Source organism: Siphateles boraxobius, unplaced genomic scaffold, assembly GCF_051911475.1.
Source record: "Siphateles boraxobius isolate OS27281-9 unplaced genomic scaffold, OSU_SipBor_1 21, whole genome shotgun sequence".
Taxonomy (NCBI): domain Eukaryota; kingdom Metazoa; phylum Chordata; class Actinopteri; order Cypriniformes; family Leuciscidae; genus Siphateles; species Siphateles boraxobius.
In genome coordinates this window covers 2,949,285-3,093,463 of record NW_027508822.1, presented here as the reverse complement: position 1 = coordinate 3,093,463, position 144,179 = coordinate 2,949,285, and the positions used below count along the sequence as shown (strand labels likewise).

General features: G+C 39.3%; 5 protein-coding genes and 2 long non-coding RNA genes across 11 annotated transcripts in view; 5 read left to right on the top strand and 2 right to left on the bottom strand.

Annotated features, from left to right (window-relative positions):
* LOC143746063 (uncharacterized) overlaps positions 1-7,748 on the top strand; it is a 9,986-nt gene extending 2,238 nt beyond the window's left edge. Inside the window, exons 2-5 of the mRNA XM_077237779.1 lie at positions 4,085-4,405; positions 4,500-4,853; positions 5,270-5,389; positions 7,651-7,748. Coding sequence (XP_077093894.1) covers positions 4,085-4,405; positions 4,500-4,853; positions 5,270-5,389; positions 7,651-7,748 — 893 coding nt within the window. The remainder of the gene's footprint in view (positions 1-4,084; positions 4,406-4,499; positions 4,854-5,269; positions 5,390-7,650) is intronic.
* Positions 7,749-8,121: 373 nt separating this feature from the next.
* LOC143746143 (uncharacterized) lies at positions 8,122-12,371 on the top strand. The gene is made up of 4 exons (XR_013206456.1): positions 8,122-8,478; positions 8,708-8,736; positions 12,048-12,116; positions 12,286-12,371. It is a non-coding gene; the product is annotated as an uncharacterized LOC143746143 (long non-coding RNA).
* A 33,190-nt stretch (positions 12,372-45,561) lies between these two features.
* Positions 45,562-116,180, top strand: LOC143746062 (uncharacterized). Its single transcript, XM_077237778.1, has 3 exons — positions 45,562-45,622; positions 111,513-111,766; positions 115,180-116,180. The coding sequence occupies exons 2-3, from the start codon at positions 111,733-111,735 to the stop codon at positions 116,178-116,180; spliced, it is 1,035 nt and encodes a 344-aa protein (XP_077093893.1). The 5' UTR covers positions 45,562-45,622; positions 111,513-111,732.
* On the top strand, positions 49,752-67,682 carry LOC143746075 (uncharacterized). The gene is made up of 6 exons (XM_077237796.1): positions 49,752-50,098; positions 55,530-56,697; positions 64,447-64,678; positions 66,308-66,403; positions 67,153-67,383; positions 67,460-67,682. Exons 1-6 carry the CDS (start codon positions 50,065-50,067, stop codon positions 67,484-67,486), a joined length of 1,788 nt encoding a protein of 595 aa, XP_077093911.1. The 5' UTR covers positions 49,752-50,064; the 3' UTR covers positions 67,487-67,682.
* Positions 75,614-107,116, bottom strand: LOC143746107 (uncharacterized). 3 transcript variants are annotated; one of them, XM_077237869.1, is made up of 2 exons: positions 107,057-107,116; positions 75,614-76,760 (listed from the first exon to the last, which is right to left on the bottom strand). In XM_077237869.1, the coding sequence occupies exon 2, from the start codon at positions 76,753-76,755 to the stop codon at positions 75,922-75,924; it is 834 nt and encodes a 277-aa protein (XP_077093984.1). In that variant the 5' UTR covers positions 76,756-76,760; positions 107,057-107,116; the 3' UTR covers positions 75,614-75,921. The 3 variants fall into 3 exon arrangements, with proteins under 3 accessions (XP_077093984.1, XP_077093983.1, XP_077093985.1); XM_077237868.1 differs by lacking the exon at positions 107,057-107,116 and adding an exon at positions 81,502-82,579; XM_077237870.1 differs by lacking the exon at positions 107,057-107,116 and adding an exon at positions 81,527-82,534 and having other exon boundaries at positions 75,918-76,625.
* Positions 96,419-105,994, top strand: LOC143746084 (uncharacterized). 3 transcript variants are annotated; one of them, XM_077237807.1, is made up of 7 exons: positions 96,419-96,616; positions 100,575-100,737; positions 100,831-100,927; positions 101,587-102,523; positions 102,884-103,039; positions 103,152-103,241; positions 104,708-105,994. In XM_077237807.1, the coding sequence occupies exons 4-7, from the start codon at positions 101,588-101,590 to the stop codon at positions 105,038-105,040; spliced, it is 1,515 nt and encodes a 504-aa protein (XP_077093922.1). In that variant the 5' UTR covers positions 96,419-96,616; positions 100,575-100,737; positions 100,831-100,927; position 101,587; the 3' UTR covers positions 105,041-105,994. The 3 variants fall into 3 exon arrangements, with proteins under 3 accessions (XP_077093922.1, XP_077093921.1, XP_077093920.1); XM_077237806.1 differs by lacking the exons at positions 96,419-96,616; positions 100,575-100,737; positions 100,831-100,927 and adding an exon at positions 101,023-101,119; XM_077237805.1 differs by lacking the exons at positions 96,419-96,616; positions 100,575-100,737; positions 100,831-100,927 and adding an exon at positions 101,216-101,312.
* Positions 116,181-129,223: 13,043 nt separating the features above from the next.
* Positions 129,224-129,940, bottom strand: LOC143746136 (uncharacterized). Its single transcript, XR_013206448.1, has 3 exons — positions 129,866-129,940; positions 129,491-129,712; positions 129,224-129,295 (listed from the first exon to the last, which is right to left on the bottom strand). It is a non-coding gene; the product is annotated as an uncharacterized LOC143746136 (long non-coding RNA).
* Positions 129,941-144,179: the final 14,239 nt, after the last annotated feature.

Sequence of the window (144,179 nt, the reverse complement as noted above, 5' to 3'; positions counted from 1 at the left end):
TTAAACTTAAACATTTTCTTCTCATGTTAACAATTGTCCGTGAGTGAAATGTCCTCCATCCGTTGTCTCTGATTGGCCTTACGCAAGGATTCCTGGGTAGTTAAAGTGTGTGGAGATTCAGAAGAAGCTTCAAGGGTACAGTTTAAGTCCACGAGCCCGAAAGTCCACATGAAGTGCGCCATTTGGGACAGGGCCTAAGTGAGCTATCCATAGTTTCCTCCGGACACAACGTGTTACAAGTACCCTGACTTTGAAAAAAATTTAAATAATTTAATATCATCATAGCTTGAACTTTTGATTTCAGCTTTGTCATAAACATTACTGGACGGCACAGGATTAGTTGATCCTCCTCTTCAACCGCAGAAAATACACTAATAACTGCCCTTAAAAGGTCTTATTAGTGGCGCACTATAGGTGCTCTCCGCATGTGGTTCCCCCGGTAGTGGACAGTGAACGACTGATCCCAGGAAAACGTTCCCTCACCATGTTCCCAGTTTTGGTCGTTCCTTTGTGAACTGTTCCACAAATATTCTGTGTGGGTTTTGAATAGTTATGTTGTATTTAGCTGTGCATATGTCACAGTTGGGTGAGTTTGAAGGAGAGAGAGAAACACAGAACAGATAAAGATCTTTTAAGGGCAGTTATCAGTGTATTTTCTACGGTTGAAGAGGAGGATCAACTAATCCTGTGCCGTCCAGTAATGTTTATGATAAAGTTGAATCTGATATTTGTAATGCCTAACCAGCAGAGGGAGCTCTCACCAGACACTGACTGTGATCCACGCCCTCTGCTTCCTCTACACTCATTTCCTGTTTGCCTGCCTTTTTAATCAAGGGTGTAATCCATCAGCCGGAAACTGAAGCCTCGCGGGAGCCGCCATTGTAGCAGAACTTCAACTTCTGTTAGCATTCCATTGACTCCCATTCATTTTGGCGTCACTTTGACAGCGAATAACTTTACATCTGAGGCGTCCAAAGACTTCATTTGTATATTATTTATTTCGAAAGAAACACGACAATGTATAAAAGGCTCTATTACTTTGTATCTTACGTTATGGCCCACTAGAAGCCGTTTTTGTTAAAAACAGGCTAACGATTGCATCATAATTATGCGATTTTCTGTCTCACAATAGAGACATTACCGTATAGACAGGAGGAGAAGCTCGCAGGCAATCTTTTACTGTCTATGAGGCAATCGGAGGGACATAGAGGCATAAAGTCAAGGGAGAAGCCCCATAGATAGAGAGTCCATAAAAGCAATGGGACAAAATATTTCAACAACGTTTTTGAGGAATTAGGTGATTCAGATTTGTCTTGCCACCGCTAGTAGAAGATTTACAACGTTCAGACTGTTGCCACGCTCAGTTTGAGCCTGCGCAGTCGCTCAGCCATCAGACAGGAAGTGCAATAATCAGGCTTCAGTCTTCTCCGTTGAAATCAATGGGGTTGCCGTGTCCATTTCTTTTACAGTCTATGTTTTTAATCAGAGACCATGCTTGCACTCATTGGGAAGTATTGCCAGTTAAAGCAGCACTATGTAGTTTTTCAACCTTCATAATATATTTCCAAGACCCTTGAGATGGTACATCGACTTACAATAGGTTGAATGACACGTCTGCCGTAGCCTGACAGTGTCTGTATCACTTTTACAGGCACTATGTAACTTCGGGTTTCGGGTAGTAACCCGAGCACAAAAAAAAACTACAAAATTCGACTGTTTTACGGCATACGTCACTTCCCCCACCACCCCAACTTCCTCAAATTCTGACGTGAGAGCCCAACTAGCGTTTGATACCCGTCTGTATGTTGTTGTCATGACCGAAACAACAACTAAAAGGAAGAAGGCAAAGGTTTTGTCAGAGGAGACTAAAAGAAGAAAAAGGGAGAGTGACAAATTAAAAGACCGGACGAGGATCACTATTGGAGGGAGAGCAAGACAGTTTGAAGACGGTGAGAGTGTGCGCGCGCGACCGGCTCTCTCTCTCTCTGTATGCTCGTTCTTTCAGTAACATGCACCCTGTCACAAGCGCAGCAGTCAGTCATCTATAAAGTGTTTAAAAATGTATAAATAAATCAGGGAGTCAGGGAGGCGACTAGCGCGTGAAATGTAAAAGGCTGAATAACATGGCCTGGCCATGTCACGGAATCTATCTGGTCCTCCATTTATCTTCATGAATCAAGTAATGCTAGTAGAGTAGCGAATTATCAATCTGTTAGCTACACTAACATGCTAGTTTACGATGGTTATAATAAATAATCTTTCAGGATAACTATCCTAATGTCTGCAGGCTGATAATCATGTTTGTTTATTTATTTTTCTGGTGAAAGTGTCTTGCCTCAGACTATAATGCAAATCGATTTTCAAATTTGCAGATTCATCTATAGTAGCTTGATATTATATTATTGACGATATATGGCTATTACCTACCACACAAACATTGAATTAAATTAGCATATCCGTTATGTAAAACAGTAGCCAATTATATTCATATGACATGCTGAAATATATGCCAATGTACCTGGGATGAAGACATTTCACACGCAATGCTGTCAGTCTGCCCAAGACGTGAGAACTCGTGAGAACTCAAGACGGTATCGGCTTGTCAACAAATGCACACGTGTATCCCCTGGTGTAACCATGACAAATTTTACGACAGTAGTAGAAGACAATACAGTTTCCCAACTGTAGGGGGACCCGAGAGCAAAAACCACAAAAACGACATACAGTAGTGTTGCTTTAATCCTGCCTTACCAAGCGTTTTGTCTTCTCTCTATTGCCCGCCCGTATATGATCTTGCCTGATTCTCTGTTTAACGATCCCTGGATTATCCCTTTGTTTCGGTTGCCTGTTCGGACTGATGTTTCTGCTTGGACCGCTTGCCTGCCTACTCACCGATGCCTTTTGGATCTCCCCACTGGATGTGAAACTGTCTGTCTTTGCTATCTGAAACTATCTACTGTGGTTTAGACCCGCTGCCTGCCTTCTCACATTTGTTTATGGTGACTATCTCTAATAAACTTCTGCAATTGATTCTCACTCTGCCTCTGCATCCTCATTACAATATTACATTATTTACATTTGTTTCAAAGTCAGGGTACTTCTTATTCCTTACAGGCAGTTTGATTAGGTTTATCCATAAATGTTAATGAATGCATTAACTATCAAACATGTATAACATGTAGTTAAGGCTGCCGTTATTCATGCGTGAATCATCATGACTCCAGTCGTAGTTCAGGATAACTCTTCATTGGTTCATGATCAGTTCAGGCGTTTAATCAGAGGTGTAAAGTCCAGCGGTCAGAAAGTAAAAGTCCTGCCATATGTTTATTCACACACTCATTAGTTCTCCTGAAAAACTGATAATTAGTAGAGCTGAACGATATTACAGAAAAATACGATAACTCATTATATAATAAGATATTCGATATGCGATACGATAATGCTTAAAGTGTGTAAAATAAACTTAAATGATCTTAAAAAAAATAATATATTTAAAATTATATAATACGTGTTTCTTTTTGTGACAATAAACTTTCTGAATGTGAACAGCAATGTTTTACTGTAGCATAAGAAAGTGTGTAGTTTTCACTGTATGAATTTTATATAATAATAATATATAATGTTTATTAATAAATATTATTTATATATAATCTTATCAAAACTACAAAAGTTATTCAGCCAAGAGCAGTGAGTGATTTTCTCTTTGTCTTTTGTGTATGACCTCAGTTATTGCAAGCTGTTGCGATATGCATATTGTGATAATATACATTTGCGATATTTGATCATTTTGATATATTGTGCAGCGCTACTAATTAACAAATCCAGGAGATTGGAGCAAAAATACTGAGGAGGACTTTTACTTTCTGAACCTGGACTTTACAACTCTGCTTTTAATTATCAGTAGTTAATGTAGAATTAAGTATTAATTCAGTTATTAGTACATGATTATTAATATACCCTTATTGTAAAGCGTTACCGGAAAAATAACGTATGATTTGAATCTTCTGCTTGTTATCCTGGTATGGTTTATGGTTTAATTTATTAATTAGTATCATAATGATCACTGAGATATACTGTGTTTCAGGTATCAGTGGAGTGGATGATGATCATGAGTTCATCAGTTCTGGTGTAAATGTGCGTCTGTCCTGTAATAAAGCTCTTTCTGACTGCAAATCAACTACATTGCTCTACAGCAGATTGATTCATTTAGCAGCAGTTGAACTGATTACTTTAGGGATAAAGAATAAAGACACAGAGAGACATGAGAGACTGAGTCTGGAGTCTGACTGCTCTCTGAACATCAAGAACGTCACAGAAGAAGATTATGGATTATACACCTGCAGACAATATGTGAATGGACAACAACAAGGAACTGATGCACGTGTTTCTCTGCATGTTCTTCATGGTAAGTTTATGATTATGTGGTCCATTTACTGTAAAATTCTTCCTTTAAACTCAGATGATGATTGAAGAGTCTGTGATTTGTGTCTTGTGTTCAGTTTCAGTGTCTCCATCATCATCATCATCATCATCATCATCTTCATCCTCACAGACTGAGATCAGTCCAGGCCGCTCTGTGACTCTCTCCTGTCAGTTGTATTCAGGTACTAGATTCTCCTGTGATGATCGGGTCAGTTCTGCGGGAGTTGAGCTGTTGTGGGTGAATCAGGCTGGTGTTGATCTGAAGACAGACTCCAGATATCAGATATTATCATCATCATCACATCAACATCACTGTATCATCACTCTGACTACAACACTCCTGAATGAAGATAACAACAGAGAGTGGAGATGTCAGCTTACTCACAGAAATCAAACCAAGACCTCAGTCACACACACTGTCAAGTATTCAGGTGAGAAAACACTCTTTTCTGACAGATTTGTGAAAACTTTCACAGACTGGATCTACTCTTTCTGATGACTTCATACGTTTGGCAATTGTAAAATATTAGTGGTCAAAAATCCTTATAATTCCCAATATATTTCTTACATGATAAATTGCATAAATCAGAAGAGTCTATTAAAGCCTAGTATGACCCATGTAGGAGTTCAGTTATAGGAATTATAAGGCTTAATAATGTCATTCATTCAGGAAAGCTGAAGGTTTATGGGAAGCAGCTCAACTGTGTTTCACTCTCATATAAACCAGGAATAAATGATACAGTAACATCTCTCTTCTCAACTACTGCCACTGTAAGCTGTGATGATTGAACACAAACTGCATGTCATGTTATGATCAATGTGTAAATATGATGTTAATGTCCTACAGGTGATGCGTCTGAACATTCATCTTCTGCAGCTCCAGTCGCTTCAACAACACTGACTCCAGTCAGAAGCTCAAACTCTGAGAAGAAATCAAGCCCAACTACAGCAGCAGCTCCTACACAAGGTTCATGATCACATGATCACTGTCACACATCATCACTCTCGCTTCAGTGCTTTACACTGGCTCTCACAGACTGGTTTATCATCACAAATATTATCTACATATAGTAGCTCTTTAGTCAGATTTGTCAGTGAGTTTTGATACATATAACCGGTCTTGTTCAGTCTGTATTCTGATGCAAAATAATCATAATATACAGCTAGTGTAACTCACGCCACTCCTATGATAAATGAATACAATCATAGAGAGGATTTATTAAACAACTCATCCCATGTTAGTATGTCAGAAACATGTGTTGTGTGTGGCACTACGCACATGTTGCAGTGCTACACCTTCCCGGGTTCAGTCGCAACCTCTTCTAGTGACTTCCTCCTGTGACCAATCATTTAATTGCACTATTTATGCTTTAATGAATTGTTAACACAATTACATGTGATACACCAAAAAAAAAAAAAAATGTGAACATTTTATTATATTAGGAACACATGTCCAACATTAACTCTGTCAGACCAAATTAGATATTCCAGGATCTTTATGCAACTCCATCTTTATGCAACTCCATTCCAATCATAAATATGATTTTTGCGCAGTTGAACCATTTAATCTGATGTGACTCACAGAATGACCATCCTCAAATCACACAAATGTGTTTATAAAAACATATTTTTTTCTGCGCCACTGTTTAAAGACCTCTGCAATAATCTGAATCATCAGGGATTGACATTAATGCGTGTCCACTTTTCCGGAACAAGTAAAAAAAGCACAAAAACAATCAGATTGGTGTGTGATCTGGAAAGTGACTGGTTTACCTGAGCAATGTTATATTGGTTACTCTGAGGGGCTGATCACTTATCCAAACCAGGTATTTTCACTAATTACATTGAAATTATTGTGCTGAATTTTTGTAATTGCAATTTTATTTTAATGTGTAGATTTTAATGTGTAAATACAGCTGGCAAAATTTAGGTTTCATTTATTTTAATTTCCAGGGTGTATATTGTGACAAAGGGAAACGATTTTGACAGGGTTTGATGATTTTCTACTTTAGAAAAGTTTGTCTAACATATTGGCACAATAATTTTAGTGACTTGCAGGTTTTGTCAAGTGCCATGTTGTAAATGTGATTTCACTTCACGCTGAATTTAATTGGTGCTTTTAAGAGAAACTGCCAATGTCATGTGACAGCCCACTTGTGCAAAAATTCTTCATTTTCAGAATATCAAGTGAGATATGTGTTTATGAATGTGTTCTGATCTTTTTTAAGAAGCGTACCCCTAGAAAGGGTGGATCCCACAAGTGATGTCCCAGTCATGGGGCCTCACAAAGTAACAAACACAAGTATGTGTGTGTGTGTGTGTGTTTGTTTTTATGGGCTTTGACATGAAATTGAGTTGGCTATTTTTTTCTAAATGGCCTTAAAGGAACAGTTCACCAAAAAAATGTAAATTCTGTCAGTAATTACTCTCCCTCATGTTGTTCAATCCCGTAAGACCTTCGTTCGTCTTCGGAAAACAAATTTAGATATTTTAGAATAAATCATTTCCTTCTCTGTGGGCCTCGAGTCAGTTCACGTAGTTTAACAGCGCAGCGCTTCTGTGTTTTGTACGTGACAGAGGCTGCGTTTACACTATTAACATGCGATCACCGTGATCTGATCAAGCAGATCGAATCATAAGCCAATCAGGACACGGTGTGTTTACACCTGTCCACATCAAGTGGCATCTGTATCTGGATAACAGATCGGATCTCGCATTCCCGCAACAACAAACAAAAGCATGGCTCCGGTGCAAAGTCGACCTGAACTGGTGGGCTTTCTTTTAAAAACAGTTTTCAGTCAGGATACATTTTACAAATCTTGCAAAATGAGGAGGACGAAGAGACTGTGAGATGCTGATCCGATATCATTCCCATCAGAAGTGCGTTTACACTCGTCTTCACAAGAATTTCGCCTCCTCCGAAACCTGTACGCACTGAATGACTGTGATATAAACTATGTAAATTCTGAGTGAGTGATAGTTTCCTGAACTGGAGAGTGTTTTTATGATGTGAGTGAAATAATGTTTCCATGTATTAATCTGTATGTATTTTATGAATTTCTGTAAGTATAACATCAACCTGTCCAGGGACAGCGGGTGGAAATTAGCATATTTTTGCTATAACCTGGCACAACATCTAACATATAACATCTCACACTATAGCAGTTCGTTAAATAAATGCCTTGACATTGTGTAATCATATTTCTATTTCCATCTTGTTTTTAATAGTTGTAACATCAACTACAGCAGTTGTAACATCAACTACAGCAACTACACCAGGTGTGTATGAACGAACTACAGCAGCCGCTCCTACACACACTTCATGATCACATGATCACTGTCACACATCATCACTCTCGCTTCAGTGGTTTGATCCCACCACAGTAAAATCAGCCTGAATTATAATTAATAATTCTGTAATTTCAGTATTGAAACCTCAAAGGATATTATGTTCATGCATTCAAATATGATATTTTTATATTTCCATCTTGTTTTTAAGTTTTAATGTCAACTACAGCAACACTTATTCCAGACATCACAGCAAACTCATGAAAAATAATATTTCTATTTCCATCTTGTTTTTATGCAACTACAGCAACAGCACTGACTACAGGTGTGTATGAACATCATCCTCATTTGACCGACTCATGGAGTTTTCTAGAATCAGTTTCTGAATCCTCTCTGGAGTTGTTCGAACAGCTGATCACAAATTTTATTTGTCATTAAATGTGTTTAGTTTGTAATCTACATCACTTTCTAATTCCATTCTCTTGTACATCACCTACAATCCCGTAATGTAAAAAGTACCTGTCATTAAATGTCAGACACATCATTCTCATCCAGACAATCCTAAACTATCATGTCACAATCATTTAGTTAACATATGAGGTACAGTCTGCTAGTGTACAGATATCAATATCAATTTCTATATAAATTTCTATAAAATCATCATCACAAGCATCGATTTACTTGCAGTGATTGTGACTGTTGTTGCCGCTTCATTCGCTCTTCTCCTTCTGGCTCTTATTCTCTGTGTGATTCGTAAAAAAAGAGCAGGTGAGTTTTTCATATTTTGTAACAACAGACAAAAACATCTGATAAAATAAATATGTAATTGAGACCAATTTATTTCTCTAAAAGTGAAGAGTAATCAATGAGTTAACAAAAATAATGTTTCTATTCTACAACACTAGAATTCTTCTAGACTCTTTTAAAAACGATTGTCATCTGCATTAGAGACTGTGTGTGTGTTTGATCATAAACTTTCCGTGACATTATGTTTCAGGGAACAGAAGAGGGACTGGTGACTCTGTGGTAAGTATTAATAACCATGAGTTATTAATGTCTATAAGGACTGACCCTGAAATATGACACTCTTATTAGTCAGATTAGAAAATGTCAGGGTTCTCAGCAGGAAGTTCTGTCAGTCTTGTCTTAGTTTAATGTGTGTTTGTTAGTGTTGTGTTTGAGCACATGACTCTGTCTTTATTTGTGTTGGCCATGTGTTCCTCTCGTCCCGCCTCCTAGTTTCCAATTACACACACTCTTGTTTAGTGTTTGATGAGTCCTCGTCAGTCTGAGTGTGTGTATGTGCGCGTGTGTGTGTGTGTGTGTGTGTGTGTGTGTGTGTGTGTGTGTGTGTGTGTGTGTGTGTGTGTGTGTGTGTGTGTTCACCTGTTCTTCGTCTGTGTGTGTGTGTGTGTTCACCTGTTCTTTGACTGAATATGCAATATTGCTGAATGCAATGTTAGTTTTACTCCCTGTCTCCTGAGATTCCTTCATCTGATTGATTTTTGAAGGCACAGATCTGTCCTTCAATGCCTTTGATATCCCACAATCCTGTGCTTTCCATTCTGTGACAGTTGAACTAGAAAAATGAAGATGGCGTCTGAAAGTTGCTGCTGTTTGTGTGTAATTGTACATTTTTGATGAACATTTTCCTCTTCTGATGTCATTTCTAGCGAGAAATTACTATTGTAGTAATTAAATATTCACTTAGTTTTCACCAAAGCTCGCTCTATTTTGCTGTAGATCATTAAACCGTAACGCTGCCTCAGAAGTCTGTGTGAAATCAGTGTCGTGAGGAACGTTTGTGTGCAAGCGCTGTCTACAAAGTCATTGCCTGATCGGACAGCGAGATAACAAGTCACTGCCTACGTTTTCGGATGCAGCCATTGTGTTTTCTTTCGCTCATGTTTTGCCAGTTCGTTGTAATTAAGGGGCTGTTTACACGACAACGTTTACAACCAAAAACGCAAAACTTTTTATGCGCTTTGGCCGTTCATTTTCACGACAACGCGTTTTGGGTGCCTGAAAACGCAAAGTTTTAAAAATGGGTTTCATAGTGCAAGTCTTTGAAAACACTTTCCATGTAAACAACAAAAACGTGAATCTGAGAAGACGATGACGTCATGCACATGCGTATTCAGTGGTTAAAGTGGGATTTGGTAGGTGGGGGAACCCTCAAATTTTTTTTGTGTAGGTGCAACAGGGAAAAATGACTCACCGTGGGACAACATACTGAGTATCTTGGTATAGCAATACTTTTTGGGACAAGAGTGTCACTGTGGCACCACATATCACAATACTTATTTACTTGATATTTTAATGGTTTTATTTTGGTCTTTCAACACTGATATAATGACGATACTAAGTTAAAATTGCTGAACACTGGGCCAAAAATTGAGCCCTGGCATTGTAGCCACATCAGCCCACATTAGCACAGCCCCACCCACAGACACAGACATGTGCATTTAAATGTGAGGTAGTTAGGGAGGTTCGTGGGCATGCTCCCCCGAGAAAATTTTGATTTCTCTGACCTACATATGTGCAATTTAAGACTTTTGAAGGCCAAAAAAATGGATAATAAATAATAAATAGCTTTAAAACCATGTCAGTGTGCATTAGATTATTTATCAATACCTGCTCTCTCATCTTAATCTTTCTTTTTCTCTCAGTCTCCTTATCGTGCCGTATTTCTTCCCCTCCTAAAGCCCAATTTATACTTCTGCGTCGAACTTACTCCATAGCTAAGCCGTAGGCTGTGCGTAGCGCGCATACCCTTCGGCGTACCCTGACGCGCACCTCTCCAAAAATGTAACGCGTCAATTCTACGCGGACGCAAGCGCTGTGATTGATCTGCTAGAACCCCTCCCTCGGGTTTCACATTCTCCCTCTGCATGTGTAATTGCGCGTCAACGCGACAACGATGCAGAAGTATAAATGAAAACCAACGCGTAGTGTATAGAGGCTAGCGTAGAGGCTCCGGCGTAGGTCTGACGCAGAAGTATAAATCAGCCTTTAAGCTGAACTTTGACTGATAGTCTTTTCTTTTTCGTCTGTGTCAGTGAAGAAAGTAAACATAGGCTCAACTGATGAGTTTTATGAATCATTTTCTTAGATAAGTTAATTTACTCATGGCTATCAGGTCAGTATTGCCAATAGGAGCCTTCTACAAGCTTTGGAATTTGAAAAGTAATTTTAAATAATACAAATTATAGGCTACGTTTAACGCAGTTGGTGGAATTGGCAGACGTTCCCTTAGGCGTGCGTTGTGGAAACGCGTCAAAGCATTCTCAGGTATGCAGCATTAATGCACGGACCGGTGATTTTGAACGAATATTTAATGTTGATAATGATTACATAAAATTAAAACTAATCCTGCTATTGATATCTTTCTAAGAATGCCGACCCTATAACAGTGACAAGGGAAAACAATGTCCGGCGAAATATCGAACATTAAACTAACTTTACCGCGCTCAACCACCGTGAGTGCATTTCACGCATTTATAATCACTCGCGTTCAGTTGGTCGGCCAGTCGGTTCATCTCGGGACCAGCGAGATTAGTTGATATTAATGAATCTATTTATTTAATAATTTATCTGAGGTGCCGGAACGCAGTTCCGGCCCACTTTAACCCCTGTGCGTATTTCATGCTCAGTCTATAGTGTTTTATCGCCATCTAGTGGCCTGGAAGCAGATTATAGCGTTTTAGTTGTATTCACAGATCCATGTGAATGGGGATCGTTTTGACAATCGTGTCGTCTGTACGCGGAAAACTCAAATTAATAACTACCTGTTATTAAGGCCCTGTTTACACGAGAACGATTCTGGGTGAAAACGTAAAAATATTTGATCGGATGTGCCTTTCGTTTACACGGCGACGGCGTTTTGGAGGCTTAAAAACGCAAAAAAGTGAAACCACCCTCCAGAGTGGAAATCTTAAAAACGATCCACCGTCGCGTTCCCATCTAAACAGTAAAAACGCAAATCTGCTCACTGTGGCTCTCGTCGCGTACGTGTTTACGTCACAGGCATGCGCCATTACAGGAAAATAACCCCAATATGTCGGATTATTTCCATATGTTGGACCTTCAAGTTGCCATAGCAGCTCTGATAAACGTACAAGAGTCTTTTCAGCAGTTGTACAAAATATTCTCAGATATTGGTGTTGTTGTGACGTAGTGCTTAACATTGCCACCTAGCCGCCTGGAGTGCATACTACATCGAATTTCACACACTTTTGCGTCATGATATGCACGCGGATTTGCAGCACCTGAGTAAAATATTATTGATGGATGGCATTTATTCGCTTGATTTTTTCCATATTTCCATTGATGTTTAGGAGCAGACAGATGATGTGACTTACACTGAAGTCGCTGCGTACAGTAAAAAACGAGGAAAAAAGAACAAGGTGAGCAAACACTTCCTTGATGTTGTCCATCTTCACTCAACATGATAGTTTGTTTTCTTCTTCTATGCAGTTATTCTTGATTTGTGTAATGATATACACTTCATCATGAATTGAGCTCAAACAACACGCTGTAATAATTGTGGGTTAAACAACTGTGATGTTCATTCAGGTTCGCTGTGATGATAAAGTGACGTATGCTTCCATCAGAGGAGCAAAAGCTGGATCTCAGGAGAACTGCAGTCAACTTTATGCCTCTGTGAACAAGAACAAATCAGTCAAATAATTATACAAACCCCACTTGAGCAGAGGAATATCAATCTTATATACCTGAATCCTGATGGTTTCATTCATTATTAATACTTTAAATGTCTTTTACATGTTAACAAATTGTAATTAATTGTTGTCTTTTGTTCTCTTTGTGTTCTGGCTTTGAGTTCTAGCGCTTTCAGAACTGTTTTAATAACCTTTGGTCTAGTTTTAATTTAGCAATGTGGAGCTAGTGTGACTACCGGTACATATTTTCAGTAGTATTTTCAGAGCGATGAACTCACTGTTGAGGTTTGGAAACATAAGTGTGAGAACTCAGTTAGTTTAACCACACATGTTATTAGAGAAACACGTGTGGTTAAATAAGAGAGAGAAAGAAGAGGAACTGACATCTTAACCCACACAGAACTGATCATCTCTGAACCAGTTTGAACTGAATACACCGTTTATAAGAATATTCATATAGCATATATAAGCTGTTGACCCCAAAAAAACAAGTGTTTAAGGAAACAAAAGTGGATACAGGCAATTGAATATTACTCTGAGAACTAACTTACGTCCACTGGAGAGGAACGTAATCGGCGACCGGTATAGCTTAGCTTACAGAAATATAATATATAAAACTGATATTTGACTAAGTGACAATGTTTACTGCACACGTAGTGTATGTTTAGTGCATACTGGGTGTCAGATCCCACAATTAACCCATTCTTCCTGCTGATGCTTCACGTCTTATTGCCCGTATCCACTGTGGCATCGTGAGAGGAAGGGTATCACCAAAGTCTGGGTTGATTCACAAATCAAGTCCAGGCGGAGATCAAGTCACTGGTTTCTTTTAATAATCCACTCAAAACTCTAACAATTTTTAACCGAAACACTTTTCCAGCTTCTCTTTATGCTCTCTAATAAAAAGCAGCTCAGTCTCTCTGTTCTCAGCTCATTAACAGCTTTTCTGCTTCACAAGCAACAGCTGTGTCCCTGGTAACTGTAGTTCGGGACCAGGCGACCATCTTGGTTTGTAGTCCCCATTGCTGCAACCACAGATGGCACATACCTTGCCTCTATGACATACCCTCTCACGATGCACACCACCTTTGTCTCCTGAAACGCTAATTTTTTTGGGTCGACAGTAGGGCTGAACGATTATGTAAAATAATCTAATTGCGATTTTTTTTAACCAAAATTGCAATTGCGATTTAATAAGTTCTTTAACTTCTGTATTAGTCGACAAAGACAAGCAATAAATCATTGTGCATAGGGATGGGAATCTTCAGCTCATGATCCGATCTACTTTTTTTCTTATTAATTAATCTTAATAACACTTAAAATATGTATTTAATTACATGTGTAAATATACATACTTAAAATAAATGTATATATATTAGGGCTGTCAGTTAAACGCGTTATTAACGGCGTTAACGCAAACCCATTTTAACGGCGTTAATTTTTTTATCGCGCGATTAACGGTCTTTTTGGCCTAGCAAACTTTGTAGTTTTTTTTTCACATGCTTTTGCAATAGGACGCGGCATGGACGTTTTGAAAGCGCAAGCGGATCTAGCTAGACCGGAAACAAAACAACAGGCACGCCGCACACACTTGTTTGGGCTTGCGAGCCGGATGCGCGAGCGCGAATCTCTGCTCGCGCGTGGAATATAATGTGCCGAGCACGAATCTCTCTGCTCGAGTCGCGCGCTCTCAGATACACGCTGCTCTTGTTAGAATTTTCTCTGGGCTCGCTCAGACAATATGTGCCTGCACTTAAAACGTGTTCAGTGCAATCGCGAATCTCTCCTCTTCCCCAGCTAACAATTTTAGGTTATAAGAACGTTTTCATAACGTTCCCATTAAGTTATAAAAACGTTATTTCTGAATGTTATAGGAACGTTCAAAACGTCCAGTTTTGAGTGGATGACGAGCGCGAGACACCGAAATGGATGCCAATAAGATTCTGAATGGAACGTTTACTTTTAAAAAGTTGCCAAATGGTTCCATTGACGAGACCAAAGTGATCTGTGTGTTTTGTCGTTGTGAACTGAGCTATCATCATCGCAGCACGATGAGTCTGAAATACCACTTGATGATGGCCAAACACACACACACACACACACACACACACAGCTGATGCGAATTCTCCGCCCCCTCGTCAATATCAGGACCTCGTCAGTATTTCTTTCACCCTTTTATTGATGGACAGTGTTACATTGTGTGAGAGATTATTTGCTCCAAGTAAGAATGTTTTAGTGTGAAATTGAACACAATATGCCAATGTTGTTTTCAATAAAAAACATTTGCACAAAGCAAGACGATCCACTTTTCCATGTTGATAAGAGCATTAAAATGAGAAAAAATAATGGGACAAAAAGAAATCAAGAGACATTTAGAATAGATAAAAATGTGCGATTAAATGCGATTAATCGCGAGTTAACTATGACATTAATGCGATTAATCGCGATTAAATACTTTAATCGTTTGACAGCACTAATATATATATATAAACACATTTAATTAAACCAATAACATGTTAAGAATTTTAAATAGGCTATAAACTAATATAGCTTCAAAAATATAAGAGCTAGTAAATAAAGAGGAACAAAGAAAATAAACATTACAAGCAATAAGAGTGGTTTCAGTATTTAAAAGTAGGCTGTCTGAACGTTTTCCATTCAAGAGCTGGAGTGATTACCGATCGTCAGCGAGAAACTGGGGAGGCCAAAGGCCAGCAAGGCGATAGTTGTGATTGTGTCCCCCTTGGTTGAACTCATGGAGGATCAGGTTAAGGAAGCAGCAAAACTCGGTCAGCCATGTTCACTCCGGTATTTCGCTCGATGATTTCGTTTCCGCATCATACATGTGTTTACAGTGGAAGATCGATGCGGCTGAGCTTGCGAATAACACACGTCATAACCAAACGTTATGTGATTGGCTTACGAGTAACCAATGATTTTATACTTCAGACAAGCGCCCCCCTGCGAGAAAGAAAACACTTTTCAATGATGCCATTCCAGACTCTGTCTATTAAGCAAAGCGAAGTTTGGTGTTACCAGGCTAGAGAGTAAATACCAGAGGTGTCAAAAGTATTCACATTCATTACTCCGGTAGAAGTACAGATACTAGAGTTTAAAAAATCTTCTGTAGAAGTTGAAGTATCAACTCAAGCTTTTTACTCAAGTAAAAGTGTAAAAGTACTGGTTTCAAAACTACTTAAAGTATAAAAGTAAAAGTAATGTAAGGGAAAAAATGCCATTAAGGACAAAAGCTTAGGCCGCGCCACAGGGGGAAAAATATCAAGGCCATAATGACTATAATGTTATATTAAAATGTTAATGTTGAAAATTTTGGACAGCATATATGCCCATTGATGGACCACGTACAAACCAATAGTGTGTCTGAATGGTATATGTTTATACTTCTCATCCAACCACAATCAAATTCACTCTATCCGGATGGCGCAATTTTAGGAGTTATTAGGAGTAACAAGGCTATTTCTAAAATGTAAGGAGTAGAAGTAAAAAGTCGTCTCAAAAATAATTACTCAAGTAAAGTATAAAGTATAGATACCCAAAGTTTCTACTTAAGTAAGGTAACGAAGTATTTGTACTTTGTATAATTATGCCTTTTTGTGTATAAAAAACTTCTGTATTGTAGTAAAGCACAATTGTAACCCTATATAAAGAAAGTGGTTTATAAAGAAAAACCCTGTAAATTGTTGTTGTAAAAGGATTTATTATGAAAATGGTTTGTAAAGAAAAACACCGCAATTGTTTTTGTAAAATGGTTTATTGAGATATTGGTTTATAAAGAAAAACACACCACACATAATGTTTTAAGCATTCATTAAAAAGCATAGTGAGGAACAAAACATGTATTATTGCGCCTCCTGCAGTTAAAGCTTGTAAACGATTTGGTTTTGATTTACTTTTATTTTTGTTTAATATATAAGTACATTGTATGTAAACGAGTTAACCTATAATTAATAAAAATATATATAATTGAAATTAAGAAGCTTGCCTCCACGTCTCTGTTTTACAAAATATTGAGCTGAACGCAGAAGTCTTCTGCACACTAAAAAAATGATGGGTTAAAAATAACCCAATTGCTGGGTCAAATTAAATACAATTCTGGGTTGATTTAACTTAATGTTTGTTATATAGTGTACCCAAATGCTGGGTCAAATTCACCCATATGTGTACGGTGGCCGAGAGAGCTCAACGTGCTGCAACTGAAGAAAACGCATGCAAATAGAAAAAAAAACAGCTGCAAATTAAGAAAAAATCTTTTACTTTAAACTAATTTAAACTTTCAACTACTTTAAACTTCAAACTTCTTCAAACTTATTGGTCCAAACTTTTGTCTCGACGAACTTTTTCTAGTTGTTATTATTATTATTTAACTTGAAAGTTAAACAATTAAAATTACTTAAAATTATTTTATTACCAAATTGTAGTGAAGGTTCAGTGTTGGTTGGAATGGAAGAAGACAGGGGTCGGCGTGGCTGGGACTCGTACACTTTTATTTGGTTGAAAAACCGAAGAAATGCGCTGTGCGCGCTCTAACATAAACCTCGTTCAGAGAACACTCTTTCCACTATATAAAAATATTACTCTTTCCACTTTTTAAAATATCACTCTTTCCACTATATCAGGCAACACTCTTTCCACTTTCAGCGTCCAGCTCACGTCTCGTGCACGAGTACCCAGTCCTCTCTTTCTGCTCTCTTGGACCAGCCGGCTTTTATGCGGTCTCCCCACGCCAATTACTGCAATCAGAGACAGGTGTTTGTCATTTTGCACTTGACCTACTTACTCACCGCTCGGCTCCGTCGTTTCTCTCGCACTACAGACTTTGCTGAACCACGCCCCCCTCGCCACATACCCCCACCGCCCGACTCAGGCCGGGGAGCCGTCCGGGCTGCAGCCTCCCCCCTCTCCCCCCTCCTCCTGGAGAAGAAGTCAGCCACAACCATCTGTGCACCCGGCCTGTGGATCACCTTGAACTTAAAAGGCTGTAAGGCCAGATACCAACGGGTGATCCGCGCGTTGGTATCCTCCATGCGGTGGAGCCACTGCAGGGGAGCGTGGTCCGAACAGAGGGTGAACTCTCGACCCACGAGGTAGTAGCGGAGGGTGAGAACGGCCCACTTGATGGCTAAAGCTTCCTTTTCAATGGTGCTGTACATAGTCTCTCTCTTCGAGAGCTTCCGACTAATGTACAGCACCGGCCGTTCTTCACCCTCTATCTCCTGGGACAAGACTGCGCCCAGCCCTCTGTCCGATGCGTCAGTCTGTAGGGAAAAAGGTAGAGAAAAGTAAGGAACCTGTAAGAGCGGTCCGCCACATAGAGTAGCCTTTATCTGAGTAAAGGCACAAATTGGTGTAATCCAAACGGCGTCGTGAAAGCAGTTTTTTCTTTAGATATCGGAGAAAAAGGGATCTGCCAATACCCTTTTGTCAAATCCATTGTCGAATAAAATCGAGCGGTACCGAGCCGATCAAGTAATTCGTCAACCCGTGGCATTGGATATGCATCGAATTTCGACACAGCATTCACCTTGCGATAATCCACACAGAACCGGACGGAGCCGTCGGTTTTAGGCACTAAAACTATCGGGCTTGCCCAGTCACTGTTGGATTCTTCTATTACCCCCATGTCCAGCATAGCTTCTAATTCATCCTGAACTATTTTCTTTTTATGTTCAGGTAAACGATACGGCCGGCTGCGTACTATTACGCCCGGTTCGGTCTCAACGTGGTGCTGAATGAGATTTGTCCGACCAGGTAGGGGCGAGAACACATCAGCAAACTCTGCTTGTAAATTACAAGTAAACAATAGTAAACAATTGGATGTGCCAAAACTTTCTTCAGTTAAACAAAGACAAAACTGAAGTCATTGCGTTTGGAAACAAAGATGAAGTTCTCAAGGTGAACGCATACCTTCAGTCTAGGGGTCAAACAACTAAAAATCAAGTCAGGAATCTGGGTGTGTCTCTAGAGTCAGACCTTAGTTTCAGTAGTCATGTCAAAGCAATAACTAAATTAGCATACTATCATCTGAAAAATATTGCAAGAGTTAGATGCTTTGTTTCCAGTCAAGACTTAGAAAAACTTGTGCATGCTTTCATCACCAGTAGGGTGGATTATTGTAATGGACTTCTTACTGGCCTTCCCAAAAAGACCATAAGACAGTTGCAGCTCATACAGAACGCTGCTGCTAGGATTCTGAGCAGAACCAGAAAATATGAACACATCACACCAGTCCTCAGGTCTTTACAATGGCTGCCAGTTACATTTAGGATTGATTTTAAAGTATTATTACTGGTATTTAAATCATTCAATGGCCTAGGACCTCAATACATTGCAGACATGCTCAGTGAATATAAACCCAACAGATCACTCAGAGCATTAGGATCATATCGGCTAGAAATACCAAGGGTTCACTCTAAGCATGGCGAGTCTGCTTTTAGCTACTATGCCAGCCGCAGCTGGAACCAGCTTCCAGAAGAGATCAGATGTGCTCCTACAGTAGTCACATTCAAATCCAGACTCAAAACACATCTGTTTAGCTGTGCATTTACTGAATGAGCACTGTGCCACTGTTCGTCCGACTGTTTGCACTGTATTTTATTTTATGTTTTAATTATTCTGATTTCATTTGATTATTTCTGTATTTTATCTTTTATTCTAAACTGTTTTAATTATTCTGATTTCTTTTGATTATTTTAATTTCTTCTATGTAAAGCACTTTGAATTACCATTGTGTATGAAATGTGCTATATAAATAAACTTGCCTTGCCTTGCCTTGCCTAAATTACGTATGTCAGTGATCTGGGACGGCGAGAGGTGGTCTCCACCAAATGCCAGAGTGAGAGATTGGGGTTTTGAACACGCTTCTGGACCGAGATCCTCCTCCCCACTTACCACCGTCGCCAGCATCACTGACTCCGCCTCATTCCATTTTTTAAGGAGGTTGAGTTGGTAAATTTGATGTGCCCCGTCCCTATCTGATCGGACAACCTCATAGTTGAGGTCCCCGACTCGCCGTGTGACCCCAAACGGCCCTTGCCACTTCGTGAGTAATTTAGAGCTTGATGTGGGGAGCAATACAAGTATTTTATCTCCCGGTGCAAATTTGTGTAGTCTAGCCCCCCTGTTGTACAGCCGACTTTGCTTGTCCTGAGCCTGTAAAAAATTCTCCATAGAGAGCCGCCCCAAAGTGTGGAGTTTTGTTCTCAGGTCAAGACATACTGAATTTCGTTTTTGCTATTCGAAGGTCCGTCCTCCCAAGCCTCACTAAGCACGGTCAGCACCCCGCGGGGCTGACGTCCATAAAGAAGCTCGTAGGGGGAAAACCCCGTGGAGGCTTGGGGGACCTCGCGTACAGCGAACAAGAGGGGTTCTAGCCACTTATCCCAATTTTTGGCGTCTTCCTGCACAAACTTACGATTCATGGATTTTAACGTGCGATTCGGTAAGGATACGGATATAAGGATATGAGGGCGGTCGGTCGGGTGGAGGGGCTGCCCGTCGATTGTACGGACCTGGTCAAACGCATTTTTAAGCGTCTCATCTCGGGACTGTTCCAGAGGAAAGTCATCATGCTCTGAAAGAATCCTTCTTTCAACCGCGTTCCGAACCTCTGGGACAGGTACCGAGGGCCCCGGCACAGCCTCTCCAACCTGAGCGACCGCTCCCCTCTCCTGCTTCCTTTTTGTCCCAGAAGCACCCGCACACAAATAATCCAATAGTGTTTTAATCCCCGGGCAATTGGTCCCCAAAATTAACGTGTGCCGGAGGTGTTGGCTAACGGCCACCTCCGCACTGTCCTTTTGGCCCCGAAATTGGATAATGACTGGCATTAAAGGGTAATCCATCACCTCTCCGTTCTTTTTACTTTATTATTGATATTTGTTATCATATCTTGATATTTGTTATTGTAAAGCATTTTGTAGAAAGCATGTTTCATGTCTAAATAAACGGAATAATGTTATCAGTCACATAATCCATGTTGTATATTTAAATGAGATTTGACAGCAAGACAGCCTCAGTCCCCATTCATGTTCCTTGTTGAGGTTGCTCTTTCCCATAACATATATTTTGTTCCATGGTAGAATAAGTTATGCATGTTTGGAAAAAGTAAATGATGCAAGTGAAGAAACAATTTTCATTTTTGGGTGAACAATCTATTTAATATAGAGAAACCCAGTGTATCAGTTTTATTAACAAATTGAAGCACTATTCATCTCTCTCCATTTCTCTCTCACCTCGACTTTCTTTTTTGCAGCTTAATCCACTGGAGTATTGTCAGGCACAAGCTGCTTGTCAGCTGAGTGTCTCTCTCTCTCTCTTACACACACACTCTCTCTCTCTCTCTCTCTCTCTCTCGGTCTCTCTCTTTTTCGTTTCAGCAACTCTCTTGGTCTCATCTTAACCCTCTGCCCATTCTCAACTCCTCTCGTCCTCTCGCTTTCTTTCCCTCCTCCCCTTCTTTCCTCCCTTTCCCTCCCTCTTTCTCTTTCTTTTTCTCTCACTCACTCACTCACTCTCTCACTCTCTCGCTGCGTGAGTGAGCAGAGGTTGTCTCAGAGAGAAAATGCCATCGTGTTCGCCGGACTGTTGCTGGTATCAGGCAGTGGAGGTAAGACTGAGAGTAACTACTTTTTCAGAAGAGAAGCGTCCTGCAGATGCCGGTCTACAAAAAAAAAAAAAATCTAATTTAGTCATGCAGATTATTTTTGTGCATAAATTGCACGCTACTCTGTGGGCTTCTTCCGCGATTTTAGATGGTTTCTCTATTTTTTTCCCTTTATCTGGGCAGTTGGCTTTGGCATTCATGTGAATTCAGCCTCTTAATGGAGTGTATCCTCTTGTGCGTGTGTGCGTGTTCAAGTCAGTCACACTTATGAGAGCCGGGCTCAACCTAAACACTAAGAGTCCATGCGGAATGAGCTAAGGGCCACATAAACATTGAGATATGCATGGTTTGCAAGAACAAAAACATAAACAACAAGCACAATAAACTTTTTTTCCCTCCAAGCATAATTTTTACTCTTAGGTAACCGATAAGTTTGTATTTGAACCTATTTGTCACTTTGGACGGTTCACCAGGACGAGCACAAGGCTAAGTTGTCAAAACACAAGCTATGTAATTATCCCATCTGGAGCATTGTGCAAAAGTGTGTTTGTAATTGTTCGACAAATTAGACTCATTAAGAACATCGCCTTGAGGTCATATTAAGCAATGTACACATCTGTAATGGACATTCTGTGTATGTGTGTTGAAATGTACACATCTGTAATGGACATTCTGTGTATGTGTGTTGAAATGTACGTATCTGTATTGGACATTCTGTGTGTTGAACAGATCATCAATGTTTTCAGCGAGGATGGTGTGGGAAAAATTGTGGGGGTCCCTGCCGACATGACGGCCAGAGATGTGTGTCAGTTCCTGGTCTACAAGACCCACTGTCTGGATGACAACTGCTGGTCGCTAGTGGAGCATCATTCCCTGCTTGGTGTGGGTAAAGCAAGCCATCATATGTGTATAGTCTTTTTCTGCATCTGTGTGACTTATTCGTGCTGCACACACCCAGTCTAGGAGGACACGCTGTTCTCTCCTGGGACACTGGGTTCCCTTTCAGTCGATAACGTCAGACGTAGTCGACGGTCGACTGAATTGGGATCACGCTAGGGAGCATATCATCTTCGATTACTATTGAACGAGCAAATGGAATTTGGCGTGCGTGATTTGCATCACACACTCCGCCCCCCGCGGCGCGGATATAAATTCGGAAGTGGATGCACGCACTAGTTACCTTTCGCTTCGGAGCCGTTCGTCTTTGATGTCTCTGAAGAGTGCTGTTGTATTCAACGAGCGAGTGTGTCGGTGTTCTTACGGGAAGACCTCTCCAGTGTTGGTGTTCTACAGCGTGGTGCAGCGGTGATCGCGAGCTTCTCAGCTCTCAACTGCTGTTTTAACAGCATCAAATTTCTATTGTTTGTTTGTGTGTTGACGGTTGGTTAGAGGGCGAGAAGTGAGTGCTTCACTGTTGGTTGAAAGACTATTCAGTGTTTGCCGCGGTCTTTCCCTGTGTGCTCCGACACTGGTGACGGTCCCATTTCCTGAAAGAGCAACACGGGTGTGAGTGCGTCTTTTTCAAGATGCCATTCCATCCGTGCGTTTCTGGGTGCGGTCTGGCACTATCCCCCTCTGACGGTCACGAAAGTTGTGTCGCATGTTTGGGCTTACAGCATGCCGAGGCAGCTTTCGTGGATGAGTCATGTTCTCACTGCGGGAACATGACCATCTCGGTGTTGAGATCTAGACTCGCCTTCGTCAAAAGCGTTGGTGCAGTCCCCACCTCTGGGCCCCGCCCTTGTTCTTCCTCTGGGTTACCTTCCCAGAGAAAGACTGGGGTGCCGTCCAAGCTGGGTGATCTGAGGATCACAGTGAGGGGTAATCCGCCCGGCCAGGCCCCGTGGGTCCCTCACTCCTCTTTCACACCGCAACCGGTGGAGCTCCCCATTGATCCCGCTGGTCCCTCTGTAATGGACAGGCCAGCCGTGTCATTTGGGGCCCCTCCAGGGGATACGATGTCAATCGCAGCATCGGAGGGGGAGCTGAACTCTGGAGATGACGACTCGGCTGCACTGCCTCCCTCCGGGAGACCAGTGTTGCCCGAGCCAGATCCATAAATGTCAGCTATGCTGAAAAAGGCCGCCGAGGCGGTAGGGCTCGTGTGGAACCCTCCACCGTGTCCCGAGCCGTCTCTGTTGGATGATTGGTATATCGGGGCGGGCCGTACTGGTTCTCAGTCCGCCGCCCCGGTTCCTTTCTTTCCTGAAGTGCATGAGGAGCTTACGAGGCCATGGATGGCACCTTTCTCTGCCAGAAACCGCCTGAGTAGCTCCTCCCCCCTCACTACCCTTGATGGGGGAGCGGTGAAGGGTTACGAGGCTATCCCTCCGGTGGAGCGGGCCGTTGCGATGCAGTTATGCCCAACGGCGGCCGCTTCCTGGAGAGGTGATCCTCGTCACCCCTCTAAAGCCTGTAAGTTCTCGTCCGCTCTTACGGGCAAGGCTTACAAAGCTTGTGGGCAAGCCGCTTCCTCCTTGCATGCCATGGCGTTGCTCCAGGTCCACCAGGCCCAGGCACTCATGAACATGCACGAGGGTAGTTCGGACCGTGAGCTCATGGGTGAGCTCCGCACTGCAACTGACCTCGCCCTCCGGGCGGCGAAGGTTGCAGCTCGCGTGGTCGGTTCGGCGATGTCCACACTTGTGGTCCAGGAGCGCCATCTCTGGCTCAACCTGGCCGATATGAGAGAAGCGGACAAGGTTCGGTTCCTGGACTCTCCCATTTCCCAGGTTGGGTTATTCGGCGACGCTGTGGAGAACTTTGCCCAACAGTTCTCCACAGCTCAGAAACAGACGGAGGCCATCCGGCACATCCTGCCTCGGAGGGACGCTGCTGCCTTCACCCGCCCGCCGAGGCCAGATCCTCCGCCTGTTCGTCGCCGAGGGCGTCCGCCTGCAGCCGCCTCAACTCCCACCGGACCATCGCAGCAGCCTTCACCCAGGTTCCGGCGTGGAGCCAGCCGCGGAAGGGGCGCCCAGCCTGCTCCAGGCGCTGCCAAGCCAGGTGGTAAGCATCAGCGCAAAAGAAAATGCTGAACCTGGACGGGCTCTCAGGGATGGAGGAGTTGCTCGTGGAGTGGTCGCCGATCCACTCCCTCTGGCTGGTTGGAGGGCCGGCTGGAGTTTTTTGTTATGTGTGTATCTGTTCCGCCGCTGGCCCCTATAAAAACGGGGTCAGCTGTACCCACATATTCAGAAAAAGAGCAAATTTTCGGTTCCTGAGTCCCAAGTGGACCAGTCTGGCGGGTGTGACCCTGTAATAGCCTTACATCCCCCAACTTCCCTTGGTCGCCAGCAGGCAGCTTGGGGCGTTCGAGGACCCGGTCATCCGCCTTCTCACGTCCCCCTGCCGCTAGTGGAGACAGGTAAGTGTTGCACTGCACACTAACACCACTATCTCTACTTGGCTGCCCCACCTTAGGCTCGGCTACCCCGCTCAAGTCAGTGATAATCATCACATTAGGTGTTGAGCAGACGTGCTCCTGAAATTTCAGTGATGTTCATCACACCGAGTGTGGAGCAGTGCTCCTGACTTGTGCGTGCTTATCTTATCCTGCTGGCGAAGGATTTGATATAGCCGCTCCTCCAGACGGTACGAAGGCCAGTTGCAAACTCGTTCTTCGTGCTACTAGGTGGTGAGTCTTGACCATCTTGGCCCAAGATTGGTCTGCAGCTCCGACCTGAAAGACATGTGCTTCAGATCTCTACCTTCCGCACCGCAGGCCATCATGTGTGTTGCGTCTAAGGGTGCAGTATCAGTACAGTGTCCTTCCCCTCAAGTGCTCCAGAGCCCGTTGGGTCTTCAGGTCAACTGGAAGAGAGTAATCTCGCCCACGGGCTGAGTATCTCTTTTTCAGTTTTGGAGAGGGACTCAGTCTAACACGTCTCTCCAATGAGAATGTGTTCAGCTGGTGTTGAAGTGAGAAAGGGTCCCACTGAAAGAGCTTTCAGAGGCTCCTGGGGTATATGGTAGTGGCAGCCTTTGGCTTCCTCCATATGTGACCGCTTCAGCGCTAGCTTCATGATCGAGTCCCGAGGTGACCGTGGCAGAGCAGCTCACCCTGTGTGTCTATAGTTCATCCAGGTCTGCTGCCAAACCCTCTTCAACAGAGGGGCCATGTACAAAGGGCGTGTTTTAACGGGGGCCCGGGCGACCCCCGACTACACGGGCATTCGTGCCTCGAGTTGTTAGACATTGCGACCGTTGCGAAGCTTCCCCTGCATGTCACAACTCACCAGTCACCTCCTCCTTGGAGTCAGACACTTCTGAGGGCGCTTTGTTCCACTCCTCCCGCTTTACTCAATCGTGCCGCAATCCAGCCTCACGACAGTTATAGCCAGGGCAAGTGGAGACTCCATCCCCTGGGTCCAGCTGGGTCATGACCATTCCGGGGCCGCTCAGTTGCCCCCCCCCCCCGGTTTCATCTTTCCGCCAGTGTTTGTGTAAACCGAGCGGACTACCCTTGGACAAACAATGGGTCTCAGCTGCCCCAGGGGCCCGCAGAAATGCGTTTAACCCCAGTGAGCCTTCTAAAAGTGACTGCGACTCATGGTCGCCTTGCGCCTGCTCAAGTCAGTGAAATCATCACACTTCATGTTGAGCAGAATTGCTCCTGAAACTCAGTGAAGTCCATCGCACTCAGGGGTTGAGCAGTAATGCTCCTGTAGCTCAGTGAGTTCATCACACTCAGGTGTTGAGCAGAAATGCTCCTGTAGCTCAGTGAATTCGTCACACGCAGTGCTGAGCAGAAATGCTCCTGGTGCTCAGTGAAGTTCTTCGCACTCAGGTGTTGAGCAGAAATGCTCCTGGAGCTCAGTGAGTTTATCACACTCAGGTGTTGAGCAGGAATGCTCCTGAAGCTCAGTGAACTTGTCACACACAAGTGCTGAGCAGAAATGCTCCTGGTGCTCAGTGAAGTTCTTCGCACTCAAGTGTTGAGCAGAAATGCTCCTGAAGCTCAGAGAGTTTATCACACTCAGGTGTTGAGCAGGAATGCTCCTGAAGCTCAGTGAACTTGTCACACTCAAGTGCTGAGCAGAAGATGCTCCTGAAGCCCGGTGATCTTCACATGTTGTGTTGAGCAACGCTCCTGTCTTTTTTGCGCCCGTCGCTTGCAGCTACGTGCTAAGTCAAGAGGAACAGGTCTTCATAGTTGCCCCTTATTGGCCCAACTAGACCTGGTTCCCATCGACAGCCTTCCTGACTTCCCCTGAAAACTCTTTCAGGGACGGGGCACGAGGGCACCCGCGTTCTTCCCCCGGAGATTCCGGGCGGTCTTACATCTGAACGCGGAGGTTCAGGTGGCTATCACAGGGCATGTGATAGTTACCATCACTTCTGCGAGCACCCCCTAGAAATGGGTAGCGTACTTACGCCTTTAGAAGTGGAACCTAGTCGTTGAGTGTCTTCTCTCCAGAGGAGATCCTGAAAGCTTTCGATCACTTCAGTGCTCTCTTTCCTGCAAAACGGGTTGGAGTAGGCTGTTTTCCTTCACCCTCAAAATGATGTTGCCTCGGTGTTTAAACGACGCTCATCGTGTTGCACAAGTGTGCAGAAGCACGTTCTGATCGTCAGGTTCCTGAGGAGCAAGGTCTTGTAAATCCTTGCGTACCTCTTTATCCTCTTGGGCCTTGTCCTGGTGCGACTGCACTGCAGAGACCGCCCCTGAGCCACTGCAGGCAGTGAGTTAAAAATTCTGTTATATCAGTTCTCCTGCTCGCGTGGTCTCTACTAGAGGGTAGGGACTTGCTCGCTTTCGGTCAACGTATTGTGCCTGGAGTCTGGGCCGGCTAACTCTCACAAGCTGAGATCCCGGCTCGGATTGTGCCCAAGGTTCCTACCTCTCCCGTAATAGGAGCAGGTGGTGAGCCTGCAAGCACTGCCCTGGAGGAGGCAGATCCAGCCCTACAAATATCTGTTGGAATTCAGCAGAGAGGGAAGGCTGTTTCCATGCAAAGTTGCACTTTATGCTTGCCTTCATTTCGGTAAAAATCCGAGATGCAACATGTCCACTTAGATGTTGAGCTTGTGATACGGCTCCCTGCGGCGAGCCCGTGTCTTCCCTCGGCAGAGTTTCTCTGCCGTGACTGTCTGGTGTGTCTCCCCGTCTTAGACTGGAGCCACCCCAGTGACATTCCATATGTTAGACTGCCCGGTTTTCCGCCCAGTTCGTATGTGTATTCTCCACGTTACTTCCCTCTGGGGTGGATGTGGCTTCCGCAGCGTCCCTTCCTTCCAATGTACGGGGAACGCTTTCCCAGTGGTCCTGTAGGAACAGCAGTGACTTCCCTGGCCTAAGCCCTGTCCTTCCCCGCCTTAAATTTGCGGGGGCATCAGGAGGCTTTGGTTTAGGCACTGGAAGGTGGCAGCGTTAGTGGCGTGTTCAAAGGGTGATCCCAATTCAGTCGACCGTCGACTACGTCTGACGTTATCGACTGAAAGGGAACGTACTGGTTGCGTATGCAACCCACCGTTCCCTGAAGGAGGGAACGGAGGACGTAGTCCCCTTGCCACTACCGCTGGACCACCGCTGACCCCGGGTTACTCTCGGCTCCTCAGCGAAAAGCAACTAGTGCGTGCATCCACTTCCGCATTTTGCATGCGCAACCGCTCGAAAGAGCGTCTAACCTGAAGGAAAGGAAAAGCGTTCATAATGCAGATGCTTTTGAGAAAATGTGAGTAGAGAAGGCGAGGTCATGAAGAACTAGTGCTTAATCTCGCTCAATCAGTTAGGCCACATGTGGCTGTGTGTTTCTCTGGCAGATTACAGATTAACCCTTGCCCAAATCATTCTAAACAGATTTAACTCTGCCTGACCTTTAGAGATGCTGTCATTGCTCTTGTAGGCTCTTTGAAAATCCTTTTATTGAGATTATTAAATAATTCAGACTGACACAATCAGCTCTTTATTTGAATGCGTCCACTTTAAAGCCATCAAGAAAAGCGTAACAATTTTGTGTAAACGTATCCTGAGTGTGTTGTACCTGTTACTAATTGCTCATTGTTCTAGTTGTGGATTTCATCATGCGTTGTTCCTGTTGTGTGTGTCAAATCAAGTCAAACATCCTGTCATGTTACAATAGGATCTGTCATCATAACGTCATAATGTGCAATTGCCAGGCACACGTTTTATACATATATTACCTGAACATTTGCAGCACCTGACTAAAATATTATTGATGGATGGCATTTAATAGCTTGATTTTTTCCATATTTCCATTGATGTTTAGGAGCAGACAGATGATGTGACTTACACTGAAGTCGCTGCGTACAGTAAAAAACGAGGAAAAAAGAACAAGGTGAGCAAACACTTCCTTGATGTTGTCCAGCTTCACTCAACATGATAGTTTGTTTTCTTCTTCTATGCAGTTATTCTTGATTTGTGTAATGATATACACTTCATCATGAATTGAGCTCAAACAACACGCTGTAATAATTGTGGGTTAAACAACTGTGATGTTCATTCAGGTTCGCTGTGATGATAAAGTGACGTATGCTTCCATCAGAGGAGCAAAAGCTGGATCTCAGGAGAACTGAAGTAACTTTATGCCTCTGTGAACAAGAACAAATCAGTCAAATAATTATACAGACCCCACATGAGCAGAGAAATATTAATCTAATATAACTGAATCCTAATGGTTTCATTCATTATTAATACGTTCAATCTCTTTTACATGTTAACAAATTGTAATTAATTGTTGTCTTTTGTCCTCTTTGTGTTCTGGCTTTGAGTTCTAGCGCTTTCAGAACTGTTTTAATAACCTTTGGTTTAGTTTTAATTTAGCAATATGGAGCTAGTGTGACTACCGGTACATATTTTCAGTAGTATTTTCAGAGCGATGAACTCACGGTTGAGGTTTGGAAACATGGGTGTGAGAACTCAGTTAGTTTAACCACACATGTTATTAGAGAAACACGAGTGGTTAAAGAAGAAAGAAAGAAGAGGAAATGACATCTTAACCCACACAGAACTGATCATCTCTGAACCCAGTTTGGACTGAACCTGGTAAAACAAAAACAACTTATTTAATGGATAAATACAATTATTTGTTCGGTACCTTTTATTGGATGTCGAATAAGACAAAACATTTTAAAATGTACTTATTATTCAGTCCCATAAGTACATAAAAACGAATTAATGTTGCAAGAGAAAATTAACTTCCATATATTGCAGATCCTTTATGTATTCCTTAACATGTTTTTAATGTCCCCCAATAAATGTTTATATATGGTCAGTGAATTAAACATGAATATACCGTATATATGAATATTCATATCATATATATAAGCTGTTGACCCCAAAAAAGTGTTTAAGGACACAAAAGTGGATATAGACAATTGAATATTACTCTGAGAACTAACTTAGTTCATACTAAGTGCATACTGAATGTCAGGATCCCACAATTAACCCATTCTTCCAGCCGATGCTTCACGTCTTATTGCCCGTATCCACTGTGGCATCGTGAGAGGAAGGGTTAACGCTTTAGAATACGGTTCCTTCGTTAATGAATAACTACACAAGAACCAATGAGTAACACAATATTAACAATCTAGTAACTATTATTAACTAACAAGAAACTCTGATTAACGAACTAGCAAGTAATAGCGCACAGATGAAAGTGGTAGTTCACTATTAACTAATCAATAACTACTATTTTTTTAATGCTTTACAAAGAACTACTGAAAAAGTGTATTAACAATCTAATAACTTCTATTAACTAAAAAGAAACTCTGATTAACGAATTAGGAAGTAATAGTGCACAGATGAAAGTGGTACTTCAATAACTACTATATTTTTTTATGCTTCCCAGAGAACTACTGAAAATTTTCATAATTCATACAAAACTAATCAATAAACAATGCAGGATAAATGACTAGCACTACATTAACATTTGAACTGCTACTGTAAACGAATACACAAGGTTGTTTACATCATCAATATGTAATAGCACAGCAGACTTATGATTTGGGAAAGCTGTTAATAATTGGCCTATGCTGTCTATTTATCAACTGAATCATTTTAAAGAAATGGATTTTTAAATGCAGTTGTCGGGACCTTACTTGTACTGTGGCCAATTTTCCGGCATTCCTCTGGACTGGCATTGAATCACTAGAGTCACGATGACGACTGGAACGTATTGAGTCATCAGCCATCCAAATACCATATACAGTGATTTTATTATTTAATATACCTCCCAAAAGAATATGGTTTTATGTATGTCTCCTAGCTCATGTGTGTGTGTGTGTGTGTGTGTGTGTGTGTGTGTGTGTGTGTGTGTGTGTGTGTGTGTGTGTGTGTGTGTGTGTGTGTGTGTGTGTGTGTGTGTGTGCATATCTTGTGAGTGGGAAGATTCTACACTTTATTGGCTTTTCATTAGTAACTACTGTAAGAATCATGGGAACTAACTAGTAATGACTCAAGTGTTACTACATACTTCTAAAGAAATTTTCTAAAAGTATACTAAACTTCACCAAAAATCTCAAACGCTTGAAATTACTTTTGTGTTTGGTTGCACAAATCATGACTAGATCATGTAGTAACACTTGAGTCATTACTAGTTAGTTCCCATGATCTTCACTTTAGGATACGGATCCAAATAATTAGTAATTCCCATAGAAGTATGAACTGTTTACCTAATTCGTTAATCAGAGTTTATTTTTAGTTAATAGTAGTTACTAGATTGTGAATAAAGTTTTTCAGTAGTTCTCTGGGAAGCATTAAAAAATAGTAGTTATTGATTAGTTAATAGTGAACTACCACTTTCATCTTTGCGCTATTACTTACTAGTTCGTTAATCAGAGTTTCTTGTTAGTTAATAATAGTTACTAGATTGTTAATATTGTGTTACTCATTGGTTCTTGTGTAGTTATTCATTAACGAAGGAACCGTATTCTAAAGTGTTACCGAGAAAGGGTATCACCAAAGTCTGGGTTGATTCACAAATCGAGTCCAGGCAGAGATCAAGGTTTCTTTTAATAATCAACTCAAAACTCCAACACTTTTTAACCGAAACACTTTTCCAGCTTCTCTTTATAACAAAAAGCAGCCAGTCTCTCTGTTCTCAGCTCATTAACAGCTTTTCTCCTTCCCTCGCAACAGCTGTGTCCCACATTTGTAGTGTTTAACCTTGTCCGAAGGTTCCATGAACGTCTATATCAGACGTGCAGAACACATAAAAAAAAAATGTCATAAAAACTTTCATTCTGGCTCCTCAGTGGACGTCTTTTCAACGTACGACTTTTGTGACAAAGACGTTGAAAAGACATATTTTGGACATCATTTTGCTCAGTGGGAGTAATGTAAGGAAAAAATATTAGGCCGTGCCACAGGAAAATAAAAAAATTCTAAAGGCCATAATGACTATAATGTTATGTTAAAATGTTAATGTTGAAAATGTTGGGATGCACTAGGCCTGTTTCAGCCGCATAAATGCCCATTGATGGACCGCGTACAAACCAATAGGGTGTCGGAATGGTATATGTTTATACTTCTCATCCCACCACAATCAAATTCACTCTCTCCAGATGGCGCGATTTATTTGGATAGTTTTTTTTCCGTTTTTTAACGATGACAAGCCAGAATGAAAACAAGCCGGAATGAAATATGCAGTAGGGCTGTGACTCTTTGGGTAGGCAGCGAATCGATTCGATTCACGATTCATAGGTTTTCGATTCGATTCAAGAACGATTTTTGCAAATTCAGAAAGATTTGATTCGATGCGATTCGATTAATTCGATTCGATTCTTCATTTTTTATATGCATTCATAGGATTATTTAAATGCTTCCCACAATGGGTCTTAGTGTGAATTACACAGCGGTCTTCGGGGGTCAGAGAGTGGGCAAAAAAAACAACAACGATATTTTGTCTATTGTTAATGTTAGTTAATGTTAGTTTTTAATGAATCTATTATTATAAAACATATTTCCAAAGCATATAAATTAGCATTTGTAGAAATGTAAGCCAAGATTTAAAAAGGCTTTAAAAGTATTGTTAGTTCATTTGATGCTAACTATTTTGTAGGATAGTGTTAATGGATACACAACCTTAAAGTGTTCCTGTTACATTAAACATCCTTCCATTGTGAGACTAAAAACACCATGAACTTTCCCAACTAAACCTTAACTAACTTTTCCTCATGGAATAGTAAGTATTCCTCATGTAATACTCTTTGTTCTCTTTATACTGAACATTTTCCTTATGATTCTGAAAGAAAACGCGCTGGGTGTCTTCTTGTGCTGTAACGATTACGAATGCAACTTTAATGCGCGTCTGATTGATGGATAAACCACGCGCTCTTATTTCAGTGTAATTAATATTGTATTTCAGCAGTTTCCTTCGTACATTCAGTTTAACGACATTAAGTTAAATTTCATTCATGATTCATCGGAAGCGTGTGCATTTTAGACACCTATTATGCGTTTGCTCTTTCCTTGTAATAAATGCGCTCCCTTGAATAAGTGGGGTTTTACTTCAACTGCTCAGGACGGGTATGACCCATTTCCGTAAAACTTCAGCATCTTATCTTAAAGAAAATAACGGCGACGTTTCCACGCAACGGACGCGTTGTTTCATTGCAGGGTCATTCTACGAAAATGGTGGCTTTCCTGTACCGGCCTTAACCACCAGGAAAAACACTTAAGTGTCAGATAATGACACCAAATATATGTTTTATTGTTAATAAAACATATGTAAGACAGTTATATTGCAAAAAAAAATTTTTAATATATTGTAGAACACGGTAAGTACCATGAAATTGGCTTGTCCCTCTGGTCAGGAGTCATGGTTTAGTGATATTTTGAGTTAAAAATATATATTTTTCTCCCCCTTTAAATGTCATAATACAAAGGAAAGTAGTATATTTATTTAGTGGACTACTTAAAAAACTAAAATATTAACTAAATATTAGAAATAATTTACAGGGAATAGTTGTCCCTCAATTTCATGTCACTGGTGTTACAATTTATAAAGACCACTACTTTGAAAAAATGCAACATCCTTGCCAACTTCTTCCTGGGTCAAAGGTTAATTTGGAGGCGGGGCTGTTTTGAAAAGGCAAGGCAAGGCAAGGCAAGTTTATTTATATAGCACATTTCATACACAATGGTACACTGTAAAAAAAAAAATCATAAAAAAACGGTCAATGACTGGCAGCTGCGGCTGCCAAACAAAAACCGTAAAAATAAAGTAAAATATCGTAATTTAAATGAAATGCAAAAAACTTTTACAGAAATTTTCCTTAAATTTTTTTCAGAAAAACACTGTTATTTTACAACTATTTCCTGAATTATTACGATCAAACACCTTCATTGTAAAAAAAATCCCATAAAAAAAACAGTCAAATGACTGTCACCAACGGCTGCCATACAAAAACCATAAAATTAATGTCAAATATCTTAATTTAAATAAGTGCAAAATATTTTTACAGAAATCTTCATTAATCTTTTTTAACAGAAACACACAGTTAAAACACAGTTATTTCACATTTATTTTCTGATTTATTTACTGAAAAACATGCAGTTAATTACATGCATGATTAGCTTTGACTATATACGTCACTACATCAGCAACTACACAGTTACTGTCAGTTAAATAAAAAAACATGCAGCATTTCATCAGTGTTTATTTGCTCATCCTGGACTGAAGCTCAGGCTCTACTCTTCAACACAATGGTGACACACGAAACACACCATACAGAAACACTTTAAACCCCAACAGAAAATTAAACACTACCAGATCTCTCAGGATCGCAGCATCTTCACTTATTACAATCCATACTTTATTTCTTTCATACTAACATTATTAATGACAATTAACAGAGGTTTAGAAGTTGAAGCTTTATTGAAAAGAATAAAGTTTGATGTCACCATGATGGAGATCAGTATTTGCTTTAGTTGGGCTCTTGAACTTTTAGTGTTGAACTTTAATGTTTCTCTGGCTGCATTAACTGTGTGTTTCTGATGCATATTTATTATCGTAAGAGTCTAAGAGAAACTCAGGTCAGATAAGTAGTGAGTATAGTCATCATGTAGAGTCCGGCCCCATTGATAACATCTGAAGTACAATATCTGATTATGTCATTAAATATTAGTTATTCATTTTGCATGACAAGGCTTCTATAAAACATTCTCCAGTGCTGTGATACTCAGATTTTATGAAGTCATTATACAGAAAATATTTGACAGGATCATATAGACTCACTCAGATGTCAAGAATCAGCGTATGAATCACAACAATGGTGACAATGAAAAAAAATGTTTGGTTGTCACCATTGTTGAGATTCATATGTTGATTCTTGATGTCTCTATACAACTAAAAAAACCACAAAGCTTTTTTTGTGTAGTATATATATATATATATATATATATATTTTTTTTATTTATTTATTTTTTTTAAATGCAGGTTGTTATAATACTGATAACACAATATTCAAGGGTCATGTGAAAAATTATGACATTAATTAAAAACTTTGTATAAAGCTAAATTCCACCTACATACTCTGTAATATAAGCTATCATATACAGAGATTTGACTGTCATATCAGTGAATCAGATCATCATATGATGACTATAACATCATCAATTAATGATCAAGATCATCTGATATTTTCTCCAGCATTTATGACAAACGTGTATCAAATACACAGTTAAAGCAGCCAGAGAAAAGCATAAGTTAAATCTCAAGGGTCATGACCCCAACTAAAGCAGAGACAGATCCCAATCATGGTGACATCAAACTTATTTTAAAGTTTTTTACACTTTATTTAAATTAGCATATTTTACTTTAATTTTATGGTTTTTGTTTGGCAGCCGTAGCTGCCAGTCATTTGACCCTTTTTTTACGATTTTTTTACAATGAAGGTATTTGATCATAATAATGCAGGAAATACCTGTAAAATAACAGTGTTTTTTCGGTTTATTTAAATTAGCATATTTTACTTTAATTTTATGGTTTTTATTTGGCAGCCGTAGCTGCCAGACTTTTGACCATTTATTTACGATTTTGTTTTACAATGAAGGTATATGATCGTGATTATTCAGGAAATACCTGTAAAATAACAGTGTTTTTCAGTTTATTTAATTTAGGATGTTTTACAGTTTTTTGTGGAGCTGACAGTCATTTGACCATTTTATCATTTAACTGTTTTGTTTCTGTTAAATTACAGATTATATTTGTAATTTTACATACATTTTTATGTAATTTAAGAAAACAGAAAATATACTGTATGAAAAATACAATCAATTTTCTGTATAAAAAATGTGAATTACTGTAATTTGTCATTAATGTCACAATACCTAAAATAACAGCTGAATTTTTATTTTACAGATATTATTTGTAATTTTACAGTGTTTTGAGTATAATTTAAAATTAAAGAAAATGATCGTCAAAAAATCACAGTTATTTTCTGTAAAATTAGGATTTTTTTTTACAGTGTAATTCAAAGTGCTTTACATAGAAGAAATTAAAATAATCAAAAGAAATCAGAATAATTAAAACAGTTTAGAATAAAAGATAAAATACAGAAATCAGAATAATTAAAACATAAAATAAAATACAGTGCAAACAGTCGGACGAACAGTGGCACAGTGCTCATTCAGTAAATGCACAGCTAAACAGATGTGTTTTGAGTCTGGATTTGAATGTGACTACTGTAGGAGCACATCTGATCTCTTCTGGAAGCTGGTTCCAGCTGCGGCTGGCATAGTAGCTAAAAGCAGACTCGCCATGCTTAGAGTGAACCCTTGGTATTTCTAGCCGATGTGATCCTAATGATCTGAGTGATCTGTTGGGTTTATATTCAGTGAGCATATCTGCAATGTATTGAGGTCCTAGGCCATTGAATGATTTATATACCAGTAATAATACTTTAAAATCAATCCTAAATGTAACTGGCAGCCAGTGTAAAGACCTGAGGACTGGTGTGATGTGTTCATATTTTCTGGTTCTGCTCAGAATCCTAGCAGCAGCGTTCTGTATGAGCTGCAACTGTCTTATGGTCTTTTTGGGAAGGCCAGTGAGAAGTCCATTACAATAATCCACCCTACTGGTGATGAAAGCATGCACAAGTTTTTCTAAGTCTTGACTGGAAACAAAGCATCTAATTCTTGCAATATTTTTCAGGTGATAATATGCTGATTTAGTTATTGCTTTGACATGACTACTGAAACTAAGGTCTGACTCTAGAGACACACCCAGATTCCTGACTTGATTTTTAGTTGTTTGACCCCTAGACTGAAGGTATGCGTTCACCTTGAGAACTTCATCTTTGTTTCCAAACTTTGGTGAGTTTGCACTCTCTCTTCATCTTTTAGCAATTTGATAAATAATTTGATAATTTCATGCGAGGACTTAAGATGTGTCACTGGTGTTCTACAGATTATAGTAAGGGAAAAGGAAATTTGATTAAAATAATTGTTCAAATTGCATGATTAAGTGATTTATTTACAATTTAAGAAGTGTGGTTTGAGCTACTGTGGCAGGCATCTTAGATATGTTATCTTGTCTGCAGATTTGTCACTGGTGTTATAGTCACTGGTGTTACTGTTGCTGCTGGTAACACCAGTGACATAATGATAACACCACTAACGTTTTTTTTCAACATAAGGTTTCATAAAAGCCTCAACAATAAATATTACTAATAAATTGATAACAATTTGTTTTGAATAATCGTATGTTATGTCATTGGTTTCACATTGCGTCACTGGTGTTACTGCATGGGATATTGGTGTTCTGGCCTCAGAGTAGCCCAGTTTCATAGAATATGGTTTTGTATCTACCTAACTGTTGCTGCAATCATTAGTAAGCATTTTAAGGATATGATCATTCAATTTTGATCACTCAACCTCAATTATTTCTAATGTTACAACAAAAAACACAATGGTAGAAATAGAAAAATGTCACACAATAGAACTTTACACATACCTGGTTAAAGCAAATTATTACTAATCAAGACAATGTCTTAATATTACATTAACTTTTTCTGTCTTTGATTATGTATGCAAATTAAATAGTCAAATTACATTCTGGAAAGCCTGAATTGTCATCTAAAATATAGGTAACACCAGTGACAAAAAGGCAGCTCAATAATTTTTTTTATGTAATGTAGTAAAAATATAAAAATACATTCAGCTGTCATTTAAGTTGATTTATAATGTTAAGAGGTTAACTATTATCTGACTATAAGTTTTGGTATAAAAAAAAAGAGTTACATTTTTTAAAAGTTGTCTGTTGAAAAAGCCACCATTTTCATAGAATAACCCAGCAGTGCCCGCGCAATGACATTGCAGCTTTATCAATGGCTTGAGCGGTTTGACTCAAGACTTGCTTTCTCGATAGAGAGCTGTCATCTGCTTATGTGAACATCAGTGGCTGTCCTGAGGAGAGCTCAAACATGGACTGCTCAAAAATCTGTAGTTGAGAGCTATATGGGATCGAGCGCGAGCGAAATCCAGTGAACGATGGTAAACAGTGCAGCGAGTATCATTAACTACGTTTACATGCAGCCAAATTTTGGGTTATGGTCGGGTTAAGGTCACTATTCGGGTTTCTGAAACATTAGGGATAACCCGTTTACATGCGTGAGCAGAGAGAGTTACTCCTGTATACATGGAATTGCAATATCCCGATGTAAACGCGACGCGCGGTTAGCGTCTGGACGTACGGACAACCTTAAGACGTAATATGCGTCATTTCCGATTCTTCTTCCTGTATCCAAAGACAACAACAACAGCAGCACGCGGATAATGAATAGTTCGGGGCAGATAGCGATCGCCTTTGTTTGCGCTTTGGTGCTGGTAACGTTACTGACCTCGCTCCAAAAGTATGCTGTGCTGCGTCTCGCCATGTTTACTTCCGGTATACTGCACGCGGGGTTTTGTATGCGCCGAGAAGTTTCTCTACTCAAAAGACCAAGATTCCTTGCGAATAGAACATGCGCAGAACACACATCACTATGGGGATATGCCGATGCGCGTTTACATGACCAAAAATTCGGGTTAGAAAAGGGGTACCCCAGGTATAATATCCCGGTTTTTAAAATCTGGGATATGAGCATATTCGGGTTTTTGCCTGTGTTTACATGGCCGTTCAAAACCGGGTTATTGCTAATATCCCGGTTTTGAACGGGTTATTGGCTGCATGTAAACGTAGTCTGTGAAGGAGAGCTGTGAGGACGCGAAATGAAGCCGCACAACGCCTCATTAATTCGCGCATGTAATCATTTATTTTAAAGCACTGAATCGCAAATTATTCGATTCTTAGCATTTTAAATTCGCGATTCGCGATTCAAAATACATGTTTCAAGATCGATGCATATGCATCGTCAGGATTTGTAATTGATGCATCAAGAAAACAAATGAATCGTTACACCCCTAGTTTTTTTTTTAACGATGACAAGCCAGAATGAAAACAAGCAGAAATGAAATGGGAGTAACGAGGCTATTTCTAAAATGTAAGGAGTAGAAGTAAAAAGTTGTCTGAAAAATAATTACTCAAGTAAAGTAGGCTATAGATACCCAAAGTTTCTACTTAAGTAAGGACCCAAAGTTTCTACTTAAGTAAGGTTACAAAAGTATTTGTGCTTTGTACACCTCTGGGAATATGCAATTATTCTATTATAATTATGCCTTTTTGTGTATAAAAAACTTCTGTATTGTAGTAAAGCACAATTGTAACCCTATATAAAGAAAGTGGTTTATAAAGAAAAACACTGTAAAATGTTGTTGTAAAAGGATTTATTATGAAAATGGTTTATAAAGAAAAACCCTGCAATTGGTTTTTGTAAAATGGTTTATTGAGAAAGTGGTTTATAAAGATAAACACACCACACGTAATGTTTTAAGCATTTATTAAAAAGCATAGTGAGGAACAAAACATGTATTATTGCGCCTCCTGCAGTTAAAGATTGTAAACGATTTGGTTTTGATTTACTTTTATTTTTGTTTAATATATTAGTACATTGTATGAAAACGAGTTAACCTATAATTAATAAAAATATATACAATTGAAATTAAGAAGCTTGTAAATGTTTATAATGTGTTGACCAAAACATAACATATTACACATACTGGAGACATGCATCGATGTAGTAGTTTTGTCGACTGTATATTCAGGTTTCAGCATTTCTCTGCTCAGCACACACAGGTCTATACTACGGTTCTCGAGTCAAGAACTGTTGCAGCGGTTCTCGAATCACCAGTACAGAACCGAGAACTGTTTCTTTCGGATGTTCTGTGGTGATATGCTTTAGTTATTTTGTTTATTCCTGTTTACCTGCATTGGCCTGTCAATTAGATGCAAATGTGCGCATTTTAACTACACTGTTAACAATTTATTGTAATTTTACAGGAAATTCCTGGCAACTAATTGCAGTAAATTTACAGCAAGTAATATACAGGATTTTTACTGTTTACTGTTACAATAAAGTAATGTATTTATACAGCAGTGCTACTGTGATTATAGTAGCATTATTACAGTAAAATGCTGTAATTTATTACAATTTACTGTTATTTACTAAGTTGCCAGGAATTCCCTGTAATTTACAATATTAAATTGTAATTCTGTACTGTGAATTCAATATACTGTTATCCTGTTATTTGTGAATATTACAATAAAATGCTGTAATTTTCCATATTAGCCAATTAAAAACACAACAATGGTAAAACTTTACCATTGTACAATTTTGGCACCATTATGGTGAACAGTGTTGCCTTTAGTTGGGCAATTTGACTCTAGACTCCTTATGTGAATATATGGTCTTTGTAACACTGATTACCAAAATACATCATTTGTTGCAAAGAAAGTCAGAAACAAATGTGGTCTGGTGATAGGCATGTAGTTTACAACATAAGAAAGTACAAAAAAACAACCGAAAGCGGTTATTTGTTATTAATAGATTGTTTTTCAACAACATACATTTTTATACAGATCAGACATGAAGGTGATATTTTTTCCAAAATTGGGAATGTAATCTTTGGACACACACACAGAGATCAAGAATCTACATATGAATCTCAACAATGGTGACATGCTTTATGACGCAATGCATTCTGGGAGGCTACATAGTTTAAAACTCCCAGCTAGGGCTGGGCGATATATCGCATCACATTGTTATGCGCATCTCGTCAGTAAAGCCGGTTCCTTGATTAGTAGTAAATCACCTTCACCTGCTTTCAGATGGAGCGGCATTTACTACACAGCACAAACTCCAGTGTTAAATTAACTCTCAAGAGTGTTAAAGTTAATGAGATAATTAAGTGAATAATTTAGTGATGTTTGAGCATTATTGAAGACACCTGATGTTAACAGAATCACTGAAGGAGAAAATTTCAAATTGTAAGCCACCATTATGGCGATAAGTGTTTGCTTTAGTTGGGCTCTTAACCTTTATACATTCACTTCAAATTTGTTTGTCTGCTGTTATTTATAACAGTCAAATGAACAAGGAAAAGTGTGATCTGATAGTGTTGGTTATGTAATGGCATAGTCATGCTGTGATCTGAAAATGAAATTTATTGAGATAGTTTGGTTTAACTTGTTGGCAACAACTTTTTGCTCTTACAGCATATATGAATATAGGTATGTTTCTTATAATCCAAAATATTTAGTAAACATTGTTTTAATCAAAACACCTCCAAACAAATTTATTTAGAAACACAGACATCAATAATCAGCCTGTGAATCTCAACAATGGTGACAATAATAATGCATGTTGCAGTGGCTGCCACCAATCACAACTCATTAAGGGCTCCCATCATGCATTGCGATATGAATAAATTATGATCTGAATATTCTATGTAATTTACTTTTCCTAATTGAATATTCTGCTCGTCACCATTGTTGAGATGCATAGACTGAATCTTGAAGTCTGTGTGTGCCTATAAGGAAGTTTTTTTTTTTTTGAAACAAATTTTAAAAAATCCTTTTTATCATAGCTAAAATTCTGGATATTTATTCAGAATCACAGTTATGCTGTAACCAACAATATAAATCAAAATCATAAAGTTCAAATGATGATTATCATAATATAACCAACACCATCAGATCACTTTTTTCTTTGTTCATCTGGCAGATATAACTCAAATACATCAGCCAAACAAAGTCTAAAGTTAATAATATAAGGGTTAAGAGCCCAACTAAAGCAAACAATGATCGCCATAACGGTGGCTTACAATTTTATATTTTCTACTTCAGTGATTCTGCTTGTTAACATCAGGTGTCTTCAATAATGCTCAATCATCACTCAATTAATCACTTAATTATCTCATTAACTTCAACACTCTTGACTGTGGACTCATATCCCAGGAGTGTTAATTTAACACTGGAGTTTTTGCTGTGTACAAAGAGCCGTAGTTAACTGACAAGCTAAGCCATATCGCATTAATTATCGCTGGCGATTCATCCGCGATATTGATGCGATATGGCTCAGCTTGTCAGTGAACTACGGCTCTTTGTACTAAATGCTGCTGCATCTGAAAGCAGGTGAAGGCGATTTACTACTAATCAAGGAACAGGCTTTACTGACGAGATGCGCATAACAATATCGTGCGATATATCGCCCAGCCCTAGACCCAATGCAGTGTTGACAGAACCGGGCCAATATGGTCAAACTTCCTGGTTCTGGTAAGAACTCTAGCTGCTGCATTTTGGACCAGCTGTAGTTTATGTATCAAACGTGCAGGGCAACCACCCAGTAGAGCATTACAATAATCTAGCCTTGATGTCATGAACACATGAACTAATTGTTCTGCATTTTTAATTGAGAGCATATGACGTATTTTAGATATATTTTTAAGATGAAAAAATGCCGTTTTACAGATACTAGAAACGTGACCTTCAAATGAAAGATTGGTATCAAAGAGCACACCCAGGTTCCTAACTGACGACGAAGACTTGACAGAGCAGCCATCAAATCTTAGACAGTAAATCCAGTTTTTTATATCAGCTATGCATTCCGTTAATTTTGTGGGACAGTACTATGATACGGTCTAAATCCTGATTGAAAAGATCGAGATCGGCCTGTAATTGACTAATTCTGCGTTTTTTTAACAAGCGGTTTAATCATAGCCAGCTTAAAAGTTTTTGGTATGTATCCTAATAACAAAGATGAATTAATTAAAAAGAGGATCTCTGGAAGCCTCCCTTTCAGTAGTTTTGTCGGTATAGGGTCTAATATGTTGTCGATTTAGATGATTTAACGAGTTTATAAAATTCATCAATGAAGCCCTGATATTATCAATTTTGTAAGTAAAAAAGTTCATAAAGAATTTTTCTGGACTGTCCTGAATTTTTCGGGACGTCTGGTCACCCTAACCTTATGGCTACTTATATGGTTAAAATTAATTTACTAAAATTGATGCTTTGGAAAATGGTCAGCGGCAATGTTAATGCATTTGTCATCAATAGGCTAAAACATAAAAACACCAGTATGATCCTTACGATCCTTTGGCTACAACTGAGTTCCCATGGGACTTCAGCGCGAGACTACAGCTAGCCGTCTAAAACACTATTTAGGTGAATTTAAACAATGGCTAAGTTGCTAAACGCATCTTGTTCACATGTAAGGGCCCTGCTCATGTGGGACAGACATTTTAATTGCATTTTGTGTCCGTTAAGAAGCACAAAGACACTCTTTATGTGTATGCCCCCATAACTGCCGTTTTAGCTGAGTGGGAGCTCTGGGCATTTGCGGGAACAGCTCCGTGTTGCAAGCACCAATACGGTTCGGTTTTTTTTCTATACAGTACTCACAAAGGTATAACGATCAAGATTAACATAAAAATTGCCCGGAGTTCTCCTTTAACCCAATGGTTCTCAAACTTTTTAAAGTGTTGTTCCCCATGAGGCTTTTAACATCCTCCTACGTACCCCCTCTCTGCAGTCACACCTTTTTCAGTAAGGGACAATATTTGCCCCCTTAAATCGTTATTTCCAGTGTATTTTTTACCTTTATAAAATAAATAGCTAATGCTTTAAATACAAAATGTTCAATAGAGAAATATGCAATGATTGTAAAAACAAAGTGATGCTTTCAAATATTTAATTAAATCCGCCAGTAGGTGTCTTTATGAGTGAGTCATATATTCATCAGTAGCGAAGCAAGTGGCTGTAAGTAATTATGAATGAATCCTTGACTCTCACGATTTTGTTCAAAGCCACAGATTCGTTCACAAACACGATGTTGTGGCTCTCGTTTTGATGCGAAAAAATACGTACAATACTGTATTTAAAATGAACTTAATAATAATACCTATCGTTTGTTGAACTGTTGTATAAAATCAATGTCACATTTGAAATCGAGTGGATATTCGTATGTGATCAACATTAAACACAAGACATGTTTTTGTATCATTAGCCATGTTTCCATCCTCTTGTCAACCGAATTATCTGAAGTTCGGTAAAAAAACTCATGCGAATAAAGCTGGTGAAAGTGTGTTTCCATCCAACGGCTTTAAAGCGAATAAAAACCTGTACGTAATGACGTCACATGCTGTTTTGCGATCAACTTGGTATATCGAATTGATTTGAGACATTTTAAGGTGTTTCCATTCATTTTCGCACTGAATCGAACAACATTCAAGCAAACTTTTGCGAACAAAGTTTTGCTAGACAAAACGGAGCCTAATAGTGCTTATGTGCCAGCTGATAGCGACATATGTAAGGGAAAATGTATATGCCAGGCGGTTGTTAGCCTGAAGGGGTTGTATTCGCTAACAACCGCCTCGCTATACATTATCCTGCTTATTACATGGCTACCTATCAAATAAATCAATAATTTGACACAAAATATTAACTTAAAAGGGAGTTTATTGATTTAAAACGAGTAGTGCTTCTGCTAAAGAAAATAGTCTGTTCCGTCTCTGAACTGCGTCCATGGCAACGGTGTGTTATACTTAGCAGCTCCGCAGTCTGTTAACAAGAAATAACACACCACATTCTACATTAGAATTCAACCAAGCCACGTAATAACAAGCAAACCTAACAAGAAGACAACGTAAGAAAACAACGACGCTATAAACACATTGCTATGATGATGCAGATGCACGTAAATGCCCGACGACAACGGAGGCAGCCTGTGGTGTGGGAACGACAGCGCTCCATCAGTTCTGGGAGATCGTGGTTCAGAGACACTTCACGGAAACCCTTTGGTTGAAGCATTTTTTTGCTTTGTCCACTTACATCTGTCTTTGTTGACATCCGCCATGTGTGCGCAAACAGAGCGGGAATACTGGCCGGAAATGAACTCGTCTTCTTCTATGTTTTGTGGCGTGTTGCAACCATAAAAGGGCCTAAAACTTAATCGCAATTCATTATTTATTCGGCAAATAACGTTTCCATCAGCTTTTATCGCATTTGCCGTATATCGATCAAGATAAAATCCGATGAGACCGAACGTATTTCATTTGAGTCGATATTCATGAAATTTAATCGTATTTTACTGTTTCCATAAGGCATTTTTCATTCGATATCACTTAATTCGGATAAAAATGTGTGGATGGAAACATGGCTCATAAAAGGGCCTAAAACTTAATCGCAATTCATTATTTATTCGGCAAATAACGTTTCCATCAACTTTTATCGCATTTGCCGTATATCGATCAAGATAAAATCCGATGAGACCGAACGTATTTCATTTGAGTCGATATTCATGAAATTTAATCGTATTTTACTGTTTCCATAAGGCATTTTTCATTCGATATCACTTAATTCGGATAAAAATGTGTGGATGGAAACATGACGAGAGTTTGAATCTTAAATCGATCTATATGCACAGAGATATGTGTCTATATTTTTTCTTTGTGCTCCCCAGTTTTACAAAGGTACATTGAATCAGAAATTTGCAATGTGGAAAATTTAATAAAAATCAAGCTGTTAGTCAAGGACACAGTATTGTAAATCCACACAAAATCACGTAAAGCAAAAAGTTTCTGCTGCACTGCTCTCTTCTTGAGGTTGAAATTATTGGAGAGTTGTCTATAATGATAATAATTATATTTTAACATATCCATTGGAAGGCTGTATTATGATCAGAATATCATTAAATGCTAATAATGCTAATAATAATACTTTATAAGGTTGTATGTTGTTGAAAACATTACGTTGTTTCAACGTACAGCTCTTGTAAAAATTTCAACGTTGATTTAGAAGTGTTTTTGTTAACCTTTTTCAACCATTTAGCATTAAACGTTATATCATTGTTGTTTCAACAACAACTGACATTATTTCAACGATATTTCAACGTTGATGGTCGGTCATCTACCGGCTGGGTAGACTGCACATTTTATTTGATCAATCTATTTGTCTGCACCAGCTAAGGGAATGGACTGTTTGCTATAACTACTTATAGCCATTTTACAATTGAGGGACGGAAACAATATAGTTCTAATTTCTGCAGTAGCCTAATTCGGGTTTCAGTTTCACATTTAGTAAATGGAGATCAGTTTAATAATAATAATAATAATAATAATAATAATAATAATAAATCAAAGGCTATAATAAATAGGCGAATCTGCTGGGGGTGTCCCGTACGCGCGTGCGTTGGCTGCCGATGACGTCACCGCTCGCTCGCGCCGTCGATTCCGTCATTGAGTTTCAGCGTCGAGTCTTCTGAGGTGAGGAGAGCATGGCATTTCTCATAATTACATCACAAACACTTTATACAGTTTGATTAAGCGACAGGCTCATTTCTGTATCGTTTTTATCGGACACAGCGATACTTGTGCGTCTTTTCTGGCGTCTTCCTCCTGAAATACACATTTAGTGCAGCAGCAGCGAGCATGAGGAGAATATGTTGAGTTCATTCAGATCTGAGCGATTGTGTGTTCGTTTGTGTGTTTGTCTCGATGTTTGGAGTGAGAACTGTTACTGAATGTCAAGTCAAGAGTTAAAGTTTGAGATCTGTGAGGGGAATTAATGGGAAACGATCTCAAGTTTTGCTCAACCATTTTTAGTTTTACCTTTAGGCTATATTTTTTTGTTGACATATCTTTTGCAGATTATATTGTTAAAATTTAAATATATAAAATAAATAATTATAAAGACTTGTTATTGTCCCTGTAATCAACGTGGGGAAAAGTTCAAATCTATACATAAATAAGTAAGGGATAATCCACGGCTAGCCATGCATTAAAGGATTTTAATGCACAATGTAGAGGCGAAGAACCACCCGACGCGAAGCGTCTACGTCGTGCATTAAAATCCTTTAATGCATGGCTAGCCGTGGATTATCCCGCTTATACCACGGTTATTTGCCAAGTTAAAAATAAGTTAAAGCTAACTGATGTTTACAGAGTAATTTTTTTACAGGCGTGTAAAAATGACTGTTATTTTCTTAAGTTACGGCTCATTAGTTCTAGCACTCCGTCCGCTTTAAATAAAGTAGAGCCATCGGATTGCTTTTAATTGAATGAATTATCACATTTATTTAAATTCATTATTAAAAGAGAGAGACAAAGAACTGAAAGAGTCCCCTAGCTAGCCAAGGTAGTTGAGCCCCATCGGCTCCCTGGTGAACCACATTTCGGTGCTCTCGAGTTTGCACAGAGGGATGCGTCTCGGATGCAAATAGAACGCTCCGGCATTTTCTGGACACTTTGACAGATATTTTTTAAAGCTGTCCACGGGACAAAGGTCGCCGGGGCTCGCAAACATAAATCCTCGTAAATTTTCCCTATCCGATGCGGTGGGATCCTTGTGGTTTTTTTGTCTCTGGGTACGCCAGGGTCAGGTAGGCCTACTCTTTCCCATTCTCGTCTTGCCGGAGAACGAAAGACTCTTTTGATAGGTTACGGTTTCCTTCTCTTCCCCTCCGTGCAAAACACAGCTGTATGTCAAACCAAACTTTTCTTACAAGTCCTGTGGGTGTCAAAGGGAGAGTGCAGGTGCATTTCTAATTTTCTCCAAGTCAGACTCAGTAATACGCGGATGATGGATGCCGGTGTCTTTTCCATTTTTCCTGTAGCGCTTTAAAACTGATTTAAAGATGGCATTGCTTGACTTGAAGTCTTTTTCACTTATAATGTTGTATTTTGTAATGTGACGGTTTATACCTGCTCTGAGACGCATCCCAGATAGCACAAGTCTATTTGATGTGATATTTACATCTGGAAGACGTATTTTTTAGAGTGTTTGCTCATCTGCAATACGTCTATAGGACGCTTTCTGTCAGATGTCAAATAGACGTTTAGAAGATGTCTTTAAGATGTAATGATTTAGAATGCATGTTAAACTGACATCTTCTAAACGTCTATTTGACATCTGACAGAAAGCGTCCTATAGACGTATTGCAGATGAGCAAACACTCTTAAAAATACGTCTGAAAATACGTTTGATATCAAACTTGCAAGTTGCAACACTGTGTTCGCGTCCAGCGGTAGACTGAACAGAGGCATAAAACTCCCGCAATGTCTCATTTAAAAGAGAAGCAGAGTAGGTCTCGAAATCACAATTTTTCTGTCTTTGGCGCAAAAAGTCACTGAAAGTGTTAACTGCCCATTTAGTTGTCTTTTTCGTATTGACCTCATCTTTGTCGTCTTCGATCTTATCTAGCTCTGTCGCTGTTAATTCTTTGTGCCGCTTTTTGTCATTCAACGTCTTCTCCAAGTCTTCTATTTCGTCTTGTGCCTGGGCCCATTTCTCAAAATTGCCATATTCACCATACAAATTAAACGATATGCAAAAATCATCCATTTAGCCTACCTAAATAAACGTTTTCATATGTGTCTCTCACTCTGTTTGCAAGTGTAAATGTGTTACTATGGTTACCAATGATTATAGTAGCGGATTAATTTCGAACTGTAATCAAACTGACTGGAACTACCTATGCATTAAACGGTTTTACTGCACATCTTCCAGCCAATCAGAATCGAGTATTTAAACAGCCCGTGGTATAATAATAATTAATAAATAATAATAAGAGATAGCCTAAATATTAATGAAGTTTGAAAGTGGACATGTTAAAATAATGCTGCTGCCGTTCTTTATTTTTAAGTTGTATGGCCATTGTCAGTTTCTGTATACATCCCAGATAGCACACGTCTCCAAGATGTCTGTTAAAGAGCTCTTTGACTGACATCTTGAACTGACTTTTTAAACATGTTAATTGAATAAACATCTTTAAAAAGTCACTTTTACATACATTATAAGTCATAAAGATCTTAAAGACATATTCTTAATGTATATTTATCATCTGACAGGAAACGTCTCGTAAGCCCCTTTCACACAGAGATTCCGGAAAAAACACAGATAATGTGCTGACAATGGATTTGTCCTGGGATAGTTTGATTTTGGTTCATTCACACTGCCAGTGATTTTTTTGGAATCTGTGAGTGCGTTCACACACATCCCGTAAAGATCCTGTAAAGACACTTGAGGTCAGGATGTTATAACTCCTGTCAGATGTCAGTTCTACTGATCATTTCTACACGAAGACGAGTCCATACTCCCCAGTAGCGCCACTGGGTTTGCCGAGTGGCTCGTTCCCCATAGCCTATGCTGTAGGCCCGTGCGTCATCACTACGACACAACCCTTACGGCATTCGTCCTGGCTTTTGTTCACACAGGGCGCGTTCTGGCAATGTTACTTGGTCCCCATCAATCCCGGGACGTGTTTGCATATAGAACATGTCTGTATTTGTTGTATTTTATCCATGTCACGTGAGAAATTATTGTCTTTCACTAGAGCAGTTTTATATGCTTTTATCATGTGTCCTGACTCGGATAATGTGTTTTTAACAGCAAACACTCAGAATAAAGTGAGATGATCCTGAATGTCTTGTTGAATGAGTGTTGATAGTCTGAGGATCATCAATATTAACAGATGTGCTGAAAACACTCTTTATTTCATGACAATAGTTCCTGTTTTCACCTCATTTATTATGCTGATGTCTTCAGATCTCCTGTAAATTGACACTTAAAGCTCATTTCGTTGGTGTCAGCAGACTGAGGGGATTTGTTGACTCCAAATATGGAAGTTTGTTTTTACTTTTTTATGGCTATAATTTATATTTGGAAGACAATGTTTATATTTGTCATGTCTAGATATCTGCCTATATTTTAATGAAGAAGCAGGACAATGTTCTGGTTAACAATAATAGAAGTTGTGAATTAGCATCAGTTTATGATAGACATAAATAGGGTTGCAACGGATCGGCCCTACGGTTTGGCGCGCATGTGTTTTCCAGATTAATTACTAAGTTTAACCATCATAGAGTGAAAGTTTATCATTTGCATGTGTTTTGTCTGGCCAATTTACACATTGAAGCGATTTTAAACGCAAAATAATAGGCAAAATACAGCTCTAACAAAGATTAGGCTAATCTATATTTAATTTCTACCGTAAACACAATAGTGTTGCTTTAAATTTAGGCTAAATTATTACATTGCTGTACCTGAATACTACTGTTAGTCTTTGTGACTTTGTTATAGTATTCACCTATGCTTGAAATGTGTATTCTTCTTATTTTAATATATTGAATGTTCACTAATGTTTGAACTTTATCCGTTAGGCCAGTTGCTTTCGCTGTGGTATTGATCAAAGTACTTTAAGCTTTAAGTATTAATGAAAAGCAAAATGACATCCCCCCCCGCCCACCCCACCAACATTAGAAAATGTTTTTGCTGATCCGAACCAGGACTCAAAAACTTTAAATGATCCGCTTTGTGAGTTTTGTGATCCGTTACACCTCTAGGCATAAATGCATAAAATAAATTCTCTACCTGATATATTTTTGATTTTGGCAGATCAGCTCCTCCCACAGCAATTCATCATCAGTGAAGCTCCTCCCACATCATTCACGTCATCATTGAAGCTCCTCCAGCTGCAATTCATCATCAGTGAAGCTCCTCCCACATCAATCACGTCACCATTGAAGCTCCTCCCACTGCAATTAATCACCAGTGAAGCTCCTCCCACTGCAATTCACCCATAAATGCTGCAAATTCACATCAGCTACAATAGAAGACGAGCATGAAAGCATCAGGAAGAGCTGAAATCTGCAAAGACTGAGTTTATTAAAGAGGACAGTGAGAACACGAGTGATCCAGAACCTGCAGAATGAAACACACTGAAGATCCTGAAGAACAAAGAGGTTGGTGTTTATTCTTCATTCATTCATGATCCTGGAGAACATTCATGTTAGAAACATTCAAGCACTTCATCACATTTAAATGGCTGTAGCAGGAAAAATCTTAACAGCTGTGAAATAAAATGGCTAAAGTGCACCTATTATGCAAAATTCACTTTTACATGGTTTTGCACATAAATGTATTAGCATAGACACTGCCCTGAGTGAGCTGTACACAGTCCGCATGTTTATCTCCTGGCTGGAGAAGCGTGTCTCGTAAGCGGCTCAGGTGTTTTGTTGTAAGAGTGAAGATAACAGTCTTCATGCACTCCTGACATCAGAGCCACTGAAGATGCAGTGGATTAGCTTTAATTTTGAAGGGAATATACTGATTTTTTTTTTTACTGAATCATTTTACACCAGGCTGCTTTGCGAACGAGGGACAATACAATACACCGGTTTTGGTAAAAAGTTGTTATTCAGGGATGGATCTGTACCAACTGTTCGTGATCCAGCTATTAGAGTGACACTGCGGTAATGAAAGAGAGAGCACGCACATTATTACAGTTCATCAGAGTTGTTTTACGGATATAGAGTTTACCAGTTTATTAACCCCTGAAGCCCTGAGTGACACACACAATACTAAAGACTCATAACTCCAAAACTAGCAAGAGAGTCAAAAGGTAGAGATCGTTTGATAGAACACTTTTTAAATTTTACATTAGCAAATATACATTACATTTGGACATTCTCATGCTGAGATAACTGTGATAAAAGACAAAATATATATAAATATATATATTTTTTTGATTTTGCATTTCTTATTTGACATGAGATAACTCAGGAAGGAAATACGGTAGGTGGACATTTTTTGGTGAAGTCCCTCTACATGTGAGCTGCATCTGGATAAAAGTGTGTGGTGATTGCATAACGTAATCAAAAGTTACAGCATTTGGATCCAAGATAGCCTTTTTGTTCAGTCCTCACAAATTTGGAAGGCATTTATAAAATTGTTCTTTTCTGAGTGACACACACACAACTAAAGAGTAAAGACCAAGACAGCCTTTTGTTCAGTCCTTGATGCCCCTTAATGGGCTTCTTTTTTTTTTTTTATGAGCCCAAAATTAACGATCTATTTAGTAGGTCACAAGAAATTCTTTGTGGAGGAACAATTTTAATGTTAAAATGTTAAGGAGTTGTTATACGTTTTCTTAAAATATCCAAGGAAAACACTACTAACTTGTACTAAGGCTACTTTTTTACTTTGCTTACATTTGACTTGCGCTGTGTGACTGTCACTATTGCCCCATAATACTGTTGCTGCCACATTATGACAATAGATTACACTTCGAATTTTGTATTCTTTCATCAATGACAGTAGCTCATTGGAAAAGGATGGAAAATGCCCTTCATTTTGTTTGCACTAATAAATGCTGCTGCCTGCCAGCTGCAATCTCCAATAAAACATTGTTTTATATATTTTCTTCTATATCGTCATAAATATCATTATCAGAAATATTCTTGAAATATCATGATATAATTTTGAGGCTATATCACCCACCCTAATCTTTAGTTCTGAGTGATGGATTATGTTAAACGTCACATCAGTGCACCATCTGTATACTTCATTGGATGTGCTCCTGTGCAGGTTCATGAGTTAGAAGTCCATGAGGAATATCTTTAGATCTGAGTGATGGATTATGGTGAATTTGGGCTCTTTTAAATTGTAAGCATCTGCTGTAAATAATGATGTGCCATTGTCCACAATTGTGGAATGTTTCAAATTCAGCATCTGTATATGATATACATGGGACTTGAAGGGCTTAATGTACAAAAACTCGCTCAGGTTTAGTAAAAAACACGAAAAAAAGATAGGAATACATTTTTTTAGGTCTAACACTAGTGATATACCTATATATAACTATATGATATAGTGATGAAATTAAGTACATATAGGTTATTAATCCTGATTCATTACAGTTAAAGCTATCTTTTATTGTTTTGGTGACAGCATAATGACAGACACATATGGCTGCTGTCACTTTAAGAGCTAGTGCACAGATCCATTACTGTTTTCATTACACTCTGTCACACTGTCACATGTGTTTATGCTTATTTAAGACAAAACCGACTGTGTTTACGTGGATACTTACCAAGACCTGAATTTTGACATCATTTTGTGTTTTTGACCGCTAAAGCGATATAAAACGCGAAAAATAACTTGTTACTGGCGAGCAGTTTTTGAGGCAGCTCTACCGTATTAATGCACGCAGAGAAAACCATCTCTCAGACTGTGATCAAATACAATTTTAACATGCTATAAATAATGATCAGTGAGGTATTTTGAGCTGAAACTTCACATAACTCTGGGGACATCAGAGACTTAAAGGCAGGGTAGGCAATGTGTTTCTAAAACACTTTTTGCCAAATTTGTTTAAACTGTCTTTATATACCAATACATATCTAAAATACAAGTACTCTGAAAAGGAGTTTACAAAAATAGAGTGTCTGTAGTCCTCTCAGGGTCTGCAATAAACACAGCTCATTATTCCCTTCGGACCGAGTGCTCTGATTGACTGGGCGACTGTCACTCTCCCTCGTTGCTATGGCTACCAGCCCTGCTGCTACAGGAGATGCCCACATGCGCGCACTCGGTTGACTCGCTCATTTCGGAAGAGGAGAGGTGCGTACCGACCGCAAGCCACAAAGTCTCACAATTATGGCAGAGAAAGAGCAGTCAAAAAGGTTTTTTTATTACCTGTGATTCTGACATGATGTCACTCCATCGTACTGCGCTCCTCTCTGCTCCGCACTGGTAAACTCGTCCTCCAGCTGACCGGCTGGCATTGCGCGTTCAAGTGTTTTGTGGCGTAGCTTTGGAAGGAGCCCAGAAGGAAGGGGGTGGGAGTTTCTCTGTTTGGATACTTTCAAAATCCAGCAGTTTTCTGCTAGTTTCTCAGACTTACCTACTCTGCCTTTAAGGGCGTTTTCACACCTGAAAGTCCGCACCAAGGTCCGACTCCGAACCAAAGTTCACGTTTCGATACATTTTATACTTTCAGAAAGTTTTGGTTTGGTTTCACACTGCAATTATGCGAGCGGACTAAAGAACTTAACATGACATACTTGCGTCCTGTCATCATCATCTATGTGAATCTTGACATTGATTGGTTTGTAAATGGACGTGCGTCTGACGTCAGCGTGTTGTCAATTCGGCGGGTAATTTTGACAACATGAATGAACAGACGCATATCGTTGCAACTATATTTGGAAAGTGTCTGCATTTTTTTGCGTTTTTTCCAGTTGACTTCTTATGTCATCAGACCATACTTCAATAAAAACCTCGTCTCCTCCTCTCCCCATGTGCTACCACGGCTCATTTTTCCTGCCACCTTCTGTTTTTTCGGCTATGCGGGAACCACCGGAACTTCCTGTAAAAGGTCTGAAAGTCCGAACCATACAGAAATGCTTTCACACTAGAAACGAACCAAACCTTTGTTCAGTTTGATCCGAACCGAGACTACCTCTTTTCGTCGGACCAAATTTCATATGTTTGGTCCGGACCGTGGTCCGGGGTAGGTTTCACACATGTAATTTTGATTTGGACCAAACTGAAAAGTCCGAAAGTCCGGACCAAACAAGGTAGGTGTGAAAGGGCCCTAACTTACGTATTGTAAAAAGGGGCATGATAGGTCCCGTTTAAACTAGGGGGTGTGACGGTTACTATATAACTGTGAGACCGACGGTTATAGTTGAACACCGTCATTAGAACTCTATAACCGCCAAAACCGTGATATTAAATTATTTTTTACAAACATTTTTTATCATAGAGAATGTTTAAATACTAATATCAGCTTACAAGGGAAATGGAGGCGGAGTTAGTGGTGCTTTGGAGGCTGCTGCTGCAGGAGATGATTCGGGAGAGGTCTGTGCCCCTTTACCGATCAGAGCGCGAGTAAAGCCTTGTTTACTGTATGTTCACACCGCCGCCGACTTGAGCGTCAAAGAAGCTCTGGCCGCTCTGTCAAGGACGCTTGTCAAAAAGCACGGGGAAGCTCGTTGACGCTTTGGACGCTCTGACGTAGCAGGGAGAAGAGAAGTGTCACAACATGAAATGTAATAAACAGAAAAAAACAAGCAATACATTGAAGAAACCTTTTATAATGACAGCATTTTTATAACTGTTTTGGTCACTTTTGGTCGGGGAAAAAAATAATAATTAGCTATTATTATTATTATTATTTGCATTAGGCTATTATTTGCATTAGTGCAATTGGTCAAATCTTTGTCACCGTGAGCAAATGAATTGCATTCCCATGCCTCGTTCTTTTGTAACTGGTCCCTGTAAGCAAACAACGTCATATCATATATGTTAGGAAACCCAGCAACAGCGATTATCAGCTTCTCCTCCATTTTCTCGGAACTAATGTTTTGGTAGGAACGAAAGTTCACATCGTATGTTTCTCCGGAATCAGCCAGAGTGAAGGACGTCTTTATTCTGATTGGTTTCTGGCGTTTTGCCGCTGCTTGCCGCTGAACCGCGTCATAGCTAATTACCATAAAGTTGAGCTTCTTTCAACTTTCTGATTGACGCTGAAAACGCTGAAAACGCCCAAAACGCGACGCCGAGGGATTTGACGCTCCTTGCAGCTGAGAGAAGCCAGCTTCCATTGAAAATGAATGACTTCCGGCCGCTTTGGAAGCTCAAGTCGGCGGCGGTGTGAACGCACCTTAATATACTCGACGCGTCCACACGAGCGCGAAGATGCGCGCGGCAAAAATGACACGTTGGGTGCACAAGACCGGCAAGACCCCATTTCGCTTGGCTGTGTGCACGGCTTTTTTTGTAACAGCGCGCGTGGCGCCGCATCCAAGGATTTGTTTACTGTGTGATTCATTTAATGGAAAGCACATTCACTTCTAGTTGTCTTGCTGTTAATTTTAAATAAACGTAGAGCAAGTAGCTAATCAGTGTCTGCTCGTTTATTCAAACTAAGTTGTACTATAACAGACCGTCACATTTGACTCACGTCATAACCGTCATCACCGATTCTGAAACCGGCACACCCCTAGTTTAAACTAAATTTTGGCTTTCAACAAATGTTCAGGAAAAGGAGGTTTGAGAATTTCAGATTGATTGTGAACACTAGATTTTTGAGTATGTGAAATTTCTACAGATACCGTAAACCTGAACAGGAATATGGCAAAATTCACTTATTGTCCCACATTCACATGGGTATGAATGGAAGTCAGTGGAAGGAAAAGTCTTATGTGACGGGCCATTAATAATTACGTTTTTAGTTAAACAAATTAAACGGCAATATAAAAGTTGGTGTCAAAATTACAGCTGTATTGTATATTTTTGATATTATGTTAAATAATTGTTAATCAAATGTATTTAATAGTTTACACTTTATGTCCGTTAATTTGTTCAATTTTATTTCTTTAATTTCAGACCTGATGGAAGTGAAGGAGGAGAATGAAGAACTGAGTGAAGTGAAGGAGGAACATCATGTCAAACCTGGAGGAAAAACTTTGAGTCGCTCAAAACCTAAAAAGACATTTTTAAAGAAAAGAAGAGCCAATAAATCTTTCACCTGCACTCAGTGTGGAATGAGTTTCCCAAGCAAACATAAACTTGAGTGTCACATGAGAGTTCACACTGGAGAGAAGCCGCACATATGTAATCAGTGCGGGAAGAGCTTCGCACAAAAATCAAATCTTAATCAACACATGAGAATCCACACCGGAGAGAGGCCGTACACATGCGCTCAATGTGGGAAGAGTTTTACGGTGTCAACACACCTTAAAGAACACATGAGAGTTCACACTAGAGAGAAGCTTTTCACATGTGATAAATGTGGAAAGAGATTCAGATACAAACAAAGTCTTAATGTTCACATGAGAATCCACAGTGTAGACAATATGTTCACGTGTGGTCAGTGTGGGAAGAGCTTCACAAACAAACAACATCTTAAGCTTCACATGAGAGTTCATACAGGAGAGAAGCCGTTCACATGCGAACAATGCGGGAATAGTTTCGCACAATCATCACAGCTTAAGAACCACAAGAGGATCCACACGGGAGAGAAGCCGTTCTCATGTGATCAGTGTGAAAAGAGTTTTACACAATCAGCACACCTTACTGCTCACATGAGGATCCACACCGGAGAGAAGCCGTTTACATGTGATCAATGCGGGAAAACATTTCTTGTGGCATCAAACCTGAAGAGACACCTGACAGTTCATACGAAGGAGAAGCCACATTCATGTTCTGATTGTGGAAAGACTTTTTCACAGCTCCTATATTTACGTACACATCAGAAAGTTCATACTGGTGTAAGAGATCATGTGTGCTTTGAGTGCGAGAAGACTTTTACTTCACTTGGTGTTTTAAAAGTGCACCAGAAAATTCACTCTGGAGAAAAACCTTACAAGTGTTCACACTGCGACAAGAGGTTCAATCAGACAGAACATCTGAAAAGACATGAGAGGATCCACATCAGAGAGAACCCACACACCTGTGATCAGTGCGGGACCAGTTTCTATTTTAAAACTCACCTGAAGCGACACATGAAGATCCATGCAGTGAAGAAAAGACATCATCGCAGTTTGAGATCACGGTAAGTAGTTCATCTTTATGTGCTGAGAAACAAAGTCTCTTCCGAGTAATAATAGTAATTATAATATGTTTTATTTAAACAGATGTAAAGTAGGGCTGGGCGATATATCGCAGCTTGTCAGTTAACTACAGCTCTTTGTAGTAAATGCCACTCCATCTGAAAGCAGGTGAAGGTGATTTACTACTAATCAAGGAACCGGCTTTACTGAGGAGATGCGCATACAAATGTCATGTGATATATCGCCCAGCCCTAATGTAAAGTACCTGTGGGATCTTGAAAGGTGCTATCTATAAATTACAGGAATGTCTGTCTGTATGTGTCTGTGTATGTGTGTGTCTGTTATTCGCATATCTTTTGAACCGTTCGTCTGATGGATTTCAAACTTGACAGGTGTCTTGCTACGGGCACGAGTAAGTGCAGTGCCAAGTTTGACGTTGTTTGGATTAGAAATGCAAAAGATATCGGTAAAAACACTCACCTAAAGGATTATTAGGAACACGTGTTAAATTTCTCATTAATGCAATTATCTAATCAACTAATCGCATGGCAGTTGCTTCAATGCATTTAGGGGTGTGGTCCTGGTCAAGACAATCTCCTGAACTCCAAACTGAATGTCAGAATGGGAAAGAAAGGTGATTTAAGCGATTTTGAGCGTGGCATGGTTGTTGGTGCCAGACGGGCCGGTCTGAGTATTTCACAATTTGCTCAGTTACTGGGATTTTCACGCACAACCATTTCTAGGGTTTACAAAGAATGGTGTGAAAAGGGAAAAACATCCAGTATGCGGCAGTCCTGTGGGTTTAAATGCCTTGTTGATGCTAGAGGTCAGAGGAGAATGGGCCGACTGATTCAAGCTGATAGAAGAGCAACTTTGACTGAAATAACCACTCGTTACAACCGAGGTATGCAGCAAAGCATTTGTGAAGCCACAACACGCACAACCTTGAGGCGGATGGGCTACAACAGCAGAAGACCCCACCGGGTACCACTCATCTCCACTACAAATAGGAAAAAGAGGCTACAATTTGCAAGAGCTCACCAAAATTGGACAGTTGAAGACTGGAAAAATGTTGCCTGGTCTGATGAGTCTCGATTTCTGTTAAAACCATTCAGATGGTAGAGTCAGAATTTGGCGTAAACAGAATGAGAACATGGATCCATCATGCCTTGTTACCACTGTGCAGGCTGGTGGTGGAGGTGTAATGGTGTGGGGGATGTTTTCTTGGCACACTTTAGGCCCTTTAGTCCCAATTGGGCATCGTTTAAATGCCACGGCCTACCTGAGCATTGTTTCTGACCATGTCCATCCCTTTATGGCCACCATGTACCCATCCTCTGATGGCTACTTCCAGCAGGATAATGCACCATGTCACAAAGCTCGAATCATTTCAAATTGGTTTCTTGAACATGACAATGAGTTTACTGTACTAAAATGGCCCCCACAGTCGCCAGATCTCAACCCAATAGAGCATCTTTGGGATGTGGTGGAACGGGAGCTTCGTGCCCTGGATGTGCATCCCACAAATCTCCATCAACTGCAAGATGCTATCCTATCAATATGGGCCAACATTTCTAAAGAATGCTTTCAGCACCTTGTTGAATGGCACGTAGAATTAAGGCAGTTCTGAAGGCGAAAGGGGGTCAAACACAGTATTAGTATGGTGTTCCTAATAATCCTTTAGGTGAGTGTATATCGGTAAAAGAAGCACACATTGGCTTTTGCCGTACTAGCCTCTCACACAGAGCGGGTCGAAGAAAGCAGCGGAGCTTAAGTAGCGTTTTTTCAGAGTTCACTGTGTAGCCTGCTCCTTGAATCGTTGCGCTTATTCATTTGTGGAGGTTAACTAGGGCTGCACGATATTGGGAAAAAATTACATGGCGATATTTTATTTTTCTGCGACATATTTTGCGATATGAAAACAATTTCACCAGATGACTTGAATAGCTCTCTTTGGAAAGAATGAATCATCTGAATGACTGGGGTGATTTTGTAATTGAGTAAATCTGCATAGAAACTATTAACTAATGTAATTAACTAAAGTTTAATAAATGGAACCTTATTGTAAAGTGTTACCGATTTGTTATTTATCGTGAGTTCAGTGTTGGACAGTTCAGTTGTTTTAACCATTCATTAAAGTGAATCGGTTCAAATGAGTCATTAGTTCGTGAATTGGAGGTGTCATTAACGGACCACGGCACACGTTGTGTGATTATCCCGGCAGTTAGGACATCGCACAAGATTTGTCTCAACACAGAAAACATTTAATCACTGAATAGATTTTTTTTGTTTTGTTCATTGAATGTGTGGAACGCTTTTCAGAGAATATTTTTTTAGCAAACTTCACAACCAGCGGTAGTTCAGGAAAAAAATACATCCGAATGCTTCACGTGAAACTTCTGTCTTCTGACCTTTTACCATTGTGTATTCTCAAAGATATTCAGTCAACTCAATTCATTAATATGCGCGAGGGAGGGAGAGAGAGCAAGACAGTTTGAAAACGGTGAGATTGCGCGCACGCGACCGGGGCTCTCTCTCTCTGCTCGTTCTCTCAGTTTTGCGCAGCAGTCAGTCATCTATCACTCCCCGGTCAAATAAGGCTTTGGCGGGACAAAAATATTCTTTGGTGGCCGCCAAAAAATGTTCAATGTAGGAAAGGCATTCTGACTTTATTTTGAATTCTCGTGTTCGTTCAAGCTCAGAAATAAGAGAAAAACCACTGATCTTTGTGTCTGCCCGGCTCACAGAAAGCAACGCGCAAGTTCCAGTCTTCTTACGCTTGATGTTTAAACTGACAGGACTTAAAAACACATGCAAATGATAAACTTCCACTATATGATGGTTAAACTTTACAATTAATCCGCGAATCGCAAGCGTTACGGGCCAGGGAGCTGCTGGCCCGTACTGATCATGAATCACGGATCAACTACGTCTTACATCGCAACATCCTGCGATGTGACTATCGTGGATGCGCACATCGCGATATCGATGCTAAAACGACACATCGTGCAGCCTTAATGTTAACTGAATCCGTAAGTCAGCTACACTGTTTACTTCTGAATATTATATTTTATTCTGGTGCGCTTAACATAGGGCTGTCGCCTTGAAGGAATTTCCTTTGCGGTAATTTTCAGTGGCTCAATAGCGCGATATGCGGTTTTGCCGCCATTTATTTATTTATTTATTTAATTGTTGCCATATAAATACGTGTTATGATGTGGTCAGCATACACTAAAACAATGTAACCAATGTAACCGAAACTAAACAGCGTCTCTGCACATTGAAAGACTGTCACTCAGCGCGCGGTTGTTACGCCAACGGACTGTCTTTGAGTGAGTCATTAAACCGTTCATTCAACGAAAACATTCAAAAACGCTGGTTCCTTAAATGATAGATGTAAGGAAACATGGTGTTAATTATTTTTTAACTTTGAGCTCCACTTTTCAAGGCTCAGCTGGCCAGCAATGCTTCACTTTTGGGCAAAGCTGAGCAATGCTTCACTTAATAGAGACCAATGGCATTGATTCAATGCGTGACTCGCTGCTTTCCCCCACGGCTTCCTCGCGCTGTGTGACCAGCGCTGACACCATTCATGGTAAATACCCTTACACGTTAAAAGGATGGTAGCCTAAGACAAATATTTCGCTTTCCTTGGAAACGGCAACCTTTTCACAAATATACATGTCTTGACTTCAAAGACAGGCGCACGTGTAGTTCAATTTTCCATATTTATTGTATGTCATTAAGTCAGTATCAGTATTTGCTTTCTACCATGTACAAATAAAAATGTCACTGGACTTTTGCTGTGTAATTGTAACAATGAGCACTCAAACACACCAAACCAACAATTACTAAAAACAAAAACAGATTTTGCACGGGCACTTTTGCTCTAGCTAATATTGAAAGACTAAGTAAGTAATCCTATCCTACTTTACAATGTACTGTATACCTAAACTTAAATGTTACAACAACTACCTTTTATTGAGGCAAATGTCATAGTTAACAGTGAATAGTGTTAATAGTGTTCTCCATTCTAACTTGTGGAGAAAAATAGTGCAGGCACTATACAAAGATTAATGTTTTTAAAGAGCATGTGTTGACCGTCTCAGTTCGCGCACACTATACAATGGAGTATAGTTTAAAAGGTTATGTATTTCGAGTCATTGATTGTATTCACCTGTCTTAATTAAAATTCTGTTCGGGAAACCATCACATAAAATACATTCCCAGAACTTTTGTTCCCAAAAAGGAACCAAACAGGTACAAAATATTAACGGATTTTTTTCTTGAGTCTTTATCATCGATATTTGTGTTCTGTAGAAATGTGTTAATTTTCTAGCATTATACACTACTTGAGAGAGTGTCAGTGCTTTTTAATGTTAAGTGCATTTTGTTCAAATTTAACCTGAAGGTGCAGTCTGACCTAATTTTGAAAAAACAAAGGTGATCATAAACTCTGCCCTCTTACAAAACTGACCAGCAAGAGAGTGACTCAACAGTTCTTCTTTCTCTCAAACTTAAGATGCAAAAGTCCCTTTACACTACTGTCTCAACAAAAGCAAAAATTAATCCACGATAATTGGTGTAGGGACTGGGCTAAGTGGGTGAATCTGAATAACTAAATACATCCGGCTAAAGACCAAAAATCTCTGAATGTAAATTAACCCAAACACACACACACATTCCCCCACCACTGAAGACCACACTCAGGACAGAGCGTGGTGTCCGATTACAAGACATTTTATGACTGATCGGAATGTCCCAAAGGAAGTGGATTCCAAAGCGAAAAGAAACTTCTTTTCTTTAAAAGACATTTAACCAGATATATTCAATGTGTTTTTATGTGTGTCCATTTGCCCATGTCACATTGGAATGACTATGATTTTATTGTAGCTTAAAGTGAATTATAAATACCTTCATTATGCATTTTAAATATAACTGTCTATTCCCATAACTTGTACACATAGTTCTGGACACCTCCAGAATGCTTTCGGTGTGATCAATCAGAATACGTACAGTAATATCCAGTAAAATATAGTTTACTATGTTTTCCATCTTTGGAGTGAAAAGAGACCAAAACTAACATCACTGGTGTTCTTAGATAACGGCGTTTACGACCCAAAGGAATGTTCACAGAACTGTGGCGCTCTCTGAATTCTAACCAAGGAGGAGAAATGAATCCTGTTTTCATATATATATATATATGCTATTATATATCCACTTGAGAATTGTATGAACAATGTATCTAAGTTCCCTATTTCATGAGTTGCCTTTTTGTGGTTTGGTCTATGTTTCTCGACAACTCTAATGCGATAATGTTTTAAACTTGGCCAACTAATGTTTAACCAAATCCATTTGTGGCAAGTTTGGTCTCGATAAACTCCAATCTTCATTCCCCATTTGTTAATTGACATTACATTTTGCTAAACTTGTGACACATTAGTATTATAAGAATTGTGAAGATTCTGCTCTTAAACACCCTAATTTCGTCGGTTTCAAATGTCTCTCTCTTAGACAAAGAGCAATAAAAACCAAAGTCCCGCCTGTGAAATTCCAACCCTCTAATTGGCCAAGTCAACAGGAAGAGGCTGGATTTCTCCAAGGTGATAAATGACGCTTCCCCCCTCCGCTCGCTCACTGTTTACTTCGACTGTCTTTGCTCATAATGTAGGGTCTCGCCTCCGGGCGAGCTCTTCGCCTTTCTTTTATTTGTTTCTAGTTTAGTTTGTGTTTTTCAGTCTTAGATAAGTCTCCGTGTTTAATTCCAATCGACGAGTGAAAAGAACACCGTGTGACATATCTCTTCAGCAAATCCATCTACAAGGGACCTTTAAACGAGCGCGCGCTCGTTTTGAAGGAGAAACACGCGCACGTGACCACGTGGCGAGAGACGTACACACGCTTGTTCACCAGCCATGCGAAGATGTGACGTTAACTCGGCGTGATTTTCCCGTAGAGATCTTTATTTCTTTTCTTTGTTAGTCAAAGTTTTGTTTTCCGTAGTCGACTCTCCACTCTCGACTTCCACAAAGTGAAACAAACTTAGCCGAACTATTTTCCTTTGGTAATGTTTCCCCAAAGACTTGGAAACTCCGTTCAACGCGCGCCAAGCAGCACCCAGTGACGCTTCCTAAAGGACTCCGCTCACGCACGCGCAGGAATGCCGCGACACAGAGAGACCCAGAAACTTAAGTATATCTCTTTATAGAGCTTCTAAGAAGCATTAAGATGATGTTTTCGTGTTGTCACAGGCAGGGGACTGTCAGGGGAATGTTGCCAATGCTCTCTCTCTCTCTCTCCCTTCCCCTCTCACACGTGTTTCCATTGTCCACACTCTATGCATTTCTCGTTCATCGATGCCTTATCGTGTATTGTTGTTTATTATGTTTGTAAATACATATATCCCATGTAACCGTAGTAAATACATAAGTAGTTCTGCCTTATTAAATTCATTATATTCATCTGATTGATGTACTGCCTTTTTGCTCATTTTTAAGTCCCTTAAGTGCCAAAAGATCTTATAGCAACAAGCTTACAAATTAAAGATACTTTAAAGAGTATGTGTTTATAGGGCAGGAAACCCAATTCTTGTGGCCACAGAATTGCTTTTCCTGAAATCCTATAAAGTAAGATGATATTGTGGATTCCCACAGATATTAGTCTGACAATTGAGCTAATTAATTTAGCCTGTTTTGAAAGACGTGGTCCGTGTAGGTAATTGCAATCAACTTGTGGTTAAGTGCAAGGATACACAAGCATGCATGCAGGTAAAATGACATATCATCCCTTATCAGGAGTTTTATTAACATGTAAGACTGATCTAATCCAAACATGTATGAATAATTATTAATTACCAATTATTAATTATGATATGCAAATTCCCCACAGATTAGATCCGCCCAGAGTCTTTACATTGGAGAACAAAGGAAAAAAAGATATCAAGAATGATTTTTGAGTTTCTTTCTGAACAGTCAGCTGAACTAGAGTTGTCAAAAAGTACCAAGTCAGTACTGAAATTAAAAAAATTTGACGATACCAGCATTTCCTTCTAGCAATATGAGCGCCGTTGAACAGATTCTTAAACCCCTCTGATTGGCCATTGTGTTGCTCAACATATGTCTTTGATTGGCTACAATGGCTACAATTAACAATGCCATCTTTGACACTTTTCACTAAGCACTTGCATAGATACACAAGGGAGCGTTTAAAAGGAGGTGTATATTAGCAAAACCGACTATCAGCGGATATATTAGCGATCTGCTTATAGATGCCGCTTTCAAATGCTCCTGTGTGTATTTGTGTAAACGCTTGGTGAAGAGTGTCAAAGAAAACATGTTTTTGAAGCGTTGATCATTGTAGCCAATCACAGACATATATGTTGAGCACAATGGCCAATCAGAGGTGCTTAAGAAATCGTTCAACAGCGCTCAAAATGCTAGAGGGAAATGCTGGCATCGACACATTTTTTAAATTTCAGTACCGACCTGGTACCGAAGTCTGTACTTTTGACAAATCCAAGCTGAACTTTGTGATATAAATTTTTGTAACAATCATTCAGAAAGTGAAAGTATAGTTTAGATAGCTAGAGCTCAAACAGTGAAAATGGCTTCAGTAGCTGAAGATGATTATTTTTCCATGTGCTGTGAAATCTCCAAGGATCCTGTTATTTTATCCTGTAGTCACAGTGTCTGTAAAGAGTTTCTTACACCGTTCTGGAGAACCAAGATAACTCAGGAGTGTCCTTTCTGCAGGAAACCTTCAAAAGATATTCCTCCATGTAATGTGGCATTAAAAAAGTCGTCGCTGAAGGAGAGAAACGAGAGGCATTCATCAGGATCTGAGGAGATCTGCACTTTACACACTGAGAAACTCAAACTCTTCTGTCTGGAGGACAAACAGCCTGTGTGTTTAGTGTGCAGAGATTCAAAACAACACGACAATCATAAATTTAGACCCATCGGTGAAGCGGTTTCATCATATAAGGTAAGAAACGCGTTTTTCACATGTAAAGAACAACAATTAGTCATAAACACAGATATCACATTCATGCACTCAATATTTACTCAACTTCTGTGTGCTGCCAAGGTTACACCCTCAAAGGTGTCCGCTGGATTTTCTAGGCATGCCTTAAGCCTGGGTCCAGGTCTTATAATTGAACACAACAAAGCACAATGTTATATTAATTATATTTCAAAATATTCTGCCCCACACACATGCATACACACACACACACACACACACACACACACACACACACACACACACACACACACACACACACACACACACACACACACACACACACACACACTTGTTCTTGTGTTCAGTTAAGACAGCCTGTGTGGCTATCAGGCTGGTCTGAACCTCTGCCACTGTTAGAGACGGCCGTTGCATGGATGAAGACAGGTTGCTGAGGTGGGTCAGGCATTCGTGCATAAAGCAGCTGAACATCACTACACCTGGATCCTTTGCTGTTTGGTAAAAATTGCGTGCCTTGCTTCTCTGCACAGGATTCACCCCCTCTGAATCTGGTGACTGCATCGCATACACACAATTGCACATTTGAATCAATTACGTTCAACTATTCAATTATTGATTTTTAGCACCATTATGTCCTGTAAAAAGTACCAAGAATATTACCTCTAATACTAATCCCGTGCGAAAAGACCATCTGAAAAAATATGTACGTAAATATTCTGTCATTTCCTGTTTAAAATTTTTCCACAGTTTTTTTTAAGTATGGAGGCACTTGAACTTCTTTTAGCTTTAGCTCAGTGCCTATTACCAGAATCCAATCAGAATTGAATTAATTTAATTAATAAATAGATCGACCGAAACTAATTTTATATATATGTGTGTGTGTGTATATATATATATATATACACACACATATATATAAAATTAGGCATTTATATATATATATATATATATATATATATATATATATATATATATATATATATATATAAAGGCTGCACAATTAATATAATTTCTAATCACAATTACGGATGCCACAATTACATAGTCGTTCAAAGCCGCAATTACAAAAACGTACATTATTTTGTGTGCCTAAGTACAGAAGCCCTGATCCACAATGTAAAAGAAAAAAATCTAATTATGAGAATAAAGTTGAAATATTTCGAAGTACAGAAGCCCTGAACCGCAATGTAAAAGAAAAAAATCGAAAATTATGAGAATAAAGTCAAAATATTCCAACTTTATTCTAGTAGTTTTAGAGTAAAACATTTTTCCGAATTTTTTTTCTTTTCTTTGCTGTTCAGGGCTTCCGTAGCATAAGAGTTTTAGAGCATGTTGCGTTGTGAGAGGCAAAGCACGACTACTTCAGAGAACCCAGCACAATAGGAACTACAAGTGACGTAAGTGTACGCTGAATTAAAAAGTCACTTTTCTCAGAAAATCAGACTTTCTTGTCCTGTCAGCCATTATACTACGCTCGTTGCAAGTACTATTCAATTGCACACGCTAATGCAGCTGTATATAACTGTATATCGCTTCATTATATATAAAGTGAAAAAGAAAACTTTTCTTTTTGTCTAGTTTTCTTAACTGTAATCTGGTGTTTTATGTTTTTTTTTTGTGGTAAAATTCTAGGAGGAGCTCAATACAGCACTGAAATCCTTACAAGAGAAACTTCAACACAATGAAAAAAAGAAAGGAGAGTTTGAGAAAAGAGTTCAACACATCAAGGTGAGGAAACCAAAATGAGAGTCAATTTCATCACAGCTGTAGGATCACTTTATACAGTTATGATTTGATATATTTGTGCAGTGCCCATGCAAAATCTTTGTTTGTGTGTGATTTTAGTAATTTTTGGTTTGGTATGTTTGAGTTGCTGAATAGCCTAGGCTACTATTACACAGTAGCCTAAACTCTGAGGAAACGATAATGCACCAGAATAAAATGTAATATGCAGTAAAGTAAACAGTGTAGCTGACTTACAGATTCAGTTAACATCCACAAATGAATAAGCGCAACGATTCAAGGAGCAGCTACACAGTGAACTCTGAGAAAACACTACTTAAGCTCCGCTGCTTTCTTCGACCTGCTCTGTCTCTGGTCCTGCTGTGCCTATATGTGCCAGCGGCAAAAGCCAATGTGTGCTTCTTTTACCGATATATATTTACCGATATCTTTTGCATTTCTAATCCAAACAACATCAAACTTGGCACTGCACTTACTCATGCCCGTAGAAAGACACCTGTCCATTGGACTAACGGTTTGAGAGATATGCGAATAACAGACAGACAGACGTTCCTGTAATTTATAGATAGATTTGATATAATGGATTCCAGTTTATTATTTCTGTAAATGACAAGCCGCGATCTGCTTCTAAATCCGTTATATGTCGGATATCCAAGTTTATCTCTGATATGAATGATGTGAAGGGTTGATGTGTGTCGATTGAGATGATTGAAGTGAATGTGATGTGATTTCAGTCTCAAGCTGAGCACACAGAGCGTCAGATTAAACATCAGTTTGAGAAGCTTCATCAGTTTCTCAGAGATGAAGAAGAAGCTACAGTCACTGCACTGAGGGAGGAAGAGGAGCAGAAGAAGCAGAGGATGAAGGAGAAGCTGGAGGAGATCAACACACACATCTCTGCTCTTTCACACACAATCAAAAACATGGAGGAGACGATGAAAGCCAATGACGTCTGCTTTCTGAAGGTCTGGTTTCAGATCATTGGTTGATCATTGGTTGATTGATTGAGTTCTTGATGATAATGGTGTGTTTGTTCTGCAGGAGTTTCCAGTTTCAATGGAAAGGTGAGTGATCTGCTCCTGTCTCTGGTCTCTCTGGTTCTGACCCAAAGCCACTGCAGTTCTGACTCCTGAATGTTCCTCCAGAGTCCAGATCTCACGGCCGGATCCACAGATGCCTTCTGGAGCTTTGATTCATGTGCCGCGATACTTGGGCAACCTGCCGTTCAGAGTCTGGAAGAAGATGCAGGACATCGTCCAAAACAGTGAGTCTGACAGCGGAAGATCTGAGCTGGAAATGATGGATGGGTGGAGAGTTAAAGATTTTAGCATTATGTGTGAATATCCATATGAGCCACTGCACCAAAATGAGCCGTAAACAAGAAAAGAACATGATATATACAGTTAGGGTGATACAGCAGATCTCTACAGTTCAGTTTTTATTGATTTTGTTAATATCAGTTTATCAAGCTCATCTTTACTATAAAAACATAATTCATAATGTCATAATTCATAATAATCTGTGTTGGGTTCACTCTTGATTGATTGTGTCTCATCAGCTCCTGTGATTCTGGATCCAAACACTGTGAATCCAGATCTCGTCCTGTCTGAAGATCTGACCAGTGTGAGAAACAGTGAGAACAATAAACCCGTTCCTGGTAATCCAGAGAGATTTAACTTTGTACCCTGTGTTGTGGGTTCAGAGGGCTTTAACTCAGGAACACACTGCTGGGATGTGGAGGTTAAAGAGCTGGACTCTTGGAGTAACTACAGCATCAAAGCAGAGGAAGGGACGTGATTTCTGTATCACTGATGTCTGGAGTGTGTCGTATAATCAGGACGGATGGTCTTTAGTGTCTAATTTTTCTGATAATCAGAAGCTTGATCGTGAGCGAGTGTGACCTGGGCTACAGAGAAGCATCCTGAGAGACCATCACTGACTGTGGGTACTTGACACTGGACTTCAGGCATTTTGGCATTTCCTTCTCCCCAGTCTTCCTACAGACTCTGGCACCTTGATTTCCGAATGACATGCAAAATTTGCTTTCATCCGAAAAAAGTACTTTGGACCACTGAGCAACAGTCCAGTGCTGCTTCTCTGTAGCCCAGGTCAGGCGCTTCTGCCGCTGTTTCTGGTTCAAAAGTAGCTTGACCTGGGGAATGCGGCACCTGTAGCCCATTTCCTGCACACGCCTGTGCACGGTGGCTCTGGATGTTTCTACTCCAGACTCAGTCCACTGCTTCCGCAGGTCCCCCAAGGTCTGGAATCGGTCCTTCTCCACAATCTTCCTCAGGGTCCGGTCACCTCTTCTCGTTGTGCAGCGTTTTTTGCCACACTTTTTCCTTCCCACAGACTTCCCACTGAGGTGCCTTGATACAGCACTCTGGGAACAGCCTATTTGTTCAGAAATTTCTTTCTGTGTCTCTTACCCTCTTGCTTGAGGGTGTCAATGATGGCCTTCTGGACAGCAGTCAGGTCGGCAGTCTTACCCATGATTGCGGTTTTGAGTAATGAAACAGGCTGGGAGTTTTTAAAAGCCTCAGGAATCTTTTGCAGGTGTTTAGAGTTAATTAGTTGATTCAGATGATTAGGTTAATAGCTCGTTTAGAGACCCTTTTCATGATATGCTAATTTTTTGAGATAGGAATTTTGGGTTTTCATGAGCTGTATGCCAAAATCATCAGTATTAAAACAATAAAAGACCTGAAATATTTCTGTTGGTGTGCAATGAATCTAAAATATATGAAAGTTTAATTTTTATCGTTACATTATGGAAAATAATGAACTTTATCACAATATGCTAATTTTTTGAGAAGGATCTGTATATATAATATGTGATGGTGTGATTTCAGTGCAATTTTCATAGTAAAAGCTTAAATGTTTTGGCATGATAAAGTAATGGAATATATATATTTTTTTCAAAATAAATTTTTTCTCTCAACAAAATAGATCCAAATGAAGCCATAATAAATATATAAACTGATCTATATGGACACTTCACTTGCTAATGTAATATTACTCCTCAGTCCCTGTTAGCAGCTTTATTGACGTCTAGAGGAACTGACTCAAAACATCAATAGCTTCATTACAACATGACTGTCAACAATGATAAGAAACGATCCTAAAAAAATGTTTCTCAGCTGGAGGATTTATGTATTTGAAGAAGGATTCATTGATGTAAAATACTAAATCAAATATTCTACACTGTGAATCAATGTTGTTGGATTTTTTTACAGAGGAAATGCAGTACCATTTCAGATTTTTATTAGAAGTGTGACGTTCCATAAAAATGTTATTTTGACCCAGCAGGATGTTTTTTTTATACATTAACCCATTTGCTGGGTTGTTTTTAAATCATTGCTGGGTCATACAATCCAATGTTACAGGTTATTAATATTAGATAATAAAAATACTAATAACAAAAATAAAATAAAAATAATATTAATAACAATAATAACACTACTGTTTATTGATTGAATTAAAGTGTTTATTCCAAGAAATTAATATAATCATAAATACATTCATGTTTAATCAACAATTAGTCATCTGCAGCATAAAACCATTTGTGCTAAAATGTTGGTATGTTAAAAGATTATAAAATGGTAGGATTCTCAAAATTCAAAACAAACAATATATATATATATATATATACACATTGCAATCATTTAGTCCTGTGTAGCAAAATAAAAACATAAAAACTTTATAAACTGTAAAATAGCCAATAGCTAAAGATTCTCTTCACACAAAACTTTACAATAAAATAAAACATATTTACATACTTGCAATTCATTTAAATAAGCAATCAATTAGTCTTGTGCAGCAAAAATGAGAGACACGTGAAAACGGTATACTTGAATTTTGTGTACCAGGCAGTGTTTTCACACTAAGTTAAAGATGAATAAATAGCTAAAGGATCTCTTCACAAAAATTTTAAACGAAAATGAAAGAAAAACGTACATATATTGCTCAATTAAATTAATGGCTATCATTTAGTCCTCAAAATGGAGGCCCGCAAAAACCATATGCTTGTTTTTTCTGGCCCAGGCATTCCATAAACTACCTGCTGCAAAAATTCCCAAACAGGGGCACATTGTATCAGATAGTGAATGTCAATGCAATAAAATGCCTTGAAACAAACATCCACAGCCTTGAGGAGAGTCAGCTGTTCCAGAGCTTGCTCATTCACCACCACAAAAAACTGTCCAGCCATCCCAAGCTCCAAGACAAAGGGGAAGGGTTTCGCTTCTCTCTGCCTGTCCAGGTAAAGCACCATGTTGGTTCCAGACTAAATGAGGGAATGACAATATCAGACACAGGTAATTCTTTAAAAGTGTGTCTTAGGTTTTCATAAGAGCAGGTTTAAATTAGTTAACGTCTTAAATTAACTTAAAGAGTTGTGAGAAACGAAATGCGTGTCAGATCCAAGCAGCAATAACCATGATCACGATTAAAACGATTTGTCGTGCAGACCTACAAACAGGTGTAAAGAAATGAGCCTGCTCTGTAGTTTTACTTACAGACTGTACATCAATGAATGAGGTTCTTGCCTTTTGAATAGCTGGCCGAAAAGTTTTGTGGCCAATCTTGTAGAAGAATGACAAGCAAGGTTTTAAGTGCTAGTGTGCCTTTGGAATCTAAGTAGGGATAAATGGCAAATTAGAACTTGTTAGTTCACCAGCTTTTAAATTAAGCAAAGTGCATTTCTAATTAAGGTCAACTTAGAATGATTGAAATTAGCTTAGCTGAAATATGTAACAGGTAAATATGTACTCTGGTAATCTGAAAACATTTAGTGTTATTAAAGGGATAGTTCACCTTAAAATGCAAATTTACTCGCCTCATTTAGTCACCCTCGTGTTGTTCCAAACCTGTACAAGTTTCTTTCTTTTTCCTGAACACAAAAAGACATTTTAAAGAATGTCAGTAAACATTCACTGACCACTGTGTAGCCACTGACTTCCATAATAGGAAAAAAGTACTATAAAACTCAATGGCTACTGTTAACTGTTTTGTTACCAACATTCTTCAAAATTTCTTCTTTTGTGTTCAGGAGAAGAAAATCATCCATGTTTGTAATAACATAAGGGTGAGTAAATGACGACAGAATTTTCATTTTCGGGTGAAATATCCCTTAAAGGCCATGTTGCAGGTTTAATTTTTCAACGAATTTGTGCAATTTGCTTGTTGGTAATAAACATTTAAACTGTTATCCATTGTATTTTATGTTGTTGGGTATCACAAAACGGAATATAATACGAAAAAAGTAGGTATTTTACAGCGGTTTGCAACGATTCTCCTTTCCCCCACAATGCATTGCATTACGTCACCTTGGGGAGAGAATTTACCTAAGCCCCCTGCCCGCGTTGTTGAGAGCTACGAGTAGTAGACGAGAGTATTCAGATAGCGCAGATTATAGATAAATACATAGATATAGAGAGATAGATAGACGAGATATATAGATAGACTAGATATATAGACAGACTAGATATATAGACAGACTAGATATATAGACAGACTAGATATATAGATAGTCAAGTATAGAGAGAGATAGGCAGACAGCATAACGTTAGCAGATATAGCTAACGTTAGCAGCTAGATAGAAATATATAGTAGATTGTAGATTGACAATGGTGAACTACTGTGTTTGTGCTGGGTGCAAGCACAATGTTGTGTTTTATTGCGAGTGTACACAAATATAAGTAAACACTTTGCAGTTTGAACGATATCCTGTATGAACAAAATGACGATGTTTTTATGTTTCCACTGTCTCGATAGCGCCCGCGCCTCTCTCTCTCACACTCACACACACACACACACACACACACACAATACGAATACATGTATAATTCCACCCCTAATAGCTATTTCTATTTCTAGATTACAAAGACAAACTTTACCAGTACTACGACACTATGACAAAGGTTACCGGTACTTATCTGAACTAACGTCATGATCATATACTGCCACTAGATATAAAGAAAACGTTGATTTTTCACTCGGTGCTATTCAATGACCGTAAAAAAAAATATGTGTCGTTATTGTGCACTGCTGCTCGTAAGTTAAAACGGCTTGCCATAGCTTGTAGACTAGCTCCAGTGTTCATTTCTGCGTTGCTAAATGATAGCAACTCACCAGGACACTTCACCAACTCTCCACTTCTCCTCGGACCGTGCATTCAATTGGCTTTGACGTCCATCAGTTCTTGGCAATTCTTCATTTGCCCTCTCACGTCTAGCAGGTTCAAAATTATACGGCTGCGGGCCATAATACATGTTAGTTCTTCTTGCCAACTCTTCCTCATCCCAGTCAGTCGCCATAGTTCTAACACTAGGCTGAGGCGCCCTTTCCTCCGCTTCTCCCCAACGTGACGTCATCACAGAGTTGCGTAAAAAAAAAAAATTATACCAGAAACGTAAAAAAATGGTCTTTAAGACCATTTTTGAGACATTTTAAAAATGATACACATATCTTGAGTGATTTATGTACCCATTAATCAACAGTGGTGGTTAACCTGCAACATGGCCTTTAAAGCAGTGCTTCTCAAACCAGTCCCGGGGACCCCATACCATTGCACATTTTGTATCTCTCCCTCATCTAACACACCTGATTTAACTCATCAGCTCATTAGTACAGACTGCAAGACTTAAATTGGGTGTGTCTGATGAGGGAGACATCAAAATGGTGGGGTGTCCCAGGACATTTGAGAACCACTGCCTTAAACCAAGAAAGGGGCAAGTACTTTTAAAGGGGTCGTGAACTGAGAAATACAATTTTCCCTGATCTTTTGTCAGACAAGAGGTCATTGTACTATAAAAAACATAAAACAACTTTTATTGATACTATGCTGCGTAAAAAAAAGACTAATTTTCTACTTCCAATTGTGTATTGCGCAATGGAACATCAGTGCAAGACCGCCTGCACAGAAACAGATCATAGCCTCTTCGTGCCCACAGGCACATGAGTGAAGGGAGTGATAACTGTTTTTGGGAGAGAAAAAAAGAGTTTTTATGCAACTGTGAAAAAAGATTACCTACAAAGAAAGAGAATTTGAAATTCAAAATTGTTTATCACATATTTACCAGCAAAAGTTTCAACGAGGCACTCAAGATTCCAGTTGATGAGTTTTTGTTGAACAAAAATGTCCATTGCTGTAAAAGAACAGAAGGAAACATCTGATTAGTAATAGCTTTACAAAGTTAGCTGGGAGTGCTAACAAGTCTTATACCTGCTTTTTAAATTTATTTTTGTGCTGGCTCCCGTTTTTTTAGACCAAACTTTAAGACCAAAGGGAACTACAGTAACTACTTCATAATTTATTATCTTTACACAGTTTTTAATCGGACCTGAAGCAACAGTGAACTGACTTCAGCTGAACAATGACAGTTTTTAATGAGAATTGTACTGAGCTGGACGATGACATCACTGTTTTCTGCAGAGCTGCTTTATAGCCAAATTGAACTAAGGCGCACGCACTCAAACACTGAAAACATACTGCAACATAATCAAATATTACAAATATATTTGTAAGGTCAGCCAGCTGAACAAGAATAACTGAATGTTTCAGTTACTAAGTAAAGGTGTGCTTTGACAGGTCAAAGATGAATATTTAATGATAATTTTTACTTTTCACAATGTTTTAAAAATAAAAACAGTACAGCATACAGTACTCATAACTTATAATTTTATTATGTAATTTTCATGAATGTAATTTTTACTTGTTATATCAAATGTGATAATTGATTCATTTAAAATGTGAAAATATGCTCCCCATACACTTACCCTGTTTTAAATGAAATAACGATGTGATAATATACTACACATAGTACACAGTAGCTGGAGAAAGAGAAGGAGAAGCTCCGAATGACGTCACTCGCCTGAGACTGGGAGATCATGGAGGGCTGGTAACCACTTTTGTAAGCTCCACCCATTGGCACAAAAACAAAATTCAATGTTGTGGTCGAAGGAATTCAGCATGTATGTCTTTTCGGGCGTTTCTGGAAAAATCACTTTAATTTATTAAACAGTTGATTTCTATTTTTAATGCTGACCGTTGTTGTTTTTACACATTTTCTATCTTAACAGCTGATCCTCAGATTAGCTGTGATTTAATTTAGACCACGGATTTTTCTGGGCATCTCATAATTTCAAATATTCGTTTATTAAGGACCCGGTGTCGCTTTGAGACGACACAGCGTGAATGTGCGTTCACGGATGTGCGTTTTTAATAGTTGCGAGCTTGTAGCGTGCCAAGACAGTGATAGTCAGAAATCAGAAGGTCTCCTTAATGATGTGCTCCATGCTCCATTCATTAGTGCCTTCGGTTTGATCTATCCTGGAGATTTGTGGAAACACCAGACTACGCATTAATCTACTACGAATAATGATTTTGGAAAAATGCTGAATAAATCAAGGTTAACATTCAATTTTGCCAGGCAGGATTAAACATCAAGTAAAAAGAATTGAAAAGAATACATAGTACATAACTGATCAGTATATAATAGAGACATCATTAAAAATGCAATATCAAAAATAGTTTCAGAGAGTCAGCATACCTGAGACACACAGCAACTGTTCTGTTTACAGAGGCTTCCTTGAGTGGTTTGCCAATTCCCTTTAAATACCCAAGTGAAACAAAAGAACAATAAACATGTAGCACCCAAATATTTATTCAGCTTTCGTTGGACCCTTTCTCGTGACCCAAGTGGTCCTGTGTGCAGAGTCAGGAACAGCATGGGCCAGAGTTGTGATCGGGACAGTTGTGTTGTGCTCTCTGTCCCTTAGATCCCTTCTTCAGATTATTGACTTTTATTGTTTCATTGCAGATTCAAATTCTTGAATTCAGTCTTAGGAGAAATCCATCCTTACAATGAACCACTGATATGATTTTGGAAACATTATTTTAAGGAAAAAAATGTTCTTTAGTGTTGCTTTAAAATATGAAAAGCATGCGTCAACGGCTTTATTATTAATAAACTGACTTAAATTTTAATAACAAAATCAGACCACAGAGAAATATTTTGTCCAGTTGTATATATGTTAAAGTGCTTATAATTTAGGTTAGATATGACATATTTGACTTACAGATTTGACTTACTTAAACTGAGAATAATACAAATAAGGTAAGGGCGTCAAATTTCCCACCGTAAAACAAGACATTATCAAGCTTAGAGAAACATGGCTACAATCATAAGAGTGTTTGTTCAATACACTTTATTCACTTTGATATTTCTGTCAGAAAAAAAAGATGAATCAAAGAGTCATGAAAATAATGAATGAAATGTGTGTGGCTGCTGGTGTAAAACTCTCTGAAATACTAATGATACATGAAAAACAAACAATGAACAAAACTGTATTTGTATTAACTAACTTTTCCAAAGATAACATTATGTAAGAAATGTATTGTTCATTGCGTGTTAATATTTCCACTAATGTTAACAAATGAAACCTTATTGCAAATTTTGTGAATTACAAATATAGTAAATGTAAAAACAAAGATCTGTGCATTAAGACTTGCAGTGTAAACGCAGCCTAAGTGGTTTCTCCACTGTGTGGATCTTCATGTGTTTCTCCAGGTAGCGTTTGAAAGCGAAACTCTTCCCACACTGATCACACGTGTGTGACTTTTCTCCAGTGTGGATCCTCTCATGTCTTTTCAGATCTGCTGAACGACTGAATCTCTTGTCGCAGTGTGAACACATGTAAGGTTTTTCTCCAGTGTGAATAATCTGGTGCCGTTTTAAATGGCTTGCTGAAATAAAAGTCTTCTCACACTCAAAGCACATGTACTCTCTCACACCAGTGTGAATTTTCTGATGTTTATGTAAACTATACAGCTGTGAAAAACTCTTTCCACACACAGAACATGAATGTGGCTTCTCCTTCGTATGAACTGTCAGGTGTATCTTCAGGTCTGATGCCCTAAGAAATGTATTCCCGCATTGATCACATGTGAACGGCTTCTCTCCGGTGTGGATCCTCATGTGAATCTTAAGGTAAGCTGAATTTGTGAAACTCTTCCCACACTGATCGCATGCGTGCGGCTTTTCTCCAGTGTGGATCCTCATGTGAAGATTAAGATGTTGTTTTTGTGTGAAACTCTTCCCGCACTGATCGCATGAGAACGGCTTCTCTCCGGTGTGGATTCTCATGTGAATATCAAGACTTTGTTTGGTTGTAAAACTCTTTCCACACTGAGTGCAGGAGAAAGATTTATTGGTTCTTCTTTTCTTTAAAAATGTCTTTTTAGTCTTTGAGCGACTCAAAGGTTTTTCTCCAGGTTTGACATGATGTTCCTCCTCCACTTCTCTCAGTTCTTCTCTCTCCTCTTTCACTTCCATCAGGTCTGAAATGATAGAAATTCATTTTTATTTTCAGTACATCAAAATAATTCAGTAATAGACAACTGTTTTTAAATATTATGATCATTTTGATGTATTTTTATAAATGATTATCCCTGAAACCTTCCATGAATGAGGTACATTGATCTTCCAATTATTACTTTTAAAACATAAATTATTTCCATGCTTCTGTATTTATTAAACTAAAGGCTTTTTAACTACAGAGGACCGGTCACACTAGACTGTTATTGTTCCACTGACTTCCATTCATACGCATGTGAATGAGGGACACCAGAAACACAAGATCAAGTGAATTTCCCTGTGTTGTAGTTCAAGTTTAAAAATAATTTGTCAATTCTCCTGGTTGTTCCCTCTTTATTCCCTAAATGTTACACATTGTACTTATACTTACACATAAGGACTTTACAGGTACTCTAGATTACAGCCCGCAAAGTACACGTAATTATGAATTCACAGCATAACTTTCGGTAATTATAAAGATTTACCAATTTATCTGTGTCCTACATGTTTCACTCAACCTGTTACTTCTGACATGGACCAATTTAAAGGAAACCTGTGCATGTTTTGTTAAGTAGCTTTTGTTCTGTCATTTTATGAGTGCTGGGTAAAATTTTATGTAATATTTTTAGTTTTATGTTTGTATGTTGTTTATGTGAAACTTTTTTTGCTGTCATTTTGGCCAGGACTCCCTGGAAGAATACTTTTTATATCTGAATGGGACTATCCTGGTAAAATAAAATAAAAGATTTTCCTCATTTTAAAAACAGAGCATTTCTTAAACCTGAGACACTCAGGAAGTGACATAATCTGGGCTCTTTCTACTGCATGATGGGAGGACAAGAAAATAATCTCCCTACGTCGCTGTTCTGCTCTCCAGAGCAAATACAGAGCGGTGACTCTCTCGATAAATTACCCATCAACAACAGACATCTTGTAAAAAGATGGCCGCCTACGGGGTTCGGAACTTTTGAAACTTTCGCCTCTGACGTGCGTGATGTGCGTAAATTTCGCTTCAAACTTTTGTTTTTACACGTGTCAGTTTCACTCTTGACGCGCTAATTAACACAAAGTGGTCAAGCGTCAAACTAGACGCGGTAGATGCGAATTTGACGCGCTATTCGCGTCCGGTGTGAACGCACAGTTAGGCATAGCAACATGAAACTGATTGACCAAGGCCGCTGCAGCTGTTACTGCATTTTCAAATAGACTGGAGAGCGGGAAGCAGATAACGAGCACGAGCACCACCACAACCATGGCTTTGCGCTCTTTATCCTCAGAAGAACTTTAGAGGTTGGACTCGAATTACAAGAGACAAATCACCACAGAATCACCATAGACAAAATGAACAATGCACAGAGAGTTTGCACACACAAACCACTGTTATAATATAAAAGCAAGCAGATACTGCGTGCATGGTTTGGCATGATATGACTGAATGCGCGCAAAGTGCGCTCCCTTAATTCCTAAAAAGCTGACATCAGTTCATCGCGATCTCACACATCTCTGTTATTATCAATGAAGCTGACTGCACAATAAATCTTTCATAATATATACACTTTGTTTGTTATAATTAGAGGATTTGCAGGCATACAGAATTCAGCTCTGAACAAAAAGTCCATTTTGAGCGGTGAGGGGAGTCTATCTGAAATGCTTCTGATTGGCCTTTGCGTTCAAGAAATCAACACATATGTCTGTGATTGGCTAAATCGCTCAACGCTGCAAAGTGCAAACATGTTATAAAAAGAAACTCTGGCCTGTAAATCGTTTCTATTTTGAAATGTACAAAAATGTATTAGTTTTTATACATTTTATTCATAGATATTTCTAGTTTGCGAGAGTCCCGCGAATCGTTTTATTCTCCGCAACCCGCACACACAGAGTGAGTGCATTTCCGACTGGCCAGGTCACTGCCCCTCTCCTCCAGGCTTCCAGCTTGTGTCCTCTCTCTTGTGCCAGAGCCAACAGGAGGCTCTTTCACCCGGCCAGAATGTGCACCATTGTTCCTTTCAGACAATAAATCATTCACAAAATGTTCTGGGATGCATGTTCATTTATAGATCAGTTTGTCGATAAATGAATGCAGGAAAGTCTGCTTTAATGTCTGTAGGTTCTATGGCAGGGGCCCTGACCACATTCTTAACAGCAATAAAACCAACTTATCTGATCGTAGTCATTGTAACTAACACCTTCTTGCCCTTGTTGGGGGGATGGGACAACACATCCCAGAGTGAGTTTTAAATATTATTTGTTAACTGTAACAAATACTTTTGTCTGATTTGTCTCAGTCGTTACAAGACGTAGCGGTAATCCCTAGACGTCTATACGTCCAGCCTATGCCTACGTGGCCTGTCTGAAATAACGCGGCGCTCGATTAATACTGAATTAAAGGGATAGTTCACCCAAAAATTTAAATTATCGGCCCACGAGTAAACCGCTGTCTAGTATTGCTCCGAGCTGATAAACTGTTTTTTTACTGTGGTTTTGTTTGCCGTGTGATGTTTCTCGTATGCGGCAGAAAATGGCAGCTCTCGCACCGGCAGGAAAAAAAAGTCGCAAAATGTGACCATTTACTCTGTCATGATCGCCACCTGCTGCCAGAGAGTTAATTTGTGTTGTTTTTTCATGTTGTAGAATAATCCTAAAATATTTGTTAAATTTAGTTGGTCTATTAACTCTTATTATGGCTTTTGTCTTTTTTGCCTGCTGTAACAGTGTGTATGTTAAGCACATTTGCAGCAGCAAAGAAAGCTTAAGTGAACTGAAATCAGGTGATGATGGTTTCCTGTTGATGGTTTTATAATCATCATGAAATAGACTGAATCACTGATGTCTTTTGAATCTAACAATTGTGTTGTTCCATTTATATATTCATATCACAACCACTGTTACAGCATGAGATCCAGCACTATTACAAAAATCAGTTAGAAGATTTTAACAACGAGCACAAAACACTAATCTGCCATGACACACACAGACATCAAAAATCAGCATATGAATCTCAACAATGGTGACAATAATATTTAGGGAAACAGATCAATTCAAAACATCACTAAAAAGCTTGCAACAAAAACAACAGCAAAAAATAAAAGCAAATATTTCGAATTAAACTAAATAATAGGACAATTCACCTGCATAATTTATTCATGTTGCAATGCATGCTGGGAGTTTTGTACTATGCTGGTACCCAGCATGCATTGTACTTTTGATTATCACCATTGTTTAGATTCATACGCTGATTGTTGATGTCTGTGTGTGTTATTGATAGATTGGATTTTTGTCCTCGTTTTTGTTAAAATCTTCTAACTGATTGTTGTAATTTGGCCAAATCTCATGTGGCAGAAACACAGGGTTTAAGATATGAATATATAAATGGTACAACACATTTGTTAGAGTCGAAATACATCAGTGAATCAGTCTATTTAATGACGATTATAAAACCATCAACAGGAAGCCATCATCACCTGATCTCATTTCACTTTAGCTTTCTTTACTGCTGCAAATGTATTTGACACACACACTGTCACAGCAGCCAAAAAAGACAAAAGCCATAATAAGAGTTAATAGACCAACTAATGGAAACGCTGATAACTGTCATGGTAACTTCAAATTAAACAGAGTTAAGCCTCTGATAATTCTCAAAACTCCTGCAGACGTCTGACAGAAATAAAGTGAGTCTGGTTAGTAATAAGTGAAGCTGGTAATCCTGTTTGTGGAGTTGTTTATTACTCCTCTGCTGAGATCTTCACAGATTTAATGTCTTCTTTTCTCTTCAGTGGATTCCATCTAAGACTGTGTCTGAAGTAAGTTGTAGTTCTTCTGTTTCTGCTCGTCTCTTTTTCTGTTCTCTTCTTTCCTTCACTGATTCTGCTTGTTAACAGGCTTTATTAAGGCTGCAATTACTTCATATTTAATATACACAGATTTTGTGGCTCAGATAAGGTCCAGTTCTGGTGTATTTCTTTGCTCTTGGCTGACATGTGGCATTGCTATGGCCTGCTTGTGGCCCAGATCTGGCAAACAGGAGTGGGCCACCCAAGGGCCGTCATTCAACGCTGTATGTGGGCCAGATCCGCATTCCACAAGTGCCAGACTTGGGCCGGCTCTGGGCCGACACAATGTTGCTATGTGGGTTGTATTTCTCGTTGTTTATTTTCACATGTAACTTAATTAATATTTATTTTTGACAGTTACATGACCGGATGAGCTGTATTTCATGTCTGTTTGGTGTCATTTCACATATTCCTAGGTATGATGTACTAATGTTTGTATGATGTTACGTTTTCTGTGTTCAGAAAAAAAGAAAAGAAACTCAGCTCTTAATTATGAAAAAAAAGTGATTTATTTTTGTTGAATTGGTGAAAGAGTTTTATGCAAGCTGTTGAGGTGAATGTTACATGACCGGATGAGCTGTATTTCATGTTTGTTTGGTGTCATTTCACATATTCCCAGTAAACACGTGATGGGTGTTCGTTCGTCTTGCCTTCGTCTCTGTGTGGTCCTTTTAGGGAGGGTCGAAAGAACGAATCAGTGAAGGGGTTGCACATGGATCTTCATGTGTATCTTCAGGTGAGTTTTAAAAGAGAAACTTGTTCCACACAACAAAGTCTCCCGTGTTCACCACACACCGGCTATAGGTGGAGAGGAGAGATTTGGCTATAGAGTAATGTGTGGCTAACTTACACAGAAGAGACTTTGTTGCTCAGCACATGAAAATAAACTACCTACCGTGATCTCAGACTGTGTTTAAGTGGTTTCTCCACTGTGTGGATCTTCATGTGTCGCTTCAGGTGAGTTTTAATAGAGAAACTCTTTCCACACTGATCACACGTGTGCGGCTTCTCTCCAGTGTGGATCCTCTCGTGTGTTTTCAGATTTGATGACAGACTGAATCTCTTGTCACAGTGTGAACACTTGTAAGGTTTTTCTCCAGTGTGGATCCTCTCATGTGTTTTCAGATGTGATGAATGACTGAATCTCTTGTCACAGTGTGAACACTTGTAAGGTTTTTCTCCAGTGTGAATTCTCTGGTGTTGTTTTAAATCGCTCCCTGTAGTAAAAGTCTTCTCACATTCAAAGCACATGTACTCTCTCACACCAGTGTGAGTTTTCTCATGTCTATGCAAATGATGCAGCAGTGAAAAACTCTTTCCACACACAGAACATGAATGCGGCTTCTCCTTCGTATGAACTGTCAGGTGTGTCTTAAGGGTTGATGCACTAAGAAATGTTTTGCCGCACTGATCACATGAGAACAGCTTCTCTCCGGTGTGGACCATCATGTGTTGATTAAGATTTGTTATTTGTGTGAAACTCTTCCCGCACTGTTCACATGTGAACGGCTTCTCTCCAGTATGAACTCTCATGTGAACATCAAGACTATATTTGGTTATGAAACTTTTTCCACACTGATCACATGTGAACGGCTTCTCTCCAGTGTGGATCCTCATGTGTTGATTATGATTTGTTATTTGTGTGAAACTCTTCCCGCACTGATCACATGTGAACGGCTTCTCTCCGGTGTGGATTTTCATGTGTTGATTACGAGTTGTTATTTGTGTGAAACTCTTCCCGCATTGATCACATGTGAACGGCTTCTCTCCGGTGTGGATCATCATGTGACGCTCAAGATGTTGTTTGGTTATGAAACTCTTCCCACAATGAGTGCAGGTGAAAGATTTATTGGTTCTTCTTTTCTTTAAAAATGTCTGTTTAGTCTTTGAGTGACTCAAAGGTTTTCCTCCAGGTTTGACATGATGTTCCTCCTTCACTTCACTCAGTTCTTCATTCTCCTCGCTCTCTTCCATCAGGTCTTACATGAAAGAAACAAATATTACATTTAATTTTCAGTACATTAAAATAATTAAAAGAGAGAAATATAAAGTGAAAGGACATGAAAGTGAGGCCTGATGTAATGGTAGAAGACAACTGTTATAAAATATTATCATAATTTGATGCCTTTTTTTTAATTGATTATATGTCCTTAAACTTTCCATGAATGAGGTAAATTTATCTTCAAATTATTATTTTTAAAACATTATAGGCACGAATCCCATGTTTCTTTAGCAAGAACTATTAAATATATTTGATCAATATTGTGTATGGGGGTCGTCGGGGGTCCAGGAGGAAATTGCAACACTCCTGACACAAATTAAGACAAATACTGAAACTTGAGTCTTATATCTTTTTAGTTTGTCAAGGTAATAACATTACATCTGATAGTAATGTTATCCGTGGTTCTCCAATTTTTTAGAGTGCCGTACCCCTCTTCCACTTAGACTGCAGTCACACCTTTTCCATAAAGGGACAATATTTGCCCCCTTTAATCAATTTTTCCATTTCATTTTTTTACCTTTGTAATTCCTTTAAAAAATAAATAATTCATTAAATAAAACAATGTTCAATAAATAGGCAATGTTAAAAATCGTTTAATATTAATAAAAATATTGTATTAAAATCGCCAGTAGGTGGCGGTAATTCATTGTCTTTATGTGTGTCAGAGTCATTCATTGAATTTCACGATTCGTTCAAAGCCACAGATTTCGTTGCAAAATAGAGCAATAAGCCTGACTATATTGTTTTAAATGTAGTAAATCACTTAATGTTACCCTTTTGTTTTGTTTTTTAACTGTTGTATAGAATCAATGTCACATTTGAAATCGTGTGGATATTCGGGAAACATTGCATCAACATTAAAAACACTGCTGGATATCATACCTGCATTTTTTCGCACAAACCGCGCAAGCGGCTCTTGACAGAACATAGACCGACTGAATGACACTTCAATTTAAGTTGAAAATCTCAAATGAAGATTGCTGAACTCCAGCTTGTCTGTGTTTTCAGATCATCCGCGCGTCTTGAGCAGTGTAGAGAGCGCGCGTGCATGGTTGCCAGCTACTATTGAAAAGATCGGGTAGAAAACAAGTTCTTTTAACAGAAAAGCTCTGATTAGGGGGTTAAATTATTGAATTCTGGCATTTGTGGCCACAGCGGATTAAACTGAAACTTTCCTATTTCAGACGACAAACTACGCTTCTCGTAGTTGAACTTAATTCTAGTAAATCCTAGTAATAAAAAAAAATATATATATAATACTTTTGTAACGAAATCCAAGACTTTGTATACCAAGTTCAAGGCTTGTAAAGGCCTTAATTTGAGATTATTTTTCAATGCTTTTAAGATCCCGCAGGTACCCTGGTTAATGTGTCTTGTCCCCTCACAATGACAGCAAACTAATTATTAGGCTAAGGTTACATTACATGAGTCACGTCACATAGTGGTCTATTTTCAGTTCAAAATAGCGAAAATAGACAAAAGTTTATTAGTTTGCCTGATTATTTTTGTGATTCATTTAACATTTATGACCTAAAAAAACTGTCAAATAGGAAATGTTTAGTTTAACCTGTTAACCGTTTCCAGAGCGTCGGCGCACTGAAGCGTTTTTTTTTTTTATTTAGTTCAAATTTACTATCAGATTTAATGTTATACCTTGACAAACTATACATCATTAAAAAGATATAATACTCAAGATTCAGTATTTGACCACTATTGTATTCTGAGAAACTTATAGTGACAGTTATGTCTTAATTTGTGTCAGGAGTTATGAAATGAAAAAATGAGTCGATACCTTTAATATGAATTATGAGCGTCAGCTGGTCCATTCATAAAAAACACTCCAAGCTGTCGTCATGACAGCGATTCACAAAACATCGTCCCTCAGGGCTTTAGCTCAAAAATGTGCAGACTTGGAGAAATATTGATATATTCTCATAGATTCACATCATATTTCTATAGACAGGAATAATATTTGTTGAATTTATACCCAAATGCGTCGATGTAATCATTATGATCGCTTCTTACTGAGATGTGCTATGTTTTCAATTCATACCAATAGCCTGAGGGCGCTATATGCACAATAACAGTCCATATATGGATCACGAAGAAGACCCATAGTCATGTGACATTCCAGGACGTCACTGATACAGAAAGTAGCTGACAGAGATCGCTGTAACATGCAGATAAAGATGTTTTGAAGACAATAAACATGATTGCAATGATATTTGAGTTACCTGTGTTCTTCAAACCATGCCAGGTATTTCATAATAATAGATTATATTTATAATGTAATGCTAATCGATATAGATTTCATCATCGTGCAGAACACTATAAATAATACATTTTCTGTCGGATTTTTTTTTATCTGAAGCCAAATTAGATCACAGAAGATTATTTAAAACACTCGATTTGCGTTATAAAGTAAGTTTGGAGCACAAACATGGTTTTAATCTCATAAATGGTCGTGTATTGATGGTGTGCTAAGCTAACATGCTAGCTAGCCCAGGTGCACCTGCCACCAGCAGTTATTGTTTTATGATTTTTTTCTAAATAGGAATGCTTACTGAAATGTTTCAGTGCATTTGATACCAGTTTCAAATATTTAGTGAGAACTTTGATAAAAGAAATTAGGGTTTGAAACCCTATGAATAGCCTGTGAATAGCCAGTCGTTAGTAGCTATAATGCAGACAAAAGAAATGCATATTTAGAGCCATAACCAGTCTGGAGAGGTGTAAATGTGTGCAAGGAGAGACTGACTCTGAATGGGGCTCGTTTGCACCACAAAATAATAGAGACAATAGACTGATTAGATGACTCAGAAGATGACTAAACATCAGTTTGTATTTTAGAGTCTAATCAAAATAAAGTAATTTGACATGATCTTGAAAAACATTTAACTAAATACAGAGTTTTAGACTTATCATTTTCAGATTTTAAATATAAAATGGTCACACATATGGCTTTAGCTGCAGTGCATTTCTAGATTGCTCCAGGGCCAACTTCAATTTTATTTTTATGAAGATGTTTCATAAAAGTAAATTTCTAATAACTTTACAAAACTTTGAAGCTATTTAAACATTTTTTTTTCATTATGACAATAATTATTTCTACATTTACAATAAACTACTAGGTGTCAGCTTTCAAATGAGATCATACTTGTGCTTTTAGTGCAAAGGGTTCATGAACTGTATCTGTTTAAGTTTGGGTATGCCATTTCTGGGGATTTTTCAAAAGTGGCCTTGAAGGTTAACAGGTTAAAACGAAACCGCACACACTTTGTCAAAAAATAATACCATTTTATTTACGGGGCCAAACTGGACACAATATTAACTTAAATCTTTAAACAAAATAAATAGAACATATGATAATAATAAATAAACCAATAAAAAATAAAAAATAACATTTACATAATATCAAATAAAACAATATTGTATCAAACAATGTAATAATACTGGAGATTAATAGAGATTACTACCACGGTAATCTAATGCCGACATGGCTCCAGGTTCCCATGTTTTGTCTGCTTGATCCAGTCATGTAAGTTATCTGGTCGTTGTACTAGTTACGCAGCGCTTAGCTTGGCGAGTTTGGTATTTCGTTCCCACTGCGTCTCAGCTACGCAGCTTTGAGTAAACCTATGAAAGAGAACGTCTCTGGTTACTGCTGTAACCTATGTTCTCTGAATAGGGAACGAGACGCTGCGTTCGCTGCCAAGGTCCTCGCGCTGCCGACAAGCTTCCTTTTTCGGCAGAGAAATCTGAGGAGCAGATTATGGTGCGCGCGAGCGTCGAGTTGGCGCCCGCGCCATCAGCCAACGAATTGGCGCGATTCTATATGGGCTTCAGACAATCGGCACAGAGATACGCGTTCTGACACGTAATTTTACACTGATGCCCGCAAATTAGTTAAAATCTCCCGGAATCAAGAGTGAGCGAGCGAGCAAGAGCGCGCATGCGAGAGAGAAGAGACTGTGCTCCAAGCCGTATAGCGCGCCCACGGCGGAGAGGGAAAGAGCGGAAAAGGAAAGTGCCTCATGAAGCGCATGCAAGACAGAGAGTCAGGCACCGAAATCAGGCACCGAATTTTTCGTTCTAATTCGGTCTGGTTACTACCGTTTACGTCGGAACCGGTTCCCTATTGGCACCGCGTTTCGGTACCCAACCCTACCCCAGAGTCCCCCGTTCGCATTTTAGGGGATTTTAATGGCTGCAGGCTAAAAAAGACACTTCCAAACTATCAACAATATGTGACATGCGCCACCAGAGGTGACAAAACAATTGACCTCTGTTATGGGACTGTAAAGAATGCATAAAAAGCATACAAAAAAACACCTCTTAGCACTGCAGATCATAACGTGATCCATCTGATCCCTGCTTACGGTACAAAACTGCAGAGAGAGGGAGTGACAAAGAAGCAGGTGAAAAGGTGGGATGAAAATGTGGCTGAGTCTCTACAGGGCTGCTTTGACAGCACAGACCGGGAGTGGTTGACTCAGGGGAGTAGCCTTGAGGAAGCCACTGAAGTGGTTACTCACTATATCACCTTCTGTGAAGATATGATTGTCCTGCAAAAAACTGTGAAGGTATTCTCTAACAATAAACCCTAGATAATAAAAGCACTGAAAACCACTATTAATGAAAAGAAAATAGCATTCAAATCAGGAAACATAATTGAGTCCAAACTCATCCAAAACAGACTGAACAAGGAAATAAAATTAGCAAAGAAAGGATACAAGGAGAGAGTTGAGAAACTCTTTCGGGATGGCAAAGCTAGGGATGCCTGGCGAGGCATTAAAACACTGGCTGGCCTCCCCATTAACAACTCAGCATTACCCGGGACAACAGACTGTCAACATGGCGGAGAACCTTAACCAATTCTACTCCAGGTTTGACCAGTCTGATAATTCACAAGAGAGGGAGGAGCTAATAGCTGAGCTCACTCCTATGAGTCCTGCCCAAGCTAATCTGGAGTTGCGGCAGGAGGAAGTGGAACTCATGCTGAAGGGGATGAAAACTAACAAAGCACCAGGACCTAATCAGATCTGTGACCGGTTGCTAAAGGTCTGCTGCAGCCAGCTGGCAGGTGTTTTATGCTATCTGTTCAACCGCTCTCTCTCAGAACATTCAATCCCATCAATCTGGAAATCTCCAGTCATTGGTCCAATAGCCGAAAAGAGCAATCCCACCTGCAACAATGACTACCGGCCTGGGGGGTTAACATCTTTGGTAATGAAAGGCTTTGAAGGGCTTGTTCTTGCCCAGCTTCAGGAGGAGGTCAGTTTGCACATTGACCCCCTTCAGTTTGCATACAAATGGCACAGAGGTGTGGATGATGCCATACTAACACTGCTGCATGGCACTTATTCCCATCTTTAATAGCCCAGGTCATTCATCAGACTGGTTATTGTGGATTTCTCGAGTGCTTTTAACCCTCTGAGGTCCAGAAACGCGCCGGCGCGTTTTGCTGTTTTTTTCCCACATAGCAGCAACATAGACTTAAAATACTCTGTCATTTTTGGTCATATAATAAAATCAATACATGATTATAAACTATAGAGGGTCTTCTTTTTTTGTGTACACTCACATTAACATCAAAACCGTGTGCTTTTGTAAAATGAAGAAAATAAACAGGGTGTGCTTTCTGCCTCTCTGTCTCCGTTAACTTTTTTTCTTGAGCACGTCTCTAAACTTAAACAAAGCTCAGTGAATACTGTTCACACAAGCATGAGCAATATATCTTTATAATCATTTAAGTTTGTACTTTTAAAATATCTAATTCAAAACTAAAATAAATATTCTCTGTTTATGTAATCTATAAAAAAAGAGAGAGGTGTCAGCTGATCTCATTATCGTTCTCTCAGCTCATTATTCTGCTAATGTGACACGCCCACGGAGAGCGCGCGGTATTCACACGCAAATGATCTGAAGCTACACATGCAAAGTGTCAACGCCCCTCATAAATGCGATAACACAACAAATGTAATCATCAGATTGATGTACTGTTTCGTCTTACGAGGCTGTGTGAGGAATAATCCTGAGACATTTACCTCAGAACATGTGCTGGTTTATTTTCATTGCGAGGAGCAACGGATCCATCTGAAGTTTCTAATTATTATTGTTCTAATCGCGATATCATAGTGTATGTAAACCGCAAAAAGACTGTTTAAATATGAATCGCGTCTGTGTGTGAATGAATGAACTGAACAGTTTTTACCAAACCCTATTGCTATACTCAGACGAGTGAAAATCGACTGACATATGTTGAAATAACGTTAAAATGTCTTTGTATTAGCAACGTATTAAACTGCAAATTAATATTTATATGCCCTAATATAGGCTCATAAAAACAACAAACGATATGCCTATGTTACAGACGAAATATGAAAGACAACATTTCGTTGACTAGTTTTGGATAGATTATTAATTGTTTACTGTAAACTAGACTACTGCCACATTGAATAAGCTTTTGTTCACCAATTTCTGCTCAAATGTTAAATATATTAGGCTATGTTTGTTTTGTCAAAAATAAAGTCATCAACTAGGATGCTATTATAGTGTTTGTTCCAATGTAGGCTTTATTCAAACTAATGGATCCTTAACTTTGAAATATGTATGATAAAATGTATACTTTAGTTTTTACAAAGAAATATTACACTTGAAATATTGTTATTTTAATTGTTGCTGTAATTGTAACCTTTTTAATAAAATAGCAAATAATATATTTACAAGGTAGATGTAAACAAAATCTTAAAAGGTCAATATAAGCCTTCTCTTCAAATTATTTGTATTGTGTTTTATTAATGACAAATTTAGGGAGAGGATACATATTCAAAACTTTCTGAAAATACAGTATGATAATTAACTACACAATTACTAGAAATGTTCACCTTGGATATAATACAATTTGCAAGCAAAAATACAAGTGGAAAAATACTATTTTTTCTAGATGTTTCCAACTGTGAACCAATTTTGTAGTATAGGCCTATATATATTTCTTTTCTTGTGTCCTTGTATTCTTTCTTGTGGCTCAGTGACACACCTGTGAAAAGCTCATTATGCAGGCTCATTAAGCAGGTCTTTTGTCTTCACTGGTGTGAATCAGACTATTATACCTGAGTCACGCCCATTTCGCAAAGTGTTTTACTAAATTTAAATAAATGTATTGTTTTATGTGAATGATTATGCAGGATGATTTTCAGATAATTTTGAAGCAAAAATCCTAGGCGAGAACATCCATTAGTCAAAAGTCTTGTGGACACATATTTAGTATGTTTTTTGTGGCCTTATTTCAGAGACTTTAAGTTTTAGTTTTTTCAATAACCATGCATAAACAATATTCTCTCAAAAATACAAACATGTACATACATCTTGCTCACATATTATGGTAGCCATGTTTGTGCTATATAGAGTGAATTTACACCTTTGCCATTAACATGTTTATAAATAACTGAAAAAAGCACAAATGTCAGAGCATGTCAGAACACCTCCAGGACCCAGAAAACCCCTCTGACCCCAGAGGGTTAATACAGTGCAACGCCACCTGATGGGACAAAAACTGCTCCAAATGGACGTGAATCCGCATCTTATCTTATGGATCCTGTCTTTTCTGACAGATAGACACCAGAGGGTCCGAGTCAATGGTCACCTCAGTTCATCTAAGACAGTCTCCACTGGAGCACCACAAGGCTCTGTAATCTCACTGGTTTTGTACACACTATACACTAACGACTGTAGGAGCAATAACCCAGGTATTATATTAAGGGTGCTCCGATATATCGGTCGCCGATCATAATCGGCCGATAATTGCTTTGGGATGTGTGATCGGTGGTCTCTATAAAGGCCGATCAAGAAAATCCGATCAGATGACGCAAAACTCGCGAGACAATTTTTTATGCCCTGGTAAAAATGGTTTCACCGGTCTGGCAATTCTATTTGGTGATCGGCCCCAAAAATCCTGATCGGAGCACCCCTATATTATATACACTAAATATTCTGATGACACTGTGATCATGGACACCACTAATTCACTACGAGAGCTACAGACCGAGATGGAACTCTTTGCGGAGTGGTGCAAGCAGAACTGTCTTGACCTCAACCCCTCTAAAACAAAGGAACTGGTTTTTGACTTTCGTAAAGATGTTTCCATCATTCCCACTCTGTTAGTCAACAATCAGCCAATAGAAAGGGTTGAATCATACAGATACCTTGGGACAATACTCGATCATAAACTTATTTTCCAACTAAACAGTGAAAAAATTTTTTCTAAATCTCAGCAGCGCCTCTTTTTCTTGAGGAAGCTCCGTAGACTTCAGGTTCACCAGTCAGTCCTGATAACTTTCTACAAATGCTTCATTGAGTCTGTAATAACCTTTAACATATCAGCCTGGCTTTGATCACTACCCAATATTCATCGCAACACACTAAACAAAATCATATTAAAGAAGTAAAATAATCGGACAGGTGCAGGAATCACTTATCAGTATTTACAACAGGAGGACAAAAATAAAAGGAACACAAATAGCCTCTGACACCACTCACACATTGCACAGTCACTATAGTATTTTACCCTCAGGTCAGAGATACAGATCACTCTTATTCAGGACTAAGAGAGCCATGACAAGTTTTGTGCCTACCTCTATTAGAAACATGAATAGTTGATAAACTTATTCACCAAGATGTATGTCCATGTGTGCAGATTCGTGAATTATTTATCTCTTCTTATTTATCTATTTTTAACGTAACCTTTTTAATGCCTACTGCTTATTTATCATGTACTTATTGTGCTTTGCAAGCTTTATTTATTTATTACTATTTATTACTTGTGTGAGTGTGGTATACTGTGCTATGTTTGTGCAACTGTACAATGATGATGCTCAACACGAATGAAGTTCCTAACGGATAAATAAAGTTCTTTGAATTGAATTGAATGCACAGATATTTGTGGAGACAGTCCAATACTCAAATCATGCCCTAAGATATGCCTGATAGGAGTATATCCTGAGGATCATCCAGAAATTATGGTGAAGATGTACGCAGCAGTGCTCGATGAGCAAAGCAATAGATCTCTAGCTAGACCTGAGTTTTTTGATCTATTCAAAATAAAAGCAACAGAGCATCCATACACTCTTCGAACTTGTGCTGGGGTAACAGAAACTTCAGGAAGGAGAGCCACTGGAGAGCCACTGGGTTTCAAGCTGCATCTGTATGTGGAAAGACACGTGTCACTCCCAACACTTATCGAGTGTACTTGTATGCCTGACGACCATTCTGAGATCCCATCTCCCACCATTGCACACCAGTTCCCTCACTTGAAATCTATTGCTTACGAAATACCAGAGATAGGTCCATGTGCTAAGAGACTGCTTCTCTTAGGGAGAGACATCCAAGTCCACAAAGTGAGGAAACGGCTCAATGGTTTGAACAATTCACCGTACGCCCAAAAACTCGACTTTGGCTGGGTTATATAGTGGGAAATGTCTGCTTGGGATCAGCACATAAACCTAGCACAGTTGTCGTGCTCCGCAAAAACATACTTCTCAATGGACGTCCAAGCATATGTGAGTAGGGTTGTGCCGATGGACGACATCATCGTCCATCGTGATGGCTGACCGACATCACGATGGTGAGCCACCATCGTGATGCCACGCCCCCCACCCTGTCAGACCAGCCCAGTCTCACGACAGTTCGTGTTCGTCTGTACACCAGTGGTTGGGGACCTGGCTCGCGAGCCACACCTGGTCTCTCACCCTTTACCAACAATCGATAAAAAAAATGAAGACGTGCTTGTTCAGTGCTCTTCGCGAGAGTCACCACAGCAATCAACTAACCGCCTACGTTTCTGTGGTAACCTAACAGTTACAGCTCCGGCACTCTGCACTGGGATTCAAGCAGCTGCTATTTAAGGTGATGGCGAAAATAATTTTAGAATAGCAGCGAAAATGTAAAAGTAGGCTATATAAACTTTAATATATCATTTTATTGAAACGGGTGCTTTGCTGTTCAAAGAGACATTTCGAAACATTACACCCGCTGGCCGCAGGTACTTTCACTTTTGCCGCAGAGGCCGTTAATTTATGTATAAATGTGTTGTATTGTTGATAATCCGCGCAGATTTCAGTTGATTCCGTTTAAAGTTATTAATAATAAAACATGAATGAATGAGAAAGAAAAGAGCAGGATGTGCTTTATATTGAAAAGAAATATTAAAACCGCAATAAGTCGCGAAAGAGAACTGAATTCTACTGATAGGATGCTGTGCGCACGCTCCGAGCGCAACACGCGAGCATAGTAGGCTAGTCTTTGTCTTCGGTTGCGAGCCTAAACGGCCAAATAAACATAGAAATACTTCAAAATGCCAAGCCGAGTATTCCCGTGGCGTAAACACAGTAGAAGTAGCTACGGTAACACTTTACGGTAAGGGTACATGAATTATCATAAATTCATGCATGAATTCTGCATTCATTCATGCATTAATATCTCATGAATCATCAGGAACTAACACAAGTTCAACATTTTTCATTCATGACTTCATGGATGAACAACACCTTAATTAAAACATTAACTAAGATGAGCGCATCATCATGAGTTATGATTTATTTCGCATGATCATGATGTTTTCTTTGTTCACAGTTATGCCACCATTAATAGCACATTGTTCATCAGTGTTTCAAAGGACTAGTCACCACTTTAGTTGAGGGGCCACACACATGATGAAGTCCTTGATAGATAATGCTTAGTTAATGATGACTACTGTATTTGAATGTCAACAGAATTTGTGTGCTCTGAGTTGTGATTGGTCTATTTTGGGGTCTGTCCAATACAGTAGTCATCATTAACTAAGCATTATCTACCAATGACTTCATCATGTGTGTGGCCCCTCAACTAAAGTGGTGACTAGGTCACTGACCTAGACAAAGAACAAAGAAAACATCATGATCATGCGAAATAAATCATAACTCATGATGATGTGCTCATCTTAGTTAATGTTTTAATTAAGGTGTTGTTCATCCATGAAATCATGAATGAAAAACATTGAACTCGTGTTAGTTCCTGATGATTCATGAGATATTAATGCATGAATGAATGCAGAATTCATGCATGAATGAATGCAGAATTCATGCATGAATGAATGCATAATTCATGCATGAATTTATACATGAATTCATGATAATTCATGTACCCTTACCGTAAAGTGTTACCGTAGCTACTCTCTCTCTCTCCGTGATGGTCAGCGCGATTCCGTAGCCCCCCCCCCCCCCCCCCCCTCCCGATAACATCCTCCATCGCGATGTTTTGCTGGAAACATCATCAACTGCCAATTTAGGGGACATCGCCCAACCCTATATGTGAGCCTTGTCCTAATCAGAAACAGGTGAAAGAGAAGCCAAGCAGTAAAGATCATGCCTCTCTTTACATTTACATTTATTCATTTTAGCTGACGCTTTTATCCAAAGCGACTTACAATTGCTATGTCAGAGGTCGCACGCCTCTACCGACAACTACTCTACCTACTACCGACAACTTTGATTGGTTAACGTTGATACGGTCAACCATCGGTCAAGCGGTCATCAGTTAACATCCCTATTTATGAGAGCATAAAAATGATCCATGGATGACATTGATTGTAGGGATGGGCAAGGCATGTGCCAGTATCAAATTTTCATGCTGCGATTAATTGATTGAGCTTTAATCACGGTATTAAGATCCCGGGCCCTATGTATAGGCAGTCCTGATGGGCCCCCATTTTCCAAATAAAATATATTCCAGACTTTTCAAGGGCCCTACGCCCCTGGGCATTCGATTAAATGTTCTTAGTCGATCGTCGGGAGAATTAACGATCGACTATCGATTAATCATTAATATTGTTATATTCAAATTAATTATTTATTTAACTTTTTATGAATTAAAAATGCAATAAATACAAAAATACAGCGTGTTTTTCCTCGATGAGATCTTTATTACAAGATGATCAACTTGTGGCAGTTAAACTGGACGTTCAGTTAGGCTAAACTTGAAGATATGCGCTGCGGTGCTCTAAAGCAACGGAACCTGCAGCTGCGAGTTGGCGTTCATAAACAGAGACCCTCGTTTGTTCCAAAATAATAAATAATAATAAAAAAATCATGTTAAACAATAACTTAACCAAAAACATCATAATAGTTAGATCTGACAGGTTTTGTCAAAATGTAACTCAAAACTATCCAAGGCACGGAGTCGAGAAAAGAGGGTGACAGAGATTAGCCTACCTAACAATCAATTAGGCTAGGCTACTTAACAAATTAGGCTACTTAACAAAGCCTCATAAAAAATAACTAGTAACTCACATACAACTTCTGGACCAGTCTACTGATTTTTGTTGAGAAAGATAAGCATGTTGATGACATGATCTGGGGTCAGACGCGACCGCAACCTGGTGGCCGTCAAGCCTTGTTTATACTTTCGGCTGGCTCTGCAGCGCGAGTCTCCCCAAACTGGCGAGGCGTTTATACTCGCCTGTGAAACACCGAATACCGCAAAGACGTCATTTTTGCCGCACGCCCCTTCGCGTCGAGTGTAAACAAGGCTTCAGTCCAGCCGCCGAAAACACCCGCTCTGAGGGGACTGATGTTGCCGGGATGCACAGGTAACGTTACCTCCGCGCTAACATGGCCAGCCCGGGGAACCGTATTCCGTTCACTCTCCACTCACACTACGCAACGCAACCAGCACTAGTTTAATCGATAACAAATTAACGTGATCTACGAAATTCTTAATGATCAATCATCGATCGTCGATTAATCATGCCCATCCCTAATTGATTGGATTTTTTTTGTCAGTTACTATCATAATTTTGACATTTGGGTGTTATTGTTTAACTATTGACCTATGTTTTCAAATTTCCTGTTTTCAAACATAACTGCTGTCCTGCTGGTTATACTACAACACTTATTATCGGATTTTTTTTTCTTCTAAATTGTATATACAATTATGAATATATAATTTTGATGATTTTTAATTATGAAACATTCAATAACTTCACTGTAATTCACTGTTTTGTTGCCAAATTCGGTTTACACATAATTGCTGCCCTGTTGGTTATAGGCCTACTACAACACTTATTTTAGGAAAAATATATTTTTAACTGTAAATGTTTAATTCTTGTGAAAAATATCCAATAACTTCACTGTAATTCACTGTATTGTTGCCAAAATCAGTTTACACATCACAGCTGTCCTGATGGTTATACTACAACGCTTATTTAAAAAAAAATGTATATACAATTATAAATGTACAATTTTGATGATTTTTATTATGAAACATATTCAATAACTTCACTTTAATTCACTGTATTGTTGCCAAATTCAGTTTACACATCACTGCTGCCCTGTTGGTTATACTACACTGTAAAAAATAATTGCCATTTCAACTTTTTTTTTTTGTAGACACAACTAAATTTGTAGAAATTGTCCAGACAACAAGAACATTTAAGTTTAATTGTCCTCAACTAAGCTGAAAGTTGAATTAACTAGTATAACTAGTTGTTTCAACTAGAAAATGCATGTTGATACAATTGCACATACACCAACAAAATATTTTGTATATTTACTTAATAAAATCCTCTTAACAATTTGCAAGAGTAAATTCTAAGTAGGCTACATTTTACTGCTCTAACATCAAGAACAATTCACTTGTCATTATCAGTTAAAATATATTCTACCGAAAGCAATATTCATAAAGTAATATGTAATTATATACATATAGGTGCATATTTAAATGTTTATTTAAGAATTTGTAGTTTTCATTGAATTTTAATACTACCATGTACAAAAATAAGATGGTTAATTTAATACATTTTAATATACCACAAGGATCCTTTTGTTTTCAGTACTATAGATTTTCGCGGGCTTTACTCTGTGTAGCTATCGCGAGATGTAAGCAGGACTAAACTCAATCAGTCAGTTAACGTTACAGCACAGCAGGAGTCTTCATTCAGCATCGTCAAACAACCATCGTCTCTGCATATAATAAGGTGAGTTCAATTTTATTCATAATTTAATAACTATGATACTAATCTCGTCGAATTTCAATCCTAATAAATGGATTGGTTGCCGTTTTTCCATGATGGTAGCAGTTAACGATAAGATATTCGAAATGGCGCCTATTCGCCTAAACATAGGTTAGTTACGTTAGATCTAATTGTTAATGATGGTGGTTAAAATGCAATATTTCTCATCTCTCCTTAACTAATATTGAATTTTGTTGTATTAATTTTTAATATTTGGCATAAACAGCAGATGTGGACTGACATTGGGTCTGTCTTGTTTGTTTCCCACCCTCGTTGGTGATTCAGCAGATATCCTTATAAGTTAACGTTAGTTGAGTGGAATTTAATTTATGATGGTTTAATAATTATGATACTAAACTAATCTGGTCGAATTTTAATCCTAATTAATGGATTGATTACAGTTTTGCACGATGCTATCCGTAATGTAAGCAATTCGTAAAATGGCGCCGAAGAAGCACATAACGTAGATTTCGGATAAAATTGTTGATCATAGTAGTGTTTAAAATGTATTCAATTTGCCTGCTTTTGGACTAATATTGTATTTAGAGTTCGATTAATTAATATTAGATAGCAGGTACGAACTGAGCACCGGAAGGCTTTTCCAAAGAATGGGCCGGCCGCTGCCACTCACAAAGCCGCGGTATGTATTTTAGCAGTGCCGAGTGAGGTGTAACGTCAACAGTGACTGACAGGACGATGGGATGCGCAAGAGAACTTTTAATAAAACGTGCATTTCTTCGTTTAATATAAGTGAGTTCGTATTCGTTTTATCACTGTATTTTCATTAAAATAACGATGAACAACAAACTAAGCATTCATTTCAATGTAGGGTTACTTAAATAGATTTTTTTTTTTTACTACAGCATGAGTAGGTTAACGTTAAGTTAACGTTAGGCCTAAACCATAACATCCATCTTTTTCATTTAGTTAAATGTTTGGTGTTTAATATAAGCACTGCTGTCAATCAAATTTCTCTTTATTTAAAAATCCTACTTTTGTGAACTAGTCCTAGATTTTTAGCATAACCTAAAGTTACTGCAGTGTAACATAATTCTCTGGACTTTTTAAAGCAATAATTATCAAACGTTGAACTTTACCATAGATAGCTATAACAGGGTTATTTAGAAAATTAATGTGGCCAAACATACCCTAACACCTTTAAATACTAAAGGCATGTTAAATGCTGCTTGCAGCAGTATTTAAATATTGTCATCTCTGTGATATTTAATACTTTTCTTTGAAAATGTTCCATATGTGCAGAGTGTGTGATTGCCTGAACTGCTATGCCTTGATTAGGGAGTTGATATGACATTATGTTGCAAACGACTAAATGATTGAAAAGCTGTACACTACTTAATGTACATGAATATTAATTGATGTTTGTACATTTTCAGGAAATGGTCCCCCCTTCCCTGGATTGTGACAGTTTCAATGAAATGGACATGCAAGCTTTGCTCATATAGTTCATCGAATCAACGCACAATAACAAGGCATTATACACTAAAGCACGGACACTACAGCAGGTTTTGTCCCTTACCATGTTTGTATAAGGATTGTGTTTGTACATTCAAAAGACAAATTGACCTGAAAAGGCATTTGAGGCAGCATGGGCCATCACAAAATTCATCAGAACCCCTAACTGTTCAGATACTATGTGACTTATGTGGTTTTTCAGAACCCTGCCACCTTCGCCAGTATTTGGCACATTTACGCTGCCATCTAAAAAATAAGGAAACTGTGAAATGCCCTTATCAGCAGTGTTCATTCCGTTCGAACGTGTACTCCACATTTACAGCACATCATAGTCGTTTTCACAGTTCAGGTAGCGTAAAGGACTTTCGACCAGAATTGTTTCGTGAGAATTATTCTAATTTGGATGAAGACAATCAAGGTAGTGCATCTGTGGTTGAATTGGATGAGTCCATTTCTGATGTTGAAGAACATGATGATGCCAATGATGAGGTGTATCTGCAGCGAAAACTGGCATCTCTTTTTTTGCGAATGCAAACACTATTGCACGTTTCAAAGTCAGCCACTCAAGAAATAATAGGTGGGTTTTATGAGGTCAGTGTCCTCACAGGAGAACTAAGCAAGAAATGTATAGAACAAATTCTGCTGCAAAACAATGTTAATTTAGAAACATCAACACTGATAACAGAAACTTTAGACAAAACGATCCCTCTTTCTTTCTTGTCAAGGACTGGTCCATTAGGCACTGACCACAAGAGGTCTTCTTTTTTCAAGGAAAACTTTAAGGTTATTGAACCTATTGAGTACATTTTAGATTTAGATAAGGGTAGAAAAAAAGTTTATGTCCCGATTTTACCTGTACTGAATGAGTTGTTAAATAGAGATGATGTCCTTGACAAAGTTTTACCTGAGAAGGTTTCTGGGTTAAACTCTGGGGTGTATGAAAGTTTTCTTGATGGACAGTATTTCAGGGAAAATCAGTTTTTCTCAGCAGAAGTATTACGTATTGCGATAGGGTTGTATATTGATGACTTTGAAGTTTGTAACCCATTAGGCACTTCAAGGAAAAAGCACAAGATTTGTGCCGTGTATTGGGTTCTGGCTAATCTACCACTTCGGTTTAGATCATCTTTATCATCTATTAATCTTGCACTGTTATGTTACAGCAATGACTTGAAAACCTATGGATATGCTGCTGTTTTAGAACCACTTCTTAGAGACCTTGAACATCTTGAAAATCAAGGTTTGTACATCAAAAGACTAGGGGCACATGTTCAGGGAACAGTTGCTTTTGTATCTGCAGATAATCTAGCAGCCCATTCACTGGCAGGTTTCCAAGAATCCTTCTCTGTTGACAAATGTTGTAGGTTTTGTCTTGCGAGTCGAAAGGACTTTCAAACTGTACCAGTTAGGAGTGGATCATTCGCACTCAGAAATAAACTTTCCCATGATGGCCATGTTTTGTGTCTCAGTAGAGATGAAACACTAAAAAGTGTTGAGGGTTTAAAGGCTAGCTGTGTTTTGAATAGACTAGAACATTTTCATTCATCAACAGGTTTTCCACCTGATGTTCTACATGATCTTTTTGAAGGAATTGTTCCAGCAGAGCTCTGTTTGTGTCTGTCAGATTTGATTGAAAGAGGCTTTTTCACACTGAATGATTTAAATAGTGTCATCCAAAACTTTACTTATAAGTTTTCTGATAAGACTAATAGACCTCAGAAAATACCTATAACGTTCAAAGCTAAACGGACAATTGGAGGAAATGGACATGAGAATTGGACACTATTGAGACTACTTCCTTTCATGATTGGTCATTTGGTTCCTGAACATGAAAAAACCTGGGGTATAATTTTGGAGTTGAAAGTGATTGTTGAACTTCTGGCTTCACCTACGTTTACGGAAGAATCTGTGTGCTTTTTGGAGTCAAAAATTTCTGACCACAGGCTGTTGTTGCTGGAGGTTTTTCCTAACTTCAAATTGAAACCTAAACACCATTTTGTGGAACATTATCCTAAACTTATCCATTGTTTTGGACCTTTATTGAACTTCTGGACAATCCGCTTCGAGGGAAAACATAGCTTTTTAAAAAAAGTTGTCCGCGATGTCAACAATTTTAAAAACATTTTACTCACTTTAGCCACAAAACACCAACTTATGTTTGGCTACTATCTTGATATGTCCAGCCTTTTCAAGCCAGAACTTGAAGTACAGAGTGTTTCTGTTTGTTCTCCTGATATATTGGACCATGGCCTAAAGCAGGCAATTAACAGGAAATATGAAGATGTTGCATCTGTTTCCCTGGCAACAACATTTTCTCTGCATGGAACAACATATTCAGAGGGAATGTTCGTCTCCGTTGGCAGCACAAGTGGGCTTCCTGATTTTGGGAAAATTGTCAAACTGCTCATAGTGGCTAACAAGGCATTGTTCGTTGTTGAACCTTTTTCAGCTGTGTACTTGGAACATCTCGGATCTTTTGAACTGTTTAGACAACTGTCTGCTGATCTCCTTCTGCTACAACCTGAGGAACTAAACCACTATTACCCACTGTATTCCTACACCATCCAAAGACGGCTTCTTCTTACACCCAAAATATTTTTACTTCATTAAAGGTACACTCAGTCATTTGAATTATGAACTTTTGAAAGTATAATGTTGCTTTTTTAAAATATGCTAGTAAGGTATTGTTCATTGAACATTTTCAGCTGTGCACTCGGAGCATCTTGGGTCTTTTGAACTGCCTAACCAACTCTCCGCTGAACGACTTCTGCTCGCTCCAAAAGACTTTTTACTTCATTAAAGGTACACTCAGTCATTTTAATTTTGATGAACTTTTGAAAGTATAATGTTGCTTTTTTAAAATATACTAGTAAGGTATTTTCATTGAACATTTTCAGCTGTGCACTCGGAGCATCTTCGGTCTTTTGAACTGCCTAACCAACTCTCCGCTGAACGACTTCTGCTCACTCCAAGAGACTTTTTACTTCATTAAAGGTACACTCAGTCATTTTAATTTTTATGAACTTTTGAAAGTATAATGTTGCTTTTTTAAAATATGCTAGTAAGGTATTGTTCATTGAACATTTTCAGCTGTGCACTCGGAGCATCTTGGGTCTTTTGAACTGCCTAACCAACTCTCCGCTGAACAACTTCTGCTCACTCCAAGAGACTTTTTACTTCATTAAAGGTACACTGTCATTTTGTGATGTATCAGTTTACAGCAGGCACATACTGTACAGCAATTAGTGAACGAGAAATGTAAACGGCTCACAGCTCAACAATTATTTGCACTCTCCCAAATATATTTTAAGGGTCGCACAGATTAGTTTTCTGGAGCATATACAACCAAAATGGTTGCAATTTCAAGCCTTGTATGACCAGCTGCGTATTGCTACTTGTATTTTGATAAGCCCTTCTAATGGGACATTCGGTTATTTCCCTTCTGTGTTTTACACATTTAGGATGTTGCTCAGGGTTGTGTTGTCACCAGATGACATCAGGAAGGTGGTGATTGATGAGCTGCCAGAAAGCGTTGAAGATCTGAAGTTGATTTTGAGGTCTAAACTTAATCTGGATGGGGAGTTTGTGTTACAATATGAAGATCCAGATTTCCAGAATGATTTAGTCAATCTGACAAGACTAACAGATTTACCTAAGGAGAGAGCGACACTGAAGATCATCCAGAGGACACCACCAAATGAACAGTTTAATGACCGCAGTAACCATGACACCGCCAGCACATCTGCATCATCATTGGTGTCGGGTACACCCAGTCAATCAAAGGTCTGGCCTGAGCCCTTCATCATTCCAAGTTTTTCATATGATGTGGAACTGAAGCTCCGGCGATCAAATGATGCACACGCAAAAGATGGTTCCCTTTTGGATGTTACAAAGGAACTTAAAACTGAAATCCTAAACAAACTTGCAGAAGTTATGTTCAATTTTAATCCATACCCATTACGGGAACAAATTGAAAGCGTTGCCAAAGCCTTGGTTGAAAAACATCCGTGCTTAAAGGAGCCAGGGTCTTCGGGTGGCTGGTACTGCTGGAAGTTCAGTTTGAATTTTAAAATGGGAAACTTCAGGCAGAAGTTGCGTGTAGCAGGATGTCCAGCACTGTCAGTCTCCACAGATGGCACAGGTAAACGACGCCTTAAGAAGCCGAGGCGGTCTGAAACCAATTTTTTGCCTGATATGCCAGAAGGCGAAACCACCAGCTCCCTCGAAGAAGAAAGGAAAGCTCTGCTGATAGAGGTTAAAAAGAAGAACCCTAATAACAAATTCATTGATGCTGCCATGGCAAGCACATATGCTCTAAGGAGAAAAGAGATCATTGATAAAGAGCCACTAGTGAGTGATGTTCAATCCAGATGGCCAGCGTTATTCACGGAAAGACAGGTATTTAGAGGCATTTTCAAAAATTAAATGCTTTCGATATTAAGAATACAATTGTTCATGCTGCATTAATTGCATAAAATATTTTTAATGCGTTAAACTGAAAGAAATTGGATGCATGCGTTCATCTTAACAGCACTTATATTTATATCTATCATTAATCACTGGACGTGATCTGGTTGGTTTTGAATGAGAAACAGAGTATGTAACTCCTTTTGCATCATCTTTTTGGTCTGTCTCACCCAAATCCTGTAATATTGGTTTAGAAGACAGTTAATTAAACTACTATAATCATATAATAATTAGTAATGAATAATAGAATATTAATTTGAGTCACATGGTCTTTTTTTGTTATGCTTTTAGATTGTTGCTGAATTTAGCCGTCTCTTGTCTGCTGACCTTATGAGTTCATTCTATGGGGGCTTAGATGAACTTCTCCCCAGGTTTTTGGAGCTTTACAAAAACATGGACCATGACAGTGTACAGCTTCATAAAATCCTCCAATGGCTTGATGCTGATGTAAGTATTTCTTGTAAACCAATAAGGGTTTTGTGAAATGTTTTGTTTTGAACCCACATAATACAACATATGAATATATTTCTTGTGTGTTGTGTGCATACTGACTTTTCAGGACTCGAACCAGAACAAGCGAACTGCTGTCCTTCTTGGCTTGCCCCACTTCCTTCGTGAGAACTCCTCCAGTTTTTTGAAGTCTTGTGAGGTGTGTTTATAAAGACAGCCAATACTTGTAAAAGAGGTTAATTGTGCTCTTTGAAAATTGTCTCTAATACAGAAATGTATTTTAATACTACTGTAGGGATGTCACGATTCATTCGCAACCGGTTGAAAATAGATTAAAATGTGATGATTCAAGTCGGTTGATGTTAAACGATTTGCGATTCACGTTTTACACAGCAGGGATAATCAACTGATCTGATTCAAATCAAGTTCAAAGAAACATGCTTTTTTGTATACTCGTCATCACGTTGGAATGGTCGTGTAAGTACCGCCCCATTGTTTACTAGCGATTTTGAGACAAATTTAATATAAAACTATGTAAATGGCGCAGCAGGATTTTGAACAGCTGGGCGCTTCAGACAGTCGCTGAATGACGCTGCCGGTGTGTGTACGCTGTATGAAAATAATGTGCTCGAATTTTAAAGAAGCGGCGCTGCGCTTCTCGTCCAGTGTGCGACCCCCCCCTTAACATGGACATTTTCATATAAAATATCTTCCTGACGGCAGAGTTGATAGAACCAAAGTTATTTTTAACCACTACAAAGTTGACTTCACAGACTAAAAAGTCCCCTGGCCTGCACAGTGAAACCCAGCTGTGAACTTTTTTTGTGCTCGACCACTTCACCTCACTCTAACAGGGACACTTCCTACTGGACACAGACAGTTTGATAAAAGAAAAATGTTTCTGCTGGTATCTGTTCAGAAAAAGTTTTTTTATTATATATATTTATATATATATATATATATATATATATATATATATATATATATATATATATATATATATATATAAACAAGCTAGATAAAATATGAATGCCCTGGCAGTGGCAAATAGCTTTGGTTTTATATTTGATTTGATTACATTCATGTTTAAGTTGAGATTTACAATAAATATTTCAACTGTGTAAAGGGAATATTGCTGTTAAAATGCACCTTAATTGATTAAAGTGTTTGCAAACCACATTTTATAGCACTTTTGTTTATATAGTACTTTTAAAATAAAAGTGTGGAATACACTACTTTTGAATTAATTATTGAATCTTGCGATTAATCGTAGAAAATCATGCGAATAATCACGATTAAAAAAAAATAATCGTTGCAGCACTAGTATTTATACAGAACAACTTGAGGGTAGGGATGTCCCGATACCATTTTTTCTGAACCCGATCCGATACCAACAATTCAGACTATCGACCGATACGTTCCGATACCAGCGCAGTTTAAAAAAAAAAAATCAAGTAGAATTTCTATAACTCTGTGTGTTGAACTGATAATCACTCTTGTGTTTTAAACGCAATATACTTAATACAGACAACTTCATTATAAAGAAAAACAACAAATAAAAAAAAAAAGATCATAACCTATGACAAAAATTCTGTTATAAACTAGATTAGTGGATAACCATGTCGTGTGGAATGGGTTGAAACCTTTTTTCTTTTCTTTTTTCAGCCATCCAGTGAAATTGAGGATGTTGTGAAAGGAACTGACGTGGGCATTCTAATTGTAACTGAGGAGCAGCAATGTGATGTGCTTCCCAAAGACACAATTGATGTCGCTCTCATTTTGGAGGAACATCTTGTTGTCACTGACATCTCCGATGTCCCCAAGGCATTTGGACTCCTGATGGGTCTTCTTTATGTTGTCAATATCGACTACCCCAAGACAATGAAATACACCTTTGAAGCTCTGCAAAAAATTGTTATGAACATTGGTGGGAGCAGCTGTTCATCAGGTGTTCATGGGCTTCGCAACAAGCTCTTGCGCAAAAAAGTAGACGTTTGAAGGAGCTTTAGGCTTTTTTGTGCCTTTTGCTACTTTTAGAGTGCACGTTTAAAGTCTGTCATGTTCTGACTTCGACTATGCATGTTTACACATCTCATGAACACAAATGTAAAAGGGATACACCCCAAAATGTAAATTCTGTCAGTAATTACTCACCTTAATGTTGTTCCAACCCCGTAAGACTTTCGTTCATCGTTGGAACATAACTTAAGATATTTTTGATTAAATCTGAGAGCTGGATCACTCCTCCATTGGCTTCTATGGGATTGAAACTTGCTGGCCCAGAAACTTTATTAAAGACATTGTTAAAATAGTCCAAGTGACTACAGTGGCTACAGAAGCCTATGGAGGAGTGATCCAGCTCTCAGATTAAATAAAAAATATCTTTGTGTTCCAATAGTTGTGTTCCAACGATGAACGAAAGTCTTACGGGGTTGGAACAACATAAGGGTGAGTAATTACTGACAGAATTTACATTTTGGGGTGAACTAACCCATTAATGTTTCCAGTCTCAATTTTCTATACAGTAATGTGAAATTTCCTCTTCTATCTTTGTTTCTTGTTTTATGAAAATTTTATGGAATTTGCAAGGCTAATATTCAATGTTTAAACATCTGTCTTATTTGAGCTATGCTATGTAGAATCAGACCTTTATGCTTTTATTACATCTGTTGTAATGAATTGAAATGTAGTATTTAGCATTAGTCATGATGTTTCTTTAAAAGGCGTGGTCACTTTTTGCAGAAAGTTGATCTAGGAACTTTCTTATGAATTGTGCCATGATTTGTTCTCTTATAGTACAGTACACTCATTTTCCTTTAAATAGATGAGTGCCTTTAGTCTTGCTTACAAATCACTACAAAAAAAAGTGATTTCAGTTGATCTGTTGACAGGAAATTACTTGTTCAACTTAAATGTGAATGAAAGAGTTGTCTATCATTAAATAAATTAATGCAAGGCCAAATGTGTTGTCTTTATTTTAAATTCAAGTTAAAATATTTTTCCAGTTGACATAACTTGACTTGTGTTGACTGGACTAGGAAATTATGGTTAATTTCACTCTAATGGGAAGTTACTTCAACAAAAGATATATTGTCAAGTTGACAAAAAAATTTAAGGCAGCGGGGTAACAAACAATTTTAAGTTGACTCAACAAATTGTTTTTTACAGTGTACTTAAAACTTATTTTGGGAAAAAAAATATTTTGAACTGTATACACAATAGTAAATGTATCATTTTTATGATTAATAATCATTTAAAATCATCAAAATTATACATTTACAAAATGTATTACATCAAGTTATTGAATATTGTTCTTAATAAAAATCATCAAAATTATACATTTACAATTGTATATACAATTAAAAATATTTTTTTCCCAAAATAAGTACGCGTTGTAGTATAACCAACAGGACCGCAGTGATGTGTACACTTAATTTGGCAACAATACAGTGAATTACAGTTAAGTTATTGTATATGTTTCATAACAAAAAACATCAAAATTATACATTTATAATACAATTTTTAAAAATCCCATAATAAGTGTTGTAATGTAACCAGCAGGACAGCAGTTATGTTTGAACTGAATTTGGCAACAATGCAGTGCATTACAGTGAAGTTATTGAATATTTTCCATAAATAAAAATCATAAAAATTATGCAAAAATACTTGTAGTTACTAAAATAAGTGTTGTAGTATAACCATCGTGACAGGACAGCAAGTGGTGTATAAACTGAATTTGGTGACACTTAAATATGTAACAGTGAATTTATTGACTGTTTTCGTAGTGCTACGATTCAAAAGTGGTGTCATTTGTGTAACAATGTTTAGCTGAGGAGTTATTGACCCGGGAAGTTCGAATTTGTGAATGTATTGCCAACTTTACTCAACTGTTAAAAGTTTTAGTAATACAACATGGTTCTAGTAGCCTAAGAACTTGTTCAGCGGATACCTCGTGTCTAAAGCTGTGTTATCTTAATGTACCACAACAGTCATTAAAGAAAAATAGACACCAACCTGATTGTTCCTCGTGTTTTATTCTCCAGGGTTCTGCTGGTTCACTCGAGTTCTCCTCAATCTCATTCTCATCTTCTTTTTTAAAAAACACCATCTTCTTTTTAGTTCAGTTGCAGCACCTCCAGATATTCCTGCTCGATTCAAAACTTCTAGTCTCGTCCATGAGGATGAGAATATTGCAGTTATTTACTGACCCAAAATTGGCATCATTCTATAGACTTAACGTACAGTTATAACTAGTGATGTGTCCTCCCGTATCGAGGCTTCGAAGCGGGTCCGGGATGATTTCTGTGAAGCGCGTATCGAGGCTTGTGTCGGTGACGTATGTAGTGACGTTTGAAGCCTCGCGAGCCGCCTGTACCACGTGACTGCTTCAGGAAGTGGTTCGCGGTTTGGCGGTCTATTTGAAATATAAGGGCCAGCAAAATGCAATGGATTCCCCCTCACATTTTGTGGACTTGGGACTTTGCGAGTTTTTTAGCGATCTATTCAAGCTTCTTTTTTTTTGCGATGGAACCATGCGATGTCATTATAATCACACTGCACGTTTTACATTTATTGTCCACTTGATGGCACAATAGAGCAAATGAAACACCATGAAGCTTCGGCACATGAGTGAACCAATTGGAGGGAACGCTTCAATGCTTTAAGATGCTTCATCTCGCCATCACTAGTTATAACAGTTTGTATCATGCCAGTTGCACGACAAAACACAAGAGATCATCTTCTTTCCCAGAGGTTTAATGGCGGTCGGCAAATAAACGATAGTGACTTACCGCCATACACTGGACTGGAGAGTGAAATGTGGGCAAAATCCTTTTGTAACTGAGCGGTACAAAACTTTGCCTAATTGTTTTGCTACTTTTCCTAAGTTTGCCACCTAAACACACACAAATGCATTGCATTGAAAGCCATTGAATAAGACAATAATAGAGAGTTATAAAAAGTAAAAAAAAATAAAAAAACAGTCAAACACACATTGAATGAGCCAATAACAGCATTTTTAAAACACACACACACACACACACACACACACACAGAGAACTCCACTTCTGCGATCTCCTGCAGACCCAGATGGGCAGTCCTGGGCCCGTATTCATAAAGAATCTTAATGACAAGAGTAGCTCCTAGTGACAAAATTCTAAGAAAATTCTTAGAAATGTGGGCGTTTACTCTTAAAATGAAAGAAAAAATACTAGTAAAGAAAAAAGTAATTCAGAAAGCATCTTAACCCTTAAAAGAGGTCTTAAGGTCAAAATTGTTAGGAGCACGGACGAGGACTTTTAAGAGGCTTAAGAGTTTTTTTTTAGCAGAGGAGAAAATGGCAGTAAGACGAAGAGGGAGAAGAAATGTGTTGCAGACAATAGATGACAGTGAGTTAATAAGACGCTATTGATTAGATCAGGGATTCCCAAAGTGTGGTACGCGCACCCCCAGACCAGGAGTACGCAAGCTGCCACCAGGGGGTGCGCGAGAGGAAAAATGTAATGGCGATCTGTTTTTTAAGTGGGATTTTTCCATACAATAAAATGAAAATTTTGACGAAAGGCATTAACATAGTACAGAGTCATACAAGGAATTTATTTTTATATATATTAAACATATTATAGGAAAATGTTAGACAAGATATGCTTGAGTGTTATTGGCTTTGTCTGCCTGGAAGTTTCTAGTATGTCTAGTAAGACCTTGATTGGCTGGTTCAGTTGTGTTTAACTGGGGTTGGAGTTAAACTCTAAAGGGCAGTGGCAGGATCGGACAGTGCATATCCACCTTATTCCTGACGACCTTACTGCGTTTTGAATTATGAGTGGCACCAGAGGTGGAAAGTGTCGAATTACATTTACTGGCGTTACTGTAATTGAGTAGTTTTTTTGGGGGGTACTACTACTTTTTTAAGTATTTTTTAAAATCTGTAATTTTACTTTTACTTTAGTATGTTTTGTTTGAAGTATTGTAATTCGCTACATTTTAAAACATATCCGTTACTGAGTAAAAAAATAATACAAAAATAATAATAAAATGCGTTGGGTGAAAACATCGCGCTCCGGAAACTACAGCATTGATTGATTGAAGGGCGGGAGAACAGACGCACTAAAATCACAAAACAATATGGAGAAGGTGACGGACAAGACAGACAGTGATGCAGACCCAGCTGAACGCGAAATGCTGTCGAAATCTCACTCGCACACATACCGGTATATGAAGCCCTGGGCCCGTATTCATAAAGAATCTTAATGCAAAGAGTTGCTCCTAGTGACAAAATTCTAAGAAAATTCTTAGAAATGTGGGCGTTTACTCTTAAAATTAAAGAAAAAATCCTAGTAAAGAAATACGTAATTCAGAAAGCATCTTAACCCTTAAAAGAGGTCTTAATGTCAAAATTGTTAGGAGCACGGACGAGGACTTTTAAGAGGCTTAAGAGTTTTTTTTAGCAGAGGAGAAAATGGCAGAAAGACGAACACGGAGAAGAAATGCATTGCAGACAATAGATGACAGTGAGTTAATAAGACACTATAGATTAGATCGTGCAGGGATCATGTTTGTGACCGATTTTATTAGAGACACAATAACATCTCCGACACAGCACAGGAATGGCATAGTGCCAAAAAATGAAATCACTACTGTACATTAAGATATTTGGCAGCTGAGAAAATGCATCAACGCAGCAGTGATGATTTGGGTCTGTCACAACCTTCTGTAAGCAGAGTGATCACAAACAATTACAGCACAAATACTTTTTTTTTTTTTTTTTTATAAATAATGTATGGCCTTTTTTGCTGTTTTTCTGATTAATGTTATTATTATTATTATTATTATTACTACTGTTATTTTGCTTCTTTTCTACTGTCTTTTTTATTTCTACTATTCTCTTTCCTCCTTGCTAAAACTGTTGCTGGAATTTTCAATGTCCTTGCGGGAGTCCCAAAAGGATTGATAAAGAGAAGTCTAAGTCTAAGTCTAAGCACTTTCAGAACCTCTTATTGTGTCGCAGTTCATTTAGTTTCCACTGGACATTCCCACATTGCAGGCACAAAAAATGCATTTATGAATATAGCAGGCTTCCCCACAAGCGGGGGGAATGAACCGTAAATAATTTATTATTAACCGCTACAAGCTCCCACGTCTGCTTCTGTGCTGTGACACCCGGCCTGATTTTCCTTTAAGGATGGCCTTGTGTTCATCCACTAACTGGGCTCACAGTAAACACTGTTCCTCTGTCCAGTTGAGCTTTCTTGTCCTTCTTGTTTTTTTATTCCATGTTTGCTACATTAAAACCAACATTCAAACCACCACTTAAATAGAGAGTGGAAAAATTTTTATCATTCTAATCCAATCAAATACCTTATAGGGAATTAACAGTATGGTAAATAAAAAAAGGATTTATATACACAAATATAATGTGTGTGTGTGTGTGTGTGTGTGTGTGTGTGTGTATGAAAATGGTCAAATAGGAAAAATTACGCATGTAATTTCAAAGTGAAGGCTTAGAATAGACGCTATACTTAAAATCACTCTTTTTTTCCTTCTTGGACAACCAACAAATCACAGTCTTCAAAAGATTGTGTCATACATAGCAACGGGGTCAGCCCCGCCTCCTCACTAAGATAAAAGTTTTTGTCTTTTCCTTACTCAGAGTTGCTCTCAGATCAGTCCCGAATTGCTCTTAAAGGGTTAGTTCACCCAAAAATGAAAATTAAGTCATTAATTACTCACCCCCATGCTGTACCAACCCCGTAAGACCTTCGTTCATCTTCGGAACACAAATGAAGATATTTTTGATTAAATCTGAGAGGTGGATCACTGCTACATAGGCTGCCTGAGGGAATGAAACTTGACGGCCCAGAGATTCAAGAGATTTCCACGACGCATGCGCGAGAACTGAGAAGAGTACGTTCTTCTTATAATACTACTTGTTCAGTTCTCGCGCATGCGTCGTGGAAATCTCTTGAACTCTCGTCTCAGGCCCACAAGGAAGAAAAGGAATAGTCGAATAAAGTCGTTATTTATGGGGTTTTTTTCGGAAAAAAAGTATTCTCGTCGCTTGATAAACTTATAGTTGAGCCACTGTAGGCACATGGAATATTTAAACATGTTCTTTAATGACTTTCTGGGCCGTCAAGTTTCATTCCCTCTGGCAGCCTATGTAGCAGTGATCCACCTCTCAGATTTAATCAAAAATATCTTCATTTGTGTTCCGAAGATGAACGAAGGTCTTACGGGGTTGGTACAGCATGGGTGTGAGTAATTAATGACTTAATTTTCATTTTTGGTGAACTAACCCTTTAAGCTAAGACTCCTACGTAAAAGATTTTAAGCTAAATTAAGAGTTTTCTGAGAGGATTCTTAGAATCTTTATGAATACGGGCCCTGGTCTTTGACCCTATTAAAACAAACTCAGTAAGTGATATAATTTTTGATTTTGGCAGATCTGCTCCTCCTGAAATTACATAATCAGTGAAGCTCCTCCCACTAGAATTACATCATTAGTGAAGCTCCTCCCACAGCAATTACATCACCAGTGAAGCTCCTCCCACTGTAATTCTCCAATAAATGCTGTAAATTCCCATCAGCTACAAGTGAAGACAAGTATCAGAGCATCAGGAAGAGCTGAAATCTGTAAAGACTGAGTTTATTAAAGAGGACAGTGAGAACACGAGTGATCCAGAACCTGCAGAATGAAACACACTGAAGATCCTGAAGAACAAAGAGGTTGGTAATTATTCTTCATTCATTCATGATGCTGAAGAACATTCATGTTAGAAACATTCAAGCATTTCATCACTTTCAGATAAACAGTTCAACTATGAAATGGGTACAGGGAACATTTCGGTCAAACAAAGTGTAATTTTAGCTCTGGTTTATATGTGTTTCGCATTTTTTTTGCAACCATGTTACAAAAATGTTGGACATTTCTCAATATAGTTTAGTTTTTTATTATTATTATTATATTTTTAAAGGCTAACTCAATTTAATTTATTGTGAAAAATGAGTTAATTTTATTTAAAGGGTAACTCATCCCTAGCCTGGCTGCGCCCTCCTACTCACTTCCGCTCAATTTCATTTTCCTTCAGTACTACGTCTGGGACTGCTGTATATTCTTAGGTTTCCAGAAATCAATTTTTTGTAGGACCAATCAGCAAATAGAGGGAGTGGCTGAGAACGATGTAGCGACTGACCGAATCCTGTTTTCCTTTCACTACTGAACAAATATGAACACATATATGTTTAATTCACAAAACCTTGAATCATGTGAAATGGTGCCCCAATGTCTGCCAGCAGGTCATTGATTAACTCCATTTATGACGCATTGCGCAATCAAGAAACAGGTCCCCGTTGTTCTCGAAACCCTCACGTGGTGCACACCACGGATGTACAATATGCCCTAAGGATACACACACACACACACACACACCACACATACCCGCACACAAACGTCCTTTGTGTGCAACTTAGGATAGGAATGTCCTTAATGTATATAACACAGAATTGTATCTAACCTTCCTGTATGCATGCATATCTAATTAGTTTTGTCTTATTCTATAGATGTAATTGGAGACTGGTCTGTAACTTCAAATCTTAAGTGTATTTCTAAAGAAAGATTACCTAACAGTATCATCTTCTGTAACTCGCCCTCTTGCTAGGTCATAAAACTTTATGACCCCCAAAAGGAATTCCAAGGGAATCACAGCTCCCACTTGAATTCTGATAAAGAAAGAGGAATAGACTCTGCAATCTTATATTTTCTATAAGTATAACCCCTTAAGAAATGTATAAACATGAATTTGATCTTTCCTAGGTCATGGTAGCCGGTATTATGGCTTTATAGTCGTGTGAGTGAACATTAAATGTGAGTAATTCTGTATATGAATGTAACTTTATGTTTCTTCTACTCTTTCCGGCCATTCTTGGTACCTGTTTGACCGTCTTGTTTTGACTAAACCAGTCATACATATGATATTACAGTAAAATGCATTGTTCTGTGTGTGCAATCTTTCTGGCTAGAAATTACAAAATTTTATAGCATCATCAATTATCCTGACAAGACAAAGAAGAAATTTTCCCGCTTGAGATGCTCTAAGATGATTGGTTCACATACACGAAGCAGGCGTGAACCCCTCCTCTCTATAAGAAACTGACACCCCGGTGATCTCTCTCATCCTGACCGTTAGTTTCACTTTCTCATCCTCTATCTCTCTCTCTCTCTCTCTCTATATATATATATATATATATATTTCACTCTCTCTCTCTCTCACTCAATCTCTCTCTCTCTCTCACTCCCGTGTTTATTCGTTTGTCTCGTTAGTTTTACTGTTTATTGTACATACATGTATCCCGGGTTTAAATGTAGAATTCTGTCTCCGTAGTTTCATTTTATTAAAACCATTATATTCTTGATTGCTAATTGTCTAAAGTTCTCATTTTTACAAAGTCAATGAAGTGTTCGACCCTTTTGCTACAAAGCTTTACAATTCGTTACTATTTCAGTAATCTAAATTTTATAATAACAAGAAGGTGATTTTTCATGGCCAGAAAATAGCTTTTTTGGAATTATAAGAAAGAGATAATTTTTGTTGAAAATGTATAAGTTAATCTTACGGCCGTTTGCTGGACAAACAGATTGTTCGATAACTAAATTAATTCCATTTAAGGTTATCTCATATAATCGATCTGTAATAAGACTATTGATATTTTAATGACGAACCATAACCCATTATGGTGATCATTCATATACAATCGATCTATTTCCAGCTTCGATAATTTAACTGTAATATGCAATATATTGATCATTCATGATTAATTATTAAATTCCCTATATATATAATTTGAGCTAATTTAATGTAAGACTCATTGTCGCTAGAACGATGACGTTGATGTAGTGCGTCAGTTTGAGTTGGAGTTCAGTAACGCAGCGGAGAAAGACGTGAGAAAAGCTATTCGGTCCGTTGTTGCAAAACTGCCGAATATAAAAAATTTAAAGCCGGAGCAAGAACAATGTTTGCTAAGTTTTTTGGTGGCCATGATGTTGTGGCCCTCCTCCCCACGGGGTTCGGGAAAAGTTTGATTTTCCAGCACACTCCGCTAGTGGTGAATGAGTTAGCTAAGGCGAACGATAGGGATGCTAAGTACGCGATTGGCTATGGGAGATCCTGAGTGACTCTGGGCAGATCCAATAGTTTTGAACTTTAACAGAGAACCCGCCTACAAGGAAGTAAACGTTTCTCAATGGAGAGAGGCCAGACTCTCTGTACAAATGAAACGTACGAGAGTCTGGTAGAACCAAGCTAACTCAGCCCCTGGTCAAAGCCTGACTCCACCAACTGGCGATATTTGAAAAATGCTGTAAAAGTGGGCAGAGCCACAACTCTGTAGGCAAGGGCACACTCTACATAGCGAACTACATGGCCATTGAATAGATACAGCAGCTGTTTCAGCAGCGCACCGGTATGAGTGTTTATAGTTTAGTGAAATGGGTGTGGTTTTTGATAAATGGCGTTATGGTTTTGAAATTTTAGTTCAAAAGCCTGATTAGAGTGTTTAAGCTATTGAGAAAATAGTAATACACTCTAATATACAATAGTGAGCCTCTATTTCTGTTATTTCAAGTGACACTGGAAACCAAATGAATCAGTAAAATATAATGTAAAGAGTTAAATAGAATAATCAAATGTCTATTTAAATTATGATATAAATGACCAATAATTAATTGGCGTTGTGTTTCTGATGTCCCACCTTAAAACCTTTTAATTATTACAGTCCCGTCACACTAGAACTTTAATTCCAATGACTCCCATTCATACGCATGTGAACAGTAAAATATATTAAATATCAATCTAAACATTGGTATCAACATTATGATACTATTGTATATGCTAATATGCTATAATGCTAATATTATATTAGATAATTGTGTCATTGATCAAATTTATTTAATCGTTCTTGCTACAGAAACATGGGATTTGTGTCTATAACATTTTAAATATAACTATTTAAAGATCAATGTACCTCATTTATGGAAATTACTATTTGTTATTACATCAGAGCTCTTTTTATGTCCTTTCACTTCATATTACTCTCGTTGAATTATTTTTGTTGTACTGACTATTAAAATACTTTCATTTCAGACCTGATGGAAGAGAACGAGGAGAGTGATGAACTGAGTGAAGTGAAGGAGGAACATCATGTCAAACCTGGAGAAAAACCTTTGAGTCGCTCAAAGACTAAACAGACATTTTTAAAGAAAAGAAGAGCCAAGAAATCTTTCACCTGCACTCAGTGTGGAAAGAGTTACACAACCAAACGAAATCTTAAGATTCACATCAGAGTTCACACTGGAGAGAGGCCGTTCTCCTGTGATCAATGTGGAAAGAGCTTCACACAAAAAAAATTTCTTCAAAGACACATGTGGATCCACACTGGAGAAAAGCCGTATGCATGTGATCAGTGTAAAAAGAGTTATTCAGATAAACAAATGCTTGACCTTCACATGAGAATCCACACTGCAGAGAAACCATTTAAGTGTGATCAGTGTGAAAAGAGATTTTCGATAAAAAATTATCTTAAGCTGCACATGAGTGTTCATACCGGAGAGAGACCGTTCGCGTGTGATCAGTGTGGAAAGAGTTACAAACGATCATCACACCTTGATGATCACATGAGGACCCACACGGGAGAGAAGCCGTTCACGTGTGATCAGTCTGGAAAGAGCTTTGCACAATCATCAAACCTTGATGTTCACATGAGAGTTCACACCGGAGAGAAGCCGTTCTCATGTGATCAGTGTGGAAAGAGTTTTGCACAATCATCAAACCTTGATGTTCACATGAGAGTTCACACCAGAGAGAAACCGTTCTCATGTGATCAATGCGGCAAAACATTTCATTGGGCGTCAGACCTGAAGAGACACCTGGCAGTTCATACGAAGGAGAAGCCACATTCATGTTCTGTGTGTGGAAAGAGTTTTTCACTGTGCTGTAATTTACATAAACATCAGAAAACTCATACTGGTGTGAGAGAGTACATGTGTTTTGAGTGTGAGAAGACTTTTACTACAGCTGCACATTTAAAACTGCACCTCCTTTCTGCAGCTGTAAATTCCAGAGACTTTTCTCTTCAAAACCAATAGACTGAAATTAACCCACTTTTGGTTTCTAACCAACAACGTTCTCAAAATTGCTTTCAATAAGCTGAACTAATCGCCAGTATTTACCTCACATATATCTTATGTATCATGTATGTTTTATATAACCTGTGAAGTTCTTTTTGTGTGTTTAACAGTTATTACAGCCTATTCTTAGTGTTTTCTACCTCAGTTATAAGATCTAATCACCAGAAGTTTTGCCTCATATATGTATATGCTCTGTATTATGTGCTTTGTATCACCTACATTTATTCAGCGTCTTAAACATTTATCATAGCTAAATCCTTATTAACTCTTACCTCAACTATGGGAAATATAAGTTAATTGGTACCTACTTGATAGGTAAACGATTTATAGAATTTTGATATAGTAGAATTGTGTAGGATGCACCATATTTAAACTATGAAAGTTGGCTTATTAAAGTGTTTGAGCACACACAATCATGTGAAAATTATGCTAATTACATGAAAGAACCGGAGAACGGGGCGTTGGTCCCGCCCAATATAATATCTGATTGGCTGACACACTCGGAAGGACAGGTCGGACGGACACGCTTATAACCCAATGACAAGCAGCTCTGCGTTGCTTTTTGCCTTGCTTTTGCAGTGACTTTTGCTCTTGCTTTGATTTTGTGTGGACCTTTTCATCGTCTAGCGCGTAGGCTTACATGCTCTTCAAACCACCAAGAGCTCACTCAGAACTCATCAACTCTTCCATAAGAGCCTTCGTTGAACTTCGTCAAAGAACCCCCTCTCAGAGTCGCTCCAGCAGCTCCTCCAGACTCAGAGGAAACTCCGTTGCATAGCAACTCGCAATCCAGGAAACCGGCACACGAAGCGCCACTCGGCAAAGCCAACCAACCATTCACTATCGAGTGCTATCCCTCAGAACGCATCATCGACCGACTGCCAGCCAATCAGTGCCGAGGAGGTTCCCGCCAGCCACTTTGTCACCGAAGGGTCTCCTAATTCTTGCTGAACCGGTACAAGTCCTATTAAGCAAACGAACAAAGGTTGAATTGCTAGTATATTGATTCTCTCAGGTTGCGGTTAAGAAATAGTGTCTAACGCTAGACATTTGGGACTCCATTCATACTACGTTAATAACATTATATTTTCTGTCACTGTTTGAATGAATGTTTGTCTGTTTTCGTTAGATTAGTTTGTGTGTATTAGAGTAGTTTAATAAAGTCTTGGTTGATTTTACATACAAGTGTCTTGTGCTGTGTGCTTACAAGTTACTGCCTTAAAGGGTTAGTTCACCCAAAAATGAAAAATCTGTCAGTATTTACTCACCCTCATGTTATTCAACCCCGTAAGACTTTCGTTCTGGATCACCCCTCCATAGGCTTCTAAGGGATTGAAACTTAAAAGCCCAAAAAAGTCATTAAAGACATTGTTAAAATAGTCCAAGTGACTACAGTGGCTCAATCTTAAGTTTATCAAGCGACGAGGAATACTTTTTGAGCGCAAAAAAACAAACAAAAATAACGACTTTATTCAAGTATTCATTTCCACCTCTGTCGGCCTCGAGATTTCACTTAGTATCATTGCGTAATGCTTCTGGTTGAACGTCACACGCATCACACACATGACCAGCGTCGGCCAATAGTGAGCCTGCGTGTGATGTATAACACATATGCTCTATCTACGCTGTTACACTACGTGAAATTCCGAGGCCGACAGAGGTGGAAATGAATACTTGAATAAAGTCATTAATTTTGTTTGTTTTTTTGCGCTCAAAAAGTATTCTCGTCGCTTGATAAACTTAAGATTTAGCCACTATAGTCACTTGGACTATTTTAACGATGTCTTTAATGACTTTTTTGGGCTGTCAAGTTTCAATCCCTTAGAAGCCTATGGAGGAGTGATCCAGCTCTCACATTTAATCGATAATATCTTAATTTGTGTTCCAAAGATGAACGAACATGAGGGTGAGTAAATACTGACAGAATTTTCATTTTTGGGTGAACTAACCCTTTAAACTGTAGATTTTGTTACCTTGCTCATAATCAGTGATCATAATTTTATGATATTATTACCGTAGGCCACGGGTAAATATAATGTCCAGAATTAATAAAATACCCTAATCTCAATTTATCGGTGGATGAATAGTTGATAAAGTGTATAGAATTAATTGTGAATAATTTGCAAAAAATTAGGTTCTTATTCATTGTAATTCAATCACCCTTTGAGTTTTATTGATCCTTGTTCCCCTACAATGGATAATATAAGATAAGCAGCAAGGACGTTCACACTAATAAAACTCTAATACGATTTTCAATGTAGCCAACTATGCCTGGACTCCAAGGTCTTTCACCCAAGGATATGTAATACTCGGACAACACAGGTTTGTTCTTCCCCATAGAGGACTGAGACGGTTCTGACAATTAAAAGCAATTTATTTCATAAAATTTTTCCACATTGAGAAACACCACATTCACTAGTTAATACCTTCCAGACATTTACCTCTTACTTACCCACAGATGTTAATACAAAAAGGTATTTTAGATAAATAAAACAAAGAAAATGAATAGAAAATACATAAAGACTGGGGGTTATTCAAAGACACTAACAGGAAAAAGGATCCCTGGCCCACCTTGTAAGTAATCACTCACTAGGCACTAGGCACACTACAAAGGCAATGAAACAAATCCACACTCAAGTGTGTTTAACACTACAGTACACCCCAAAAGTTGGTGGGCCAAATACCCCTTTACAGATGTCTTAGAGAACCCACAGCACTTAAATTACAGGTTCATAAAAAGAATAATACCAGCAAAACACAGCAAATGTATAAGGGAAACAAAAACAGTAACTTATTTATAATGAAGACAAATCAGCAGTGTAGTCTGGGTCCGTGTATCCTGCTGATTACAGATTCGCTTAGACGGCTCCGAGCTGGAAGCACGCCATTAGGCGCACACACACACGCACACACACGCACACGCCACACGCACACTCACTTTTTAAAGCATAAAATAATCCCCCAAAAATAGATCATATTCACTGCGTCAGAACAACGTATATGAACGCCTGCATGCTGCAACATGCTCTCACTGCACTGTAGCGACTGCAGAACAGGCCAATTTTTTTTGTTGCCAAAAATCCACTTTACACCTGTTGTGAACTATTTTCTTCTAAAGTTTAGGAACTCAGAAGCGAACACCAGGAGACTCGGGGTTGCATCTTATAAGCAGGATTCTTTTATTTTCTGTAGTCTGCTTCCAAAGTCGTACCCAAGTCTAACTCAATATCTAAAAACACAGTGTTTTATCCTTCCAAAGGGGGAGGGATTTACATAAAAGGGGGGAGGCAATCTGAACAAAGCATGTAAATGTGAAGTACAGGAATCAGCACTTTATCGGAAGTTACACAGCCCTGATCTCGTCAGCATAACAGTATGATTCAAATGTAAATATCCTAATCCAATCAGCCAGATTCTTTACCGACAGGGACAGTGGCTCCGAGAGCCATTAGAACAAAGGCTGAGAGTTTCAGTAATCTGGCCGACTCTATCACCCATCTTAATGGCCAGGAAGTGCATACAGACAAAAGCTAATGTCCGACACCTGAATTGCTTGACTTACAATAGAGAGATCAGGACTGGCAATGGAATCTCTTACTGATAATTCTGATATCATCATTTATACTTCCAATGCTAAATTCAGTCTACTAAACTTTCTCAGTTTATATACTATTGTATTGGAACCTAAATTAAAACACTTAATAAATTTGTAACACTACACACCCATCCACATACGAGATTGGACAAATATGTGACCCATACTACACAGATCCATCAGGAAAAGGTAGAAAAAGGGAAAACAAAGGGGGTAACCAGAAATGGCTAAACGCAAGCTCAACTTCTTCTTCTTCTTCTTCTGTGAATTTTATTGGCAGTTTGCAATCTATGTGCATTACCGCCATCTACAGGAATAAGGTGTGATCACATTGGGACGTGAAGTGAGCTGCTATCAAATTAGCTGCTAATTTGAAATGCTGCATTTAAAGTAGATGACTTTATTTTAGTTTTTCTGTTGATTTTTTTTCTCTTTAATACAGACTGAGTCCTGGGGCCCGTTCTTCGTACGTTGCTTAAAACATCCGAGATCAAATGAGAAATCGAAGATGATATCATCGGCCTAATCATGATCTGGCTAATTGGGTTCTTCTAACACAGTGGTTCCCAAACCTGTCCTGGCGCCCCACCAACACTGCGCGTTCCCTTTCGTTGTCACTCCGAGTTACGTCGGATGACGACGAATGGGGTTTCGCTTAGAAAGCCTATCAACTTCGAGTATTACAAAACGAGCCAATGGCAAGGAAATGCCATGGGTCTGCGGAATTTGCATGGCGTAACTCCGCCCCACCTCGTGGGTATAAAAGGAGGAAGCCGGCAGCAAGCAGATATGTTTTCGCTTCGGAGCCAAGTGTATTCTTCTCTCCACAAGCCATCTCTGAATTGTCAGCTTTACAAACGAGTACCTCGAGTGTTGGTGTGACGGCGATCTACGGCGAGAGCGTGCTTCCTGCTGATCTGTTGAAGTGGTCTGCCAGTCGGTGCGTTTCTCCCCGGGTGCTTCAACACTTGAGTTTTCTCTCACTAAAAGAGCTTACACGTGGCACGTCTTTTTAAAGATGTCTCGCCCGTGTACTTCTGGTTGCGGCAGATTGGTATCGGACTCTGATGGGCACGAGCGTTGCATAGTATGTTTGGGCATTGATCATGCTAGAGCAGCGCTCGTGGATGACTCATGTTCTCTCTGTGGGAACATGACCATCGCGTCATTACGGTCGAGACTCCGTGAACTCGCAAGAGTGAGAGTCCCCTCATCCACCCCCCGTCCTGCGGCTGGTGGCCAGGGTGACCTGAGGGTTACGGTCTGGAACAAGGCGCCGACTATGTGTCCGCGACCCCAGCCCCCCTCTTCAATGACGGTGCCCGCTAGTGAACTGCTGATTCCCGCGGGTCTACCCTCTGGTGGCTCGCGTGCTTCAGTTGAAGCTACAGAGGAAGATGCCATGTCTGTTGCAGCATCACTAGGCGGGTTTGACTCTTCTGGAAGTGAGGGCTCGTCACAGCTGCCACCTTCCGGTGTGCATACGGCTGTGCTCGAGTCTGATCCGGAGATGACGGCCATGCTTTCCCGGGCAGCCGCGAGCATCGGACTTGAGTGGAGGCCTCCACCCTGTCCTGAGCGCTCGCGGCTGGACGATTGGTTTTTGGGTAAGGCCGCCGACCCTCGTCCTCGGCAAACCCCAATACCTTTCTTCCCGGATGTGCATGATGAGATCTCGAAGTCCTGGAAGACCCCCCTGTCTTCTCGGGACCGCTCGCTGGTCTCATCCGCCTTTCCTCCCCTCGATGAGGCAGCTGCCCGTGTGTACACTGGGCTTCCCCCGGTTGAACGCTCTGTTGCCATGCAACTATGTCCTCAGAGTGCTTCTTCTCGGGGCGAGCCTAAGCACCCATCCAAAGCCTGTAGATTTTCGTCGACCCTGGTGGCGAAGTCTTACAGAGCGGCGGGACAGGCGGCTGCTTCACTGCATGCTATGGCCACTCTGCAGGTCTACCAGGCCCAGATGCTCAGAGACATGCACGAGGGTAGGACAAACCCAGGGCTCTTTGATGAGCTGCGCGCCGCGACCGACCTTGCTCTCCAGGCGACGAAGGTTACCGCGCGCTCCCTGGGTTTGGTGATGTCCACAGCTGTGGTCCAGGAGCGACATCTGTGGCTGAACCTGGCTGACATGCGGGACGCTGAGCGGACCCGTCTGCTTAACGCCCCCTTGTCCCAGGCCGGCCTCTTCGGCGGTGCAGTTGAAGACTTTGCCCAACAGTTTTCAACTGCCCAGAAACAGACCGAGGCCATCAGACACATTCTGCCCCGCCGGCCCGCTGCTGCCTCCAGCTTGCCGGCCGGGCAGACGCCTCGACCTGTTTCCCGCCGAGGGCGCCCTCCTGCGGCTCCCGCCCCTCCCGCCCGGACCACGCAGCAGCCTCCACCCAGGGCCGGTCGCGGAGGAAGCCGTAAGAAGGCGCCACAGCCCTCTCCTACCCCGCCCCCCGCTAAACGCCGGGCCAAGCGGCGCTCCTGAGACGGGCTGCTCAGGGATGATGGTTGTTTCGCAGGAGGTGGTAGCAGGACCACTCCTTCCCCCGGTGGAGGGCCGGGGGAGAATCTTTTGTTCTCCACTCCCCGCTGCTCACCCACGGGTGGGCAGCACCCTAATGTGGTTAAAGTCAGAAACAATCCCCTCTTCCCTGAGCTCACAGAGTTCTCGGGCGACACAGAGCGCCGCCCACAAGCCGTGCTCTCCTCGCCCCCCTCGACCCAGAGGCGGTTGACACGGCGTGCCGTCCACGGACCGCTTCGCCCCTGTCCCCCTCTGTCCCCAGACCCCTGGCAGAGCAGGCCCCCGCGGGACGACCAGCCTGGTCCTCCCCTGGCCCCCTCTGCCAGGGCGCGGTTGCTAACTGTGCCCCCTCTCCGGGCCGCTATGCCGTCCACATCTGGGCCAGTTACTCCGCTTCGCTGCCCCTCCGGGGGGACGCCTGTGGCTCGCATGATCCCGTTGGTTCAGTTCCTGGGAGCCTGGCTAGAGCTTCCCCGTCTGTCCCACTGGATCGCGCGTACCGTCAGGCTCGGCTATGCGATTCAGTTCGCACGGTCTCCTCCCCGCTTCAGGGGAGTCCGCTCCACTTTGGTCGGTGGCAATGCCCCTATCATGAGAGCAGAGATTGCCACCCTGCTGGCGAAGGGTGCAATCGAGACTGTCCCTCCAGCCGAGATGAGGTCCGGCTTCTACAGCCCCTACTTCATTGTCCCCAAGAAAACCGGTGGGTTACGGCCTATCCTGGACTTGCGCGTGCTGAACTGCTCCCTTCACCGGATGCCGTTCAAGATGCTCACCGCCAAACGCGTTTTCGAATGCATACGGCCCCAGGATTGGTTTGCAGCGATCGACCTGAAGGACGCCTACTTTCGTGTCTCCATTCTTCCTCGACACAGACCGTTCCTCCGGTTTGCTTTCGAGGGGCAGGCATACCAGTACGCGGTTCTCCCTTTCGGGCTAGCCCTGTCTCCTCGCATCTTCACGAAGGTCGTCGAGGCGGCCCTTGTTCCCCTTCGAGAACAAGGGGTTCGCATCCTGAGTTATATCGACGACTGGCTGATCCTAGCTCACTCTCGAGATCAGGTTTGCGAACACAGGGACCTAGTGCTTCGGCACCTAGCCCGTCTGGGCCTTCGGGTCAACTGGGAGAAGAGCAAACTTTGCCACGTGCAGAGGATCTCTTTTCTCGGTATGGACATCGACTCGGTCGCCATGTCCGCGCAGCTTACGAGCGAGCGCGCGCAGTCACTGCTGACTTGCCTAAGACAATTCGAGGGCAAGAGTGCGGTTCCACTGAAACTTTTTCAGAGGCTCCTGGGGTATATGGCATCTGCAGCCGCGGTCACGCCGCTCGGATTGCTTCATATGAGACCGCTTCAGCTTTGGCTTCGCGACCGAGTCCCGAGGCGGGCATGGCAACACGGCACGTTCCGAGTACCAGTTACTCCGACCTGCCGTCAGTTCTTCACCCCGTGGGCGAACCTCGGTTTTCTCAGGGCCGGTGTCCCCCTGGCACGAGCTTCCCGGTATGTTGTTGTCTCAACAGATGCCTCCACCACGGGCTGGGGCGCCATGTGCAATGGACATGCTGCTGCGGGCTCCTGGACAGGACCCCAGCGGCTGTGGCATGTCAATTGCCTCGAGTTGTTGGCAGTACGCCTTGTCCTGCACCGCTTCCGGGCGCTGCTCAGGGGTCAACACGTACTAGTCCGTTCAGACAATACCGCCACTGGAGCGTACATCAACCATCAAGGTGGTCTACGCTCCCACCGTATGTCACAATTCGCTCGCCACCTCCTCCTATGGAGTCAGAAGCATCTGAGGTCGCTTCGAGCCATCTTCATTCCCGGAGCGCTGAACTGTGCAGCCGACGAGCTCTCACGGCTTCAGCCCCTCCCTGGAGAATGGCGACTCCATCCCCAGTCGGTTCAGCTGATTTGGGACCAGTTCGGGGACGCGCAGATAGATCTGTTTGCCTCTCACGACTCGACCCATTGCGCCCAGTTCTATTCCCTGACCGAGGGCACGCTCGGCACGGATGCTCTGGCGCACAGCTGGCCGCAGGGCCGCAAGTATGCGTTCCCCCAGTGAGCCTTCTTGCGCACACTTTGCGCAAGATCAGGGAGGACGAGGAGCAGGTCATTCTGGTTGCCCCTTACTGGCCCAACCGGACCTGGTTCCCCGAACTAGTACTCCTCGCAACAGCACCTCCCTGGCCGATCCCTCTGAGGAAGAACCTTCTTTCTCAGGGACGGGGCACCCTATGGCACCCTCGTCCCGATCTTTGGAACCTCCACGTGTGGCTCCTGGATGGGACGAGGCAGGTTTGAGTACCCTACCACCAGCGGTGGTGGCTACCATCACTTCCGCTAGAGCGTCGTCCACGAGATACGTCTATGCGTTGAAGTGGAACCTCTTCGTCAGCTGGTGCTCTTCTCACCGAGAAGACCCCCGGAGATGCTCGATCAGTGTTTTGCTTTCCTTCCTTCAACAGGGGCTGGAGCGAAGGCTGTCTCCCTCCACCCTGAAGGTCTATGTTGCCGCCATTGCCGCACATCATGACCTCATCGAAGGTAAGTCGGTGGGGAAGCACGACCTGGTCATCAGGTTCCTGAGAGGAGCGAGGAGACTAAATCCTCCTCGTCCTCCTCTCGTTCCCTCTTGGGACCTCTCAGTGGTTCTAACTGCCCTGAAGAGTGCTCCCTTTGAGCCCCTGCAATCAGTCGAGCTTAAGTTCCTGTCTATGAAGACAGCGCTCCTGGTTGCACTGGCCTCCATCAAGAGGGTTGGGGACCTGCACGCATTCTCCGTTGACGAAGCGTGCCTGGAATTTGGGCCGGCTTCCTCTCACGTGATCCTGAGACCCCGGCCTGGATATGTGCCCAAGGTTCCTACCACTCCCTTTCGGGACCAGGTGGTGAACCTGCAAGCGCTGCCCTCGGAGGAGGCAGACCCAGCCTTGGCACTGCTCTGTCCAGTACGCGCTCTCCGCGCCTATGTAGACAGAACGCAGTGTTTCAGGACCTCAGACCAGCTCTTTGTCTGTTATGGTGGGAAGCTGAAGGGAAAGGCTCTCTCCAAGCAAAGGTTGTCTCACTGGATAGTGGACACCATTGCTTTGGCTTACCAGCAGCAAGGTCGACCGTGCCCCCTTGGTGTGACTGCCCACTCCACCCGGAGTGTGGCGTCCTCTTGGGCTCTAGCGCATGGCGCCTCGCTATCAGACATCTGCAGAGCTGCAGGCTGGGCGACACCTAACACATTCGCCAGATTCTATAATCTCCGAGTGGAGCCTGTGTCCTCTCGTGTGCTCGCTTCAACCAGCTAGTACCGGACCCGCTCAGGTGTCTTCGCTTGCTCGCCATTCCACTCCACGGACTGGATACATGCGATATTTTCCTCAGGTGAGCTTCTCCGAAAGCCCTGAGCTCCTCCAGCACTCCTGACGTCGGCGCCAGTATCTATTGCCTGTGCGTCGGCTAGGTGCCTCCCGTGTGCATGGTCCCTCCTCTGAGCGACCCCCACATGTGTATTTCCACTGTAAGCCTCTCTGAGCGTGTGTCTTTCCCTTGGCAAGCCACCTTGCCACCCCTGGGGTTGAAATATTCCACCTGCGGCTGGACACCCCAGTGTTTTCCATATGCTTCCTTCGGGTCATATGTGTATTCTCTAAGTCCCCCCCCCTCCGGGCTGGCATTAATTGCATACTTCCCCTAAGCTTGGGATATGCTTCCCAGTGTACCTTGGTATTCCTGTGTTATATGGAGTCCTTTGTCCAGGCTGACAGGGATCTCGATTTACGCAGGGCACTGGAAGACAGCTGAGAAGGTGGCGTGATTAGACTGGTAACCCCATTCGTCGTCATCCGACGTAACTCGGAGTGACAACGAAAGGGAACGTCTACGGTTACGTATGTAACCCTCGTTCCCTGAGTAGGGAACGGAGACGTTACGTCTGCCTGCCACTTTCCGCTGTACCGCGGGGATCGCCTGAGCTCAGTCTTGGCTCCTCAGCGAAGAAACATATCTGCTTGCTGCCGGCTTCCTCCTTTTATACCCACGAGGTGGGGCGGAGTTACGCCATGCAAATTCCGCAGACCCATGGCATTTCCTTGCCATTGGCTCGTTTTGTAATACTCGAAGTTGATAGGCTTTCTAAGCGAAACCCCATTCGTCGTCATCCGATGTAACGTCTCCGTTCCCTACTCAGGGAACGAGGGTTACATACGTAACCGTAGACGTTTTCTTTGTCTCCCTAATCAAACACACTTGATTCGGCTCATTAGCTCATTAACCCATGTGATAATGAGCTAATGAGTTAAATCAGGTGTGTTTGATTAGGGAGACAAAGAAAACGCGCAGTGTTGGTGGGGCGCCAGGTCAGGTTTGGGAACCACTGACACACCTGCCGGTTATGATTAGTAGGCTATAGCTGGTTTGAGTTATCTGAGATAATTGTATGAAGGTAAATTGGTAACAAAACTCGAGAACACGTAGATGTGAATTTGACAACTTGTACAATAAATATTCGTACTTGTACGCTAAAATGTACACTCACAGCTTCAATGTGAAAACTTGTAAAATAAAAATCTGAACTTGAATGCTAAGATTTACACTCGCAGACAATAGTCACAAACCTGTATTCTGAATTTGAAGCTGCAGACAAGCAGTCAAAAATTTGTAAAATGCCATTCACAAAAATACAATGACAGTCACTAACTTGTAGCCTAACATATATTTGCACGTATTCTTACATTCACACTCGCAGTAGGGCTACAACCTCAAGTAGGCACTTGTAACTTCTCAAATCTGTCACTGCAATTTCAAATTTCGCGCCTTGACTTTTGCTACTCTTTTCGCGATTTTTTAGATTCAAAACTAACTTGTGCACTTGCAACTCAGTGGCGGCGAGAGAGGAAGGGGGGCGGGAGTGGGGGTGTTCAAAGGAGCCGTTTTATTGGTTGGCGCCTAGCCAATAAAATGGGACTTCTGTTATATGTGATCATATCACGAAACCCGCTTCTCGGAGACGATCTGAATATGATCTGAAACGCTAAAGGTGTTGTTGTGAGGTGTATAGGCTATGCATGTACAAATCTTTTGTATATTTAATGTTGCATTAAAAAAATAAAGATCTGAAATGCTAACATGGCTTAATGCATTAGACTGATATTAAAAGAAATAAATGATATTATCAAACTCAGTAAACAACACCATACTAATAATGCAGGCTATGTACAGAAAAGCAGATCAACACAGAATATGAGCACAATGCAATAAAGACAGTGGTTTGAAAAGGTCAAACTCAGGAAACACCATGCAAAGCATAGAAAAGTAATTTGCACGCGTTTAATTGTACGTTAAGCATTTCCCCAGATAGCAATGAGTCGGCGGACCACCGGCGGCGCTCCGGAGATCGCAAACACGTTTGACGGCGCACCGCCGACGGCAGGTGCTTTTTAAAAGCGGCAGCCGCCTTCCTACCGCCTTCGTTCCGCGGCCGGCCCGCAGGCCAGCCGCCGTTCCGCCGCCGTTATACCGAAGGCAGACCTTCCGCGGCCCGTCGGAGGCAAACGCTATTTTCGAGCGAGCTGTCCCGCCGCTTATTGCACTTATATATATTTTTAATATTTATAGCATGTAGTTTATCAAGGATAATGATTGATCAAACCAGACAAATTTCCATTTGGCATTTTAATTCCACATTTCAAAGTACAGTAACCGTCATTAAAACAAGATGTCAGATCACTGAAATATAACAGAAAAATACAAATACATATATACATACACACACACACACACACACACTAACATGCAGGTTTCCAATTACATTTTGGTTAAAAAAAAACACTTGTAAAAAAACACAATTTTAACAATTACAATACTTGCTAATAATATAGGGGGTCAGCTCTGGGATGAAAAGAATTACCAGTAAACACAAGTAATGAGGATATTTGGTACCAAAGAAAGTGAAGGATACCAAATAATTTGAGGTATAACATCATATTTACAAGTGATTTCTAACAATAGGATAAGTGGTAATAATTTAGAGTAAAGCTCTGGAGTAGAATATACCATTATAACTGCAATGCTGACCTGTGGCACAAGTATTTACAAGCTATATTTAACAATAGAATAACAGTTAAGCACTGTGACGGAATGAAGTAGAATATTTGGTACCAGGTAATGTGCAATATCAAGTATCAGAGGTATGAAATAGTATTCCAAGCTATTTTTAATAGAATAACAGTTAAGCACACTGATGGAATGAAGGTAGAATTTTTAGTACTAGTTCAAGTGCAATATAAAATATCAGGCACGAAATAGGATTTACAAACTATAATAGAATCGTTAAGCACTGACGGAATGAAATAAGCCAATACTGAAGTCACGGCAAGTAGAATATTTGATACCAAATGTGCAGATATCAAGTATTAGATGTATAATCTAGGATTGACAAGCTATATTTAAAAATAGAATAGTTAAGCACTGTAACAAGGCTTTTTTAGAGGTCTTGATGTTACTGACTGCAGGATAAAAAAAGGGTTCCAGTTGTCAGTGATGCTGGGGTGTCAGCCTAGGTTTAAGGGGTCAGCTGTGGGTCCCTCTCAGCTGTGCGGCGCCTTTTTCCACCTTCACAGTCAGATGCTCCATTCAGGTAACGCGTAACGTTAACCTGGATCGCTTCAACAGTGGCATCCTGGGTCGCCGGGTTCTTCCGGATGGCTCCTGTAGAAAATAAAGATCTGTCATTACATTTGAATGGCATAAGGTCATACACATCTACTTAAATATAAAAAAAATATCCAACTTACTTTGAACAATGGTCTTCAGGAAAAGGTCTCTAAAACATGCTTTATCCCCTACACCAGCCCAGGTTGTATTGATGGAAAGGTGTATTGATGGAAAGGAAGATACTCTGAAGCATTCGCCACACGGTTGTCTTTAGGTCCCTCCCACATGCGATTTCCAAAAACCGAAGCTGAAAATACAAAAAAACAAAAGTGTAACAAATTACATTTCTCTGAAGCTTCTCATAAATTTAAAATGTAACAGGCTGTGGATTCAGACTGTAGAATATGCAGTGTACAATCTTAATTTTACTTTTTAGAAGAAAAAAAAATGACTGTTTTTTTTTTTTTTACTATGGCGTTATAAACGAAATCAGCACACTTACAAATCGTTCCTGGAGCTCTTTATCCTGCCTCATACTGTTGTCAAGTAACGCCAAATCTTCCTGGGTGTCTAGGGGGAGTAACAGATCCCCTGGCAGGGATAACTCTCCAACAGACACATTGGCACTGAAAATGTTGCAGCATAGTGTCCATTTTGTTGTCCATGCTACGCCCAACATCACCAAACTCTCCAAGACGTTGCAGCATTGGGGTCTGATCTGCACCTACAGGGGTTCCCAGAATAAAAGAATAAAGTAGTCAGTCCTGGTCCCTCAACTACTAAACTATGACAGTTATATCTAGGTCTACTACATGTACAGGTGACCCCAGTGGGAATTAAACCAACAACCAACACCTGTGTTGTTTGCAAGTTGTACCTGATTGCCCAGTGCGAGCAAACGTCTTCAACATTGTCCCAACTTGCTTAACCTGCTCTCGAAGTGAGCCGCTGTTATCTGAAGCTACAAAATGAAAGGCATATGGTAATTTTGGACCTACATCACACACAAAAAAAGTTAAATTTAAGAAAGTGTGCATGTTCTCACCTGCTGGTGCATTGCTTTCCCTCAGGGCTTGTTTTTCCATTCTGGAGTCTCTGGAAATCTACATAAAAAAAAAAAATACAACTAAAGGCACTATTTTCAATACTGTTAAAACACTGGACACTAAGACATAGGCCTAGAATATACCTTCATAGCAGAAAACTTCATGCTGTACACGAGGTGCCAGGGGGGTCCAAGGGCCAATAACTGAGCGATGACTTTCTCCTATTGTTTAATCAGGCACCCAAGGAAGTTTTCAAATGGGAAGCATGAGATGTTATCAAGGACATTGTAAGAATTGATCAATTAGGAAATTCCAGACAGTCTGTTTCGGGGGTGACCAGACACTGAGAGGACAAAAGGACCTCTCTGGAGATTACCATTTGAACTTGCCTTCATGCACCATTGAGGCGAAAGTCTCACCTCCGAACCAACTTCATCTACATCTCCCCTCACCCCCACCTGAATGCACCCAAGAAAATGTAGTTTTAATGTGAATGATTATCACAGAGTATTTTCATGTTTAGTATTATTTAAAATTTGGCATCTTGTCTGAGGTGCACCAAACCAATCCATGCATGTTGTATGTCACATGTTCTATTCCATAAAGCTTGCTGCAGTGATCAAAGAGAACCAATATTAACCACTGTTGCTACATTGTGAACTGAACTAGCAGCATACTTGTTCAGACAAACAAAATAATTTACACAACTTATATACATTATTATGTTATGTTTTGTTAGAAAAAAACACAAGTTATACGTAGTCTTTCTAGATGTAAAGCTTTGGCTAACTACTGTAAGTAGCGAATTACATTTCTACATGTAACGTTACTAGCAACATTGCTTAACCTCAGTGTGTACTGTAACAAAGGCAAAACAGCATGTGTTAGCTAACATTTGCTAACGTTAGCTGCTGGACTAGCAGCATACTGCAAGAACAAAGATTACTAACTTAGATATTTTAAAAAGATAAACTAAAAACAATGTAAACATAATACTGCGTTACACAAAAAGGAAACATATACTTACTTAAACGATGGTAGTCGATAACTTTGCTAGCTAGCAAACTGTAGGCTGTAGTAACTTCGGCAATCTTCTTCTTCTCTTGATTAATGGCGGATTGTAAGTTGTAACCAACTTTTAGGTGCATACCGCCACCTACCGTACAGGAGTTTGTAACACCGTGCTATTTAAAGGGGGGGGTGAAATGCTCAGTTTCACTCAATCTCATATTAATCTTGAGTACCTATAGAGTAGTATTGCATCCTTCATATCTCCAAAAAGTCTTTAGTTTTATTATATTTATAAAAGAAAGATAGGCTGTACCGAGTCTTTCCGGAAAAACCCGAGCGGGTGGAGGCGTACCGTGTGGGCGGAGCTAAATAATCACGACACGAGCGCGCGAAGCTTTTGCGTTGAGAGCGTGTGGAAGCTGTGAGTGACATCCGAAAATAAACCATGGCTAACAATCAGATTCAGCCATACATTTTTGATCCAGAATCAGATCCCGAGGCTGAGATTGAAGACGACCAGCAGCAGCAGCAACAACGACTACAGCAGGACGTCTCTATGTGGTGTGTAGGCCTACTGGAACGGTATAACTTATAACTTATTACTTAAACAATATAAGGGCTCGTTCATACAGAACGCGTTTTTGCTCACAAAAACGTGAGATGGGCAGTGAAATGGGTGAAAAACATAAGGTCTCGAGCGTTTTTTTAAAAATAGAAATGATTTAAACTTGAGCGCAGTGTTTTTAGAACACCATGTCATGCGCGAGTTTTACAACATTTGTGTGTTGTAAACAGACAGACTGGTTTATGAGAACATGATTTATTTTTACAATAAACAAACTGACACCTACAGTGGCCAGCTAAACAAATGTATTTAAACACACACCATACATCGCATGCTCCATAGATACATTAACTGTATGTGATCATGTTGTTTACTTTCTGTGCTTACACGCCGATAGTTAACAACTCACAGACATTTGAAGCAGTTTTACTCACCGCCTGCGGTTCCAACGCACGACCGTGAAACTTTATCGTTGGGACTGCTCCATCTTTGAGTATTAGGCGATCTGCAAATCCGGCGTTGAACTGGGCCTTGTTTATAAAACTATTACTGTCGAAATGAAGGGAACAAACAAAAACACTTGCACAACTCCGTTGCTGCTCTGGAAAAACAAAATCCATCCACAGGTCCCTTAACGCTGGGTTCTTTGGAAATTTGTGCAATGTTGTCTTGCCCTGGCAACCAAAAACACACTTTTTTGGTGCCATTTTTTTAATTGCAGCGCAGCCGAGCCCAGCGCTCTGATGGGCATAGGCGTACTCTCGCACGCACTAGGCTACAGATGCGCGCGCGCCCTTCCGGGAGAAGTGCCCTTAAGACCCGTATAAGGAAATTCCGGCGACTCTGACGTCACACAGGCCCGTATTCGAAAAAAACTTTCCGAAACTTGTGACAAACCGGAAGGAGTATTTTTGGAACAGAATTACTCCATCAAACTTACAACTTCATTTTTGAAACTTTGTCCATGTTTAGCATGGGAATCCAACTCTTCAACCGTGTGAAAAACTCACTAAGCATGAAACAGCATTTCACCCCCCCTTTAAGTGTTCTAATCTAACTGCGGCAAACTGATACAATGTGCTCTAGTCATATTGTTAGGAGAGGGGCCAGACTCAGTGGCTCCAGTGCATCATCGAGCCACCGTTTTAGCCCCGCCCAAAAAATCCTGAACACAGCAATGGTGCAAAACTGTACGGTCTAACTCCACAATTCAGTACTTCACAGTTCACAGTCTTTGTAATGTGTTTTAGTAATACATTTTTAACATTTATATGTTATGTGTTTAGATTTTTTTTTTAATTGCCTTTAAAAAAAGAATCTGCTAAATTGTTCATACACTGTAAAAAAAGATTAGTTGACTCAACTTAACTAAGTCAAGTAATCTTGTTGCTTTGACTGAGTTAAGTTGAGTCAACTTATAGTGTCAAGTTTATTGCACTTCAAAACACGAGTTGACTCAACTTCCTGTATCAAGTAATGTGGACTGGAAAACATTAGTTAAGAGAACTAAAAAAAAAGATGTTGGTTGAACTTATGTTGGTAAATGGACTGCATTTATATAGTGCCATCCAGCTCGTCGGGAGCAGCTGGGGTTAGGTGTCTTGCTCATGGACACCTCGACACTTGGTCAGGTGGAACCGGGGATTGAACAACCAACCTTCTGGTTTGTAGACTACCTACATGAACCACTGAGCCACTGCCGCTCAGATTTTATCAAGTTAGTTTACAGAAATTACTAGATTTCAAAAATGTAAGCAAACTAATATCTACAAAGTATCTACATGAGAATTGAGAATTGCCCAGTCAAACTTAACACTGACACTCTGGCGGCGCTAGCCAGCTGAATTAACAGCGCTCAAAGTCGACACTCAGAGGCTGTGTTCAAAATCATATCCTATACCCTCATTCACTATTCCCTACATTAGATCACTAATATAGTCCACTTGACTGAGTGAATAATTCAGTTAATTTTCAGTTAATTAAGTTAATTGAGACCCTGATAAACACCTGCTGTTAACAATCAGAATCACTGAAGGAGATAGGAACAAGAAGAACAGAAAAAAAGACGGAATCAAGATAAAAGACATTAAATCTTAGCAAAAGATCTCAGCAGATGAGGATTAAACATCTCCACAAACAGCAATACCAGCTTCACTTATTACTAACCAGACTGACTTTATTTCTGTCAGACGTCTACAGAAGTTCTTATTAAAAGGTGACAGAGGTTTAGATGTCATTTTATTTTCATTTGATGTTACCATAATGGTGATCAGTGATTGCTTTAGTTGGGCTCTTGACACTTGACTTTTGAACATTAGTTGTTCTTTGGCTGCTGTAGCTGTGTCTTTAAAATACATCAGCTATGACACAAAGCTGAAGACAACAGGATGACAATGACTGTTTGTTAATAGTCACAATCATCATATTATGGCCTGATTTACTGATCTCATTTGCTGTCTACAGTTGTTAAATGGTGATGTCTTGTAGTTTTGATTTTGTTATTGTGATTTTCCACGCTAGATTGAGATCTAGCGTGGATTTGATGTAAAGAAAATAATGTTTTTAAAAAGGTTATACTCAGAACATTTTGAACTTCTTGATCAGCCAGACACACACAGGCATCTAATTGGTGTATGAATCTCAACAATGGTGACAATCATAAGTTTTATGCTGCAATGCATGTTGGGTACCAAAAAAAAAAAAACATGACTCCCAGCATGCATTGCAGCATGAATAAATTATGCAGCTGATTTGTCTGGTTATTTGCTTTAATTTTTACTTTTTGTTTTTATTTTTGCTTTTGGTTTTGTGTTGACTTTCAGTTGCGTATTTTGGGATGTTCAAATTTAATGTTGATTGACACCATTGTTGAGATTCATACACCAATTATTGATGCCTGTGTGTGTCTGGCTGATCAAGAAGTTCAAAATGTTCTGAGTATAACCTTTTTAAAATCATTATTATTTTCTTTACATCAAATCCACAATAGATCTCAATCTGTAAAATCACAATGACAACAAAATCAAAACATCACCATTTAACAACTTTAGGCAGCAAATGAGATCAGTAAACCAGGCCATTACATGAAGATTGTGACTATTAACAAACAGTCATTGTCATCCTGTTGTCTTCAGCTTTGTGCCATAGCTGATGTATTTTAAAGACACAGCTACAGCAGCCAAATAACAACTAATGTTCAAAAGTCAAGGGTCAAGAGCCCAACTAAAGCAATCACTGATCACTATTATGGTAACATCAAATGAAAATAAAATGACATCTAAACCTCTGTCACCTTTTAATAAGAACTTCTGTAGACGTCTGACAGAAATAAAGTCAGTCTGGTTAGTAATAAGTGAAGCTGGTAATGCTGTTTGTGGAGATGTTTAATCCTCCTCTGCTGAGATCTTTTGCTAAGATTTAATGTCTTTTATCTTGATTTCGTCTTTTTTTCTGTTCTTCTTGTTCCTATCTCCTTCAGTGATTCTGATTGTTAACAGCAGGTGTTTATCAGGGTCTCAATTAACTTAATTAACTGAAAATTAACTGAATTATTCACTCAGTCAAGTGGACTATATTAGTGAACTAATGTAGGGAATAGTGAATGAGGGTATAGAATATGATTTTGAACACAGCCTCTGAGTGTCGACTTTGAGCGCTGTTAATTCAGCTGGCTAGCGCCGCCAGAGTGTCAGTGTTAAGTTTGACTGGCCAATTCTCAATTCTCATGTAGATTCTTTGTAGATATTAGCTTGCTTAAATTTTTGAAATCTAGTAATTTCTGTAAACTAACTTAATAAAATCTGCGTGATAAACTTAATAAAATCTACATGAACCACTGAGCGGCAGTGGCTCAGTGGTTCATGTAGGTAGTCTACAAACCAGAAGGTTGGTTGTTCAATCCCCGGATCCACCTGACCAAGTGTCGAGGTGTCCATGAGCATGACACCTAACCCCAGCTGCTCCCGACGAGCTGGATGGCACTATATAAATGCAGTCCATTTAACAACATAAGATCAACCAACATCTTTTTTTTAGTTCTCTTAACTAATGTTTTCCAGTCCACATTACTTGATACAGGAAGTTGAGTCAACTCGTGTTTTGAAGTGCAATAAACTTGACACTATAAGTTGACTCAACTTAACTCAGTCAAAGCAACAAGATTACTTGACTTAGTTAAGTTGAGTCAACTAATCTTTTTTTACAGTGTACCATTAATTAAATATCTATTAAATAAAACCAAATAAGAAAGATATTTCTTGCCAAGTAAGTTTTATTGCCAAATTATTTTTGGTTTATTGGTGCATGTCTCAAATGTGCATCAATCAAAGAAATGTAAATAATTTGTACCTGCATAAAATAATTAAATATATTTTACTGTATAATCTTCAGAGTTTCAAAGTAATTTAAATGTCATTTCCTAAACCTTATCATGGAATCAAGAGTCAAGAATCTGTTATAGCCTAAACCCTAATGGCTTTGGAGCAAAAAAAAAAAAAAAAGGGCTGCCGCCAGCCGGCCGCGGTCCATTAGACGGAGGCAACCGCCAGAGAAAATGAAGCAGTCGGTCCGCCAGCTATTCGCCGGCGGCATCTCGCAAAAAATGGGAGTGATGAATTCGGCGGCAAACGTTTCATCCCCGCCAGCGAGACGCACCTATAGCCGACAGCTTAGGGCCGGCGGCAAAAAGAAGCCGTGCGGATATTTTTTGCTATCTGGGTCCCTCACATAGAAAAACAAGAAAACGCTTCATGAGGCTTAATGGACCAACAGTTATAAAAAAAAAACCACACAATTTGTTATTATTAATAAAACTGCAGGCAGCAGGTTTATTTGCACTTAACACATATTTGCTTTCTTTCGTCATATTCTGGGCTCATTTGCTTTTCTGTAGCCTACAAGGCTATTAATTAGTATGGTGTTGTTAACTGAGTTTGATAATATAATTTATTACTTTTAATAGCGGTCCATCACAAACGGGTTTCGTGACATCTTCACAAATAACAGAAGTCCCATTTCATTGGCCAGGCGCCAACCAATAAAACGGCTCCTTTGAACACCCCCACTCCCGCCCCCCTTCCTCTCTCGCCGCCACTGAGTTGCAAATGCACAAGTTAGTTTTGCACCTAATATATCGCGAAAAGGGTAGCAAAAGATTTGAGATGTTGCAAGTGCAGATTTGAGAAGTTGCAAGTGCCAATGGGAGGCTGTACTGCGAATTTGAATGTTGGAAGAAGTGAAAATTTGTATTACAAGTTTGTGTCTGTCGTTGTATCTTTGTGAATGGCATTTTACACATTTGTGACTGCTTGTCTGCAGCTTCAAATTCAGAATACAGGTTTGTGACTATTGTCTGCAAGTGCAAATCTCAGCGTTCAAGTTCACATTTTTATTTTACAGGTTTTCACATCGGAGCTGTGAGTGTAAATGTTCGCGTACAAGTACGAATATTTATTGTACAAGTTCTCAAATTCACATCTACGTGCTCTCGAGTTTTGCTACGAATTTACCTTCATGTAATTGCGCGTTCATGCACTGGTTTAAAAGGGGATTTGTATTATAGTAGAAACATTGATCAGCAACGCTGCTATTGGCTGTTCAACATGGCCAAAGAGCGCGCTCAGTTTTTCACCGTGGCAGAGCAAGAGTTATTGCTTGAAGGATGTGCAGAATTTGAAAACTTAATTAAAACGCTAGGGAACACCTCAAAGTATGCAAAAGCCAGGAGAGAGGGCTGGCAAAAAGTAGCTGCCAAATTAAATGCGTAAGTGCTCCATGTTATGTTTTTATCACTTATTACAGTATATATTCTTGTATTTTAATAATTTCATAATTGACTAATGTCAGAGCCACCTCAGGACCCACTAGAACATGGGAACAAGTAAAAGTGAAGTACAAGAATATTCTTCAAAATGGTAACTTTTCTACTTCTACTGTTTAGTCTCTTTTACCAAAATAAATGTTAAATGATGTGTTTGTCTGTTTATAACAGCAACGAAGAAAAAGGCGAAGCAGAAAAAAACAGGTTGTGGTCCTGGACCCTCACGTTATACCCCGGCAAAAGAGCTGGCCCTCGAGTTAAATGTGAACCAACCCATTGTGGAGGGCATCCCTGGGGGCAGCTCTTCCTTAGACCAAAAGCCAGGGACCAGTAGCAGCAACAACTTCCTTTCTGGTAAATTAGTTTTAAATTATCTTAGTACTGTAAATCATTTGCTGCATTAAATTAAGTATGCCTATAATCCAAATGGCTGGTACAGTCATTTCAACTGATAAATATTGAGTAGTGAGTGATGAATTGCTTTGACTTGTGAAGGTGAAAACTGCATAACTTAATGTAAAAATATTTGCAATGTTATTGATCACATTTGTTCCTAGTGTAGTTCATTGTAATGCCATTGTGTTCTCTTTTGTGCAGTTTTACATACTAGACCAACACTTTTACCTGTTCCCAAGCCAGTGGTGGCTGTATGTGCAGTAAGTGGACTTTTTCTAACTTTACATCAAAAGGAAAGAAAGTGCAACATTTTGTAATAGCCATATGTTTCTTTTGCACAGGACAGTGAAGAAACCCTCTCAGATGACTGTCCTTTGGAGGAAGTACTTGTAAGTGCATAAATAACTTTACTTAATTTCAGTAGAAAGAAGTTAGTTCTCAGAGTAATATTCAATTGCCTGTATCCACTTTTGTGTCCTTAACCCTCTGGGGTCCTATGTGTTTTTGGGGTCCTGGAGGTGTTCTGACATGCTCTAACATTTGTGCTTTTTTCAGTTATTTATAAACATGTTAATGGCAAAGGTGTAAATTCACTCTATATAGCACAAACAGGGCTACCATAATATGTTAGCAAGATGTACGTACATGTTTGTATTTTTGAGAGAATATTGTTTATGCATGGTTATTGAAAAAACTAAAACTTAAAGTCTCTGAAATAAGGCCACAAAACACATACTAAATATGTGTCCACAAGACTTTTGACTAATGGATGTTCTCGCCTAGGATTTTTGCTTCAAAATGATCTGAAAATCATCCTTCCAAATCATTCACATAAAACAATACATTGATTTAAATTTAGTAAAACACTTTGTGTTTGGAAAGGCAATATGCGAAATGGGCGTGACTCATGTATAATGGTCTGATTCACACCTGTGAAGACAAAAGACCTGCTTAATGAGCCTGCATAATGAGCTTTTCACAGGTGTGTCACTGAGCCACAAGAAAGAATACAAGGACACAAGAAAAGAAATGTGTATATATACTACAAAATTGGTTCACAGTTGGAAACATCTATAAAAAAATAGTATTTTTCCACTTGTATTTTTGCTTGCAAATTGTATAATATCCAAGGTGAACATTTCTAGTAATTGTGTAGTTAATTCTCATACTGTATTTTCAGAAAGTTTTGGATATGTATCCTCTCCCCAAATTTGTCACTAATAAAACACAATACAAATAATTTGAAGAGAAGGCTTATATTGACCTTTTAAGATTTTGTTTCATCTACAAAAATCTACATCTACCTTGTAAATATATTATTTGCTATTTTATTAAAAAGGTTACAATTACAGCAACAATTAAAATAACAATATTTCAAGTGTAATATTTCTTTGTAAAAACTAAAGTATACATTTTATCATACATATTTCAAAGTTAAGGATTCATTAGTTTTAATAAAGCCTACATTGGAACAAACACTATAATAGCATCCTAGTTGATGACTTTATTTTTGACAAAACAAACATAGCCTAATATATTTAACATTTGAGCAGAAATTGGTGAACAAAAGCTTATTCAATGTGGCAGTAGTCTATAGTTTAGGCTACAGTAAACAGTTAATAATCTATCCAAAAACTAGTCAACGAAATGTTGTCTTTCATATTTCTTCTGTAACATAGGCATATCGTTTGTTGTTTTTATGATAGCCTATATTAGGGCACATAAATATTAATTTGCAGTTTAATACGTTGCTAATACAAAGACATTTTAACGTTATTTCAACATATTTCAGTCGATTTTCACTCATCTCAGTATAGCAATAGGGTTTGGTAAAAACTGTTCAGTTCATTCATTCACACACGCGATTCATATTTAAACAGTCTTTTTGCGGTTTACATACACTTTGATATCGCAATTAGAACACTAATAAAAAAACGTACTTCTCAGATGGATATTTCATATTTCTTTGTAAAAACTAAAGTATACATTTTATCATACATATTTCAAAGTTAAGGATTCATTAGTTTGAATAAAGCCTACATTGGAACAAAGACTATAATAGCATCCTAGTTGATGACTTTATTTTTGACAAAACAAACATAGCCTAATATATAACATTTGAGCAGAAATTGGTGAACAAAAGCTTATTCAATGTGGCAGTAGTCTAGTTTACAGTAAACAGTTAACTATCCAAAACTAGTCGACGAAATGTTGTCTTTCATATTTCGTCTGTAACATAGGCATGTCGTTTTTTGTTTTTATGAGCCTATATTAGGGCATACATATTAATTTGCAGTTTAATACGTTGCTAATACAAAGACATTTTAACGTTATTTCAACATATTTCAGTCGATTTTCACTCATCTCAGTATAGCAATAGGGTTTGGTAAAAACTGTTCAGTTCATTCATTCACACACAGACGCGATTCATATTTAAACAGTCTTTTTGCGGTGTACATACACTATGATATCGCGATTAGAACAATAATTAAAAAAAAAACTTACTTATCAGATGGATCCGTTGCTCCTCGAAATGAAAAAAAAAACAGTAGGCTACATGTTCTGAGGTAAATGTCCCAGGATTATTCCTCACACAGCCTCGCAAATAGAAATAGTAGACTACATTAATCTGATGATTACATTTGTTGTGTTATCGCGTTTATGAGGGGCGTTGACACTTTGCATGTGTCGCTTCAGATCATTTGCGTTTGAATACCGCGCGCGCTCTCCGTGGGCGTGTCAGATTAGCAGAATAATGAGCTGAGAGAACGATAATGAGATCGGCTGACACCTCTCTCTTTTTTAATAGATTACATAAACAGAGAATATTTATTTTAGTTTTGAATTAGATATTTTAAAAGTACAAACTTAAATGATAATAAAGATATATTGCTCGTGCTTGTGTGAATAGTATTCGCTGAGCTTTGTTTAAGTTTAGAGACGTGCACCAGAAAAAAATTTAACAGAGACAGAGAGGCAGAAAGCACACCCTGTTTATTTTCTTCATTTTACAAAAGCACACGGTTTTGATGTTAATGTGAGTGTACACAAAAAAAAGAAGACCCTCTATAGTTTATAATCATGTGTTGATTTTATTTATATGACCAAAAATGACGGAGTATTTTAAGTCTATGTTGCTGCTATGTGGAAAAAAAAACAGCAAAACGCGCCGGCGCGTTTCTCGCCCCCAGAGAGTTAAACACTTGTTTTTTGGGGTCAACAGCTTATATGTATATATATATATATATATATATATATGCTATATGAATATACGGTATATTCATGTTTAATTCACTATATAAACATTTATTGGGGAACATTAAAAACATGTTAAGAAATACGAAGATTATCTGCAAAATATGGAAGTTAATTTTCTCTTGCAACATTAATACGTTTTTATCTAGTTATGGGACTGAACCTAGCAGGCACAGGATATAGACTACAACGTCGGCCAGACGTTGGATTTTGGTTGAAAATGAAAGTCGGGTTGACGTCTAAATCCAATGTTTGTTTTACGTCAGGCTCCAACGTTGGGCAGTCGTTGAATTTTGGTTGGAATAAACCAAACAAAAATGTGAAATGCATGGCCGTAGACTTATAACCAGCTTCACTTAAAACTAACCAGATTTACTTTTTTTAATTTCCATTTGAATGAAATCAATAGTTGTATTTTAAAGTCACCATGATGGTGGTGAGCGTTTGCTTTAGTTGTGCTCTTGACCATTAACTCTTTAATATAAAGAGATTTTCTCAGATTTTCTCTGGCTGCTATAATTGTGTGTTTACAAAGCACAATGGTTGTAGCTAAAAAAAGCCATGAGATCAGGTGATGTTGGCTCTGTATTGCTGATGATGATATCATCATGTAATTTCCTGAATCCCTGGTCTTTTTCAGCATCTAATGCATTGATTAAATGGGACTTGTGGTTTTAATATTGCTTTATTCATAATAGAAATCATTTGATTCTACAGCATAGCTAGCAGTGTTGTTTATCATAGAATATACTTGTTTTTTAAAAACTATTTAGTGCACAAAAACCTTTAATCTATGGCATTACTTAGACGCACACAGACATCAAGAAACAGCGTATGAATCTCAACAATGGTGACAATCAAACAAAATATCAAGATAATCAGATCAACTAAAAAAATCCTGCATAATTTATTAATGCCGCAGTGCATGATGGGAGATATGGGTGAGTTTTGATTGGTGGTACCCAGCATGCACTGCAGCATGAAGCATTTAATTTATTGTCACCATTGTTGAGAGTCATACACTGATTCTTGATGTCTAAGTAATAATGTTGAAGAAAATGTTTAATGCACTAAATCTTTTTACAATCCTTTATATTATTTGCTATAACGTTGCTTTCATACTGTAAAATAAAATGGGTTCTGTTTTAAAACAACATTAAAAACACAAGTACAAAGTTATCAAAACTTTCAGGCAATTATATGATGATGACTTCATCATCAATAAACAACCATCATCACCTAATCTAATTTTTTCTAGGCTTTTTTGCCACAATTAATGTGCTTCATAAAAACACACAATTATAGCAGCCAGAGAATATTTACACTAAAGAGTCAAGGGCCAAGAGTCCAACTAAAGCAAACACTTACCACCATCATGGTGACTTTAAAATACAACTATTGATTTCATTAAACCAGAAATGAAATAAAGTGAGTCTGGTTAGTAATAAGTGAAGCTGGTAATGCTGTTTGAGATGTTCACTCTTCCTCTGCTGAGATCTTCACAGATTTAATGCGCTGCCATACATGTCACATTTTTTTGCAGTGTTTATTCCAACCAAAATTCAACATCTGTGTGACGTTGAAGCTTGACGTCAAACAAACGTGGGGTTTAGACGTCAACCTGATTTTCATTTTCAACCAAAATATGACGTCTGACTGATTTTGGATTAGTTGGAGTCCAACGTCTGCCTGACGTCACATTGACGTACTGTGCCTGCTGGGAATAATAAGTACATTTTAAAATGTTTTGTCTTATTCATCATCCAATAAAAGGTACCAGACAAATACTTGTATTTATCAATTAAATAAGTTGTTTTTGTTTTACCAGGTTCAGTTCAAACTGGGTTCAGAGATGATCAGTTCTGTGTGGGTTAAGATCCAGTTCCTCTTTCTTTCTTCTTTAACCACTCGTGTTTCTCTAATAACACGTGTGGTTAAACTAACTGAGTTCTCACACCCATGTTCCCAAACCTCAACAGTGAGTTCATCGCTCTGAAAATACTACTGAAAATATGTACCGGTAGTCACACTAGCTCCATATTGCTAAATTAAAACTAGATCAAAGGTTATTAAAACAGTTCTGAAAGCGCTAGAACTCAAAGCCAGAACACAAAGAGGACAAAAGATAACAATTCATTACAATTTGTTAACATGTAAAAGACATTGAAAGTATTAATAATGAATGAAACCATTAGGATTCAGTTATATTAGATTGATATATTAGTTATATTAGATGTGGGTTTTGTATAATTATTTGACTGATTTGTTCTTGTTCACAGATGCATAAAGTTACTGCAGTTCTCCTGAGATCCAGCTTTTGCTCCTCTGATAAAGTGACGTATGGAAGCATACGTCACTTTATCATCACAGCGAACCTGAATGAACATCACAGTTGTTTCAAACCACAATTATTACAGCATGTTGTTTGAGCTCAATTCATGATGAAGTGTATATCATTACACAAATCAAGATTAACTGCATAGAAGAAGAAAATACAAACTAATCATCACTAATCTGACTTGCGGTAACATACAAAACCGTTTAATCTACTTGGGAAAACAATTTCAGAGACAGTAAGAATGAAATCAAATGTTTACAATTTATTGACCAGGTAATAATTCAAAATCCAATACATAGAATAAAGTCAAGTCACCTTTATTTATATAGCACTTTTTACAATACAGATTGTATCAAAGCAGCTTCACAGTGATAACATGAAAATAATATAACAGAGTTTGTTTCTAAAAGAAAATTGAGTCAACGTCCACCTTAAGTAAGGCAGATCAATAATATTATTGAATATTAAATGTCCCCAACTAAGCAAGCCAAAAGCCAAGGCAACAGTGGCAAGGAACCAAAACTCCATCAGGTGACAGAATGGAGAAAAAAACCTTGGGAGAAACCAGACTCAGTCGGAGGGCCAGTTCTCCTCTGGCCAACGAAGGAACAGTGCATGATTTATGATTCGGGCAGCATTACAAGTCAGATTGGATCGGAACATTTAGAATATTTATCCATTTCCATCTTTTGGAAGTCCAAGTAATCACGCCGGTGTTGAGACGAGTTGTTGAGGATCAGTGCCGTCCACCATAGAGGGTCC

Excerpts from the sequence above, each read along its gene's own strand:
- LOC143746075 (XM_077237796.1), top strand. The coding sequence starts at position 50,065 with ATGAAACACACTGAAGATCCTGAAGAACAAAGAG. Across the intron at positions 50,099-55,529 it reads AGATCCTGAAGAACAAAGAG|ACCTGATGGAAGTGAAGGAG; the intron begins GTTGGTGTTTAT and ends CTTTAATTTCAG. Across the intron at positions 56,698-64,446 it reads CATCGCAGTTTGAGATCACG|GAAACCTTCAAAAGATATTC; the intron begins GTAAGTAGTTCA and ends TCCTTTCTGCAG.
- LOC143746107 (XM_077237870.1), bottom strand. The coding sequence starts at position 82,391 with ATGATGATCCACACCGGAGAGAAGCCGTTCACATGTGATCAATGCGGG. Across the intron at positions 76,626-81,526 it reads GATCCACACAGTGGAGAAAC|CTTTCTCCTGCACTCAGTGT; the intron begins CACTTAAACACA and ends GAACCAATAAAT.
- LOC143746084 (XM_077237807.1), top strand. The coding sequence starts at position 101,588 with ATGTTGCTCAGGGTTGTGTTGTCACCAGATGACATCAGGAAGGTGGTG. Across the intron at positions 103,040-103,151 it reads TCCAATGGCTTGATGCTGAT|GACTCGAACCAGAACAAGCG; the intron begins GTAAGTATTTCT and ends CTGACTTTTCAG. Across the intron at positions 103,242-104,707 it reads GTTTTTTGAAGTCTTGTGAG|CCATCCAGTGAAATTGAGGA; the intron begins GTGTGTTTATAA and ends TTCTTTTTTCAG.
- LOC143746062 (XM_077237778.1), top strand. The coding sequence starts at position 111,733 with ATGAAACACACTGAAGATCCTGAAGAACAAAGAG. Across the intron at positions 111,767-115,179 it reads AGATCCTGAAGAACAAAGAG|ACCTGATGGAAGAGAACGAG; the intron begins GTTGGTAATTAT and ends CTTTCATTTCAG.